This window comes from Neomonachus schauinslandi, chromosome 6, assembly GCF_002201575.2.
Source record: "Neomonachus schauinslandi chromosome 6, ASM220157v2, whole genome shotgun sequence".
Classification (NCBI taxonomy): Eukaryota; Metazoa; Chordata; class Mammalia; order Carnivora; family Phocidae; genus Neomonachus; species Neomonachus schauinslandi.
The window spans coordinates 80,644,921-80,780,904 of NC_058408.1; the positions used below are offsets into that span (position 1 = coordinate 80,644,921).

Sequence of the window (135,984 nt, forward strand, 5' to 3'; positions counted from 1 at the left end):
CTCTCTCCCTCTCCCTCTCCCCCTCCTACTTGTGCTCTCTCTCTAAAATAAATAAATAAACCTTTAATATATATATATTTCCTTACATGCTTACAGAGGAGTGTGTTGAGATTTATTTAAATGCTTATAGAGAAATGTGTAGAGATGGTACACACCATCTATAGTTTAAATTTTTGAATCCCTAAAATTAAACTTAAGCATGTGGGAAAAGCTAATATTGCTGTTGATTTTAAGGTAAACAAAGATTTCATGTATTTTATTTGATGTAACGGAGACAGTGGTGTTATGCATCACAAATATCAAAATGCTGCTATATACAACAATGCATAAAATTTGAGTAAAACTGCTGAAGATATTCTAAGAACAGATGAGGAAACATGAGAGCAAATTCCTCTGTACTTTGGAAAGAGACTTGTGTGCTCTGTTGGAAAGTTTTTATCTTCTGGGAAACTATGGAATAATATCCAAGTTAGTTTCAGTCTTGTCTTTGTGGATTAGTGGCTAGGGAAATGGTCAGGACTGGTCATGTAAGTGAAGCATAGTAACTATAAATAAATATTTCTATTACGATTACCATGGTCTATACAGAGAAAAAAAGTCTTGAGGAGGATATATTGTTTGATCAAGAGGCTCAGAAACTTTTTTGCCTGATAGAAGCAGGAAAGCATATGTTTTATTTACTTCCCTGAGAAATAGGAAATCTGACTCGATCTGCAGGAAGCCAGGCGTCCTGGTAAAGATCTCTCAAGGTCTTCCTTAGTAGAAAAAACACCCAACTGGGATTTAAAAACCTGGAATCTGATCCTATCTTTTTTGACTAGCCATTTGAGTGATTTGAAAAATGTTACTTCACTTCTCTGAGGCTCAGATTTTTCTTCCCTCACTAAAAGAATGGTAAAAATAATGCATGCTCATTATAAAAATTTTAAGCAATATTTAAGTATATGAAGTAAAATTATTTTGGCTCATTTTCCAAATCTACTCCATGGTGGAACTGCTGTTAAAAATTTGGTGTATATCACACTGTACGTTCCTCTCTAAGCACTTAAATAAATAAATATATTTTAATAAAAATAGGATCAAACTCTATATATTGTCCTAACTTTCTCTTCCCACTAAACAGTTTATCATGGACACTCTTTCCAACTGTAGCCTTATATTTCATGATACAGAGATATCCTTATTTATGTAAAGATTCCCATTATGATGGGCCTTTATACCGACCCCAATTTTTAACCATCTAAAAATCCTACAACAAGCACATTGGTACGTATATCCCCATGTATATGTATCAAGTTTCTTTAGGATAGCTTTCTAACAATGGAACTGCTGAGGTATACACATTTCAAATTTGTGTAGGGAGTACCAAACTACCCTCCAAAACATACCACTTGATCTTTCCCCCAATAGAGTATGAGAATGCTCCTTCTGCACACCTTTATCAACACTGAATATCATAATCTTTTTATATTTTGCCAGTCTGATCAGTGAACATGGGATCTTATTGAAACTTTCTTAATCTACAATATAGAATTGGATTGCATGATCTCTATGGACACTTGGGTTCTAAAATGCTACAGGTGGAAAACATAATTGCTTTGCCTAAAGACATACATGCAAGGCATCATAATGGATTTTCCTGATCCATCTGCAAATCTATAATGCACAGTCCTGAGAGTTTCTGCTGAGAATTCCAGAGGAGGTAAGACACCCAGTTAAAGTTAGGGGACCCACCCACCATCAATCTCATCTGAAGGGAAGGAAGACTGTTGCTATTTTCAACAATTTTAACTAAAAGGGAAAAACCGTAGTACCAAAAACAAACAGAAAAAAAACAGAGCAAAACAAAACAAAAAAAACGCCAAACTCAGAACAAAAGGTTAAAAATATATAAACCTTGGGGCACCTGGGTGGCTCAGTCGTTAAGCGGCTGCCTTCAGCTCAGGTCATGATCCCAAGGTCCTGGGATCGAGCCCCGCATGGGGCTCCCTGCTCGGCGGAGAGCCTGCTTCTCCCTCTACCACTCCCCCTGCTTGTGTTCCCTCTCTCGCTGTCTCTCTCTCCATCAAATAAATAAATAAATAAAATCTTAAAAAAAAAAAAAAAATATATATATAAACCTTCCTTCAGTATTGCACGTAACAAAGCAAGGACTAAAGCTCAGTATTTAAAATATAGCATTTGGTAGGGCACCTGGGTGGCTCAATTGGTTAAGCATCTGCCTTTGGTTCAGGTCATGGTCTCCGGGTCCTGGGATCAAGCCCCCCACATTGGGCTTTCTGCTCAATGGGGAGTCTGCTTCTCCCTCTCCGTCTGACCCCCCCACTCGTGATTTCTCTCTCTCTCTCAAAATAAATAAATAAAATCTATAAAATAAAATAAAATATAGCATTTGGCAGGGACTCTGTAACTACTGATAATAACTCCATTGATGAAGTGATCTCAGTTCATGTCTTCTTTCTGGCTAAATCTATTTAAATATGTAGATTGTATGCTAACGCTAACACAACTTTCAGTTAGCCCTAGGGAAAAAAAAGACCTATGACAGAGCACTGGAAAATCTACCAGGGAAGGTTAGTTTGATTGATGTGACCTTCTGGCTTCAGCATCCAGTTGTTCCATTAAGAGCTACAGTGTCTTTTCTGTAGCAATTTGGAAACCATCTCCTAGAGTTAGGGTGCTAGTGATTTTCCCCCAAGCTCCTACTGTGAGTAAAGGTTAAGTGTCTTAATTACCATTAGTTTTTTTTGTTTGTTTGTTTGATGATTTCCTTTCCAGGAGGTCTTTTTATTTCATAAACTCCTTGTGCATTTTTAAATCTTTCAGCTTTTAAAATTCCAATCAGTTATACTCCAAGAATGGAGGAAATAATTTCTCAATGGCATCTGTAGAGACATTTATTAAAATGTCAACATAACCCCAGGACTGACCTATGGCATGACCTCCTACTGGTCTCCGCAGCCAGCCGTCACCCCTTTGACCCAAACTCCACTGGAGGCCAGAGTCACTACCTACAACTTCCCTGCCTTTTAGGGGATTTGGCTTAGAATGTCTCCCATATCTGACCTTGATCCTTGGATCCCACCTCCTTCCTTGCCTTTTTCCTTCTAGCACAACCCACGTTCCACGTAGACTGATGGTTGCCCAAACACTTGGCTTCATATCTGTGCATTTTCATGGGTGGCCCCACTGCCCGGAATGACTTGTCCCCCAGCATGTCATCCCCTTGTTTGTCTCTATTCGACCTTTCAAGACACAGCTCAATTTTCACCTTCTCTGAGAAAAAGAACTCTCCAAGGAAAGCTGACCCCTTTGTGCCCTCAATCTCTGGTCTCCTGCCTGTTAAACAGAATGACAGAGGTTATTTTAAAAGGCTGTCTTCTATATTAGACTCTGCCTGTGCTTCCTTCTGGCTAAATCCAGGCCCTATGGATTGGTCATCTTTCCAGCATTGATCAAAGGGTGGGACATACTGTAGAGATATAGTAATGTTAATGGAATTGACTTGAACTGAATGACATAGTGGTAAATCTGATATTACTTGGAAACTCATTTTACTGGTGATCTTGGCATAAGTTCCAACAAAGCATTGTCAAAGAAGGGACACACATACTGCAGAGATATATCTATAGATATATTATATCAATAATCACAAATTAGGCAAACTACTAATGATTCCCGCCTCTGTCACAGAGATCCCAAGGTCCTTATTATTGGAAGGCGGAATGAGAAAGATTTCATTCTGTTATTTTTACAGTCTTCTTTGTACTTCCTGTACAATAGCCATGGCTCCCTAAAGATTCTGAGACCTTCTGAAATGTTTGAAAGCACGTTTAATGAAGAGACAAGACTAACAATATGTGTGAAGTATAATAGGACTCACTTTGCTAGTGTTCATTTAATTTTTTAAAGGTATAACATCATCTTTCCAACCTTCAAAATGTTCAAATAATTTTGACCTGACCAATTTTGGAGATTTTAATGAAATACATTTCCCCTTTACCTGTCTAACAGTTCAAAGTAAGTGCCTTATCTATAAATATATCATCCTTTAATTCTAAGATTCTTTAATGCCTATAATTATACTTAAAGCCTAAAATTGTTATAATTACATTGACTTTTACAGAAAGATCCTCTGAGATACATAATGAAAAATTTCCCAATGTCTGCATAAGAATATTAAATAGTGAATTCATTTCATTACTCCTTCTGTTGTAGAAACCTGACTCCTTGAACTGAATGCCTTCTTTAAAGTATGTTCTGTGTTCTCAGGCTAAAGAAAAGCCTTTAAAGCAGCATAACCCCAAATACTCACTGGTGTTTAAGTAGTTGTTAATATATTATCTCTAATAAGCTATACAAAGTTATTTATGGAGAAAATGGTGACTATACTTATTAAGGTTTAAATATTAGAAACCGATTTAAAATTGAAAATATCATGTAAAAATGATTGGTATGCATAGATAAATCAGAAAAAGATCTTTGGTTATTTTTGTTTAAAACTACCAAAGTATAGTTTTCAAAAGTTTATGTTTAAAATACATACTTATATTAACTGAATTTACATTTCATTATATATAACTGTACTTTTAAAAATCCACCATCCCACACAATAAAGTGGTAACAGTCTGTTTATGGCTGTGGAATGTTGGATTGTTAACAGGCATCCAGAAATGGAATTATTAAGTTAATGAGTATGAACATATTTTGAGTTCCTGATGCATATTTCCAAATTATTTCTGAAAGGGTGACACCACTTTACAGTATCATTGGTAATGCATGAAAATATGAATTAAAATCTGCTTTTTCAAGAAATAAACAATATTACTTTTATAAAAATTTGCCAATTTAATAGGTATGAGGTGTATTATCCTAATCTACATTTGTTTACTTTCTAACAAAGTTGAATATTTTCCCATAAATTTAAGTTAGATTTTGTGTGTGCAAATCATTTGGTTATGTTTTCCAGCTATCTATCTATTGAAATCTTAGTGTTTTTCTCATTATTATTATGAGCTGTGTGTTATGTACATATATAATATTATCCTTTTATCTTCTATATTTGTTATAGAAGAATATCTTCTATATTTGTCTACATTTGTTTTTTCACTCTGTTGCTTGTCTTTTAAGTTTGTTTATGCACTATTTTAAAAACCATCAGGGGCACCTGTGTGGCTCAGTCAGCTAAGTGCCCGACTCTTGATTCGGCTCAGGTCATGATCTCAGGGTCATGGGATGGAGCAACACATCAGGCTCTGCACTCAGCAGGGAGTCTGCTTCTCTCCGTCTCCCTCCCCCTCTAGCCCTCTGCGTACTTTCTCTCTCTAAAATAAAAAAATAAATAAATCTTTAAAATAATCTTTAAAAAAAGCATCAGATATTTGAAATTGTAGTATATCTGCTGATCTTTCCCTCAGTAATTGTTCTCTGAAGCATCTGGGAAGTTCTCTCTCACATCATCCCCCAAGTTGATAAATATAGAATTCCATTACTTTCTGTTTCTTCTACTATTTAAGTTTTTATATAACATTTTCAGCATTTTGATTATGATAAGACTTGGTGTCATTTTCTTCCTGTTTCTTGTGTAGGATTCATCATTTGTCATCAAATTTAGAAAATGTCCAGCCATTATCTCTTCAAATATTTTTTCTGTCTGCCCCTGCCTTTGGGGATTCCAATTGCAAATACATCCATCCACTTAAGGTTGTCTCATAATTTACTGGTGCTTTGTTCATTTCAAAAAACAATTCTCTGTGGATGTTTCATTTTAGGTAGTGTCTATTGCTGTGCTTTTGAGTTCACTAATCTTTTCTTCTGTGACATCTACTTTGCCATTCCTCCCATTCAATGTATTTTTCATCTTACCCATCAGTTTTCTTGTCTTGTAGCTTGATGAGGGTCTTTTTAAACATATCCTCTGTTTCTATTAACTTTTTGAACATACCGAATATAGTTATAACAATTGATTATTGTCTTTGCTAATTCCAATGTCTGCGTTAGTTCTGGGTCTGTTTCAATTGATGTTTCTTCACTATTTTCTTCCTTTTTTGTGGGCCTCATTATTTTTTATTCAATACCAGATATTGTGAAAATTCCCTTGTTGGGTGTTGGATATTTTTCTATTCCTTCAGACTTTGTTGAGTTTTGCTCTGGAATGTAGCTAGGTTACTTGCCAATAGTTCTATCTTTCATGTCTTGCTGTTGAGATGTGTTGGGTGGCACTGGGCAGTGCTTACGTCTGGCCAGTTGCTCCAATTACGTCACTTTTGAGGCAAGACTCTTCCGTGAACTCTCCCCAGTCACGAGGTTTTCATCTCACTGGTAGGAAGGGGCTCTATTCTTGGTGCTGTGTGAATATGGGCACTGTTCCCTCTAATCCCTTCAAATGACTCTTCAGCTGTAGCAAGCTCTGACCAGGACTCAAGGGGGCTCCCTGCAGATCTCCACACCTCTCTCACTCTCTCTCTCTCTCTCTTTGAGGGTTTCTCTTCTTCAGTATTCTGTCCTGCAAACTTTAGCCACCTTGCTCTCCCTGGACTCTTAGCTCCACATCTTCAACTCAGAGAGTCCACTGTGCTCGCCCTGGGTTTCCTCTCCTCAGGCTGTGACCAGGAGACTCTCCCATGGTTAGTACGGGGTTCGCCTCTTTTTTTCATGTCTCTCTGGGATCACTGGTAACTTAGTTGCCCAATGCATAGTGTTTTGAAAACCATTGTTTCTTATATTTTGTCCATGTTTTGGTTGTTTCCAGTGAGAGTGTTAATATGGTCCCTGATTACTCCGTTCTGTTCAGAACTATGATTTTTTTATGATTCTGTAATTCATTCTTGTGTATGGATTGAGGTGAATATCTGTTTTGATTTTTTTTTTTTGACTTGGAGGACGTCTATCCTTTATTCATTTCCCTTGAAGAACACCTTGCAAGGCCCAGAAACTTGTCTTGAATCCCCTCCTCTTTCCTCCTGCTTTTCACCTCTCATATTCTCCAGAAGCTTCCATTTTTTTTATTCTTATGTTAATCCCCATACATTACATCATTAGTTTTAGATGAAGTGTTCCATGATTCATTGTTTGTGCATAACACCCAGTGCTCCATGCAGAATGTGCCCTCCTCAATACCCACCACCAGGCTAACCCATCCTCCCACCCCCCTCCCCTCTAGAACCCTCAGTTTGTTTTTCAGAGTCCATCGTCTCTCATGGTTCGTCTACCCCTCCGATTTCCCCCCCTTCATTCTTCCCCTCCTATCTTCTTCTTCTTTTTTTTTTTCTTAACATATATTGCATTATTTGTTTCAGAGGTACAGATCTGAGATTCAACAGTCTTGCACAATTCACAGCGCTTACCAGAGCACATACCCTCCCCAGTGTCTATCACCCAGTCACCCCATCCTTCCCACCCCACCCCCCACTCCAGCAACCCTCAGTTTGTTTCCTGAGATTAAGAATTCCTCATATCAGTGAGATCATATGATACATGTCTTTCTCTGTTTGACTTATTTCACTCAACATAATACCCTCCAGTTCCATCCACGTCGTTGCAAATGGCAAGATCTCATTCCTTTTGATGGCTGCATAATATTCCATTGTATATATATACCACATCTTCTTTATCCATTCATCTGTCGATGGACATCTTGGCTCTTTCCACAGTTTGGCTATTGTGGACATTGCTGCTATAAACATCGGGGTGCACGTACCCCTTCGGATCCCTACTTTTGTATCTTTGGGGTAAATACCCAGTAGTGCAATTGCTGGATCATATGGTAGCTCTATTTTCAACTTTTTGAGGAACCTCCATACTGTTTTCCAGAGTGGCTGCACCAGCTTGCATTCCCACCAACAGTGTAGGAGGGTTCCCCTTTCTCCGCATCCCCGCCAACATCTGTCATTTCCTGACTTGTTAATTTTATCCATTCTGACTGGTGTGAGGTGGTATCTCATTGAGGTTTTGATTTGGATTTCCCTGATGCCGAGCGATATTGAGCACTTTTTCATGTGTCTGTTGGCCATTTGGATGTCTTCTTTGGAAAAATGTCTGTTCATGTCTTCTGCCCATTTCTTGATTGGATTCTTTGTTCTTTGGGTGTTGAGTTTGATGAGTTCTTTATAGATTTTGGATACTAGCCCTTTATCTGATATGTCATTTGCAAATATCTTCTCCCATTCTGTTGGTTGTCTTTTGGTTTTGTTGACTGTTTCCTTTGCTTTGCAAAAGCTTTTTATCTTGATGAAGTCCCAATAGTTCATTTTTGCCCTTGCCTCCCTTGCCTTTAGCGATGTTTCTAGGAAGAAGTTGCTTCGGCTGAGGTCAAAGAGGTTGCTGCCTGTGTTCTCCTTTAGGATTTTGATGGACTCCTGTCTCACATAGAGGTCTTTCAACCATTGGGAGTCTATTTTTGTGTGTGGTGTAAGGAAATGGTCCAGTTTCATTCTTCTGCATGTGGCTATCCAATTTTCCCAACACCATTTGTTGAAGAGACTGTCTTTGTTCCATTGGACATTCTTTCCTGCTTTGTCAAAGATGAGTTGACCATAGAGTTGAGGGTCCATTTCTGGGCTCTCTATTCTGTTCCATTGATCTATGTGTCTGTTTTTGTGCCAGTACCATGCTGTCTTGATGATGACAGCTTTGTAATAGAGCTGGAAGTCCGGAATTGTGATGCCGCCGGCTTTGCTTTTCTTTTTCAACATTCCTCTGGCTATGCGGGGTCTTTTCTGGTTCCATACAAATTTTAGGATTATTTGTTCCATTTCTTTGAAAAAAAGTGGATGGTATTTTGATGGGGATTGCATTGAATGTGTAGATTGCTCTAGGTAGCATTGACATCTTCACAATATTTGTTCTTCCAATCCATGAGCACGGAACGTTTTTCCATTTCTTTGTGTCTTCCTGAATTTCTCTCATGAGTATTTTATAGTTTTCTGAGTACAGATCCTTTGTCTCTTTGGTTAGATTTATTCCTAGGTATCTTATGGTTTTGGGTGCAATTGTAAATGGGATTGACTCCTTAATTTCTCTTTCTTCTGTCTTGTTGTTGGTGTATAGGAATGCCACTGACTTCTGTGCATTGATTTTTATATCCTGCCACTTTACTGAATTCCTGTATGAGTTCTAGCAGTTTTGGGGTGGAGTCTTTTGGGTTTTCCACATAAAGTATCATATCATCTGCAAAGAGTGAGAGTTTGACTTCTTCCTTGCCGATTTGGATGCCTTTTATTTCTTTTTGTTGTCTGATTGCTGTGGCTAGGACTTCCAATACTATGTTGAATAGCAGTGGTGATAGTGGACATCCCTGCCGTGTTCCTGACCTTAGGGGGAAAGCTCTCAGTTTTTCCCCATTGAGAATGATATTCGCTGTAGGTTTTTCATAGATGGCTTTTATGATATTGAGGTATGTACCCTCTATGCCTATACTCTGAAGAGTTTTGATCAAGAAAGGATGCTGTACTTTGTCAAATGCTTTTTCTGCATCTATTGAGAGGATCATATGATTCTTGTTCTTTCTTTTGTTAATGTATTGTATCACATTGATTGATTTGCGGATGTTAAACCAACCTTGCAGCCCAGGGATAAATCCCACTTGGTCATGGTGAATAATCCTTTTAATGTACTGTTGGATCCTATTGGCTAGTATTTTGGAGAGAATTTTTGCATCCATGTTCATCAGGGATATTGGTCTGTAATTCTCCTTTTTGATGGGGTCTTTGTCTGGTTTTGGGATCAAGGTAATGCTGGCCTCATAAAATGAGTTTGGAAGTTTTCCTTCCATTTCTATTTTTTGGAACAGTTTCAGAAGAATAGGTATTAATTCTTCTTGAAATGTTTGGTAGAATTCCCCTGGGAAGCCATCTGGCCCTGGGCTTTTGTTTTTTGGGACATTTTTGATGACTGCTTCAATTTCCTTAGTGGTTATAGGTCTGTTCAGGTTTTCTATTTCATCCTGGTTCAGTTTTGGTAGTTGGTACATCTCTAGGAATGCATCCATTTCTTCCAGGTTATTTAATTTGCTGGCATAGAGTTGCTCATAATATGTTCTTATAATTGTTTGTATTTCTTTGGTGTTGGTTGTGATCTCTCCTCTTTCATTCATGATTTTGTTGATTTGGGTCATTTCTCTTCTCTTTTTGATAAGTCTGGCCAGGGGTTTATCAATCTTGTTAATTCTTTCAAAGAACCAGCTCCTAGTTTCGTTGATCTGTTCTACTGTTCTTTTAGTTTCTATTTCATTGATTTCTGCTCTGATCTTTATGATTTCTCTTCTCCTGCTGGGTTTAGGCTTTATTTGCTGTTCTTTCTCCAGCTCCTTTAGGTGTAGGGTTAGGTTGTGTACTAGAGACCTTTCTTGCTTCTTGAGAAAGGCTTGTATTGCTATATACGTTCCTCTTAGGACTGCCTTTGCTGCATCCCAAAGATTTTGAATAGTTGTGTTTTCATTTTCATTGGTTTCCATGTATTTTTTTAATTCTTCTTTAATTTCCTGGGTGACCCATTCGTTCTTCAGTAGGATGCTCTTTAGCCTCCATGTATTTGAGTTCTTTCTGACTTTTGTCTTGTGATTGAGCTCTAGTTTCAAAGCACTGTGGTCTGAAAATAGGCAGGGAATGATTCCAATCTTTTGGTACTGGTTGAGACCTGATTTATGACCTAGGATGTGATCTATTCTGGAGAATGTTCCATGGGCACTAGAGAAGAATGTGTATTCCGTTGCTTTGGGGTGGAATGTTCTGAATAGGTCTGTAAAGTCCATTTGGTCCAGTGTGTCATTTAAAGTCTTTATTTCCTTGTTGATCTTTTGCTTAGACGATCTGTCCATTTCAGTGAGGGGGGGGTGTTAAAGTCCCCCACTATTATTGTATTGTTGTCGATGTGTTTCTTTGCTTTTGTTATTAATTGGCTTATATAATTGGCTGCTCCCATGTTAGGGGCATAGATATTTACAATTGTTAGATCTTCTTGTTGGATAGATCCTTTAAGTATGATATAGTGTCCTTCCTCATCTCTTATTACAGTCTTTGGTTTAAAATCTAATTTGTCTGATATAAGGATTGCCACCCCAGCTTTCTTTTGGTGTCCATTAGCATGGTAAATGGTTTTCCACCCCCTCACTTTCAATCTGGGGCTGTCTTTGGGTCGAAAATGAGTCTCTTGCAGACAGCATATCGATGGGTCTTGTTTTTTAATCCAGTCTGATAGCCTGTGTCTTTTAATTGGGGCATTGAGCCCATTTACATTCAGGGTAACTATTGAAAGATAGGAATTTAGTGCCATTGTATTGCCTGTAAGGTGACTGTTACCGTATATTGTCTGTGTTCCTTTCTGGTCTATGTTGCTTTTAGGCTCTCTCTTTGCTTAGAGGACCCCTTTCAAGATTTCCTGTAGGGCTGGTTTTGTGTTTGCAAATTCCTTTAGTTTTTGTTTGTCCTGGAAGCTTTTTATCTCTCCTTCAATTTTCAATGACAGCCTAGCTGGATATAGTATTCTTGGCTGCATATTTTTCTCATTTAGTGCTCTGAATATATCCTGCCAGTCCTTTCTGGCCTGCCAGGTCTCTGTGGATAGGTCTGTTGCCAATCTAATGTTTCTACCCTTGTAGGTTACATATCTCTTCTCCCGAGCTGCTTTCAGGATTTTCTCTTTGTCTATGAGACTCGTAAGTTTTACTATTAGATGTCGGGGTGTTGACCTATTTTTATTGATTTTGAGAGGGGTTCTCTGTGCTTCCTGGATTTTCATGCCTGTTTCCTTCCCCAAATTAGGGAAGTTCTCTGCTATAATTTGCTCCATTATACCTTCTGCCCCTCTCTCTCTTTCTTCTTCTTCTGGGATCCCAATTATTCTAATGTTGTTTCGTCTTATGGTATCGCTTAGCTCTCGAATTCTGCCCTCGTGATCCAGTAGTTGTTTATCTCTCTTTTTCTCAGCTTCTTTATTTTCCATCATTTCATCTTCTATATTACTGATTCTCTCTTCTGCCTCATTTATTCTAGCAGTTAGCGCCCCCATTTTTGATTGCACCTCATTAATAGCCTTTTTGATTTCTACTTGGTTGGATTTTAGTTCTTTTACTTCTCCAGAAAGGGTTTCTCTAATAACTTCCATGCTTTTCTCAAGCCCAGCTAGTATCTTTAAAGTGATGATTCTGAACTCTAGATCTGACATCGTACTAATGTCCGTATTGAGTAGGTCCCTGGCAGTCGGTACTACCTCTTGTTCTTTTTGTTGAGGTGATTTTTTCCATCTTGTCATTTTGTGCAGAGGAGAATAGATTAATGAGAGAACAAAATGCTAGCAGAGTAACAACGTCCCCAGAAAATATACTCTAAACAAATCAGAAAAAACCCTGAAGCAGTGGGAAAAGAAAGGGAAAGAGAGAAAAAAGAAAAAGAAAAAAAAGAAAAAGATAAAGATAAAAACAAAAACAAACAAAACAAAACAAAACAACAAAAAAACCAGAATGTGATCAAATATGATCAGGCTGGTATATAGACCAGTGCCACACACTAGATTTGGGGTGTATTTTGGTCTTTTAGAAGAAAGTGCCTCCCAAAATTTTAAAGAAAGAAAAACTTATATATGTACAAAAATAAGGGTTGATATGATGAAGGGATGGAATATGACTGTAAAGATGGAAATTATAAAAAATTTTATAAAAGGAATTGATAAGAAGTTGTTTGAAAAAAGAAAGAAGAGGATTTAAAAAAAGAAAAAAAAAGGGAGAGGATGTGATCAGGCAGGGGAATAGAAAACACCATATACTAGAGATTTAGGGTATATTTTGATCTGTTAGAAGAAACTATCTCAAAATTTTAAAGAGAGAACAACTTATATATATAAGCCAAAAATACGGGTAACTACTATGAAGGGATAGAATATGACTCTAAAAATGAAAAATAAAAATGTTTTTTTTTTTTTTTAAAAAAAGGGATTGATAAGATGTTGGTTGAAAAAGGGAAAAAGAAAAATTCAAAAAGAAAAAAAAAGAAAAAAAGACAGTTAAAAAAAAAATTAACTTTGAAAGACTACAGAATCATGGTAAAAAAGCCATGAATTCTATGTGCAGTAGTCCCCTAGAGCTGGAGTTCTGCCGTTCTCATTGATGGGTAAACTTGGTCTTGGCTGGCTGTTCTCGCTGATCTTCTGGGGAGGGGCCTGTTGCTGTGGTTTCCAAATGTCTCCACCAGAGGCGGAATTGCCCCGCCCTTGCCCCCTCCCGGCTAAGTAATCTGCTCAGGTTTGCTCTCCGGGGCTTTTGTTCCCTGCGAGCTTTCCGTACAGCTTTGGAGGCAGAGAGTGAAAATGGCGGCCTCCCAATCTCCGCCGCGGAGGAGCCGAGAACTCGGGGCCCTGCTTCTCAGTGAGCCCCCAGAGAAAAGCCGTCAGTCACTCCCGTCTCCCTGGTCTCCAGCTGCACTCCGTGCTCACCCGGCCTGTGACCGCGCATTTCTATCTCCAGCACTCAACCCCGTGTGGAGTCTCCAAACCCAGCAGATCCCTGTGGCGCACTCCCGCGCGGCTCCTCCCGGGGGAAGAAGGTGAGTCTCCCCGGGTCTGCCGCTTGTTGGGTCCCTGCTGGAGGAGCAGGGGCCCGACTGTGCCGCGGATCACGGTTTATGGCAACCCCGAGCTGAGAGCCCGCGCCTGGGCTCCGCCTCTGCAGCCGGCTTCCCTGCTCCGATACCTGGGAGCTCTGCCGCACTCAGGCACCCCCGGTCTTTCTGTGACCCCGAGGGTCCTGAGACCACACTGTCCCAGAGGGTTCCACCCCCTGCTTAGCCACCGGAGCGACGTCCCTCAGCGAGCAGACTTCTAAAAGTTCCGATTTTGTGCTCCGCGGCTCTATCACTTGCCAGAAGCGGCCGACGGAGGCCCCTCCCCCGCTGTCTATCCTCCCGAATATCGCCTCAGATTCACTTCTCCGCACGTCCTACCTTCCAGAAAGTGGTCGCTTTTCTGATGAGAGAGTTGTTGCTCTTCTTTTCTTCGATCTCCTGTTGAGTTTGTAGGTGTTCAGAATGGTTTGATCCCTATCCAGGTGAATTCCTGAGACCAGACGAAATCCAGGTCTCCTACTCCTCCGCCATCTTGCTCCGCCCCCCAGAAGCTTCCTGTTTTGATTTTTTTTACTCCACCCAAATTACCTACCCCAACATCAACTAGTGAATATTTTCTTCCCTGATTGTCTTTGGTATTTACTTTGTACTATATACTGGGGTACATTTCTGGATTAGCTCTTTGGTACTGCAGATGTATTGGTCATTTTTGCCCCAGAGCTATACTCTTTTACCTGGAGCTGCTTTGTCATATATTTTTAATATCTGATAATGTTAATCTACCTTATTATATTTTTCCATTAAATTTCCCTCTGAGAATTTTTAAAATGTATTCTGTTATACTTATTCTTTTATATCCATTTAGGAAACGTTTTGTCAAATTTTTAAAACCATTCTGGGATTTTTTTTAAGACTGAATTAAATATGTAAATTAACTTGGAGATGACACATAAACATTTATAATATATTTGTCTTCCTATCTGGGAACATAATATAGCTATCAATCTTCGCTCCTCAGTCAAATCATTTGTTTTAATTTTCCATAAGTTTTTATTGTTTCTGCACAAAGATCTTATATATTTTTCTCTCAGATACTTTGTGTGTGTTGCTATTGGAAATTGGCCTTTATTTTGTTGGTTTGTTTTCCTACAATTACAGATAAAATGCTATGGACATCACATGTGTGTGTCTGTGCATTTATACTCTCACCTATTTAGTTTCCTATATTCCGTACTATATCCAGTTCTTTCTAGAACTGAATCCTTGGCTTTTCTAGGTATATAATCATGTTGCTGGGAAAAAATGCTATTTTCATCTCTTTATTTGCAATACTTAAATAACCCATGGTAAACCAAAATGGTTTACTGGGTCTTGAAACTAGTAACAGCATAGAGTTATAGCACAAAAAATATTAGTCTGGCTCTTAGAACTGGAAATAAACTGAGATCTTCAGAGAAGTCTTTTAAGAATACCAAAGGGAGACTCTCTGCTTCTCCCCATTGGACAAATAGCTGCCTCTTCTGGTGCAGTGCCCGTCAGTTCCCGAGACACGATGGTAAAGTTTGGAGTAAACGGATTTGGCCGTATTGAGCACCATGTCGTCAGGGCTGCTTTTTATTCTGGCAAAGTGGATATTGTCACCATCAATGACCCCTTCAGTGATCTCAACTACATGGTCTGCATGTTCCAGTATGATTCCACCCATGGCAAGTTCAATGGCACAGTCAAGGCTGAGAACGGGAAAATTGTCATTAGCGGAAAGCCCAACTCCACCTTCCAGGAGCGAGATCCTGCCAACATCAAATGGGGTGATGCTGGTGCTGAGTGTGTTGTGGAGTCCACTGTGGTCTTCAACACCATGGAGAAGGCTGGGGCTCACTTGAAGGGTAGGGCCAACAGGGTCATCATCTCTGCCCCTTCTGCTGATGCCCCCATGTTTGTGATGGGCGTGAACCATGAGAAGTATGACAACTCCCTCAAAGTTGTCAGCAATGTCTCCTGCACCACCAACTGCTTGGCCCCTCTGTCCAAGGTCATCCATGACAATGTTGGCATCATGGAAGGACTCATGACCACAGTCCATGCCATCACTGCCACCCAGAAGACTGTGGTGGCCCCTCTGAGAAGTTTGACGGGCTGCCCAGAGCATCATCCCTGTTTCTACTGACACCAAGGCTGTAGGCGAGGTCATCCTGAAGCTGAATGGAGAGCTCACTGGCATGGCCTCCGTGTCCCCACCTCAACCTGTCAGTGGTGGATCTGACCTGCTTCCTGGAGAAAGCTGCCATGGACAGTGATATCAAGCAGGCATCAGAGAGTCCCCTTGGGGGCACACTGGGCTCCACTGAGGACCAGGTTGTCTCCTGTGACTTCACAGGTGACCCCTACTCTTCCACATTCAGTGCTGGGCTGGCATTGCTCTCAACGACCACTGTGTCAAGCTCGTTTCCCCGTATGACAATTAATTTGGCTACAGCAACCAGGTGGTGGACCTTCTAGTCCACACGGCCTCCAAGGAGTAATAGCCCCCTGGACCACCAGCCCCAGTGAGAGCAAGAGGAAGAGAGAGGCCCTCCACTGCTGGGGAATCCTCACCCCCACTCATCCCCTAACACACTGAGAATCTCCCAACCTCTACTACACAGTTTTCATCCCAGACCCCCTGAAGAAGGGGAGGGACTTGGAGAGCCCTACTTTGTCATGTACCATCAATAAAGTATACTGTACCCAGCCAAAAAAAAACCAAAAGGAGAATACAAATGTAACACAAAGAAAACTTTAAAAAATTTTTTCTCTCTTTACTTCCTATCTAATACCATCTAACACATGGAGCTGCTCTTTTCTTCCATTTATCACCCCAGCTCTTCTCTACCCCAAGTTCTTCAAAGCCAGCTCACAGAGAGCATTTTCCTGACCCCCCACAGAGGGCATTAAGCAGTATCCCCAGGTAAAAATCCTTCTCCTCCACACCAACCATCTAAACTTTCCTGGATTTTCTGATAACTCTTTGTCATTATGTTTCTATTAACCTCCCCTTGCTGGCTTCCCCAGTTCTGTACTTCACCATGACCCTATTCAACACAGAAATCTCCCCAGTAACAAACATTCAATGGAAATTAACTTAGAATGAGGTGGGGACAGGGAAGGGGATTCAGGACACCCACACCTACAGTTATGTGTGTTTATTAAACCGATGACCGAACAATTCTCATTAGCTAAGAAAATCTGAACACTTTCAAGTCCTGTGTTTAAAGGCTTTCCTTTTATTGCTTTTTATAATATATCGAAAAATCATATGAACTAATTTTTATATAATTGTACACAATTTTCAAATTTAAAAAGTTTGTTGCTCCACATGTTACCTGGAGATACTGCTTAATGCCCTCTGTGGGGGGTCAGGAAAATGCTTCAGTGCCATCTGCTGGTTCCTAGAGCTATATCAGGCACTTACTCTAATTGCTTGCTGAAATTTTTTTTTTTTTCCAATTCCCAGCTCCCCACGACTGCATTTCAAAATAACCAGAAAAATAATTGCCATTTCTGGTGACAGGACCACAAGTGTTCAAATTCATAATAATGTAAATGACTCTGACTAGGACATAATATGAAGAACAAATATTTAACTTCGCAGTTCATTGAACTAATCATGTATTTGTTGCCACTTGACTAAAGTGTAGATTTCACATGCTGAATTGACACTGCTCATTACATACATCTTTTTTCATTTCTCACCAGTGGATATATTTTCAGATAGATAGTGTCCCAACAGTTGTGATATATGATGCAAATAATGTACAAACAAAAGAATTTGGAAGTTTCTGAGTAATTTACTTTTATTTCCGTTAGAATATTTCTAAGTCAATCCTGTAACAATACTTTCATTCACTTACATTCTGATATACATTTCTTGAACAGGACAGAGATACATACAGACACAGCTTACACATATATACATTCATTCACTCACTTGTTCAGCCAATAAATATTTGCTGTCAACCACATCCCAGGCATGTTACTTCACACTAGGGATTTAGTAGTAAGCACGAGAAAGCCCTGATTTCAACACCACCCTTGGACCGGGGTAAGGTCTGCACCCTACATATCACAGATGCATAAAAAAAATTTGTTTAAAAATGTGGGAGGCTGTCCCTCAAAATCTGCCTTTTAGCACTGCTGTAGCATAACCTGTGAGCCTGAACATCCAGTCTCCGATTTGTGTTAAGCATCAGGGAAAGAGGTCTCTTGTCCTGTGTCCTCAACTAAAAGAAAACCCTGTTTGAATGCACTGAAGGCTTATGAGTTGTACTGCTTCCCGACACTGTGTCAGAGCATAAGGAAGATTTGTATGTAAAAGGGCTTAGGTAAGAAAAAAAAAAACAAAGTAATTAACTTGTCACATTCTTCCTTTCAGACTGCATGAACATAATAGATTTCTGCATAATGAAGTGTTATTTCTAAGTAGTTCCAAATGTACTTTCTTGTTTCCTTTTGTTTTCCAATTTATGAGTCTGGATGTACTCATGAACCAGCAAAGTATTCTCAACAATTGGATATGGTAGCTGAAGACTGTTTACAGTATTAAACAATTCATATGACTCTTAAATTTGAAAATAGGTAGGTAGAGATGTAACACCCATGAAGGGTAATACTGATTCTATACACTGGCAACTAGATGGACATTGAATTACAAACTTGTGAATAATTTATTTTTTATGAAAAAATTTTATTTATTTATTTATTTATTTGAGAGATCGAGAACATGAGCAGGGGAAGGGGCAGAGGGAGAGATAAAGGGACAAGTAGACTCTCTACTGAGCAGGGAGCCCGAGGTGGAGCTCCATCCCAGGACCCTGAGGTCAGCTCCTGAGCTGAAGTCAGGCACTTAACCTACTAAGCCACCCAGGTGCCCCTTGTGAAAATGTTTAATAAGGTAATAATATTTACAAAAAAATTTAAAACTTCAGCTTTATTTAATTTTATTTAAAATTTTGTCATTAATTATAATCTATTTTGTCTTCTTAAAAGAGAGATAACTGTTGGGGTGCCTGGGTGGCTCAGTTGATTAAGCGTCTGCCTTTGGCTCAGGTCACAATCCCAGAGTCCGGGGATCGAGCCCCTCGTTGGGCTCCTTACTCAACCAGGAGCCTGCTTCTACCTCTATGTCTGCCACTCCCTCTGCTTGTGCTCTCCCTCATGTGCGCTCTCCCTCTCAAATAAATAAATAAAATCTTAAAAAAAAAAAAAGATAACTGTTGGGGCGCCTGGGTGGCTCAGTCATTAAGCATCTGCCTTCGGCTCAGGTCATGATCCCAGAGTCCTGGGATTGAGCCCCGCATGGGGCTCCCTGCTTGGCGGGAAGTCTGCTTCTCCCTCTCCCACTCCCCCTGCTTGTGTTCCCTCTCTCTCTGTGTCAAATAAATAAATAAAATCTTTAAAAAAAAAAAACTGTTGAAAACAAGTGGAAAATAAAATGTACTGACTTTTTACTTAATTTATATTTTTATGAAAATATATTCATTTTGCATACTTTGAATGTAATTAAATTTTATTTTTTAATCTTTTTGATAATTTTTGTCAATAGAACACAATTTATGAAAATCTGGGTGAAACAACATGATTGGTAATTTTGCTGAAATGAAGGCAAAATTTTATGGGATAAATATAGAGGGAATGCATTGGCCCTATATGTCTTTATTACTCATTCAACATCATCAGCCAATCAACATTACATTACAAAGGTACAATAATTAAGTACTGTCATCTTTTATATTTTGCCGTCTTTCATTCATACAAAAACATTTTTATTTTGTCATTATAAATGTTTACTTGTCAGAAATGGAGGTTATAACAGTTAATAGTAGAGGAGGAGTTAACAGTGTGTTAGGTTGACTTAAAACTTTTAAATATTTAGGGGCACCTGGGTGGCTCAGTCAGTTGAGTGTCTGCCTTTGGCTCAGGTCATGATCCCAAGGTCCCGGGATCTGGCCGCAGGTTGGCATCCTTACTCAGCAGGGGAGTCAGCTTCTCCCTCTCCCGCTGCCTCCCTCTTCCTCTGTCTGCCGCTCCCCCTGCTTGTGCTCTCTCTGTCAAATAAATAAAATCTTAAATATATATATATATATATATTTAGACCAACGGTAGGTGAGTCTCTATTTGCACACTGCTCAGCTGCCATGATCTTAGGGGCAGACTTCATGTCAGCCTATGTGAAGACAGTATTCAAGAGAGGGGACACAAGAAATAAATAGGCAAGCAAATCAGATTGTTCCAGGTAGTCAAAAATGCTGTGAAGAAAATACAAGCTTGCTGTATTTAATGGATAGAAAGATGCTCTGTTGCGACCGGAGTGGAGTAAATGTCAGGATCAGTCCTATCTGGGGTGATCTCCATTTTGTCAAGACTTCTCATTCAGGTCTCCGCCTAAATGTTCCCTCCTCAGAGAGTCCTTTTCCAACCACTCAAACTAATGATGCCTTTTCTTGGTCACCCCTATCATATGGCTCTGTAGCAGTGTCATTAGAGTACTTATCACATTACTTGATGCTCTTCTGGTTTATCTATTTGCTTACTGTTTGATTCTTCCTGGTGCAATGTAGGTTCCATTAGAGTAGAAAGCCCAGCTGTTTTGTGCACCACTATATGCCTAGCCTGGTTTAAAGTACACATGGAATGAACCAAAGTATCAATACTAGGGATTAAAAGGGGTAGGGTGAAGGAGGGAGAATATCTTTTAAAAAACAACTTACTCATTCAAATCACCCTTAGAAACTGTGGGGTGGAGGTTGAGTCCTTGCCTTGAATAGTTATTGAATTGAGGAACAGAATTCATCACTCTACTGTAATGACATCTCGCATCAGATGAAAGAGCGTATGGTTAAAATGCCATCTCTGAAAACCATGTTTATCCTTGCATCAAGAAGTATGCATCAGCTATAGCTAAAGTTATGGATTTAATGAATGTAAAGTAGCAAAAGCCATGAAAAGGATTTTTAGACAACTGATATTTTAAATTCAAATAACTGAGAAAGTAAGTTTGCTCTGGTTCTCAACTGAATAATCAAACAGGAGATAGGCGTATAACAGTAAAATCAAGGAGGAGATAATCAGAAAACAATCAGGAATATATCCAAAGAATTCTTTTAAAATGGAGAAAAAGATATAATTCAAGATCATGGTATATATTTAAAATAAACCCTTTTAAAAATATATATATTATATATATATATTTATGAATCTCTGACTTGTTTTCTTACTTCCCTAGTTTACTTCCAAAATAAAATTCAACATGGCACCGTATACCATTGGAACTGACATAAAAAGGCATAAAAGATTTCAAAACAGAGCAAGCAAGCCTAGCTAAGCCTAGCTCTTTTAAATAGGGTGGAGAGGCCATAAAGGAGGAAAAATTTATGCATATCCTCATTGGAGGAACCATGAATTTTTTGCCAGCTGCAAGCCCTCAGCCTGGATTTAATTCCTTTATCATCATGACACCTGAATCTTTCAAATTCTTCACTTTGAAAGGAGGCAACTTGAATTAACAAGTTTCAATCCTTCATTTATCTATTAACCCAACCAATCCCAATTAACATACTTTCAATTCCTATTTTGCATAGAGGACCTAAATGAGAACTGCACTCATGACCTTTCACCTTTACATCTCTGTCCCCTCCTTGCCTTCCTCGGAACATAATTCAAGTTCCTATCTGAATCTGTCTCCCGAATTGCCATTCTCATTGCCCAAATAAATGCCTGTTTGCTCGAAATCTCAGTGAATTCTTTCTTGGTTGACAAAGAGTTGAACCAAATTCCTGTAGCACTTTTCATTTTCATTTTTATAAAGCTTTAAAAAATATATTCAGGATTTTTTAAGTGAAAAAGCAAACTCGTCTTGTGGATAAAACAGTACTGATTTTTCATTTCTTACTACTTTAACTTCTCCCTAAGCTGATTGCTTTTGTAAAGGCAAAATTCCCTTTGACACATTAGGACAAAACAATTTCTTTAATGGCACGAGCCAAGCTACTCATGCTGTTTGACAAAGTCCAAGTATGGGGGACAATCCTGAAAACAGGAGACTCCACAGCTGGCTCCTGCTATTCTCTTTCATTTTGTTTATGGCAATCTTTATAATTATGGGAATATTTCTGGGCTGGCTCCTGCTATTCTTTTTCATTTTATTTACGGCAATCTTTATAATTGTGGGAATATTTCTGGGGTTTCATGATAAAGTGACTACTCATCTTAGTTACGCCTATCTAGGCAATCATAATGAAACTAATTCCACGAAGAATTAGTTTCTATAGAACAAAATAACAAGACGGTCACGCTCTGTCTAGCACCTTTCTCTTTGTGTACTGTTTTTTAGTTTTAGCGAAAGCCAATAAGCAGAAATCAATAAAGGTCATGTTAATCATTACAAAGGAAAAATGAAAGAAGGCTATGGCTGTAATCCAGAAAATGATCTAAGATTTGGAAAAACAAAAATATCCTAACATATAAATAAAGTTCCTCCGAGGCTGTCAGGAGGAGATGCTTGCAACCTGATCCTGTGTCTGTGTCTCCTCATTCGCCAATGCCGTCCTTTCCTACGAGAGACCCACCCCGGCTGGAGCTGGACTTCCAGCGCTTTAAGAGATCCGTTTGTGTGGGTAAAGTAGATACCACCAGAACTTAAAAAATCCTGTTATTCTCTTAAGGCAATTAACACCACATGAAAAAGGAGATTAATAACTATCTGTAGGAATAACTGAAGAGATTTTTGGGTTGTTCCGAATGCTGTTAAAGTAAAACAAGAACAAAAGACTGTTAATAAAAAGTGGAGAATATGCATTGACTATAGAAGCAGAGAGCCTTCAAATTTGTAACTGTTTCCAACAATCTTCAGGGAAGAGGGATATTGAAAGACTAACACCCTGGTACTGAAAAGTTCCATCTCTTGAGCGAAATGAATGCATCCAGAAAAGGTATAGGATATCCATTCACTCCTGTGCCCTGTATAGCTTCTTGGAGAGAAGCTCCCAATTATAGCACATATCACACTGCTTTGGAAACACACGGTGGTATATCCATATGGAACACTCTTCAGCAACATCAATCTTTAATGATGCCAAGACCCAGCTGTTGCCTGGGGCCTGGAGTGGGAGTGGGTATCACAGCACAAGGGCAAGAGGGAACTTGTAGCTTGTGATGGAAACTCTGTGTCTTGACTGGGGAGATAAGTTACATCTTCATTTGTTAAAACTCGTAGAACTGTTGAACTGAGTTGGTTAATTCGGTTTGTAAGTTGTTATCTCAACAGGGTTAACTTTAAAAGAAGAAAATATTCAGTATGTGCTCTCCAGGAATGCGAAAGTGGTGACAAGAAGGTCCCCAAGCTCCAGGGCAGTGGTACCCAGGATTTACAGAGCAGCTCACACTGCGCGATCAGCAGCTCATCTCATGAAATCCTCCGCCTTTCCCCACTTTATAAAGAAGGTAACAAACTCACAGAGATGAAATAATTCGGTGAAGCTCACACAGCGCAGGGGCGCTAGCGCCGGGGTTTGAGCTCAGCCAACGTGATTTCACAGCTCACATTTTTTTAACCCCTGGCGAATCTGCTGCTACATAGTAAAAGCTTGGATAAATGTAGGTCTAATAAATGGTTCCAGTTACAGATCCTTAATGCTCACAAAAGACTCGCCCTGAGACTGAACCCTTCAGGCGCAAACTGCTCTGTGCCGACGGGTAGCCCCCAGCGTGGGAGCCCAACGGAACCTAGAGCCAGAGCCAGAGCCGGAAGTCTGGCACGGCGAAGGGGTGGGACTTCAAATGCAGGGAGGTGGAGTCATCTTATCGCGTTTCTGACAAGCTTGTACCTCTTCTCTTGCCGTAGTGCCTGAAACCGGAAGCTCTCTTGAAGCGTGCTATGAATTTCCGGGCGAGAGCCGGCGGCTTGGGTAGCATGTGGGAACTGCTGTGAAGACTTGTTACTCTGTACGCGCCTCCCGAAGTCAAGTTCCCGGTGAGCAGGAGCGGTAGGGGAGTAGACGATATAAGAAGGGAGGCTGAGGTGTCCGCGGGTTTTCGAGTGTCGCGGAGTCCGGGCTGAAGAAAGCCGTGGTGCGCGGCCCCAGGAGCTTTAATTAGTTAACGCTGTTGCTGTGGTGTCGGCACCCTGGAGTCCGTGAGTCACGGGGCAGCCGGTTGTGTGTCTGGGACAGCGCTGAGCGCGAGGAAAGTTACTTACATGGGAGGCATTAGGGGCTTGTAGTTAAGTCACTTGGTAGTTTCCTGGAGACTTCACAGTGGTTTTGTTTTCCTAGCCTGTGTTTTTAGGAATCCGCCGGCGTGAGAGATGACATCCTTAGCCCAGCAACTCCAACGACTCGCCCTCCCTCAGAGTGACCGCAGTTTGTTATCGAGAGATGAAGTTGCTTCTTTGTTGTTTGACCCCAAGGAAGCGGCCACCATCGACAGGGACACGGCCTTTGCCATTGGTGAGCTATCCGTTAACTAAGAAAAGCTCTGAGGCATTTGTTTTGTGGATGTTGCTGTATCGTTTTCTCTTCTGACCCTCCCTCTTTCTTAGCAGTTTCTAACTTGTTGACTTATGTTGTTCAGGGATAGAGAATAACAAATAATCATGTGCTAGATGCTTGAAACGTATGTAGGTAGCGGTATCTGAATTTCACAGATGAAGAAACAAGGTTAGGGAGGTTAGGGAGGTCAACGAATGGGTGGGTAGAGCGAAGAACAGCTCAAAAAAGGCTGGAGGCAGTGACTGCGATGCAGGAGTCCTCCTAATCCCTAGGAGGACTGGCCTAGTTACTGAAAGGGTGTTTTTTTTTTTTTTTAAAGATTTTATTTATTTATTTGACAGAGAGAGAGATAGCCAGAGAGGGAACACAAGCAGGGGGCGTGGGAGAGGGAGAAGCAGGCCTCCCGCTGAGCAGGGAGCCTAATGCGGGGCTCGATCCCAGGACCCCGGGATCATGACCTGAGCCGAAGGCAGACGCTTAACCATCTGAGCCACCCAGGCGCCCCGTGTTTGTTTGTTTTTAAAGGAATGGCATCTGCCTAGCAGAACTTTATGTTCCAGTGAGGGAGATAGGACTTATTTTTTGTATTGAAAACTAGAAATCTGTATTTGGGACTGTATTACGATTATACCTGCTAAAAGAATACAGAGATTTGGGGGGTAAGTAAAACTATAAAAGAGGGGTGAGATGAGTTTGCTTGCAAAGAATTGTTAAATCAGCTGGCCTTTTCCTAGGATGCACTGGCCTGGAAGAGCTGCTGGGGATCGACCCTTCCTTTGAGCAATTTGAAGCACCGTTGTTCAGCCAGCTAGCAAAAACATTGGAGCGAAGCGTTCAGACCAAAGCAGTGAACAAGCAGCTGGATGAAAACATTTCATTATTCCTTATTCACTTGTCTCCTTACTTCCTACTGAAGCCAGCACAGAAGTGTCTGGAGTGGTTGATTCACAGGTAGCAAATAAAATTACAGAAATAATTATGGGCTAATAGATTTGATCTTTAAAAAAAAAAAATAAGTAATGAGAACACTTAAACCAATTTAAAGCTGAGAAATTAGGTATATTAAGAGATTAACACCATGTCTTTTGGGTGAGATAAGCATGTCCCCCTGTTAAACTCACTTTTGTTGATAGAACTAGAACTCCTAGAGTTCTTGAGTTTATAGGCCAACTTCAGGGGCGCCTGGGTGGCTCAGTTGGTTGAGCATCTGCCTTCAGCTCGGGTCATGATCCCAGGGTCCTGGGATTGAGCCCCACCTCAGGCTCCCTGTTCTACAGGGAGCCTGCTTCTCTCTCTCCCTCTGCCTGCCACTCTGCCTGCTTGTGCTCTCTCTCTTTTAAAAAAAAAATAGGCCAACTTCATTAGTTCTAAGGAGCTCATGTTACTCTGCTGTTACAAATTGTTACTGCATATTTGGAGCAAAGGGTATTCTTAAACTTCTTTCTTGCCGAAATAACAAAACCAATGTTTTGGGAAGAGGCAAATAGTATTCTCTAAAATACTGTAACTTAAGAAAAACAATAATAGCTAATGTGTATTGAACATTTTTGTGCCAGCTTCTGTGGTAAGCACTTTGCATGCACTCAGTGCTTACAGCATTCCTATGGGAAGATAGTTGTATTCTCCCCATTTTACAGTATACAAAACTGAGGCATAGTTAAGTTACCTGAGTCACACAACTAGTAAGCTGAGGTACAAGATGGTTTCCAAGGTTTGATCTTTTATCCTCTTTGGAAATTGCCTTAGTAGGTATACTCAGTTTATATTCTCACTTAATTGCCATCACATCACAGCTTACACAGTTTTGTTTATTTTGCCATGTGTTAATATGTTTCAAAAGTAGAAGGACCTGCATGTCATTAATTAGAGACATGGGGATAAAGTGATTCCCTTCTGGAAAAAAGTGAGTCATTGAGAAAACATAAGTTTAACTTGGGTCTCCTGATTATCAGAACATTAGAGTCATCAGACAAAAAAAAAAATCCGTAATATTTCCCTTTTTCTTCTAGCTTTTAAACGCCCCCCCCCCCATAGTTGATTAGTGTAAGGAGTACTTTTTGTATTCATGTAATTTTAAATTCAATACAAGATGAGTAGGCCGCCCTTGGTTATTGTTGTAAAATAAAGGTGTATGCAAAGTTTGAGGCATGTTGTCCTGCCTGAGGTAGAGGGAAGCTTCATGGAGAAAGTAGCATCTTGGCTAGTAAGTTTAGAGTTTAGACAGACATGAGGGATCACTTCACTGGGAGAATTAGGAAAAGCATTCTGAAAAAGGAGATATTTGAGCTAGGTCTTCAAAGCTAGAAAGGATTTAATGTATCTGATGTAATTAATGAACCTCTTATTATGGTAGAGGAGCCAATACAAAGTTTTGTGAAGTTCAGGGACAAATTATAAATGGTTGTAATTTAACAGTTTTTTAATTCAGAGAAAGTAATGTGACTTTCTTTTTCATTAGTCTTCGGGTTTTAGAATTCTGATAATTAGGGAAGCTGAGGAAGCTGTGGAAGGTGAACTTTAGAGCATGAAGAGGAGCCGAGCTTTGCTGCCTAGTTGACCGGTGGCTTTTCTGTTGGTTTGACTGCAGTGATCGTACAGTTTTATTAATTTAATAATAGGTTTAAAAAAAAAAGCTGAAAGTGAATGGCGTGTAAATTTTGATACTGAAAAATACTAAAAAATACTACTGCATAAGAGTTGACCAAATCTTGCAAGATAGAGACTTACATTTAATGCTCTTTATCTTATTTATAATTTTGTGCGTGTTTTCACTGATATTTACTCTGAGTAGTTTTAGCTCATTGACATACAATTTGGACATGTAAGGAAATATGTGCTCGTAGGTTTTGTGTCAGTTTGAATTGTTTGCTTTTCTCCCCCCAGGTTCCATATCCATCTTTATAATCAAGATAGCCTCATTGCTTGTGTTCTACCGTACCATGAGACAAGAATATTTGTACGGGTTATACAGCTCCTAAAAATTAATAACCCAAAGCACAAATGGTTTTGGTTGTCACCAGTTAAGGTATTGTTGAATGACATGTATTTTACTGAATATTGAGCATGGCAGTTCAGGTTAGGAGGAGGACACATGGGGACAAAAGTAGACTAACAGACTGTAGGACCATGGAAAGAGTTAACTTTATGCATGATGATAGTGAGGTCAGTGGTCAGAATTAGTAAAAAGAAAGGAAGTACAGTTTAAGAGTTTGAGTGTAAAGCACATTAAAGGGTGTTTAAGAAGAGAAAGCCAAGCATGATAAAGCTTATCAAATTACTCCCTCTGCTAATAACATCAGGACCATTTTTTTTTTTCCCCTACTCTACACACAGACACTGATGCTCTCTAGACACACTTGTTTCAGGTATGCAAACCCCACTCACCTATTGGAGTTCATTTCAGATTCTCTTTTCTTTGATTTATTCAGTATTTATTGAGCACCCAGTACATGCCATGCATGATGTTAAGCGGTGAGAATAGCAGTATAAATTTTCTGTGTTCCTAGTCTATTTCTATTACTAGTGTTATTGTAAAGCAGAGACAGCCTATCACATTGGCTGAAAAACCCAATCTATTAGAGTTATTAAGAATCTGGACAATCCAGATTTAGGTAAATACATAATCAAAATGCAAAACATGATAAGTAGGCAGTATTCACTGAGTGCCTGCACCCTTGCTGCTGACCTCTTGGATTTCTAAACTTTGCACAATTTTATATGTTAATCTCATATTTACCACAAGCTGTATGGAGAGACTGTATTTTGTATTTATGAACTGCACCAGTACGAAGCTGTTACTGTAGAAGGTACTTTAAAAAATAATAATCGTTGATGGATGTCCGTAATGATAGTTGGTTCTTTCTGTCTATAACAGCAACATGGAGTGCCCTTAGCTAGGGGAACTTTGATTACCCACTGCTACAAAGATCTCGGATTCATGGATTTCATTTGTAGTCTGGTGACAAAATCTGTGAAGGTGAGTAATACCGTGTTTCTTGACTCTATAATTCCATTAAAAGATTGCTTGCTTGGAATGAAGAAAGCCTGCTAAGGCATTTCCTAATTACTGTCCTTTCAAGAAGTTCTTTTTAAGTGACCTACTGTTCTGGAGCATGAGCAGTTTGATGAGTCTTTCATCACTAAAGGTGTTTTCCTACAAAGATGAATTATTCTGTTTCTTGCCAAATTCTGTTTTTAGTGACTGTTAAAGAGATGATCGAAAAATGTCACGATTGTTCATTCTTGTCATACTTAATTGAACCGTTGCGTTTGTGTATTTAATGTTGTATATGGTAAAAATGAAAATGTCAGCCTGAAGTAGTTGAGGAGAGCTATAAATATTCTTATACTTTTATCTAATTGGGCTTTCACTTTTATATGTGCTTTGTGTTTTTTGTTCTAGGTTTTTGCTGAGTATCCTGGGAGTTCAGCTCAGTTGAGGGTGCTCTTAACATTTTATGCTTCTACCATGGTGTCTACTCTAGTGACTGCTGAGGACAAATTGGATAATATAGTTGCCAAGCTGTTTCCATACATCCACAAGGTTGGTCCTGCTCATATGTTAAGTAGTTTATTTTATACTTGAAAGAATTTCCTGGCTTTTAAAAAATTTCACTTAGACATAAATATTTGAAAAATTGAAGACCTATTTCAGATGGTCAGTAAGATTGAATTTTCTGGTAAAAAAAAATATGACTTCTTTTGTCTTAAAAACTTAACTGAAGTGGGATCTTAATTAGGGTTCCTTAAGAATTAATGTTGGCTATTTGGCCCTGCCGCTGTCTTCCAGATCTGTTTTCTTAGCAGTCATGTTGACTCACCGGAAAAGGAAGGGATTAGAAAATCTCAAGGCATAGGCTCTTTTATTCTTTTTACAGTGACTTGCGCTTGTCAGTGTTTCTTCTTCCCAAGTGCCTTGTTGCCTGTCACCCTTCCAGATTCCTCATGGATTTACTGCTTTCACTTCTGGTGTCCCAAAGTTATTATCTTTAATCACACACTGTTTTGTTTCTGAAGTCTCCTTTACACTGGTGGGTGTTTGCCTTTAGAAGAAGAGCCTGTTGGCCACTGTTAGCATAAATAGTGGATATTTGAGTTGGGAGACCTTCTGAAATCTCTCCTGTGATCCAGGAGACTTATCTCTGTGTGCTCAGGAAAAGGTCAATTTCTGAGGAGTGATTGACTCTCAGTGTGTGTTAGGTAGTAGTAATCTCTAATTTATGGCATTTTCAATTTGAAAGGTAAAGTGACATTTTAAGTGGAATTCAGTGGTATAGTTTATCATTTTTCCTTATATCTTAAAAAATATTTAGGGATTGAAATCATCTTTACCAGATTACAGAGCTGCAACGTATATGATAATATGTCAGATATCTGTGAAAGTGACAATGGAAGATACCTTCGTTAATTCGTTGGCTTCACAGATCATCAAAACGCTGACCAAAATTCCCTCTTTGATCAAGGATGGATTAGGTTGCTTGATAGTGCTCATGCAGAGACAGAAGCCAGAGAGCCTTGGGAAAAAGTATGTACAATTGAATTGAGAAATGATAGTAATTAAAGGAGAATGAAGTTATTTTGAATAATTCTTTTCAAAGATAAATTTTATACTTTTTTTTTAATTGCCATATATTATGTGATTTTTAAAGTTAACATGTACTTATTTCTTCAAAGGCCATTTCCTCACTTGTGTAATGTTCCTGATCTTATTACAATACTTCATGGGATTTCTGAAATATATGACATCAGTCCTCTTCTGCGTTACATGCTTCCCCATCTGGTTGTCTCCATTGTTAATCATGTTACAGGTATGTGGTTTTACATTTTATGTTGAGAAACTTAGTGTCTAAGATCTGATTCTCTTAAAATAGGAATCACACTCTTGTTAATATCTTTAAGATATTTAAAGTTTCTGCTATATAATTGTTTTTGTGTAACTTATTCTTTTTTTTTTTTTTTTTAAAGATTTTATTTATTTATTTATTTGAGAGAGAGAATGAGATAGAGAGAGAGAGCATGAGAGGGGGGAGGGTCAGAGGGAGAAGCAGACTCCCTGCTGAGCAGGGAGCCCGATGCGGGACTCGATCCCGGGACTCCAGGATCATGACCTGAGCCGAAGGCAGTCGCTTAACCAACTGAGCCACCCAGGCGCCCTGTGTAACTTATTCTTAACGTGAAAAACATTTGGGGTGGGGAGTAGGTTGGTTGAAGGGAGATCCTTGTTCAATGAATGATATACTCAGAATTCTGGGTTTTTTTGTTTTGTTTTTTTAACGTGTGTTCCTAAACAATCCCTATGTGAAAAAGTTTATGGAATTATTTTAAAATGATTAATATATGTTGCCAAGTAAAACTTTCCCTTCTCATTTAGATATTTAATGAACTTCAGTGACTCGTTTATAATAAATATTCAGTTGCCAAAAAAGTTTTTCTCCTTTGAGTCATTGACCATAGACCAAGAAAATCTCATACATAAAAATCTAAATTTTTAAAAAGCCATAAAAAAGGTAATTAGAAGTGATTATTCCCATTATATGCTTTTTATCCTTCAATAAATACAGAAAGACAAGAAGAAATGCTTGGTCCTATTGCCACTTAGGCTGAGAAGGATATACTAAGGAAGACATCTCTAAATTATGTCAGTCTATTGAAAATTAGGTTTGCTTAACCACATCTTGGTTTACATATGTGTTTCAGAAACATGACTAGCATGTATAAAAGTGTATTTTTCCTAATTTGATGGTGATGAGTAATGTGGTTCCAGTCTTTGAAGGCAGGGCCAGCATCTGGTTCATAATACATGTATCGTCAATCTGGAATAGAAGAGGACAGCTCTTGGTTCAGGAAGGCATATTGAGATGATGGTTGAGCCTGTTTTCAGAGCTAGTTTATTAAGACCTAGGCTTGGGTCCCAACTTCAGCCACTTCTAATATGACCTGCAATGACTATTTTTTGGACTTCTGTTTTAATAAGCTAGGCATGAAAAACTTGTTAAAAATAAAGAGAATTTCAGGTAAAGCATAAGTGAGGGTAATGTATACAGAAATGTTGTAAAAATATATAAATGGCTAAATAGGTAAAATACACTTTTATAAACAGGTAAAAAGCTGGTTATGGATGGATACGGTTTAAAGTTACTCCTATGGAAGGGTTTTCTGCTGTAAATAAATTTAATAATGTAAGTGCAAAAAACTTTCCCCAATTTTAATTTATGTTGTATCCTAAAGGAGAAGAAACTGAAGGGATAGATGGCCAAATCTACAGGAGACATTTAGAAGCCATACTTAAAAATATATCACTGAAGGACAACTTAGACCGTTTGTTGGCTAGGTAAGGTATTATTTCTGACATACTTTTGGTTTATATTTTTGTGGTTTTGTATACTTTTTAGAATTGGCTAGCAGTTTTCCAGTATGTCTGTATGATGTACTTCTTGATTTGTCGGTATCATTTCACTAATTATAAGTACTTAGTGCAATAATTATGGCAATAGAAGGAAAAAGTAATTTCTCTTTAGTGCTTATGTATGATCATGGAAAGTTAATAGTTAAGCTAGATTTGGGTAATAGCTACATGTAACTAACTAGTGGCTGTTTAGAGTTTCTTATTAATAAGTGATCAAAATGCCTGAAACGATACCTCACAGTTGGCATTTAGTAAATACCAATTAGAAACTTAATACTGAGGGTTGGTGTGAAATAAAGGTTATTTCTTCCTTTTCTGTAAAGATAGTTCAGTTTCCCATTTTCTTTGTTTACTTAAAGGGCAACTTGATACAAGTGCAAAGAATGTAGGCGTTGCAGTCAGACATGGGCTTGAATCCTGCCTCTCTCATTTCCAGGAGAGTAGAGTAGTAAATTCTGAAGGTCAGACTGCCTGGATCTGGTTTTGCTGTTGGGTGACATTGGCCTGTCTGCTGGTGTGTGTCATTCATGCCCCTTGCTCACAGAGTTGGCTTGTGAATTAAATTAGAGTATACACAGGAGGTACTGTGGAGAGTGCGGGCCCCGGGATCAAACTGGGGGTTGAAAACCTGCTCTACCTCTTACGGCACAGTAGGACTCGCTAAGTGTTGGCTCTGGTGGTTCTCCTTTGATCTCAGGCAAATTACAAGAATTCTTAGCCCCAGTTTTTATATATGTAAAGTAAGAATGACTTCTACCTTGTGGAAGTGTGGCAGATAATATTTCTAAAGCATCTAGAACATAATGGGTACTCAGTAGATAGTAGCTCTCATGCCTGGTGATACTTGTTTTGTTTTGCAGCCTTCTTTTTGAAGAGTATACTTCATATAGTTCACAGGAAGAAATCGATCCTGATAAAGTATCTTTGCTTAACGAACAGTTTCTTCCACTTATCAGACTTCTAGAAAGCAAGTAAGTTGTGTGTTTTTGCCCTTCTCTAATGTGTGGCTCTTGATTTATAAAAAGAAGATTCACAGGTCACGTCATAATAAAGTGACTGAATTGTAAAGAGGCTGTTCCCCCCCCCCCCCCCCCTTAAGGAAGACAGGTGGGGGATTTAGGTATATTTGAAATATGACTTTCATATAGGGAATAGTGGCTGTGTGGAGACTGTAGAGAGTATCATTTTTTTTATAGAGAGACATTGTTGCAGTAGTCATAGTAACTTGATTAACATTATTTGGTTTTATGTATACCATTTATTAAAATTGTAAGTCTTAGTAATTTTTTATGTTTTTCTTTAATATGTGTATGGTGTGTGTGGTCAGTAACTTCACTAAGAATAATTAACTCACGAATTTCTTCCCAGATATCCCAGAACATTAGATGTTGTACTAGAGGAACGCTTAAAAGAAATTACAGATCTAAAAAAACAAGAACTTTTTCATCAGTTTATCTCTCTTTCTACAAGTGGAGGAAAGTATCAGGTAAGTTTTTCTTCAGAGAAATTACTACAATTATGGGTATATTTGTGTGGTTCTTTGAAGAGGTCTGGAAGGAAATTTGTTACTTCACGTCTTTCTATGGAACGTTTAATGGACAGGTGAGATTTGATACAGTTTACCTAGTTCCCTGACGTAAGGCTGTGAGGCAGGGGTTGAATCATTAGAAAAAGGCACAGTAGTTTAACTGAATGGGATATATATTTCAGGAAGAGTATTGTTTGGAAATGTTAACAAATGGTCATTAGCAATCACTAAAAGATGGCTTCACTTAGTTTCCAGCGTGTCCTTATTTTTCTCCCATATCTGCACTTTGCAGTGCAGTACCCACTAGCTACATGTGGCTATTTAAGTCATTGATTAGAAAGAGGTAGGTGGATTTTAATTTCATGAGCATGTTAGAACTTAGAAATTTCCTGGTGATTCACCCTAAATCTTTCTACTAGAAGTGAGACACTTAAGCAGTTCTTACAAATAACCTTGAAGATAAATATTATGAAGAGAAATGTGATTGTTTTGGTTTTCCTCTTCCATAATTAGACTTTCATCTTTAATGGCGTTTCATTTCCAAATCTTAGAATGATAGACAGATTTCCTTCTTAGTCTGATTACTAAGTGAAGTAAGTTGTCATAAATTTGACTGTCATTGTTGTAGCATTTAGACAAATTGCTTTTTGTCTTCAGTGACCAATTTTTTAAATTTATATTTTCATTTAGGTGCTAATACAATGATTTATTTTAGGTACTTCTCAGTCTGAAGTCAGATCTACATAAAGAATGCAAAGTTACTTCATAGAATTGCTTCGCTTAATAAACCTACCCATAGCCACGAGGGTACTCAGAATCACAACATTAACAATACACATTTTGTTCATCTGTTGTAACATACCATGTTCTAGAGACAAAGATTTTACTTTACTTTTTGGTTTCTGAAATTAGATGATTGTTATCAAATATGTTGGGTATTTTGGGATGGTTTTCTCTAGTTCTTATTCTTGATCAGATGCTGCTCAGATTTAATGGTGAAATCATTTGGTGATTGTGATGAATCCTATAGTTTTTAGCAGATTCTGATACCTCCTTGATGCTCAGTCTGAATCATCCACTTGCTCCTGTGAGACTTCTGGCCATTAATCATCTGAAAAATATCATGAAAACGTCAGAGGTTTGTGTCAAATAGCTTCATTTGTGGTATTTTTATCCTTATTGTGAACAGTGTGATTCTAGAATAAGAAATTGAAGTTACCAACTATAATTGATACTGTGTAATTACAGACATAAGATGAATAAAGCAGATGAGAGTGCACTGGATGAAGATTTAGGACCATACATGCCAGCAGCCAGCACTTTAACCTTTGTGTGCTCTAATAACAACTATCTTCACATGTTTCCACGTTGCAGATTATTAAAGTGTTTTCAGACTAGAATTTCTAGATCCTTTACAGAGGTTCGCAAATTATCTGAGAATGTTTTAGTTTTGAGATTTGACTTTGATAGTCTCATGGTCAACATGAGTGTATTTGGAGACATGGGAATGAGAGCTTTTGGAACACCGTTCCATGATCTCAGTACCTGCAGTTGTATTTGTGTTTCACATTGTGGTGGCTGCAAGTAGTAAGTACAAAGGCTGACTTAATTTGTAAATAATGTTTTTATACCAAAATGGTATTTTATAAACACTTTGTAATGATTGAAATGAAGCAGTATTTTTCAGACTTAAGCCATTCAAACAATACCCTCACGATTTTTTGCTGTTTGCTTACTGCTGATACTATGTTCTAAAAATTTTTCTCCTGCTTTTAAATGGACTCTTTTTTTTTTTTCCATAGCCATCAAATCATGGGTTTGAAGAACTAATTGGTATAGATAGTTTACTGTAGTTACTATAATTGAAATGGGAGTGTTCATTTGTGTGATAATCTGAAATTCTCTTGTATATGTACTACTGTTTGCATATTTAGAAAGTTTCTGGAATAAAGAAAAGTGGTCCTAGAGTTGTTTCCCCATGGCACGTATTAATATAAACATGCTGAACTCGAACTTGTGTCATGGTTGGTAGAACCAGATTCACATCACAAGTAGAATTTAATTTCATCTGATCATAATTACCATAGTAAATTCATTTCAATTTGAGTTTTACTGGTTTTGCAGGGTTTTTTAAATATTGGACTCAAAAATTTTTGTTTTGTATTTTTAATATTTTTATATTTTTGAGTCACTTAATTTTTAAAATGATCTGTAAATAATAAAAACAGCATTAGGATCTGTGAGAATGTTTCTTTAAAAAATGGTTGATGTAGTACTCAGATTTATAATCTATTGCTTGATTTGATTCATTTCTGATCTGGCATAAGTTGTGTTTCACAAACTGCTGATAAGTATGTGTTACTGATTTTTTTTTGATAATTGAACTATTGAATACTGGTCTTTGTTGTGATGGGAAGATTCCAGTGTCTAGAACGAAAAAGGGATTCCTGGAAGCTCCTAATACTCCTGAAGCTGTTTTCAGCCTTCTTTTGCTCTTAATCCCTTCCTCCCCTGTCCTTTTCTGGATCTGGTTAGTTTTTCAATAATAGGGCACCCTTTAGGTTTAAGTATTGTAACTACAGTTAACTGTCTTTCTCTGCATGCTTTGCTTTCACTTTCCCTTCCCCATCAGGGACAGAACATAGATTCTATTCTAGAATTTCAGATTGGGATATTTGGCTACTTGTCAACTCTAGAGAAAATTTTGGTGACATTTGATACAGCAGACTTGGACTTCAGTTTTGTGAATTCTAGGGATTTGGGTTTTATCTCCCAACAGAGTGACCTGTTACTTTTTTGTAGCATTATTTAGTTATATTTATTTCACCATCTACAGGTAGGGATATATTTAGATTGGCTTGTAGTCTTACTTTTCCATTACTTTGAATGATTGTATGCTTTATTTTCTTTTGTTAATTAAGAAAAATAGGATCTTTTTTTGACAGACTGGCAACTGGCTTCTCAGCCGACGTCCTTGTAAAAATCTTGATAATGATGGCTAACTTTTAACGGTATTTACAATGTGTAAGGTCTTGTTCTAAGCACTGACATGTATTACTTCATTTTGTGGCAGTCCTTTGAGATAGGTACTATTATTAGCTCTATTTTATGGACGAGAATAGTGAGACCTGGAAAGGTTAAGTAACTTGTTGCAGGTCACACAGCTGGTAAGTGGTGGAGCTAGGATTTAAACCTAGACGTTCTGGTTCTTTAGTCTATGCACTCTCAATATCCGGGCTCTTATTTAACAAGTCAAACTTCTTAATGCCTAAATTATGTTCAGATTATACATATTCTATGGTATTTTGAATAGAAACTGGGAAAAATTTGTACCAAATAATTAGTCATCTAAAAAGGCCCTTTAGAGGTTACCTAGTTCAGTGCAAGTATGCTTGGAGTGTTTGAATTTGTGTCTAGGCCAGAGCCTGTATTTCTTGACTAATAATCTGGAGTGCTTTTCATAAAACTAAGCTTTCTTTCTAGTGTAAACTTTTAGGAGGTTTTGGCAACAACCAAATTTATGTATTTTTTTTCTCTTGCTTAGGAGAGTGTCGATGAGTCTTTCATAAAAGAAGCTGTTTTGACCCGATTAGGTGATGATAGCATAGATGTTGTTTTGTCAGCTATAAACGCTTTTAAGGTGAGTGAATTTGTTGTTTGTTGAAACACACAATTTGTAAATATTTTCTTGCCCTTCCCAGGTGATTCTCTGCTCTAGGCAGGAACATACTTGGAAATTATTCCTTCATTGGAAATTTGTTCTCTTGAGAGCGTAGACTTAAGCCTGGTTAAGGAAAGCTCATGGGAAAAATTAGACTGCACAGCTTTTTGTATATGGAAGTTTTTCAAAAGGGAGAAGCACTTTGTGAATTTTTATCGATAGTAAATACCTTGGGATCATGGAAAATTGTCTCATAAATGCCACTTTGGAGAAATTACTCTCATAAAGCTTTGAAATTATATGAGGACTGTTGGGAGATAAATTCTTTATAATTCATTATTTTTTAAAGTTCATTTAACAAGCACCATATGTATCTGAAGCAAGTGAAAATTTACTTATGTACGTTTCTTCCCCTTTAGATTTTCAAACAACACTTTAGTTTGGAAGTAACGGTTTCAAATCTTCTCAACCTCTTTCGAAGAGCAGAACTTTCAAAAAATAGAGAATGGTATATATTCATTTCTCCTCCTATTTTGAATTGACAGAATTCTATATCAGTTTCAGTTTTATTTATTTTTTTTCTTTACATTTTTGCATCTTATAATTTAGTTACATGGCCCTTTGGTCATGGTAGTGGAATGGTTCATAATGTAACTCTTGCATTATAAAAAGAATTAGGGTTTGTGGGGGTTCATTATAATATTCTCTGTGTTTGAAATTTTTCTTAATCAAATGGAGAGAGTATATAATGGGTGACGTAAAACTGAAATCTGGAAAGTAGGATGGGAAGTAGTTTTAATTTTCTGCTTTATATAATTCTATACAAGGATAGTATATTACTTTATAATTAAAAGTAAACATACTAAAATAAGCTCAGAGGCACATGGTCACCTTCTGTAGTGTTTGATGAGCTCTAGTTATTTCATTTTTGGCATTTCTAAGCTTTTTGCACGGAAAAAAAATGACTTAAGCTCTTTAGGGGAGGAGAGCATGTCTTACAGATTTTTGTATCTGTCATATTTAGTTCTTAGCACATACTGTGTGTTCAGATAGTTCTTTAACTTATGAGTGAATCCCTGATTTCTGGTGGAGTTGAGATACATTGTGAGATACATGTTTTATGTTAAAATTAACCTAATGATTTCTCAAAAAAAAAAAAAAAGATTTGACAGAATTAGCAGTTTAATTACTGTCCCAAATAGCTCCCTTATTAGCATGGATTTTGACTGATTGTCTAGGTGTCTCTGAATAACATGTTTGGTGAGGAAATCAGGATAGTGTCAGTTGAGTGGGAACAATGTAATAATTTTTTGCTGAATTTAAGTTTCTAATGGGTCTCTCAACCAAATGTGTTTGTGTCTCAGGTACAAGGTACTTGAGGTAGCAGCAGACATATTAATTAAAGAAGAGATACTGAGTGAAAATGATCAGTTGTCAAATCAGGTGGTGGTGCATTTGCTGCCATTTATGATTATTGTTAATGATGATATGGGATCCGCTGATACGAAAATTGCTATATATTTATCGAAATCAGGAATTTGCTCTCTGCACCCTATATTAAGAGGCTGGAAAGAAGGTAAGAAATTCGGTTGCCTTTGAGGGAAAAAAAACACTTTAAAAAGAAGATAAGTACAATTAAAAGTTGGCTCTAATCATTATTTGAAATCATGCTTGCTATGATCTGTGTCAGCAAGATTTTTAAAAATTTTTGCCAAGGTCAAAAACCTATAGTTGACTCTTGAACAACACAGGTTTGAACCACACGGATTCACTTAAGTGCAGGTAATTTTTGATAAATATAATACCTTTTCTCTTCTTTATGGTTATTTAAATAGTACTTTTTTCCCCTGTAGATTACATTATTATAAGAATACAGTATATGACACATATAGCATATAAAAGATGTGTTAACTATTTATATTATGTTATGTTGAGGCTTCTAGTCAATAGTAGGCTATTAGTAATTAAGTTTTTGAGGAGTCAAAAGTTATATTCAGATTTTCGACTGTGTTGGGGAGGGGCATTGGCAACCCTATCCCTCATGTTTTTGGACAGTCAACTACAATGAAAAGGAGGCTGACCCACAAATTCAGAATTGGATAAAAGGAAAAATAGCAAACCTTCATAGGAAAACTAAAACTTTTGCCTAAATTTCTTACTCTACAGAATTCTTTAGGTGAGTATTGGTGATATAAGGGTCCTCTGTGTTTTGTTTTGTTTTGTTTTGTTTTTAACAGCTCTTGAAAATGTGATTAAAAGCACAGAGTCAGGAAAACTAATTGGTGTAGCAAATCAAAAGATGATTGCATTATTGGCTGACAACATAAGTTTAGGGGATCCTTCTTCAATGTTAAAGATGGTACGTATGCTGTCAGAGACCACCCCTGGACTTGTTATAATTTTATTAGATTCTCAGTGTTTGCTTTACTAGATTTTTAAAAATAATTTTGCATTTTTTGACTACTTTGTTATGCTTTAAACATGTATAGTGTTACATAGTATATTCTGCAGATTGTTTAAAATCTTTTACATTTTATATTACTTTTTTGTGGTTTTACATTGGACTAGTAAGAATAGTGTGTACTTCTTCGCTTTCCTGTTTCCTGTCATTTAAAATATAAAGTCATATTTTTTGTTAAAATAGCATAATATCTAAAAGGATTTTTTTTTCTTTTTTGCGTTAGTAAATAAACCTTTGTCAAGGTATTAGGTGTATAATTTTAAAGCATTTATCCAGTTGCCAGATGTAATTACGTTCATTATAATTCTGAAATTATTTTATTATTACTTAGAAATCAGTGCTTGCTACTTTTTAAAGGCTTTATATTTGTCATCTCACTTTAAATGTAAAATACATAATAGGTAGGTCTGAGGTAGGAAAAATTGTTTTATTTAAATCTAAAAAAAAAAAAAAAATTGTTTTATTCAAACTAAGAGCTACCAGTAATGGAGTATGTTTATTTTTCAAGGTGGAGGATTTAATAAGCATTGGGGAAAAGGAGTGCTTTAGCCTGAAGCAGAAAGTGACTTTTCACGTGATCATGGCTGTGCTTGTTTCTTGCTGTTCATCTTTAAAAGAAACTCACTTTCCATTTGCGATAAGAGTCTTCAATTTGTTGCAGAAAAAAATAAAGAAGCTTGAAAGTGTCATTACTGCAGTGGTAAGGATTGCAAAGTCTCTGGAACATTGAGTAAAGTGGCAGCCAGGCTTGTTAATCACAGCAACACTGAAAACTGGGGGCTGAAATGCTAAATCTTTGGATACTAGGGGTGAAATGTGAAACAGCCTTGGGTAGCAATAGGTAGTGAATTAGAAAATTTAATTGAATTATAGAATTTCAGGGTTGTGATGTTTTGTACCTGATAGTTGACTCTCCCCTGTATTTATTGAGTAATTATCTGAGTTATACTTAACTACCCTTTGTGATGAAGAATTCACTAGGCTTATTAGTGCTTGAACAAAATATTACTTCATTCTGTTGTTTAAAAGAATTGATTTTTTTTTAAAGATTTTATTTATTTGAGAGAGAGTATGCTCGAGGGGAGGTGTAGAAGGAGAGGGAAAGAATCTCAAGCAGACTCCCTGCAGAGCACAGAGCCGTATGTGGTATGGTCGCATGATCCTGAGGTCATGACCTGAGCCAAAACCAAGAGTTGGACGTTTAACTGAACCACCCAGGTGCCCCAAGAATTGATCTTTTGTATTATTTTAATATTACATCAGATTTGGATCTCACCAGCTTACTATTGTCTTTGACAGTATTGGCTAAGGAACATGTTTCAGTTGTTTGTATTTTTACCTAGTATCACATCCTGAGGTAATACGGTTATTTCTTTTAATATTTTTAATAGTATTTTGTTTTTATCTGTCCTCCAATGTTCAGAGGGCTCCTCATTTTAGGATTTGCTGAACGAATTACATCTTTCTTACATTTACATAGGTTCTAGCCATAGTCATTGTTACCTAAAATTATGTAAACTTTAAAAGCATGAATCTTCGGAGCTCCTGAGTGGCTCAGTTGGTCAAGCATCCAGCTCTTGGTTTTGTCTCCGGGAATGATCTCAGGTCATGGGATAGAGCCCCGCCTTGGGTTCTGTGCTCAGTGTGGAGTCTGCTTTAGATTCTGTCACCCTCCCTTCTGTTCACGTGTGCTCTCTTTCTCTGTTGCTCTCAAATAAATAAATAAAAATCTTAGAAAAAAATATAAAAGAGTGAATCTTCATATTTTAAAAAGTAGCCCAGATAAGCCCTTCTTAATTTCTTTCTTTTGTGGAATGTGATAACCTGAATGGTGTTTGCCCTTGGTGTTTAAAGTGTGAACAAATGGAGTGTTTTGTATATGTGCAGATAATATACTGTTTTATATTTAGTACCCTTTCTGGGAGTCCTGAGTCTCTTTCCAGTTGCAGCAGCACATTGAGCCAATGAAATCCCTCACTAGAGACATTTTCTCAAAAGTCTGGCTTTGGGTTATTTTCCTTCTAAATTACTACTTTGCACTCTCCTGTACAGAGTCTCATTTATCATTTTTCTTCATGTTTTCTCATGCTGCTTTTTAGTATCTAGAGTATAATTTCAAACACCCTCACATTTTGCTACTTGTTTAGAACTATTTCCAAGTTTGGAGATTTTACTGCGTACCCTCTTCAGACTAGAAGTGTGTGACATGAGAAAGGTCCTTTTAAGGGTCTCCTGGAGCTCCAACTCCTTTCTGTGTAGGAATGTGCCACTAGATAAACACAATTTATATGGATAACATTTGTTTTTAGATAAGTTTCAAGAAAATATAGATAAAATGAAGCTGTGGATAATTTATTTGTATCCTTTTGTAATAGTGATGGTCGAACCTCTCTACAAATTTGGTTAAAGCTAATAATCCTCTCCTCACTTAAATGCACAGAGAGACAAAATTTTGCATATTACCCAATCATTTATCCATTGCAGGTCCTCTGAGTATAACCCATGTTCAGAACTCCTTCATATTTATGCTCTTTGTTTCCTTTACCATTTCAGGAAATCCCCTCAGAATGGCATTTTGAGCTGATGATGGACAGAGAGATACCAGTGGAACTGTGGGCACATTACATAGAGCAGCTGAACACAGCCCGGCGTGTTGCTGTGGAGGACTCTGTTTTACTCATATTTTCACTGAAAAATTTTATTCATGCACTAAAGGCTCCTAAATCTTTTCCTAAAGGTAGGACAAAGTGTGACTTTTGAATGTGATACTCTAGAAAACTGAATTATTGTCTCCACAACTATTCTTTGTCTTGAGTGAAAATTCCCACCAGTGTGTTCACATAAGTTTATTCATCGTTTCTCTTTCTCTTCATGTCCATGTAGATGATATATGGTGGAATCCCGAACAGCTGAAAGAAGACAGCAGAGCCTTTCTGCACTTGTTTATTGGACTCTTTGAGATGATACTCAGTGGTGCTGATGCCATTCATTTTAGGGTTCTGATGAAACTTTTCATAAAGGTACTAGGCTCATCTTTTTCAGGCGTACTCTTCCTTTTAGAAGATAGAGCAGAGCATTTTAGTTATGGCAGTTTTTAATGAAAATGAAAGTAGATTTTTAAACAGTGAAGCGTATGTGGTGACATACACGGGCCCCATGAAGTAGCGGTATCATCATGACACCAGTCAGTAGGCCAGAGACTAACATTACCGCATGCCTACTAGTGTGTTAGGCCTATGATGTATTTACTAATCACAATTCCATTACCAGGGAGAAACTGCTGTTCAGGGGGGTGAGTTAGCATATGCAACTCAGTTAAGAAATTTCAGTGACCTTCGTATTGCCAGGTCCAGCGGTCAAGTCCCTGTTCTTGTCTCACTGACCCCTCTCAGCAGCATTTGGCACCGTTGGTGACGCTTATTCCATCTTGGAATTCTTTCTTAATGAGGCTTCCCCAGCATCACGCATCTTGGTTTTCTGCTTATTTTGTTTCTTGTGTTGTTATTGTTGTTCAGTGTGTTCAAATGCAAAGTTATAGCGAGTCCTTTGGATTCATTTACATACTTCTCATTGGTTAAAATAAGTATGGAAAATTTTAAGTCATGGGACAAGGCAAATCCTTGCAACAAAGTATTTGTTTTCTGTAATTGTACACTAGTGAAAAGAGGCTTTGAAACCAACTAAATGTGAGTAAAAATTAAACTTCACTGTTTGTTTATTTAATTTAGGTGCATCTAGAAGACATTTTTCAGTTATTCAAGTTCTTTTCTGTTTTATGGACATATGGGTCTAGCCTTTCAGATCCACTTAACTGCACTGTAAAAACAGCACTGCAGACTCAAGCTCTTTATGTAGGTTGTGAGATGCTCTCTGCTCAGAAGGCACAGAATAAACATCAGCTGGCATCTGTATCTTCTCCAGGTATCGTGAGTAGCCGGTTATGTTCTGTCATGGCCAACTTTAATGCTTTCTCTACATGTAGTTTATGTAGGTTGTAGTTGGGAGAATATCTTTTTTAATTTTTTTTTTAAATAGTGTGTGCACTCTCTCTGCTCTTTGTGTATGTGTAATTTATGTATATACATGTAAATTATGTAATAAATTGTATATATGTATATATAAATTACTTTTTTTTTTTAGATTTTATTTATTTGAGAGAGAGGGCGCATGCACCAGCAGGTGGGGAGGGGCAGAGGGAGAGAGAGAAGCAGACCCCCCCGCTGAGCAGGGAGCCAGATGTGGGGCTCGATCCCAGGACCCTGAGACACTTAACTGACTGAGCCACCCAGGGGCCCCTATATAAACTACTTCTAATCACCAAAATAGTAGAAATGGCAGATGATTAATCATGGGTTGTTAATATCCAACTATTGATGTTCTGTGTTTCAGCAGTACAGGGTTATATGGAGAAGCCAGGCCATTTAATATAGTTCTGTATTCATCTGACTATTTATAAAATGGGTCTCCACTCAGACAGCCTTTTTGGATTTGTCTCTTTTATCGGGTATAAGTCATTTTCAGGTTGAGCACTCACTAATAAAATACCCCAAAATTATATTTTTTGATAAAGTGAAATTTGCAAATTTTGCAAAAGATGCAGAATTTCATGAAGTTGATGAGCATGATATTGAAAACTACCTTACAAGCTACTGACAAATCAGAGAATCTGGTAGAATTAGACCCTGTGGTGATTAAAGATGAGAAAACTGATAAGGATGATGGATATGATTGATAAACTGGAATATTTTAATGTCAAAGGAATAAGAGTGGCCCTTGGGAAATCTGAAGGTGTTCTAGATTTTTTTTTTAATTCTAAAACTGCTTTTTATAAATGTTCTGTGAAAGTAAAGTGAATGATATATGCTCTTCCCAAAATAGTTTCTCAATGTTTATCTTTCATTAGCTCTGTGAAAGAGCACATTAATTGTAACCAAAATTTTGTTAAATACAAGGTAACGTACATACATAGATTTCAAGTTTTACTTACAAAATAAAATCCCATGAATATAATTATTTCTTTACTATAAAATTGCAGTCTGTGTTTTTAGGTAACTTACTTTAAGAAGGTTTTTTCAGGGTTTTTTTCCCCTTTGGATGAGAAGACCCTCCTGTACATTTTTTAAACTTTAATTCTTTAATAAAAATATTATTATAAGTGTTACAAGTATTCTATAGTAATACTTTATATAAAAACTTATTTTAAAATGTCTGTAGACTATTCCATTGTATGGAAATAGCATGATTTATTAAAATGGTTATTTTCTGTTAAATTTGGGAGTTTTCATAAAGGTATGTATATTTTATTTAGAGGTCATAACTATTTTGATTTTCTAATTAAGTATGAAATGTCTGTTATCTTTTGTATCAAAGGCAGTGGTTCCTGAGGAATGTAAGTCTCCAGGACCAAAAAACTTAACTTTTCCCCAGTTTTGCTGCAAGATAGGCTCCCTGCCTCCCCCTGCTGCCTTGTCATCTGTCACCTTCCTTCTTCCTAAAGTGTTTTTGCATTTATGCTGCTTAGAAATGTAACAGTACTGCCTGAAAACAGGAGAGATGCACCTTGTTCTACTGGGAAGCTCAAGGACTGCGCACTAGAGTCCCAGGGGGCCTAAAGTGGAAGGTCATTTAGCCATTGCACCTCTCCTCCGTGCTCTCTTCTCTGAGTATGCAGTGAGCTTCTATGCATACCTTGTCTGTGAGGAGTCCAGGAAGTGTTGGCTGGTACTTCTTTTAATCTGTTTACAAAAAACGTTATGCCTTTCAAAAGAAAAAGGTATTGCCATATTAATATAGTATGGTGTTATATGAATTAAGTCTTTATCAGTGGCTTGGGAATCTAACCACCGTTTACTACTTTCTGTGCAGATACTTATTCCAGCTCAGTCTTACATAGAGGAAATTTTATTAGATGAATAAACATTTAACCTCATTTGTAAAAAGATGTAGACTGCCTATGGTTTTTTAATACCTGATCAATATAGTAAATTTATTTATATATTTAAAACCAAAGCTCAGTATTTGTTTTTCATTTTTTATGTAAAATATGCTATTTTAAATCTAAATAAAATGAGTTGGGAGAATGAAGTCACATAGATTTTAAATGGAAGAATATTCCTAAGAGTTGATTGTTTAAATAAGGTAGTTTTTGCTTACCTGGAGTTCCAGTACGTTACTTGAACAAAGTACTTAGTACTTTGAATTTGTTTTTGAGTTATACAGGGAATTTTAGCAAATAGTATCTTGGGCTGAAGCTGCCCTTTGTGTGAATTCAACTTTACAGCTATTTGTTTCTGACTTTATGAGTTAACATTACAGAGACCAGGAAAGATTTCCAGTTTTCAGTTTACCTTCTCAGAAAAGTTCAAAAATTTGTTGAGCTCTTAGCATTCCAGAAGTAGAATATATGGAATGGATCATTATTAGCAAAGTAAAAGTCGCCACAGCTTGTCTCAGTAGATAGCACAGAATAAAGCTTAAATAACTAATAACCATAAAAGGAATTTAGGTATCTTTTTATCCCAAAGACATCTTTTCAAGAAACCCCAATCCAGTTGATCTTATGGATGCATTCTATCAGATTTTTGAAGCAGGTTTTTCGGTGCTGTTGAACTGAGCAGGGCATAGAATGAAGAAAAGCTTCCAGATGATTTGTCTAAAACAAGCATAACATTGAAAATTGAGAGTGCTTCCAGACAAAAACAAAACAATAGTCCAAGTTGCTTTGAATAATAATGCAAAGTTTCTAAATATTTGCAAATTGAGTCCAGCATATTTTTAAAAAGCAACCATTTACCCAAAAAGAGTTCATTCCAATAATAGAAAATTGGTTCAAAATAACAAACTCTTAATACAATTGGCCATATCAATGTTAAAGGAGAAAGTCCATATCATTTTCTAAAGAACTGAAAAGGCATTAGATAATAATCATTACTTCTAATTAAGTGACAGCAAAATAAGAGTGATGTAATAAAAATACTTCTCAAATCAAAAGCTAGCATTTTCACTGCAGAGTTGGGGAAACAAAAGTATTCCTGTTAAATTCATCACTATTATTGGATTTCGTTCTAGAAGTAGTAGTTGGCAGAAGTAGCTGTTTCAGATACTGACGGAATGTATGAATGATAAAGCTGTAGAATTCTTAGGTGGATTATTAAATGGGACATCTGGCTAGCCATTTGGAAACATAAAAAGTTTGACTCCAGTCTTATTCCTTAGACAAAAATTTCATGTGAACTAAAGATTACACATTAAAACACACACACACACACACACACACACAACTTAGCTCTAGCATTAGAAGAGAACATGTAGTACATGTGGCCTCTCTAAATATGGAGATAGACACTTGAACAACTCAGTGTGGGGAGGGCCTCTCTAAGCAACATACAAAACTAGAAGAAAAATTAGACTGATTTCTCCATTAGAAACTCAAACATCTGTTAAAGACAAAATATTTGCAAAGCCTGATGCACAATGGGTAGTTTACTCTGCATACTTACAAGGATGTATTTACAGAGGTGTTTGTTGTAGCAGTTGTAATGCTGAAAGACAAAGAGCAACTGAACTTTCACCAGTAAGATACTGGTTTAAAAAACACAGAAAATACAGAAAACCGTACAGTTTTAAAAGAATGATTTAATTTAGATACACACACTTACGTGGAAAACACTTCAAAATAAATTGAGATGTGATCGTTCCTGTGTGTCTGTGAGTGTACATCGTGTGCCCTGCTCTCATTTGTGTGTTTTCAAAAGGATATACTAGCATATATCTAACATTTTGCTAGAATAGTAAACAGACAATGAATGGTCTTCGGGGAGAATTTCAGTGAGGAGGAAAACTTTGACATACCCTTTGGTACTATTTAAGTTTTGTACTGTTTCAGTTTTTTAAATTGCTTAATTTTTTTCCCTTTGGTTTTAGTGGTGATATCTCTACTCATTAATCTGGGAAGCCCCATAAAAGAAGTACGAAGGGCCTCCATTCTTTGTCTCCAGGCCCTCTGTGGAGTGGTGTCTCAGTTCCGTCTGCTAATAGATCATTTGGTTCCTAAAACAGAGGAGATCATCTCAGATGCCACCTATGTTGCTCAGGTAAACTCATCAGCAAAGATTGATCGTGTGCACATGCCTCTGTATACCTGTGAACAGTTTCGTCCTTTCTTGACATTTTGCTTTGTAGGGATTTTGATCGACTTAAGTCACTGAATTTAGAAACTGATGTCAGTATCTGCACAACTTTCTCCTCCCGTTTTTAAAAGATAGCAATACAGTGTTTCAGTTCTGCTTTGCTTTCTTTGGCTAAAAGGTCAGTATTTGGCTTTTGATAGTAAGCTAACTTAGAGGTATTGATACTATTTCCTGTTAAGGTTTCAAGGGGAAATGAAAAATGATTATCAGTATCACGTGATTTGGAAAAGCATCTTCCATATTAGTACATTTAGCCTTTGTAGTTCTGTAACCCTTTTTTATCCTTTTTTTTTTTTTTTGGTGTCCTAGGATTTAGCTACTTTATTTGAGGAACTACAGAGAGAAAAGAAACTGAAATCTCATCAGAAGTTATCTGAAACTTTGAAAAACCTACTTAATTGTGTATATAGTTGCCCATCTTACATTGCAAAAGATTTGGTGAAAGTACTTCAGGAAGTCAACAATGAGGTATGTGCAATTCAAATGGCTTATACGTTCTATGTAATGTTACTAAACACTATTGTATTGGCTCATGAATGAGGAAGACATTTGCAGGAGTTACAAATATGCACTCAGAAGTGAAAATTTTCTTTCTAATTTGGGAGGGGAGAAGTGTTGAGATGTAGAAACAGAGGACACAAAAAGTAAGTATTGGTGTTTTTTTTTTTTCCATTTTAAAATTGTGTGTTATCCCTACTTAATCATTTACTTGATTTAAAGTGAATTTTAAAAAAACGTGGGGAGAAACACTGAAGATGTAATGCTGAGAAAACTGTTTGTGTCTTCTGGTGGAAATCCTCCACAAGGTAATATATTTGGACATAAGAGTGAACATTCCAGAATCCTTTGTTCATTCATAAAATGTGTGTGGTTGAACATTTTTATAGGGGAAAACCCATAGCTTTCATTATTTTGTCAGGGAGGCCTGTGATACAAAGGAGGTTGTGAAGCACTTGTTTTTATGTGACGTCATGTGTGATCAGCAAACTGTTCCAAAAGAGTCTGGATGCTTCACCAGTCTTGGACTGACTACCATCTGGAGAACTAAAGCAGGGGTACAGTGGAGTGAAAACCGCATAATTAGATTTTCCTGGTGGCAGCAAACAGATGGCATTTATCAGCTTTGTGTCATCCCTTGTAGTTTAAACTAGGAATTGACCGTCTTGTTCTGTGAAGGACCAAATAGTAAATACTTGAGGCACTGTGGGCTCCACAGTATTTCTTCTTGTAGGTGCTCGGCTCTGCCATTGTATTGTGAAAGCTGGAGCCAGTTATGTAAACAAATGAACTTGGCTTTGTTTCAATAAATAAAATTTACAAAAACAGGTAGTCCTCTGGATTTGGCCCACAAGCCATAATGTGCTGGCATTTGATATAGTTATTAAAGACCTCACATACATAATTTGGAAGTTCTGTTTGAGGAAACATGCAGTATTTTAGAGAAAGCTAAAATTTATTTTTGTGGTCTAAAACTTTAGTTTGTATTGTTGTCAAAAAGTCTTGGGACACCTGCAGATTACTCCTCATCTCTGAAAGGTTTAGAGCTTTTGACCATTAAAAACTGAACTATCAGAGGACCTGAATGCTTAATTGGATTAAATAGCCTTCCTCATGTCCAAGGGATCATCTTTATTTGGGTTTTTTCTCCAGGCTAAGCTCCCAGTCTTGCAACATCCTATCTTTGGGTGTCTTTGTAAAGCAAGCAAAAATATGTCAATATAGATAACTGTTTGCTAATAAATTTCCCAAACTTTAGATGGTGCTTTCTCAGCTGTTGCCTATGGCTGAACAACTGTTAGAAAAGATCCAGAAGGAACCGACAGCTATCCTGAAAGATGAGGCCATTATTTTACATCTCACTCTGGGAAAATATAATGAATATTCAGCTTCCCTTTTACATAAGGACCCAAAGAGTCTAGATATATTTATAAAAGCTGTGCATACAACAAAGGAACTTTACACAGGAATGCCAACCATTCAGATAACAGCTCTTGAAAAGGTCAGTGACTTTTTTCAGAAACTGAAGTATGTTCAAGCGCTTAAAATTTTGTAATGTTTTACTTGGAGAAGCTAAAGTGGACTGGACATATTTTAAAAGGAATATGATCTGTTCGGCCTGCTTTTGCAAAATTGAGTGATACACATGTGTGATAAAACTATTTTAGCTGACAAAATGGGAACAATATTACATCGTAAGAAAGAACAGTATAAAGGTCATTTTTGGAATTCACCGTTTGTTGAGCTCAATTGCCTTTTTTCTACCTCCTCTAGATTACAAAGCCATTTTTTGCAGCTATATCAGATGAAAAAGTTCAGCAGAAGCTTTTGCACATGTTGTTTGATTTATTGGTGAATTGTAAAAATTCACATTGTGCTCAGACTGTTGGCAGTGTTTTTAAAGGGGTAAGTTGCAAACTTTCTATAATTTATTAACGTTTGTTCTCTTCCAAGTGACAACCATGTTTAACCACCCTCTGATTCCGGGGCTCTTAGGTCAGATGTTAGCATTAATAAGAATCATGGACAAGTAGCTCATAGAGAAGTGCATAATCAAAATTATAAGTCTTCACCACTATTTTTATTTTGTGAAATATTTATTGTTTTAACCAGATCGGGTATGTGTGTTAGTTTGGATCTTACTCAGACAGGATCTACCTGTTTCATGCAAGGATGTTCAACGGGGTACAGGTTATACATAATTTAAATAGTTGTTTGATGATGCATATATAATGGAATTGAGCATCTGCTTGTTGGTTTATATATATTAAAACATAGCTGTACATCAGAACAACCACTTAGTTACTTTGTTTTGTTGTTTAAAAACACAGAAAACAAGTTCACAAAAATAGGTAATAGTATGGGGAAGTCCTAGTACCCAGATTCAGCAGCTCTCAGAATTTTAACATATTTTCTTAGATTTCTAAGATGCGAATTTCTAAGTGAAACAAATTAAGGTGCAGAGCAGTGTGTATACTACACTCCTGTTTGTGTGTTGTTGTTTTCATCTTTATACAGCTGTTAGGATATGGAAAAGAATATATAGTCAGTGGCATTTGCCTTTGGGGATTGGTTTGGGCTCTAGAGTCCTAGGAAAATGTGAAAGTGGACATGGACATTTTCACTGTTACTTTTTAAGTCAACATTTATTTCTCTAATTTTATCCCGTGGGCGTGTATCATCAGTCATTCTTCCTTCATATTTCAGATTTCCGTTAATGCTGAACAAGTCAGAATAGAACTGGAGCCACCAGACAAAACGAAGTCCTTGGGCACAATTCAGCAAACAAGAAGACAAAAAATGCAGCAGAAGTAAGAGCTAGGAGTGCAGTGAGAACATGCCATTCATTCCCCAGGCCCCATTATGATTTTTTGATACCCATCAATTTGGCATGAATGGGTATGGTAATTTTTGCTTTGCACTGATAATACTTGCTTTTCCAATATTTTCTCTCTTTCCCAGAAAATCACAAGATCTAGAATCTGTTCAGGAAGTTGGAGGTTCTTACTGGCAAAGAGTAACCCTCATCCTAGAATTACTGCAGCACAAAAAGAAACTCAAAAATCCTCAGATACTGATACCGACTCTTTTTAATCTGCTGTCAAGGTACTGACACTTGTCTTTGCCTTTGATCTATGAGAGAAAAGGATTCTAATTCATGCACATCTTAACATTCTTTTTTAAATATAGTCTTTTCTTGCTTAACTAGTCTGTAAAATAAAGCAAGTTAAGTACTCTAGTTGAAAGATTAAAAGAAAGGTGTTAGGTACCCATTGTCCGTGCCCCAAACGGATCTTCCTCCTGTGTTGTATAGTGAATGGCCATTCCCCGTATAACCTGCTTCTTAACTTTCAGCACCATGTCCTTGGGGCATCCTTAGTTTAAAAGATGAAGTGTGAAACTTGCAATGTTTTTTAGGTGTGAATTACCAGATAGCTGTAGTTGTATGCCATTGTATTGTAGATATTTGTTTTTGTCTGAAAAGGAACGTATTCTTTTTTTTTTTTTTTTTTAAGATTTTATTTATTTATTTGAGACGGAATGAGAGAGAGAGAGAGAGCACATGAGAGGGGGGAGGGTCAGAGGAAGAAGCAGGCTCGCTGCCGAGCAGGGAGCCCGATGCGGGACCCCGATGCGGGACTCGATCCAGGGACTCCAGGATCATGACCTGAGCCGAAGGCAGTCGCTTAACCAACTGAGCCACCCAGGCGCCCAAGGAACGTATTCTTAAGGTTGTCCTCTAAGATTTCAAATAGGTTGATGGAAAGTGCAACAGAGAGGAGAGAGAAAATTTGACATTAAGCACCTGCCCGTATGAGAAAAAAAATCAATTAGAATCTTGATCTTTTTTATAGACTATGTTTAATTAATATTTTAGTTATTTCTAATTAAATATGTGTTCTGGACAGTGGTCATTAATGCATCACTGAAATTGTGTAACTTTCATTTCCCATTATGTCTTTTCCGGGGGGTCCTGAAGGAGTTTAGAACCTCTGCCACCAGAGCAGGGAAATATGGAATACACCAAACAATTAATTCTTAGTTGTTTGCTCAACATCTGCCAGAAACTCTCTCCAGATGGTGGCAAAATACCAAAGGGTATGTACTTTGTTGGAAGGAAATGTGGAAGGATTACTTGCTATTGCGTGTGAATGTACCTACCACTTAGAGGTTTGTTTTTTTTCTCATCGCTGTAGATGTTCTAGATGAGGAGAAGTTCAATGTGGAATTGATCGTACAGTGCATCCGTGTTTCAGAGATGCCACAGACCCATCACCATGCCCTTTTACTTTTGGGTACTGTTGCTGGAATATTTCCTGTAAGTATTAATGATTTGAGACTTCAGCAAATATTTTGGTATTTTCTTTCTTCATTGGAAATGCGTAGGTGCTCACTGGTCTGAATTCAGTGGACTTTGGGTCTTATTGGTGGGACTCTCAGTCCTGTCTCTTAATAGCTGAGGCAGTGTAAGCTGGTTCTAGCTAAACTTCGGGTCCTCTTTTTGTAAAGTGGCAATAATAGTAACCTTCTTCATAGGATTATTGTGAGGATGTGACTGAGTACTTTATGGTTTGCACTCAGCACAGAGCCTGGCACCGTGTAATTGATAGGTGGTAGTGTTAGTATTACTTGAAAAAAATTACCATCCCATTATCCTCAGACAGCCTTCATCCAGTGAGTTGAGAAAAAGTAATTTGATTATTTAGACATCTCAGTTAGAGAAATGTTCCTTAGAAGTACATCTTTTGAAGATTGAAATTTTTTTCCTGTTGGGGATTTAGGTCACAGATTCTTAACCTGGGGTTCTCTGTGAGCTTTAGCAGATCTTTCAATATACTAACATCATGTGCTAGATTTTATGCATATAGGATTTTTTTCCTTGGAGGAAGAGAGTCACTAGCCCTCAGAGGAGTTGATAATCTAGAAACAATTAAGAATCATTGATACTTTTTCTTTGCTTTTACTGAAATATAGTTCATACATCTTATAATTCATTTAAATAGGTGTCCTATTCACTGGGGTCAGTATATTCACAAAATTGTATAAACATCCACCATTACCTACTTCCAGAACATTTTCATCGCCCCCAAAAGCCCCATACTCATTAGCAGTCACTCCTCATTCCCTCTATCACTACAGTTTCCGCCCTTGGCAACCATTGATCTACTTTCTCTCTGTAGATTTACCTATTCTAGACATTTCCTATAAATGGAATCCTACTATATGTGCCCTTTTTAATGCTTGACTTCTTTCACTTAACACAGTGTTTTCAAGGTTCATCCGTGTTGAAGCTTGAATCAGTATTCCTTTTTATGGCCAAATAAAATTCCATTGTATATATATACCAGATTTTGCTTATTTGTTTGTCAGTTGATGGACATTTGTTTCTACTTTCTGGCTGTTGTGAATTATGCTGCTGTGGACATTTATATGTGAGGTTTTATATGAACATGTTTTCACTTCTCCCTGGTGTATACCTAGGAGTGGAATCGCTGAGTCAGAAGTTAACTTTAATTTTCTGAGAAACTGCCCTGGATGTTTTCCAAAGCATCTATATAATTTTGTACCCACCAGCAGTGTATGAGAATTCTAATTTCTCCAAATCCTCACTGCTAGTTGATTTTTTTTTTTTTTCTTTTAAGTTGTCCTAGTGTGTGTGACGTTTCTTATGATTTGGATTTTGCATTTCCCTAAATGCCTAATGTTGAGCATCTTTTCATGTGCTCATTGACCATTTCTTTATCTTTGGAGAAATGTCTTTGGGAATCCTTTCCCCATTTTTAAACTGGGTTTCTTCTTTTATTGCTGGGTTATAAGGAATCATTGATATTTGGTGTGCTTAAAATGGAAAATGCTGAAAGATGTGTTTTCTTTCAGGATAAAGTTCTACACAATATCATGTCTATTTTTACATTTATGGGAGCCAGTGTCATGCGTCTAGATGACACTTACAGTTTTCAAGTTATTAATAAGACAGTGAAGATGGTTATTCCAGCACTTATTCAGGTAAGCTGTCTTTATACCATCAGTAGTTTTTTGGTTTTTTAAGTATGCTCCATACCCAACTTGGAGCCCAGCACAGGGCTTGAACTCACGACCCTGAGATCAAGACCTGAGCTGAAATCAAGAGTCAGACGCTTAACCGACTGCGCCACCCAGACACCCCAGTATTTTTTTTATCTTAAAATTTTTATGTAGTATGAAAGTAGAAGTAAATAAGTGACATTAAAAGCCTTTCTGAAATGCTCAGGTATTTGTGCTTCTTAAATTTCAGAATAGTAAAGCTAAGAATTAGTCTTAGTAACAATGTCCTTCCCAAAAATATGAATAAATATGCGTAGCTGGTTCTGCTGTGCTAAAAGGGTGTAACTGTACATGTGTCTTAATGTTACTCTGACAAAGTGAATTTAAATTTGCTGTATATTTCAGGACATTGCAGTTGGATAATACCCTTACGCAGGTCGATGAAGATAGGACATTTTAGAGCTACAGTGGCAAATTTGTTAACATGCAATTCAACAAACATTTTCCAGGCGTTCTCTAAGGGCCGTGTACTTAGAGATGATTGAGTCTCTGCCAGTAAGGATATACCATTTGAAACTAAAAAGCAGCTTTAAAGATGAAAGAGCTTGGTCATCTGCTTGAATTTTCTGTTTACCTCCACCTGTTGTTAATGTCTTCCTCACATTATTGACCATTCCAGGGATGACCATATTCAGCACCATCTCCTTTTAATCTTGGTATTAGGTTGGTATTCTCCGTGTCCAACAAGACGGCAAGTATGGGACACAGATGTTAAAAGAAAAATAACTATGCATCCGTATCATATATGCTAGTTGAATAGGTCAGTGCTAGAAGAGTTCAGAATAAAGGACAGCAGCTATGGGCCAGGAAGACCACAGTTTTATAAGAAATAGAATTTGAACTGATACGAATGAAGGACAGGATTTGCTTAATGAAATGGCAGGGTCCAGGAATGTGTACAGTGTGTGTGTGAAGAATGTACTGTAGATTGATTTGTGGAGTGTAGGGTGTTGAGACAGGGAGAAGTAGAGGGCATTGGTTCATTCATTCTTTCATTCAACAACCATATTTGGAGTATCAGTTCCAGAGTTAAGTGGTTTGAATGTTATTCTGAAAGCAACAGGGAGTTGTTGGCCTTTTTTGTGCTTTGCTTATGTAGATTACACCCATTCTTCTCCTGGCAGAACACAAATCCTGCTTGATGTGTGCAGGCTTCCAGTTGGCCTGAGAGCAGACTTGTTATAAGTGCCACATACTTGGCATCTGTCATTCAGGACCTCCTGTTGCTATCTTTCCCCACGTGAATCTTGTTCATACAGACGATAGATCTTCTTTGGGGCCGGGCTCACATCCTACACCTTGTATTCCCCTCGGGGCCATATAGTGCCTGGGACGTAATCTGTACTTACTGAGTATTTACTAATAGGTCCTTGATTATTCACATTCTTTTGATTACTTTTTTGGGGCACATCTGAAGGCCTTTCCATGTCCACCTGAAAACTTCCTTGTGAAGGGTTATTTGCTTCTACTCACTGTCCCTGCTTGCTGTTTCTGCAGTCCGATGGTGGAGACTCTGTAGAAGTCACAAGAAACGTGGAAGGAGTTGTGGTGAAAATCATTAACGTGTTTGTGGACGCTCTGCCCCATGTTCCAGAGCACAGGCGCCTGCCCATCCTTGTTCAGCTTGTCGATACATTAGGTGCAGAGAGATTCCTCTGGGTTCTCCTCCTCCTGCTTTTTGAACAGTATGTCACTAAAACAGTGCTGGTGGCTGCCTATGGAGAAAAGGTCAGAGTATAGGGTGGGGTGACTAGAAGGAAATGTTGATGTTTCACATGCACTTTGTGATATTTCCCAGTTTATGTGTGGGGCCAGTGATGCTTATGTCTGTTACTTAACAGTACTCGCTCAGAACGGTTTTTTTTTTTTTAAGATTTTATTTATTTATTCCAGAGAGAGAGAATGAGAGAGAGCACATGAGAGGGGGGAGGGGCAGAGGGAGAAGCAGACTCCCTGCCGAGCACGGAGCCCGATGTGGGACTCGATCCTGGGTCTCCAGGATCATGACCTGAGCCGAAGGCAGTCGCTCAACCAACTGAGCCACCCAGGCGCCCTCAGAACTGTTTTTAAAGATGTTTTTGACATTCTTTACAATTGCTTTCAGAGCCTGTGGCACTCTAAATACCCGCAGTAGCAACAGATCATTTGCTGTGGGTGATTTGACTTTCCTACGAAGTGGTCTGTAGTGCCATGTTAGGTGGTTCTTTTTTAAGCCTAACAGAGTACAGCTGTAAAGTAATTAAACTGTGTCTCTTGAAAATGGTTTTGAAGGCATTTCATGGAGAAAGGGTGGAGTGTCAGGGTCATCAAAATTGTTAACACTGGTGATTGTTTTAAAGAGCCCTGTTTACATAGATGAGGGCAGAACTTCTAGGTCAAGGACTGGTTTTAAATGACTTTTTAGACATAGGATCTGGGAATAGATCTAGAGCTACCCTAAGTAAAGGAGCACATTCAGTTCTGCTAGAAATCACAATGCAGATTTTCCTGGAATTATGCCCACATAGTTCTCATGAATTGGCTTTTTTATGTAGGACACTTAGTACTCATTCATCTGCTGCTACACCTGACCGTAAGGAACAATATGTAATGCCTTTGCACGCTAAGAAATATTTTTAAAATATTTCCCTAACATGTACTTACTAACATAAATTTGATAGGTATAGTTTTATTACTTATTTCTCTTCTCTATACAGGACGCTATTTTAGAGGCAGACACTGAATTTTGGATTTCAGTCTGTTGTGAATTCAGTGTCCAACATCAGATACAAAGCTTGATGAAGATTCTTCAGTACTTAATAAAGCTGCCAGAGGAAAAAGATGGTAAGCATAATCAGGTGTTAATTATTGTTTAATCTGAAAGATCAAGAGAAACAGAAGACCATGCAGGTTATCATCCTTAGCGCACATAGTACATCTTTAGAAGGGTTTTTTTGCAAGTAACAATTTTTAATTTAAATGTATGTGTGTCTTCTCAAATCCTTAGGGAAAATAGAAAGTAGGACTTCTACTCGCCTCTCCTCACACACACATTGGCTTTTATACTTCTGTGCTTTTGTGTGGATGTGTTGGCTGTGGAGTGTTAACAGGTGTACAGGATGCATTGGTAAAATGACAGCAAGTTCGGAGGAACTTATTAGCTGTCTCTTGTCTTTCCATTAAAATATTTGTGAAGACACAGGAAGAGAAAAAACAACACAACTTTGGTAACTAAATATTAAAATGTTAGGGACGCCTGGGTGGCTCAGTTGGTTGAGTGGCTGCCTTCGGCTCATGTCATGATCCCAGGGTCCTGGGATCAAGCCCCACGTCTGGCTCTTTGCTCAGCAGGGACCTGCTTCTTCCTCTCCCTCTGCCTGATGTGCCCCCTGCTTGTGCTCTCTCTCTCTTACTCTCTGTCAGATAAATAAATAAAAGCTTTAAAAATAAATAAGTAAATATTAAAATTTTACTGTATATATGAGTCTTGAAACAAATTCCACTAATTGCATCACCAATGAGACTGGTTTAAGAAAGGGTTTGATGTGTTCTTAGTTATCTGCCCTTTGAAACAGTAGCAAGGAGCATTGGAAAGAAGATACTAAGGACTCCGTGGGGACTATTTTCTGTATGGCTAGCTGTTTTGGCCAGGCAGTGGCTTGTCTGATCCTACAGTCTGCTTAGGTCTGGCAGGAACAGACCAGCCTGGAGAGCTCTATGTAGTGACCTTTTTATGGAGGAAGTCTTCAGTTTGAGTCACTCTCTGGGGCAATGTTTTTTAAATGGCCTGCTGTGGACTCCAAATTACTGCACCTCAAACCCTTTTATATTAGTAAATTTGGATATGGGATTCTACAGAGTTTTAGGAGACACATCTGTGAACTTTTAGAATTAAACGTTGAAGGCTAGAGAGGACCCTCCTTCAGTCTATTGGGGGCCACCAAGTAAATACCTCTGAGGCTTCAGGATTGGGAATGGCGGCAACATTTAAAGACATCTTTGCAGTGTTTTTGTCTTTCATTTGCTTGTCTCAGTTGCCCTGAGTTTTTTGTTGGTTTGTTATTGTCTTACACACACTCATCTTGGGGCTTTTGGATATTTTGTTGATAAATACACATCTTTCACTAATTCAGAAGAGGAAAAACTGAGTGTGACAGATTCACAAATTCCACTCAAAATTATATCCCATGTACCATGCTCTTTATGTCTATATCTTTATAAAGATTCCACATGAAGATGAGTGAGGTAACTTGTCTTGTTCTTTTTCAGAAGCTGTTCCCAAAGCAGTATCAACTAAAAGCGAATCACAAGAAGAAATGCTACAGATTTTTAATATAGACACTCACACTAGCAAGCAACTGCGGCATTTTAAATTCTTGTCAGTGTCCTTCATGTCTCAGCTCCTGGCTTCCAGCCATTTTATCAGAAAGGTGATGTGTTCTTTAAATGTATTTATGACAAAAAAAATTTTTTTTTTTCTGAAGGAACTATCTTTTAAACTAGTAAAAAGAGATATAAAACATGAGGCATTCCTTTAAAGATAACAGAAAAAAACGGTAGAATTTACCATAAACTGGAGTGATCTGTTAAGGTTGTACACATATAAACCTGGCCACTCTGTATTTGCATTCTCAAGTGGTATACAGGCATACCTCACTTACTGTGCTTCACAGATGGTGTGTATTTTTTACAAATTGTAGACTTGTAGCATCACACAAGTCTTCCAGCACCATTTTTCCAACAGCAGTTGATCACTTCATGTCTCTGTTTTAAACTTTTTCATTATATTTGGTATGATGATCTGTGATAAATGATTATGACTTGCTGAAAGCTCAGGTGATGGTTAGCATTTTTTAGCAATAGGGTATTTTTAAGGTATGTACATTGTTTTTTAGATACAACACTATTGCACACGTAACAGACTACAATTAGCATAAATATAACTTTTATATGTACTGGGAAACCAGAAAATTCATTCGGCTCACTTTATTGTGATACTTTATTGTGCTGGTCTGGACCTGAACCTGCAGTCTCTCCAAGGTATGCCTGTCTACCCAACAGAAATATATGAGCATATATTTAGCATATGTGCTAAAATACATTGATAAGAATACTCATAATAGCAATATTTGTGGTAGCCCAGAACTGGCAACAACCCAGGTGTCTCAACAGTGGAGCAGATAAAGTGTCCGTCGTCATAAATGGACATGAATGAATCTCATAAAGGTAATAGTGAAAGAAAGCAGGCAGACACAAAAGAATACACCCTAATTCCAATCATATAAAGTTCAGAAACAGGCAAAACAAATCTGTGGTTTTAGAAGTAAGGACAGTGTTTACCTTTGGGAAGGAGGGAAAACGTAGTAATGGGGGTCAAGTAGAGGAAGGATTCTGAAGTGCTTATAATTATAGGCTCTTTACCTGCATATGCAAGCTCTGTACCTGTGATTTATATGCCTTTAGGAGACACATCTGTGAACTTTTAGAATTAAACGTTGAAGGCTAGAGAGGACCCTCCTTGTGTCTTAAACTTTACACACAGAGAGGAAGGAGGAAATACAGAAACGAAGAGAAGGAAGTATTGGGAACATCAGAGTGGTTGAACATTAGAAAGTCTGTGTTCTATGTCTACTGCATGAGCAGGTCAACAGGGGAAACCTTATGATAATTGAAGTATTTATAGAGAAATAATTTGATAAATTCAATACTAATTCATGGTTTAAGAACAAATCCTCTTAGCATCCAGCATGGATGGGAACTTCCTTGGCCTAACAGAGATAACAAACTGGTTTATATCACACTTCTTAATGAAACAGACATTATAAAGTCCGGAACAAGGATGTCCTGTCCTGTCCGGTTGCTGTTTCTATTCAGCAGAAGAATGAAGTGTAAGAATCCGAAAAGATAGTCACCAAATTCCTAGAACTAATAATTAGATTTGCTAGCTTGCTTGAGAGGGATCAGTGTGGACACTACTCTGGATCCGCTTGCCAAGGACAGTGGTGGTGCAAGAGCAGTTGGAGGGGTTAGTGTGACTGACTTCTGTCTGGATGCACACCCATGCGAATGTAAGAAAGGTGTTAATGTGGCAGGGGCTTTACAGAGTAGTTGGGGAAAGAGAACTGTCTGATAACTAGAGCCAGCATGGTTTGTCTTCCATTTGGGGAAAGAAGACTGAGCTCACACTGTATACAAAAGAGAATTTTAAGTAGATTAAAAATTGACTTCAGTGTGAAAAGGAACATTCAGAAGAAAATAGAGAACACTGTGACCAGAGGATGGAGAAGAATTTCTTTAGAAGTTCAGTTCAACAAAAAGCCACCATAAACAAAATGAAAAGAAAGCCACAGACATAAAGTTTATAAATTCACTTCCCATTAGAACATCTGGCAGAGAACATGAATTCACTAAAAAGGAATCACAGATGGCCAATTAATATACAACAGAATAACCTTCCTGGTAGGAAGGAAATTGCAGATTAAATGGGATGCCACTATGATGTCCATCAAATTGGCAAAAATTTGAAAGCTCTTACTACCAAGAAGTGGCAAGGCTTGTGGGGACACGGTTATTTGTGTCCACAGCGATGGGTAATGTCTCTGGACGGCGACTCCACAGAAAGCACTCGCAGTCTCCAGTCAGGTTGGAGATGCGCATCTCTGCTGATCTAGCCATTCCCTTTTTTGGGTATAGGCTCTACAGAAACGTGCCTGCTTGTTCAAGGAGATACACAAGAATGTTCTTTTCTGATGTTCTTACCAACAGAAAAAATGGACATAAATGAAATGTCCACGGTAAACAGAGGTGGATGAGCAGATATGCCATCTTGTGTCCTGTGGTGTATGCAAGAAGCACTGTGTGCAGTTAAATGAGCACTAGGACAACATGAGTCCCTGTAGACAGATCTCAGAACTCCCATATTCCCAGAAAAGCACGTTGCTAACTGCTGTGTACTCTGACTACATTTAATGGCAGGTTCAAGTTCGTGGGGCTGGGGGTACTGGGAGAAGGGAAGAGGGAGCAGTACAGAGGGGACTATACCTGTATCTATAATGTTGAATATCTTAAAATTAGGTAAGAACTAAGGAAAGCATTTCATAAAATTAGTGGGTAAATGAGTATAGATGACTATGTTTTTCTGAATCTTTGTAGTGCTTTACAAATGTCAACAAGTGTCTATAGAGTATCTTTAATATGAATAGAATAGTTAAAGGAAGGGGAACCAGAGTTATTACTGTGGTGGGGATGATCTGAACCTGATTAAATTGTAATGTCAGAAAACAGCCCCTGGGAAGTTTGACTTGAATAGTCTTAGATGAGTTTCACTGCACCTACTCAAATGATGTTATTACTAACTTCCATACTGTTCTAATGATGTTTTCTTTAAAAATTAGGTGGTTGAAAGTGGTGGTCCTCAGGTTTTAAAAGGCCTTGAACAGAGGTATGTTACTTTTTTTTTTTAACTTGGAAATAATTTCCAGCTTTCTATCAAAAAGCCGGAAGAATAGTGCACAAAATTCTCATATGAGTCTCCCTTGTTTTAGGTTGCTGGAAACTGTTCTTGGCTATATTAATGCTGTAGCACAGTCCATGGAGAAAAATGCAGACAAACTAACTGTGAAATTTTGGCGGGCACTGCTGAGCAAAGCTTACGACATGTTAGATAAGGTAGGTTTTCATTTCTCCCCATCTGCTGTGTATAATTTATTGGCTGTTTTTATGTCATTGTGAAACTGTCTGACATACAAGGTTTTACTTTAAGAATAAACTTAGCAATAGACTTTTCTTAATATCATGCAGCTCACATTTTTCTCAGAAAAGTATCTCTTGATAGCTAGGAAGAAATTCATCTGAAAAAGGATTGTTTCTCTACCAATTATGAGAACATGTGTCTCAATAAATATTCTTTGAATATTCAGTCATCTAATACTATATCATATTCCACTTTTATTGAAGTGGAATAGGAGAAAAATACCTTTTTAGGTAGAGTATGTGGGGTATTAGAAATATCACTGGCCTTGACATGAGGATCACTGTTCAAAATCTAACTACAAGACTTTGAGCAGTTCACTTACTCTTAGCATCAGATTTTTTGGTTTTTTTCTTTTTTAAATAAACGTGGTTAGTAATGCCTCCCTGAAAGGTTAGTATAAGAAATAAGAAAAAGGACCTGTAAGTGCCTGGAACCTAGAAGCTCTGCAGTGAATAGAAGTCTGTCTTAATCTGAGTGGAGATTCCTTTTTAAAAAAATTTTTTTTTTGTTGGGTGCCTAGGTGGCTCAGTTGGTTAGGCGACTGCCTTCAGCTCAGGTCATGATCCCGGAGTCCCGGGATCGAGTCCCGCATCGGGCTCCCTGCTCGGCGGGGCGTCTGCTTCTCCCTCTGACCCTACCCCCTCTTGCGCTCTCTCTCTCACTGTCTCTCTCTCTCAAATAAATAAATAAAATCTTTAAAAAATAAAATAAAATAAAATAAAAAATTTTTTTGTTCATTGTGAAACTGCCGTGCAGGTCAATGCCTTGCTGTCCACAGAGACATTCATTGCTGTGATCAGGGGGTTGCTGGATAATCCGCTGCCCTCTGTGCGCCGGAAAGCATTGGACCTTTTGAACAATAAGCTACAGCAGAATACATCCTGGAAAAAGAAAATTGTAAGTGAAGACCGATGCTGGACCCATTTACCATTCTTTGCTTTATCAGAGCTGCATTTAACTCCCTTGAGTTTGTCCAGCAGTACAGTTTAAATAAGTATATCATTATCTGAACGTAATGCTGTGAGGTGTGTTTCTAAAATGTGATGTTACTTCTAATAGGAATTGTGGTAAGAGTTCTTAGAATGGAATCTCAGCCTAATGGAATTCTTGGTAATACGGACCAGACATTGTGGTTTAGCATACTTTGGCATAATTCTAATCCTCTTCTACTCCAGACCTGTAGGGTGCTTTATATAAATACGTCCAAAATTGGTCATAAGCACATTCACTGGCTCAGTGGTAAAGCAGATGGAGAAACAATTGCTTGTGTAGAATTGTGTGGCATTGGACCTCTTGGTCTGATTTCCAGTTAGGTAGTCTCAAACAGTAAAAGTGGAAAAATGGACTAGTATTTTATTTTGCGGCTTAAATTATGTGAAAATTTTGGCTGACCTCTTCAGGTTTATCGTTTCCTCAAACTGGTTCCAGTCCTTTTGGCCATTGTGCAGCATAAAAAAAAGACAGTAGAAGAACAAGCAATAAACAGACAGACAGCGTTGTATACCCTGAAGCTTTTATGCAAGAACTTTGGTGCAGAAAATCCAGAGCATTTTGTCCCAGTGCTAAACACTGCAGTGAAACTGATTGCACCAGAAACAAAAGAAGAGAAGAATGTCTTGGGAAGTGCTCTGCTGTGTGTGGCCGAGGTGGCCTCCACCCTGGAAGCACTGGCCATCCCGCAGCTTCCCAGGTATGCTGACTGGGACCTGGGACAGGAACTGTCACATCGGGTGTCTGGTACAGGTTGAAAAATAGTACCTTAGCAACTTTTTGCCTCTAAGTAAAAGTTTCATAAGATTAGATTTGTTAAAGATGTGATCTTTTCTTCAAGCTAAAACCCACAACCTTATCATTTCCCTTTATGATGTTTATTGTCCCCCCGTTTTCACTCCCCTTTGGCCTGCTATAACTAGGAAGTGTGGTGGGTGAAGCCCCTCTAAGAGGGGCCCATCTGTTTGGGCGAAAGCTGTGTCATGCTGCCCACATTTGGAAGTTGGATGCTCCTGACTTTGTCCTTAGCTTTGGTATTTACTAGCTGCGCAGCCGTGGGCAGGTTACTTAGTCTGTTAGAACTTTGCCATCTCTAAAACCTACTGCACAAGAGTCTGGTGGGGCCATGCATGTAAGGTTTTTCACATAGTGCCTGACACATAGCAAATGTTAAATTGAGAGACCCTGTTATTTTTAAAAATGACTGCATAACCATGGGTACTGGGAGATTCCTTGCTCTTAGTCTCGTAACATATGTAGACACCATTTTATAGGCTGTGCCGTGAAGTGATGTAGTGGGCACAGTTGTTTGGATTTTTTCATGACTTCTACTCCATTCTGTTTCTTCTTAAAGTTACTTTACAACTCTTGTTTTTTAATTCTAGCCTGATGCCATCATTGCTGACGACAATGAAAAGCACCAGCGAGCTGGTCTCTGGCGAGGTCTATCTGCTCAGTGCTTTGGCGGCCCTGCAGAAGGTTGTGGAGACCCTCCCTCACTTCATCAGTCCTTACCTAGAAGGGGTCCTGTCACAGGTGAGCCACAGTGACCTCAACATGTTGTCTGGGGTGGCATGGGGGAGGGGAAATTACAAATCTAACGATTTTATTCTTTAAGTTTTTAGTTTCTGTTTGGCAGGGAAGGTTCTTATTTCTGAAAAGCTGTATTGCCTTTTAGTAAAAACGTGTGCCCTTTTTCTCTCCCATTGTCCCACCTGCTTGATCATGACATGGATACAGTTACTGCTTTCTTATAAGGCTCATCTCTTTTGATTCTGCAAAATGTGTTTTATTGCCTTTCTTCTGCCTCCTCCTGTCCCCCATGAGATTTTTGGCGTTGGGCTGGTAGAGCTGCTTTTTCTTGTTTCTTGCAGAAACTAGTATGCCCTGTTTCTAACATAAGGGTTTTTTTAATCCTAAGATGTCTTCCAAAGCAGAATTCCTCTATTCCAGTTCAGTGGATACTTGGCAGATAGGCAGTGGGCAAGTGGCATTTCTAACTGAAAATGCCCTCGAATTTCTATTCTGTCATTTGCCATTTATGAGATTAGGAGTCTTAACTGCCATGATGAAAATTATTTAGCTGATTCATACACTCTATAGCCAAGATTTAAAAGTAGACTTCTTACAGAAAGGGACCACTATATCTGAGGAGCTTTCTAGAATTTTTTCGTAAGGAAGAACTTGACTCTTCTCATGGTCTCTGCATTCCTGTCTTCTTTAAAAAAAAAAAAAAAAGTCGGGAGTGCTCTGTGTCCTTCTGCCTTCTACTATTTACCTACATCCCTGATTCCCACTTGGGAAAGAGACATCTGTTCATTTTTCTCTACAGATGTTCAAGACTGGCTTTAAAAGGAATTCTTGTAGAACTGAAGTGCACTGAGCTTTCCGCAACCACTAGCATCTGAATTGAGTTCTGCAAGTGTGGAGACATTGTCAGTGAGTTCCCATACTGGCTTTGATCAATCTTTTTATATTCCTATAGGTGGTTCATTTAGAGACAATCACTAGTGAAATGGGTTCTGCCTCACAAGCTAATGTCCGCATCACATCCCTTAAAAAGACACTGGCTACCACACTCTCACCCCGAGTCTTACTGCCAGCAATCAACAGAACGTACAAGCAAATTGAGAAGAACTGGAAGGTTAGATCATACTGGGTATTAGACTTTGGAGAAGAGAAATATGGTACTGAAATTTTTAAGTTTTCACTTAAAGAAGAGGATGGTTATTTAATTCATTGGTGAATGCATTAACGAACTCTAAGAATATTAAAAATTGGCACATCTCTTTACTGTGTTACTGGTAGAACCACCTGGGTCCATTTATGAGCATCCTGCAAAAGCACATTGGGGTCATGAAGAAGGAAGAGCTCACCTCCCATCAGTCTCAGCTAACCATATTTTTCTTGGAAGCCCTGGACTTCCGAGCACAGCACTCTGAAGTAAGCTTATTTCCACTTCCCCAAATCCTAAAGTGATTTGCCAGTTTAAGAGCCTGAGAAAAATCTAGCTATGTAACCTGTTTTACTTGCAAAAGTTATTTAGAGCCAGATGTTAGTAATCTGGCTAATAGGTCAGCTCTTCTGTTTTCAGAATGATCTGGAGGAAATTGGAAAAACAGAAAATTGTATCATTGACTGTCTAGTAGCCATGGTTGTAAAACTTTCTGAAGTAACGTTCAGGCCCCTGTTCTTCAAGGTAAGCTTTCTTCTTCCACATCTCCTTTGTACTCAGATAAAATGGTACAAGATATATAGAAGAAACTAACACTACTTTATCTTTTTAGCTGTTTGATTGGGCTAAAACAGAGGATGCCCCAAAGGACAGACTGTTGACATTTTACAACTTGGCAGATTGCATTGCTGAAAAGCTGAAAGGGCTTTTTACTCTGTTTGCTGGCCACTTGGTGAAGCCTTTTGCTGACACCTTGAACCAGGTGAACATCTCCAAAACAGGTTGGTTGCTGACTCCAGTTCAGTTGACACCTTTGCTGTGTGTACCTTACACATGGTGCAGTAAGTATAGTAAGTATAAGGAAGGTGACGTTTTTACTGCATGGTCAGTCGACAGGCATTGAAGTAGTCGTTCCAGGGTCATAAAAACATGTTATGATCAATTGACTCCCTTGGGAGAAAGAATAAAGTACATGGGCGTTAACTGTAAGTTACTGAAAGTAACTAAAACGTTCAGGTTGGTGTGTTCCGTACTGCTGATGAGTAACCCGCTGGACAGCTGCTAACTGAACTTGCCAAACTAAGTGATCTTGACTGAGAATCTTCTCTTAAAGGAGTCACATATCCGAGAGCCATTCATATTGTGCCTTCATCCTGATTGAGTTCTGTATCATTTTAGAAATACCTTTCTGTTTGTGGTGTTAATAGTGATCTGAATTTAAACATTGGAGATTAAATTGTGAAAATCAATTTTTTTTTTTCCCTTTTACTCTCCCCTATCTACAGATGAAGCATTTTTTGACTCTGACAAGGACCCTGAAAAGTGTTGCTTGCTCTTACAGTTTGTTTTGAACTGTTTATATAAAATCTTCCTTTTTGATACTCAGCATTTTATCAGTAAAGAGAGAGCAGAGGCCTTGATGATGCCCCTGGTGGACCAGGTAACCAAATAGAACCATCTTTTTTTTGACAAACTGTGAGGAAGCCGTAAGTGTTACTAGATTTTATATCTACTAAAAATTACAGCTGCTGGGTTTTCTTCTCCAGGCTTTTTTTTTTTAATGAAATTTTTATTTCAAAATTAATTTTTCATTTTGAATGGAAAGAACTCTTCATAGGGGTGTGTACTAAGTTTTACTTTTGAATTTTTCAAATGAAAGGCATGATATAAGGTATTCATGGTTAGGTTTTTAATTTTCTAAACTTGGATTTATCGAGAATATTTTAGGACTTGTCTGCTCTCTGGAAGAACTCTCAGCTGTTCTGCTGGAGGGAAAGGGGTGATGCTAAGGGCTAGAAGAGCCTGACCTCCAAAACCATGGTAAATTTGTTCTAGAGAGAGAGTACTAGAATTACACCTGGTTTTTGAGCCTGCTGCCATCATGAAAGAGAGTAAAAAATTATTTATACATTGGGTATTTTTTCAAACAAAAAGGAGACTCAAAGTCCTTGTCTCCCTCTTCATAGCTAGAAAACAGGCTGGGAGGGGATGCATGCTACCAGGAGCGGGTGACGAAGCACCTGATCCCCTGCATCGCGCAATTTTCAGTGGCCATGGCAGATGACTCTCTTTGGAAACCACTGAACTACCAGATTCTGCTCAAGACAAGAGACTCCTCACCCAAGGTAGGAGCTGTGGTTGACAAGCACCGAAGCTACGTGTATTCATCATACAACCCAAACAGCCTTAAAGTGGTCAAGGATATAGGACCCTGGTAAATCAGCAGGGACATGCTGCTCATCTTCTAGAACTAGAGGTTTCTTGTGAGGCAGAAGTAGGCAGAAGTTTGAGCCTGAGAAATTTTTGGTTTTTACTTAAAGGCTATTTATAAATAATAGAAGTTCTCTCCCACCCCCACGTTAGACACAAGTACTAACATTTTCTAAATACTTTCAAATTTTGAAAAAACCTGAAGTAATTCCTTGTGTTTCTTAAGCCCCATTTAAATGTCCTTGTTTTCCCAGAGACAGACTTTCAGTTTGCCCGCAGAACATTCCTTTGAGTTAGAGCAGTGATATTACCTCCATTGTATTTATCAGGCTTAGGATTTTGTGGAATAACGAAAGGTAAGCAGCTCACTGACCTGCGTGAGGATGAATGGAAATTAAATTCCATGCCTGAGTGTCCGTGTTTTCAAACTGGTTGGCAGTGCATCACCATTTCTCTAATTATCATACAAGAGCCTCAGTGAATAAAACAGACCAAAGCAGGATTTTACTGAAAGGTTTCGTACTTGAAATTTGTAATATTTATTTATTAGAACAAAGAGAACAATGAGGCTATTTTCATGAACCCCCCAAATTTTAAATTGCAGGTTCTTACAAAGTTGTAGCATTAAATTTATTTGAATGTTTTGTTTTGATTGTATAATATCAAGAAAGTCTGGTTTGAACATAGGTAGTTACAGACGCTTTTTAAATAATTTTGCTGTATCCAAATATTTTTTAAATGATCCAAAACTAGGAGGAGGACTTAGTACAGCTTTGATTTCAAAGTGAATCACTGGGGCGCCTGGGTGGCTCAGTCCATTAAGCATCTGTCTTCGACTTAGGTCGTGATCTCGGGGTCCTGAGATCGAGCCTTGCATTGGACTCCCTGCTCAGCGGGGAAGCTGCTTCTCCCTCTCCTTCCTCGTCTGCCCCGCCCCCCCCCCCCCCCCCCCCCCGGCTTGTGCTCTTCCTCTCTTGCTATCTCAAATAAATAAAATCTTTTAAAAACAAAAAATAGTGGATCACGAACAGTGCCCGACGACTGCTTGCATTACTTGTCATAGACCAGTCATGTGAGAGACACCTACACTTTAAGTTCCTAGACTGGAACATCATAATACATTAAGTGTTTTTTAATTCTGTGCTGAGCATGAGACCAGAGCCAGCGCCCATCCCCTCCCACGACTGTAGTGGTGACACCAGGTTCTGAGTGAGGGGCCCTGCCTGAGGTGACCAGGGATGCTTTTCAGCCAGCCCAGCCTCATCTCTGACAGCTAGGCGAGCCAGTGAGTTCCAGTGCACAGAAATTTGGAATGATACTCTTGAGTTTGTGTGTAGCATTTTATTTTATTATTTTTTTTTTTAAAGATTTTATTTATTTACTTGAGAGAGAGAGAGAAACAGCATGAGAGCGGAGAGGGTCAGAGGGAGAAACAGGCTCCCTGCTGAGCCGGGAGCCTGATGTGGGACTCGATCCCAGGACTCCGGGATCATGACCTGAGCTGAAGGCAGTCGCTTAACCAACTGAGCCACCCAGGTGCCCTGTAGCATTTTATTTTTAAAGGAAGATGTGGGGGCGCCTGGGTGGTACAGTCGATTAAGCTTCTGACTTGGTTTCGGCTCAGGTCCTGATCTCAGGGTGGTGAGACTGAGTCCCACATTGGGCGCCATGCTCAGCACGGAGTCTACTTAAGATTCTCTTTCTCTGCCTTTCCCCCCAACCTTCCACCACCTGTGCGCACATGCGCGTTCTCTCTCAAAAGAAGAAAATGTTATAAAAAATATATTCACATTAAGCCCTGCAGTACTGGAAGACACTGGTTTGTAGAAGGTTGCTCATATTATAAATGGAGCCCAAATTGTTAAATTGGTATTCTGAGATGAAAGCTGAGTGGACACAAGGGGAGCAAACTCATGTAAAGGAACATTTAGCGTAAAAAGTCAGAGGCTGTCTCAAGTGAGTCATAAGATATAAATGTGGCAATACTTTTTTGGGGGTTTTTTAAAATCCTTATTCTTTACCTCTTTATCCCTTTCAGGTCCGCTTTGCTGCTCTGATTACCGTGTTAGCACTAGCTGAGAAACTAAAGGAGAATTATATTGTCTTGCTGCCAGAGTCCATTCCTTTCTTAGCTGAACTGATGGAAGGTAATTCCTGAACTACTAAGAAATAATTACAGTAAAATTCTGTGAAAATGTGCCCCGGGGTAATGGAAATGTGGAGAGAATGTGACGAGCCCTTGGTTCCCATTCTCCGCCTGCACCACATCTCCTACTGCAGACACAGGAGGCCGAGTTCCTGTTTTGAGTAGGGTGGGGAGCACGCTAGGGGGCTGCCCCAGGATCATAAGAAACTTTGCTCACAGTGTAATCTTCACTACCTTTACTTTTGTGTTTATGATGGTAAAAACATACAACAATGTGGTTTTTCATCAACCTTGGACATTTAGGTCATTGACTGTTTTGGTCCCCAGACATAGGGTTATTGTAGCAGTGTCTAGTGCCATTAAGATTGCAGTAGGTTATGGTGCCTGGGTGGCTCAGTTGGTTAAGCGACTGCCTTCAGCTCAGGTCGTGATCCTGGAGTCCCTGGATCGAGTCCCACATCGGGCTCCCTGCTCAGTGGGGAGTCTGCTTCTCCCTCTGACCCTCCCCTCTCTCATGTGCTCGCTCTCTCTCATTCTCTCTCTCAAATAAATAAATAAAATCTTAAAAAAAAAAAAAAAAGATTGCAGTAGGTTAGCTGCCTGTTAATAATGACCAACATTTACTCCGTGCTCTGCATGGAGGATCTCATTTAATCCTCACGACGGGCTGTATGCCATTATCCCTGTTTTCAAAAAGGAAGAAACTGGAGGCTTGACAAGGATTAGTTTGATAACGTGAGTGTGATAGGTAGAAGTGGCGTTTGAATCCAGCTCTGAGCAGTTGTGGACGTACTGCACACGTGCCACCACGCAGGCCGAGGGAGAACGGTTCACGTCTTATTAGGCAGGGCGGACGGAGCCAAGTAGACAAATGGCTTTTTCATATTAATGGTTCACTACTTTTCTAAAAGTACATTCACCTCTGTTTATGTCCTGGACGAGGGGCATCACTAGGAATTCGGAATTTTCACTACTGTACCACTATTTTGGGGGCTCTGTCTTACTCAGCTTCTAGGTCTGAGACCAAGAAGGGAACAAAGGCAAGAAGGGGGGGCATGCAGAGGAGGAGGAGAGGAGGTGCTCCCTGCTGCATTGGTGTTTCATTTCCCTCTTTTGACTGAACAATGGCCAGGGAATGTAAGACCTGAAGTATTAGACGAATGATAATGGAAGCAGGAGATTGGTTCAGTTTTTATTTTTGTTTTTTAGATGAATGTGAAGAAGTAGAACATCAGTGCCAAAAGACTATTCAGCAACTGGAAGCTATACTGGGAGAGCCACTCCAGAGCTACTTCTAAAACTTCGGGGGTTTGGTGTTTCTTACTCTGCTCAGAAGTCAGATTTATTTTTCATATTTTTATTTTTGGGTGTTTGGTACCATACTACTTTTGGTACCCTGACACCTGTGCGGACTCCTTTACAAAATTCCCACCTGGTTTGTGCTCCCATAGAAACCTCTCTGGCCACCTGTACAGAATTGCAGTAAGAGTAAATGATACCTTGGATTTGTATACAGACTGCTGTGTTTGCTTAAACATTTGTTGAAGTCTTTTCTGATTGAAGTTATTGATATTACGGACGTATTTAATTTGGGCACTCAAAGGTGAAAGTACCTCATTTAGACTGTAAAACCTTAACTCTCTTCCAGAAAGGGATGTCTTAGGTACATGGTATCCATGTCAGAGATTTCACTTCAAGAAAAGGACATTACTCAGCAGCAGCGCTTTGGACTATAAAGCTATTTGGAATACTTTTCATTTTGGGTAGATGACACTTCAGCCTTAATTTTTGTGTGTGTGGCCACAGAGGAAATTAGTTCTGGAATGCATTTCCCATTTAGGACTATGATTGTCTTCTTTACCCTTCAGTCTTTGGGGGGCCAAGGCAGTGGACTGTGTAGGCAGATCCCACAAATAGAAAAGGCCCAGAAACACTAGGTGGCATGGCTCCTCCAGGATTAGAAGTGATCACATTTCCACTGATGGTAATCCAAGAATTACTTGTACGAGAAAGTATCAGATTTGTTTCAAAGCTTTGAAGTTTTCTAATCTCTGATGTCACTTGAAGTAAAGGCTTTAAAAAAATTAAATCTGCCTTTATTTAAGGCATTTTAATTACTTATGCCTTTAAAAAATTAAAGCATCTAAGAACTGCGCATAGAATGTTTAGTTTGAAAGCCTTTGTTCTAATTTAATATAGAAACAATGCAGAATTGTGACGAAGCAAAAGGCTAAATTGCAGCTTTAGAGATACCATTTGCTAGGAATGTGTACTCCCATCTAAGAAATCTCTTGGTAAGATTAATTAGTAAATGTTAACAGCTTCTTTTTAAAACACATTAATATTTGGGTTTTTTTTTTTTTTTCTGTCAGAATCTTTCTTGTAATACTTGATGTTTACTCTTTTGTTACACATGAAGGTATATTTAGGTATTAGAGGAAACAATGTACATGGGCTTTTATTTTTCTCTAAGCCCTCTGATGTTCTTTAGAAAGGGGAAAAAAAAGAAAACCTGGGGATTCCTTCTATAACTTTCCCAGTTAAAGTTAGGACCCCCCTCCTCCACCTCCCATGAGCTTGGCAAGATGCAACATATAGGAAAGAATTAAGTGCCAGAAGCTTCTCCACTGAGTACTTCTAAAAAATCAGATTGCTAGTCTTAGTCTTTTTGGTATATGGGTACAATAATATCTAACCAAAAATTTGTAATGAAAAATATTTGTAAATGCTGGCAGCATATTCAGCCCATCAGTTTAACAGGATAAAATGATCAAACTGATTCAGCTTTTTTTTTACCTCCCCACTCCCAAGCCTTGGAAATTTCTTGTAACAAGATCTGACCTGTAAGAATTGTACAAAGAACTTCTGCCAACTCGCTTCAAAGAGTAATAGAAAAAATTACAGAAATGCAACAGTTTAACCTGCTGATACAGGTTTGATTTTAATCACTTAAAGTAGAACAGTGTTTTGATCTCTATCGCTAATGATGAGGGACTAATCTTTAGAAGAGCAGAGAGGCAAGGTTTGTTTGCATGAGGACAAGCAACAGATTGTTATACCACTTCTCTCTACTCCATTGGTCTCGGTGTATTCTACCCTCTGATTGATAGTGCCTATTTTATGAAGTCATGAAACCTAATCTTGACATTGTTTTGTTGAAGTCTACCTTAAACTTTCTACTGGAGTATGTGTACACTTCGGACTCACCCTGAATTCAGGTACTCTAAGCATTTACTGGTACAGACATCAGTGGCCTGACATCAAGTTAATTTTAATACCATTGGTTTTGTTTTGCTGTGTTTGTTTTTTGCCTTAATCTTTGTGCTGTGTTCAGATTTCATAGTGTTAATTATTTGGCAATGCTTACAGCTAGTACAGCTAGGTATTTATCATGCTAAAGGAAACTGCCAGATGTAAGGCAACATCAGTCCTTTCCATTATGGGATATGATTGAACTTTGGGTATGAAAGTGATCGATAGAGAAGTAGTGTTTTGTAAATTAGTTTATGTAGGTGACTTCACAGCTGAGTAGCTATCTCTGGTTACTTTATGTGATAAATGCCTGTAGAAAAATCAGTGGCACGATTATCAGAGCACAGAAGATTCTGAGCTCAAGAAAATGGGGAACAGAGTGGTACTGTGCTCCAATGTATACTTCTCTCCACAGCTCCTAGCACAGGGCTGACAAGAGAATACGTGCTCCATGTATGTTAGCTTCTGTATCAACCGATACTTGCTGAATGTGAGGCAGATTTAAAAAAGCAGAGGCCAGAGTGGGAGAGAGAACAGAAAGGCCTGAATAATGACTGTAAGTTACCTGTTGCCTCAAATGTCCATATTCTGTGCTAGACAAAGCTACACTGCGTGGCAAGGACTGAGAACACCTAGTAGGACTTCATGTTATGTAAGCTCATTTTAACAATATATATACACAAATATAATAGATGCATTTTAACAAGGCCCGTGTTACATAAGCCATTTTGTATTTCAGTTTTTGTAGCAAGCATATCAGCTACCAGCTCCTTACTTCCAGTAAGTTAATATCTCCATCAATTTCCAGCGTGTCAATATCTCTAAGCTCTTTAAACCTGTGTTTGTACTCCAGGCTGTGTACACCATTTACTGCAACCTTGAATTCTCTAGCGTCACAATAAATTATCATCTGGAAGGAAAGTACACACAACATTAGTGGCTCCTCTTGGTTTAACATTTTTTGGTTTTTTTGCACATTAACAGAATATCAAAAAGTAAACCCATTGGGTTTGCTTTATACACAGAGGCGTTCTCCCAGCTTGCTGCTGTTAACTTCTCTTCTAAGACTCTAAAGTTTATCTGGTAGTAGCACCTTCTGCCTTGTCCCACTCAAGGAAGTGACTCTGAGTATGCTTGGAGCCTCACACTGTCCCCAGGGCCTGAGGCCTTCGTGCCCTTAGCACATTACCTGCGCTGTGCCCTTTCCTGCCCGTCGCTCCCAGCAAAGTTGCGCCCCCCACCCATGTTTGGGAACTGTAATGACGTCAAAAACTGCTGCCAGACTGACACAGAGGTGCGGATTCTAGCTTACAGGTTGAAAACCAAGGGACTTTTCTGCCTTAAACTCTAGGGTCTTAGACAAATCACACAATCAAAAACGTCAGAAGTTTAGGGCACTCTTTAGGATTGCACAGCTGCATGGTGACCCTGACTTCCATCCCAGCTCAGCACATCTTGGTCTCCATCTGTTTCCCAAAAGCTCAGGATTCTATGAATCCACACAGGAATGAGCACTGTGGCAAAGATTCAATTCAGATTCATGACTGGTGTGAAGCTTTCAGAGTTGTCTTTGCCTAAAACTCAAAACGACGAAAACCAAAAGAAACTACAATCCTTTTAAAATCACTTTTACACCTAAAACACCTACTTCTGGTAACACATTCCCGATGCCAGTCAGCCACAATTCTGCCAGTTGTTCTCCACTCACGCTCAAAGGACCAATTTGGTGACCCTGCACTGTGTTCTCCCTTCTGTCTCTTCCCTCTGTCAAGGCTTCAGAAGAGCAGAAAGGAGCAGCACAGCCCTGCTGCTAACCCGGCTCCATCCCCAGGGGCCAGGCCAAGGCAAAATCTAAATCTGCAAAGAAGCAAAGAGTGTATTTATTCTTTTGCTCTGACTAGTGAAAGTGGCTGTGAGGGGAAATTCCCTGGATACAAGAGGTGACAGAATCAAAGGCTTTAGAGCCACATAGAGAATTGGGGAAAATACCCATAACCTGGGATTCTGTCATCCTCACAACAGTGGTGGAAATCCCAGTTTCAACCAGGTGGAAGGGACCCTCGGTGAGGTACCTTCAACGAAATCTCAAGAGAACACAAAATACAGCCTCATGCCCAGAAGGGGCAGTAGACGGGCGTAGTGGGAAGAGTCCATCGATCCCCCGCATCGGTCGCCCGCATCGTACCAGAGCAAGCGCGGCACCACTGCCTTACAGATGGAAGGGAACCGCCTGCGGCCCAGGGAACACACTACCACCGAACAAGTACAAAACGTGCAAAAGACCACAATCTATAAGAAAACATGGAACAACAAAATCCCTCACAACCATCTGATGTTCTAGAACAGCTCATAACAACCTGATTTGATGATAAAAGAAATTACAAAACTGAAAGATTTTTTTTAAAAGACTGTGGCAGCCGAATAAATGAATCTGAAACAATAAGGAACAGAAGATACTGGTTAAAATCAAGCTAATGGCATAATGGAATAGTCCCAGAATCTCAATGAAAGCATATTAAAAAGGCAGGAGTTTGAAGCAGAGAAAAACCAATCACTACAGAAAATTAAAAACAGTGGTCCAACATGAGGGTAATTACTGTTCCTAAGGTAGAAAACTAACAAAAGGAAAAAATGATTATTTAAAAGAATTCTGTCCTTTTCCATTTTAATACAGAACCAAACTTGGGGTTGATTCAAAGAACAAGTTATGCCACTGGTTTCCTGTCACCAGCCCCAAGGGTCCACTTCCTTCTGGAGCAGTCACCTCTGCCTCCTGCCAGTGAGCCCCAGTCATCTTTGATACCTCGACTCCTGCCGAGCCAAGAAACCCCTGTGCTGCACTCCGCACCTCAAATCATCCTCTCAATCTGGAAAACCCACCTTTAACTTCACCCTCCTACCAATCTCCACACCTTCCAGGGAACCTCCTACGATTAGGGCACATCTGTTGCTCCACATACTGGGAACTTACGAATACATATGAATGTCTGATTGCCATCTTCTATTCAGCCTTGACGTTCCGGCCTTTAACAGCTAGTTTTGATGAGTCCTTAAGAACTCAACTTAATGGTCCAAAGTATGTGACCGTTTGGAGAACGTAGAAGCATGACTTAAATCAGTGACGCTGAATGACCACGTAAGGCAGTGCTTCACCTAAGCTGGTGAGTGAACCTAGCCAACCACTCAGCATCCATGTCAAGATTACTGTCTGCTCAGCATCCAGAAACACATTTTGGGAAAGGTTGTGCGACCATAATATTCACACATTTGGGGGACTCAGGACCATATTGTCTTAGTAAGGGTCTAAACATCTCTTCCCTTGAATAATATACAAACAGGACTAACCTGGAAGAAAGGACTGCCACCTAAAGCTATATATAACCAAGATGTCAGGTGACAGAGCAAACAATTTTATGGTTCCTGTGTCCTTATGTTCACTTAGGTAATATCCTAAACCTCCTTCTCTGTCCTGAGGCAAGGTTCCAGTTAAAATTCCTATGAACTAATATGGGGCCACATAGTAATAATGCCCAGCAAACCAGGTGGGATTCTACTGGCTGTGCCACTTATGCCAATCAAAATACTGATTGTATTTTGAACGCCCCTTTTATAACGCAGACCCTCTTCAAATAAAAGCCAGGTGCAATTTCCACATATTAAGCTAGGACTTGATTTAAAAAGTCCATTTATCCTCCTCCTCCTCCCAGGATTCTTTGTCGTGTCCCGTAAGAAAATCTTACCTCAAAGTACATCCCAGGACTAAATGGGAAACAGGTAATATTTCTCTCTTCTTCTCCCCAGGACTCGTGAAGAAAAGAATTTCTTACAAATGCTTTAATATTCAGGCGTGGGTTCAAGTGAAGAGCAATATCCTTTGATTTTCCTGATACTAGGTTAACATTAAAGCTTTTGAGAGAATAAAAAAACAAAACCAAGTTGAAGACCGCAGTGTGGTTTCTGCAATTTTAACAATCAGAACTGAGCTCTCATATCACAATTACACAAAACATGTGCACACAGATACAAGAATGCAGATGAAGGTAAAATTTTAAATTCGGAGTTAGCATTCCACTGATGTAAATATGCTCTTTGCAAAATAAAAATCTAAAAAACTTGAACATCAGAGTTGAGACCTCAGATCTGGGTGGGAAGCAAACTGAAGGGTTAGAGCAAGTAACCTAAATGCTTGCTTCTGGCTGCAGGAGGATGCGGTCCTCTCAAGTACTATTCTCTTTTAATATTTACAACTGTTCTGTTCTTGAAAGTGATTACTTTCTAGGAAATAGCTAATTTCAAGCTTTCAGAAGTCTGAACGTCTCTAGAAAAGGTTCTTAAGAGAAATTCTACAAGTCACATGACCTCCTGGCTGCCCTGGAGTTCTACAAGGCACAGGTGGGCTTCCCAGACAAAAACGCCACCCTCTTGTCTGGCCACAAAAAGCCTAGCTCAGAACATTGGCCTTTAGTCCTGATTCTGCCACCAGCTAGTTGTTAGCAGTCTTGTTGGCAGCCTGACCTCCCGTGGCTCAGGACACTACTCCTGCTCCCCGGTCACAAGACTGGTAGGGCTATAAGGCAGTAAGAGACGTGCGGGCAAAGTACTCGCACTAGTCCTGGTCACAGTGGTACTGACCCTTTGGCAGTTTTATTCACTTCTCCTTTAATGAAGACGGTTCGTCCAGGGCCCATGGAGGAGTTCAACCTCGCAGTGAATGGAAGAGTCTGAGGAGAAACCACAGTCAGCACTAGGAAGCCTGCAGAAAGTGACCTCATGGGAAAACTGTCCAAAGACACGGGGCAATGTTTAAAGGCCTTGCCCCTGTGAGCCCCAGCGGTCAGCACCACCTGGCTCACAGCGAACACTCAAGGAAAGCGTTTCAGAGGAGGACATGAATGCACGTGAAGTGGGGCCTGAGCGAAACACACTCCGAGAAAGTCGCCTACACTTGGAGTCTGCAGACGTGCTCCACGTTCAGCCTGAGGGGAAGCAGCCCCGGGGGGAGGCTTACAGAAAGACTCAGCCTAGAGCCTCGATGCCCAGCTGACTCTTACCTCTCCGGGGTCAGCACAGAAAGGCAGAGTGGCTGCTTTGGGCTTCTACTGAGGGTAGAAGTTACACATTACCAGCTAATTAAAACTTAATTGGCTATACAGAATTAAGAAAATTTTTGGCTCTTCAAACCTTCGACAAACAGCTGGTAGGTAGTATTTTGGCGCAAGTCAAAGTGTGATTGGCAGTCGAACCTTTGCTCTTGGTGTAGACAGTTCTGGGTACGATTTTAGAAATGTCTCCTCTATTACTAGGCTGTTGGGGAAAGAGTTCTGCAGTAAGGTAGGGAAGGAATGAAGCTATCTTCTAAGGTTTAAACTATTCATGTCCTGGGTTATTTTATAAAACATTCCGTGTTATAACCTAGGCAAAAATACTTACAAAATGTGGTGTGTCGGACTTCAGTACCTATTGGAAGAGAAAGTCAAAGTGAAGACATTTGAAAGGGAAAAATTACATTTTATAACATGAGCAGTCAGATCTTATTGGTTATAACAGCCAGAGCCTGTGCTTCCTGACGGGGTGGTGCGGACTTGTGATGGGCTACTCAGGCTGGGGATAGTCTCATGGTCCTGGTCAGCTGAAGCCTGTATCCTCCAGCATAAATTAATTTTTCGTAGGACTACACGTGAACTTCAGACATGTTTTACTTGTTCTTTCCAAGGTGCTCCCAAAATGCTGAGATGCTATATTCCATCTATTAGGTCACATGTTCCGAGATCATTAAGGCATCACCTTCTCCATTAATAACAGAGACTCAGTGTTTAGACTGTACTTCTTCCTACCGGGGAGAAGATATATGTGGAAGTTCATGTGCCAAGGCACTGTGTTTGGTATTTATAAATACCATGGGACAGTTCTCTTCAACAGTTAAAGAGTGAGAGGGGTTTTTTTTTTTTGTTTTTTTTTTACATAAGAATGGTGGGTAGTGGGCAGATACACTGAGAGCTCTAGCATCTGCAAAACGTACAGTGCCTGGGACAGAAGGAAATGCCTTAATTTTCAAATGCTTACTTCCAGCCTATTAATAATTAAAAATATTTTTTCACATTAAAAACATAATTTTAAAAAACTCAGCTTGCCTGCCACCTGATTTACATGGAAACTAAAAGAACATTTTTAAACTGGTAGTTCATGAAAAGATTTAATATTTACATTTTCTTTACTTATCTCTGTCAGTTCCAGAGTAGGTGCTTGGGTACTTCTGAAATCCTGGAGATAAGATTAATTTTTAACATCCATCAGAATTCTAAATACAACCTCCCTGACACATCAAAAGGAAAGAATTATAAATAATACTAAACATGAAAATATGCTTGAAAATTATAATCCAAAAATGTACTTCACATTAGGGTCCTTTCCCCTATGAAACTGGCAAGCGTTACAGAGACTAAGAACGAGCATCGAGAAGAATGTGAGCGAGCGGGCATGGCTGCCGAGACTTCATTGTTGGAAGTCTTTTTGGAGGGTGAGCTCACCAGCCCTCCAACTAGTATCAGTTGTAACTTAAACTGCACATACCCTTTGACTCAGACTTTCTACTTCTAGGAATTGATTTTCGAGAAATCCTCCCCTGTACTCCTATGTCAAGGAATTAGTCCCTGTTAAAAAGGGTTTTTGTTTTGTTTTGTAGTTACTGTTTTGGGTTTTGTTTTTGTTGTCGTTGTTAAAACCATACTAGATTTGAGCTCCTATAGACATTAAAGCCCTGGCCAATACACAGCGCACTACCAGTCTGAAAGATTTACTTCCAAGAAATTAATACACTAATGATGGAAACATTTACAGTATTTTTATCTTAATAGAAGACGTTAAAGATACTTCCTACCATTTCATCAGAAGACATCACCGAAGAAGACCCCAGGCTATGGAAGGGTACTTACCGAGCTGAAGCTATAACCAATTGAGTGGACATTCACTTTGCCGTAAATGCCCAGAGTGTCTATTTTCCCTGGGCTAATCCTGTGGGCATAGAGCAGTATGTGTTTCCCATTTACAGCCACCTAAATGGATACAGAAGACAGCTCAGCACCCCGGAAAAACAAAACAAAAAAACAATTAATACATTTACTAATGTATCCAAATTTAAGCCAAATTTAAATAGTGATTTATTTACTTGGGTTTAATTATATCTTTGCCCATGGTCTGCACATTACATGTCTGACCAAACTGAAAGCATCCATAATACTAGCAGTGTTTCTTAACTTCCTTTGAGAAACCACCATGGACCCCCCCCACCCCGCCGACAGATTATGCGTTCATAAGTATATGTGCATACGCATGTGTGCCCCCATGCATATACATGAGTCCCCCGATGCCCTAGGCCTGTGAACACCCCGGTTGGCGATCTGCCCTGCAGGCTTGCCACCCCACCCACTGTCCTTGAGGACCACACTCTAAGGAAGACCACCCTGCACACGGCAGGTGTTCAGTAAATATTTGTTGAATCTGCTAAATGAAGGGACATGGGCAAGCTACGCAATTCAGCTGCGATTCCTAGTGTAAGCAGGAAAAGGCTCTCCCTCAAAGAACGGGCTGCTGTTGTGAGGAGACCATAAAGTCACTCGAGAGTCGGGCAGCACACGCCTGCTGGCAGGTGTCCACTCCGCTCGGCTCCCTGTCCCTCCCCCTCCCTCCCAGCTAGGGGATGTCGGGAAAACACGGGCCGGATGCAAACCGGTATCCGACCTCAAGGAGCTTAAAATCCCACTGGCGGGTAAAATAAACAGGAAAAGGCACCACAGTACAGGACCGAGCGTTTTAAAGAATGCTGCAGATACAGGTGCTCAGAGCGCCAGGGTGGGTAGGGACGACCGGAGTTCGGGAGAGTCAGGGCAAGTGTGCTGGTGGGAGCATATCCCAAAGGACAGAAAGGACCCGCACCAGAGACGGGAAATCTTCACTGTAAGCCCAGCGGATCTCTAGTCTGGGAGGCTCGAGGCTCCACAGGGCTCGAGGGCAAGTGCGCCCCATCCAAAGCCTCTGGGGCCACCTGCTACCTCACACGTATGCGCTAGTACGTGCAGGGTATTTACCGCTTGAAGCCAGTGGTGGGATTTACTACACGTAGGACTTCTAGGACCTCCTCTGCATCTAAAATCTCATGATCCTAAAGAACTTGTGGCAGGACTTAACTTTGATTCTCTATCCATCTGTTAGTTTCAGATGCCCCACACTTTGGGTCACGGTGACCACAGTTGACTATCCCATATTTATATGATGCTGTGCCAATTCAGATCTAAGCTCAGCCACGCTAGAAACAGGATCTAATAAAAAGGTAGGCTGCCCTGGACCCATATTCCAGATGAAACAGCAGGGCAGACAGATGTGTGCCCCACCGCCCATTTAGGTACCCCCCCGGCCCCTACTTTTGAGCAAAATGATAAAGCCACTCTTTTTTCTCTGAACTGAAACAACAGAGGGGTGCAGAGCTGCCCTGGGCACTTATGGCCACTAATGAGGATTCCACCTACATTCCCCAAAACCTACCTGGAATTTGTCTTTCAACACCATCATCACAATTTCAAAAGATTTTTCTTTTTTGAAAGGCACGTCGTAGGTGATCTCTTCCCATCCCCATTTTTCATTTTTCAGAGTATTGCACACGATGCAGTCGGACCACTTGAAACGTGGGTTGAAATGAAAGGCCACGTCGGCGCGTGGCTTCACGCTGCTCCCGCACTGCAGATCCACCTGGAACCTGCGAGAGCAAGGAGCGAGGGGCTGCATGGGCACTTGGAAGGAGGCTGCGGGGGAAGGCCCAGCAAGCATGAAACTCCAGCCTCAGTGACCCCATGACTGATCCTCTGTTCTTTCACCCATGTGGCCTAAATACCTTCTTACAGAATCTTCCTTTCCTTCCTCAGTGCAGAGCCCTGAGCTGTGGCTGGGGCCCCGTCTTTGCAGAGTAAGAGCCCACATTTTCCAGCCTCCCTGGCAGGCAGGCGTCCTGGAGACTCTGCTGAGGTGGAAGTGTTCAGGGAAGGCTCCTGGGAATGGCCCGAAGTCAGCCAGCATCTGCCTCCTTTTGTCCACCCCCACCCCCCCCCGCCCACTCCCCCAAACCCCAAAGGCACCCACCCAGCCACCCAAAACATGGTGTGAGGGCTGGATTTCTAGCTGCCACGAGCCCTGAGGAAGAGGACCTCACCCTAAGGACAGCAGAACTGTGAGCCGGGAGAGGCCTGCTTCTCCAGGTTCTATGGAGTTGCCTGGAAACATGTGGGATGTCTTCTTCAGACTTGACTTCCACCGCTGTTATCCAGGCATCAGCCACACAGAGCTGGCCCAGCTCGAACTCAGCCTCGTCCACAGTTTGTACCCAGAGCAAGCATCAGACAACTCGCCCAGAAAGGATCTTAAGCGATGCTGTGGGAACGTTATGCTGTAACTAGACCTTGTCTGAGGTCTGACCACAATTCCCATCATGAACCAGATCTCTAATCCTTTATATTCAAACCAGACTCACTGTAATTAAACACCGAAGTGACCTTTATTTCGGTCATTTACTCCCATCTCCTTGGTGCCTGCGCTGGGGCTGCTGATGAAAGCAAAACCAGGCCTCAAAGTACCAAAACGGTCTCCGCACAAAAAGACAGTTCAGTCGTGTACCTGTTTCATCTAACATGATGGCTTTACCTGTCTGAATCAGAGGGAACATGCCCACGTATTACAATCAAAGTTCCAGGCTCCAACTGCCCAGGAATGGTCCCAACATAGGGGATTACCTAGGAAAAAATAATTTTAACAAGTGGATGTTTACATAAAACAGAAAGACTACATTTTGAAAGGCTGCATGTAAATCTCGGAATCTAGCATTTTTCCAAGTCACTATTCAAACAGGATAGTGACAGTATCTGAAACCTCTTTTGAGTTCTTTACAGAGAGACATAGCTGAAAGTTCACAGACTTTTTTATTTGGCTGGGGGTTTTGTGAAATAAAATGTCTACTTAATAGAATAATTCTGATAACAGGAAAAAAAACTTGCTGGAAGTCCTGTCTCCCTCCCCCTCCCCTAAAGTTCCACTGCTGATCCCAACACGGGGACCGAGAGCATGCGAGGCCCCGAGCCTGTGTTGATGGAGGCAGTGACACTGGCTCACCACCTGTGGAGGGGGCTCCGAACATAGCCCCTCCTCCACACCTGGGATCCGAGTGTCTCATCTTCCCTGCCAGGCTTCCAGACCACAGCCCAGGCTTGCAGACCCTTGCTGGGAATCAGAACCACGTGATCTCAGGGATGACTCTGGGGGCCTGTGGTCTCTCGAGACAGCACCCAGCTGGCCTGGCCTGGTCCAGTCTGCAGGCTTAGGTTCCAACACAGTATCCAGGTCTCAGCCTGCCCCCCTCATCACCTGGAACCCAGCCTTTTTGTCCGGGGCTGGACACACTATCAGATCTTGTCACTTCCCCAGAGGTGACTCCACCATCCTCCCCACCCACTGGCTGCACCTCCTGCATCACAACCATTGCCCCTTTCACTCGGGGGCATCTGAGCAAGCCAGGCGGGCCAGACACCATCATGCTTTACACCAGGCTCACCCGTTAGGACATAATGCTAAAATCTATCCAAGGTAGCTCTGATTGTCAAGAAATAAGACCTAAAATGAGAGGGCATATAAAAGTAGTTGTAGATTGGTGGTTCCTAAGCTGAAAATCTTAGCACAAGCACCATCTCCTCCATGGAGCCTTTTTCAGACTCCGTGGGCCAAGGGACACTGCCCCTCTCCGAGGGCCCCTCACAGCACATGAGACACCGCCTAGATTGTAAGCTGCACCTTTACACGCCCACAGCTGAGGTCAGGAGCCGGTCAGTGGTTGCACGGTGAAGGAGTGAGTTCTCACCAGCCCAGAAACTGGGTTCTAGCAAACCGCACATACACAGACGAGTGGCAGCTGAGTAGCAGCTCAACGACACGTCTTGCTGCCTTAACCACTGAGCCAAGCGATGACCAAGAACAGCAGAAAAGGATGGAAGCCCGCTGTCCCCTGGTGTCACCTGGTGTCAGGACAGCTGCTGAGAGCATGGTAGGTGGGAGGAGCAGAGTCCATCCCACCAGAAAACACCACAGCACACGTCAGAGGGTGGCGACAGCCCCATGCCAAAGCAGCTGGGTGCTGTGTGGAGAGGATATGGAAGGAATTACACGTCCACACTGATCTTCTGGGCCACAGCCGATTCCAGGAACAGAGGGCAGGACCCTCCGCAGGGTAAATCTCTTAATCGACTGAACAGTCTTCGTAACTTCAAATTTTATATACATTCCAGTTATATTTATGCGGAATATTTAATGATGCAAAAATGTTAGGGATAAAAATATTAGTGAGAAAAGAGCCTGCAGAACTATACACAGTATGATCTTACCTAAGTTAATGCTAAACATTAAAAAAAGAAAACACTGTAATGAAATAAACCAAAAATGTTAATAATAGTTTTCTTGAGGAATGGGATGTTAATTTTCTTCATGTATTTTTATATTTTCCAGATCTCTACAATAAGCATTTATATTTTTACAACCACAAGTTTTTATTATATATTTAACTTTAGGGTTGGAAAGAGCTTTCTGAGACCCAATAATCTACCCATCACTGCCAATAAGTTCTTCACAATTGTTAATAAGTTGTTCCAGTCTAGAAACAACAGTGCTGAACATTTTCCCCATTTGCTCTTTTAGTTGTCTGGATTAACACTTCCTACTTAGGAAAGTTCCCTCCATGGTATCAGTCATACTCAAGTGATTTGGATCATGTGAGTGACATGAAATGCCCTGCAGCCCACTCCTTGAACTCATGACTATCTGCTCCAGTGAAAAGGGAGGAGGATGCTGTTTTGTAGGTAAATGTCAAGCTTTGATGTTTCATGAATAACTTAAGTAAAAAAAATTAAAGCACAGCTCTGATCACACTGGAGACAACACTGTAAGTTTAAGCCGTACTTGGGTTTAGTGTTACCTGCTGGAACATCCTAGCTGACTCACAGTGCTCTGCCTGTTTTAGGATTACTTCTGCAATGTCTCCTACCCACAAAGGTCTCTCCTCGGCGGACTCTGCAGCTAAAAGAAGTATGCGAGTCCTGTCCGGGAGGGGCCTGTAATGCAGCCGGGAAGAAGTCAGATCCCCGTGGAAATGGGATACTCGGGCTGTTCAGAATCACCATCTTCTCCCGTATCTGGAAGATCCTCATTCAGCCTCATCTTAACTGCAGGGAAGGGCAAGGGCATAGGACGAAACTCGGTCACTCAGGCCCCCCAGACCTTCCAGACAGGAAGTTAGAACCAGCGACAAGAAGCCGGGATCCCTGAGTGGTGGCTCTGCCGGTGGGCAGCAGCTGTCCCCAGGGTCGGAGGCAGGGCTGGCCCGGGTGGGGTTGCCAGTGCAAAGGGACCCTCTTGGTGGAAGAGTCATACAGCATGACTCTAGGTATCGTCTGTGATTCTGTAGTTGCCAAGTGTGGTTCTTCAGTCCTGCTACAGATTCTGAGAACTACTGAGTATCACTGAATAAATTCCTTTTCTGCTTAGGACTGACCTCTGTGCTTCCAACTACAGACAGTAAGTTCAACATCTTCAAATACAGGGCACCAGATCGGTGCTTCAGAAAAATGTATAAAGAATTCCAAGTTGCCCAAAGAACGTTGATAAGGAGCGTGGTGTGAGCTGGGCGGTTGGGAGGGGCAAGCCCGTTCTGGTAGAGATGTCCGTTTACAAAAGCAGAGAGGCAGGAAAAGCCAAAACAGATCCGGCAGACAGTGAGGAGGAAGGGGGCAGTTCAAGACGGAGGGGGAGAGTGTACAATGAGATCATGAAAGCGGGATTTGGGGGCAACGGTCCAGTGGGGTACAGAATGCTGGAGCGCAGCGGATTCGCAGGGAGCCAGAGACAAGGACACAAGCCAGGCAATGGTGGTAGACCCTGGGGGACTCGGGGAGGAAGAGACAGACGCAACACCACTTCAAAGGAAATGATCTCTAGGGGCCACCGTCTAAAATGGTAAAACCGGGGAGGAAACAGATTTCAGGAGGAAGAGGAGTTTAGTTTTGAACACGTCTTGTGTGATGGGTTGGGAGAACATACACCGAGAGGAGTGGGGAATCCAGGGCCACATGGTGACTGAGTGGCCAGGACTCATGCTCCCAGTCAGAGAAGATTACTAAAGGGATCAAAGTAGATAAGCTGAAAGGACAAGGCAGGGGCAAAGGTTTGTAAAATGGTTTGGAAAATGTGGGTGTGTGCAGGACAGAGTTAACAAAGCAGACGGGACTGCTAGCCCTGCAAGGCCTCCTGACGAGGCTGGCCCTTGGCTGGGGTCTAGGAACTTGGATCTGGGGAGAGCACCCACCACCCAGACAGCCAAGGGTGGTCTCCTGTACCTAAACTGTGCAAGCCATGTGGCGTATGCTAAACCCCGCTTTCCTCTCGGGAGTCCGGCATTGCGGTACGTGTTAGGCAGTGCAGTCCACGTGCCCAGCTCCCGAGCGAATCCCTGGGCAGGGAGTCTGGGGGGCTTCCCTGGTGGGCCGCATTTCGCACGCACTGTCACAGCTTGCTGCTGGGGGATTTCAGTACATCCTGGGGGAGTCCACCGGGGGACGACCCGTGGAACCGGGCACCTGGATTCCCCTGGACTTTGCCCCGGATGCCTTTCCCTTAGTGACGTTGCTCTTTATCGTTTCACTGTAATAAACCACAGCCGTGAGGAGGACTATGTGCCGCTGAATCATCACACCTGGGTGTGTGTGTTGGGGACCTCGATTCGGGGGGATGGGGAGAGAAAAGAGAGAAGGATCGGTCAGCTGGACACCTCCAGGAGGTCAGTCTCAATATGGGAAGACTGTCAAAATCCTTAACATGGAAAAATAAGGAAGATTTAAAAAAAGATAATGAAGTGGCTATCATGATCTTTGACCCAGTGATTCCACTTTTACAGACTGATGCTATAAAATTCGGGCACAAATGCATAAGGATGCGCATACCAGGCTGTAGCCCACAGCCCTGGGTCCCATCACAAAAGGAAACAGTCCTTTCATGGGAACTGGCTGAATAAGTGACGGTATCTCCATCCGATGGACCAGTCATGCAGTCTCGACAATAAGCGAGGAAATCCCAAGTGTGCTGAGAGCTCCAAAATGCGTTCAGTGGGGAGAGGAGCACCCCGAGCAGTGTCTATGCAGGCACCTTGGAGATACCGCGGGGTGGGCTTCCGGGCCACTTCCATAAAGTGAAGACCGCAAAAAAGCTGTTCAGATACATTCTGCGGTTTCCCAGTGCATAAAGAAGTTATGTGTACATGATACGGAAGTCTATTAAAGTGTGCGTGGCATTATATCTAAAAGGAAAAAAAAGTACTTTCTTTAATTTAAAAATATTGCTACAAAATGCCAACCATCGTCTGAGCTTTCAGCAGGTTGTAATCCCTGACCACTGTAACTGATATGATAATAATGAAAACGTTTGAAGTGTTCCAAGGATTTCCAAATTGTGACAGAGACGTGAAGAGAGCAAATGCTATTGGGAAAATGGTGCTGACAGACTTGCTTGCCACGGGGCTGCCACAGACCCTCACTTCGAGGGAAGCACCATAAAACGAGGTCTGTAGTGTGATACACACGTGTGAAGAAACAGGACCAGTAATAGTGATACACACAACACACACTCTTGGATATTCACATGTATTCTTGGGAAGGGTTTACAGAAAACTGGTAAATAGGGTTGGCTTCAGGGAGGGGAACCGAGTACCAGGGCAGAAGGAAAATTTATGGGTTCATGTAACCCTTAAATACGGTTTGAATTTTTAAAAATGATTTACACATACTATCTTTAGATTTTAAAAATAATAATAAAAAAGGAAAAGCCACTGGGTTTGACATAAGTGAAATTAAATTTGGAACACAGATTATCTTCAAACTATCTGGGGCTTGGCGGCATGGGAGGCGGCAAAGTTAAACAGCAGAAAGACACGGAAAGGAATGGAAACCCGCAAAAGGGAAGCTGATTCGGGGAGGAAGACGTAACTTTAGATATGAACTCCTCAGTCTTGAAGCAAGGGCATCTAAGAACCTTAGATAAAAGGCCAGAACTGCTCACAAGCTGTGTACATACTCAAAAGGTCGAACGGTGATCAGTAAAGACACAAAATGAAGAGAAAGACACGACTAGTAAAGACAAAAAGGAAATTAAGAAAGAGTAAAAAAAAAAAAACAAAAACAGAGGGCAGAGCTGTCATGAGCGAACCAAGACAGCAGAATGGACGTGTTCTCAGGACGATGGTCAGCAAGGGGAGACAGAACAAGGACACGAGGCTGGACGGGACCTCGGAGGTTAAGAAAGATTTTACTGTCTTGTGTTTTAAGATTAAGTGGTAAGGCAGGAAGGGGAGGTACTCAGAATACTAAAGAGAAAAGGATAAAGGTGGAAGTGAGGTTCCCAAGGAGACTGGAGGATGTTTTGGCACCAGGTGGAATGAATGTTAACCAATTTGATTCATTGCTAAGTAACTTCTTAACCAGCTAACACTCAGTCACATATTAAGAACTGTATAAACAACAAAAGTCAGTTAAATAAATTAGGTATGGAAAGGCACACAGGACTGTTACACAGTGTACTTTATTTTTTTCCAAGAAGACTTAATATGGTAGAATTTGCTGCCAGTGTGGATGGAAACTTTTGAAACATTAAGAAATAAAAATTAAAAGGCGGTAGTTCTGGGCGCCTGGGTGGCTCAGTTGGTTAAGCGACTGCCTTCGGCTCAGGTCATGATCCTGGAGTCCCTGGATCGAGTCCCGCATCGGGCTCCCTGCTCAGCAGGGAATCTGCTTCTCCCTCTGACCCTCCCCCCTCTCATGTGCTCTCTCTCTCATTCTCTCTGTCAAATAAATAAATAAAATCTTTAAAAAAAAAAAAAAAAAAAAAAGGCGGTAGTTCTGTGTCTTCATAATGCTTCATAAAGCTTACAGTAAAAAGCCAATAAACACAAGAGTGTCCACACTGCTTAAGCTCTTCTCCATTTGCAGCTAGCTATCCTTTCAGTGTTCAAAACACAATGGGGGAAAAAAACAGAGGCTGCAAATAACTTAGATATTTTAAGTCAGTCGATTAGGATATTGTATAAGCTAGATTTAAAAAGAACTATTTTCTTGCATTACAGTTATTTTGTTAGTGATCAGTTCAAAAAACTGAAGAAGAGCTTAGTGTGAGCACTTGGTGCTATGAATATTTAAGAAGTTAAATTTAAAGACGGAGCAGTGTCATTTTTTAAAAAGATTTATTTATTTTAGAGAGAAAGATTGAGAGACAGAGAGAAGGGGGGGCAGAGGGAGAGAGAATCCCAGGCGGACTCCCCACTGAGCACGGAGCCCAACTCAGGACTCAATCTCATGACCCTGAGATCACAACCTAAGCCGAAATCAAGAGTAGGACGCTTATCTGACTGAGCCACCCAGGCACCCCAGCAAAATGTCATTTTTGCTATTCAGTTCAATCTTTCTACCTCTACCCTTTTCTGCTTGTGAAAACAGACTATAAAACTGAAAAACTGAAAAAAAAAAAAAATAAAAAAAAAAAGAAGGCTATTTGCCAAAAGTATTTACTTTGGAAGAAGATGTCACCATAAATTATCCTCAGAACAGCAGTGAGGCCACGTGGGGGCCCTGGCTGCATTCCTGCCCTAGAGCACCACTACGTCTCCTGGCCCTTCGGCAGGAAATGAACATCAGTGCACTCTTGTTTCGACCCTGTAGCTGAATGTGCAGAAATTACAGGAATCATCAGCATCCTTGTATCAAGATGCACCGCAATTTTAATCTAAAAAAATTACTTTCTAAATCACATTCAGGTAAGGCACCTTTGTGCAGGAAGGGCAGAACTGAGGAGCATCACCTGACCATCCCTTCCACCTCCTGGCAGGAGCTGGGGCTGGACTTCAGGCACCCTTGTGGGCAGCCTTTTTTTTTTTTTTTTTAATCTTTGCAGAAAGTCCATCTACAACCTTGAGATGTTGTTGCTGTTGTTTTTTAAGGAGGCTCTACACCCAGCGTGGAGTCCAATGTGGGGCTTCAACTCATGACCCCAAGATCAAGACCTGAGCTGAGATCAAGAATCGAACACTTGGGGCGCCTGGGTGGCTCAATTGGTTAAGCGACTGCCTTCAGCTCAGGTCATGATCCTGGAGTCCCGGGATCGAGTCCCGCATCGGGCTCCCTCCTCAGCGGGGGGTCTGCTTCTCCCTCTGACCCTCTTCCCTCTCGTGCTCTCTGTCTCTCATTCTCTCTCTCTCAAATAAATAAATAAAATCTTTAAAAAAAAAAAAAAAAGAATCGAACACTTAACCGACTGAGCCACCTGGGCGTCCCCAACCTTGAGATGTTTTTAACTGTAAGATACAGAAAATCATTTTGAATGTCCCACTGACTTCAAACTCAATCTCCCTTTTTAAAGGAAGCCTACTACTGAAGGCTATTTCTTCTAAAATGGAATTTGCTGGGGCGCCTGGGTGGCTCAGTTGGTTAAGCAACTGCCTTCGGCTCAGGTCATGATCCCAGGGTCCTAGGATCAAGCCCCACATCGGGCTCCCTGTTTGGCGGGAAGCCTGCTTCTCCCTCTCCCACTCCCCCTGCTTGTGTTCCCTCTCTTGCTGTCTCTGTCAAATAAATAAAATCTTTTAAAATAACTAACTAAATAAATAAAATGGAATCTGCTTGATGCGGTAGTTGTCCCTCACTCTGCATAATGACATCAAAACCTGGATAAAAAAGAGTTACAACTAGAAAGTAAGTAACAAAAAAAGGGGACCACAAACACAAATGAGACTGGCTTAGGGCCCTACTTCAAGGACTTGCACCCTCTCTCTCTTGCCCATGAGTCTCCTGGGGTGGGGGACGAGCGGTTACAAAAAAAAGCAGCAACTCTATCTCAGACCTAAATTCAGGATTCAGCTTCAGATATGTGGAAACCAGACATTTCTGAAGATTCTTATTGCCACATAAAACTAAAACAAGTTCATTACTTCCCAGGATGTACACTGAAAGTTCTAGCAATTGCAGTCACTGGGGCTTTTGGACCAAAAGACCCTAATTCTTCTCTTTCTCCAACTTGCCCCTAGCTTTTGACCTTTGCCCCACTCAAGTATGAAGCAGTACTTGAAAGAGGGAAAAGCTGAGGGGAAAACAGACATTTACTTCTCATGAACAGGGTCTAATCAAAAAAGCAAATTAAAAAATTTTAGAGCAACAAATCCATTTTCCTTTGAAAATTATGTCTTGTGATTATCTTCCCAGCACCCCCAAAGTTGGCTTCCCTCCACTGTACCCCCATGTTCTCCACTCAGAACTCATTCTCACCACGCTGCATTGTCACTGTGACTTCACCCTCCGCTAGACTGAGCTCCAAGGGCTATATCTATTTTTCCGTCAGCGACCACCACAGTCCCTATCACAGGATGGGTACTTTCCATATGTTTACTGAATTTAATCATCCCCCCTCCCCAGCAATGGATAATGACTATCCAATTGGGTTTGCTTTAAATCCTGCCACAGATAAAAAGTGATTTTATAGAAGTCAGTTACCGGGTTATAGATGATATTCTGCAGGTTTGTTAAGGACAACATCACTCTTTTCCACCTTGTTGATTGAGGCCTCTCTTCTATGTATGATCTAGATTTTAAGCAAGTTTCATTTAAAGGTTCCCAGATTGAAACTGATGCTCTTGCCCTGTGTAAAATTAAAACAGAGGGAAAGAAAAATTAGCATGCATCATTTTTCTTCATCATGTTTTAATTTAAATTACAAATTATTTTACTTATATTTACCAAATAGGATGCTATTACAATCAAAGATCTGACCCCAATTCTTTTTTTTTTAATTTTATTTTATTATGGTAATCACCATACATCATTAGTTTTTGAAGTAGTGTTCCATGATTCATTGTTTGCGTATAACACCCAGTGCTCCGTTCAATACGTGCCCTCCTTAATACCCATCACCGGGCTAACCCATCCCCCTCCCTCCCCTCTAGGACCCTCAGTTTGTTTCTCAGAGTCCAGAGTCTCTCATGGTTCATCTCCCCCTCCAATTTCCCCCCCTTCATTTTTCCCTTCCTACTATCTTCTTTTTCTTAATATATAATGTATTATTTGTTTCAGAGGTACAGGTCTGTGATTCATCAGTCTTACACAATTCACATACCACCCCATCCCTCCCACCCCCCACCACTCCAGTAACTCTGTTTGTTTCCTGAGATTAAGAATTCCTCATATCAGTGAGGTCATATGATACATGTCTTTCTCTGACTGACTTATTTCGCTTAGCATAATATCCTCTAGTTCCATCCACGTTGTTGCAAATGGCAAGATTTCATTTTTTTGATGGCTGTGTAGTAGTCCATTGTATATATATGCCACATCTTCTTTATCCATTCATCTGCGATGGACATCTTGGCTCTTTCCACAGTTTGGCTATTGTGGACATTGCTGCTATAAACATTGGGGTGCACGTACCCCTTCGGATCCCTACATTTGTATCTTTGGGGTAAATACCCAGTAGTGCAATTGCTGTGACCCCAATTCTTTCATTGTGTACTTGTACACTAGATAATTTTGGATTATCAGTGCAGGAAATAGTGACTTAAAGTATACATTAGTAGAGAAGAGGGTTCAAAATGGCCACATAGGAAGATTCAGAGCTCACATCCTCCCATGGACACAACAAATCTACAACTACATACGGAATTCCTCCTTTTAAAGGGGGACCTAGAAACTGGATGAACAGAACCCTCCACAACAAGACACAGCACTGAGACAGGTAGAAGGGGCAGAAACACAGTCTCACTAATGGAAAAACCATACCCAGGCATGGTCTTGCGCAGTCCAGACAGATCTCAAAGGTATGGAAATTTTCCCAGAGAGTGAGCGATTCAAGCTCACATCAGGCCTTATATCCTGCACAGATGAGACAGACCCCAAAACAGCTGGCTTTCAAAACCACCAGGAAATCACCCATAAAACTATAGAACCGTAGGGAAAGGAAAACCCATTCTTAAAGGGCCTGTGTGCAGACTCACTCGACCCAGAAACCAGCACAAAAAGACCAGACAAAAAGCACAGAGACTACAGGTGAAGGAGACCCCCTATTAAACTTGGAGCATCTGCTCAGAGAGGCAGGGGACAGCTGGGTCTCTCCCTGGGGACGCAGACACTGGCGGCAACTTTTTGCTGACTCATTCCATCATGCGGATCTGCCCTCCAGACTGCTCATGCCAGGGGGTGCACACTGCTGAGAGCCCCACACAACCTTGTGCCTCCACACGGCCTTGCACACAACCGGACAACCTGAAGCAGCTGTGGCCGGCGTGACAGCCAGCTGGGCCGGAGGACAGCCCTTCCCACCGGCACACCTATAGTCCAAGCTCTGCCACAACAGGAGGGCACATGCACCCCACACAGGGGAGAGCCCTGCAGCAACGGTCTATGGTGGCCAAGGGGGTTGTGTTTCTGTGCCCCACGGGACTTCTACATAAAGCTGCTCCTTCAAGACCAGGAGACATAGCTAACTACCTAATACAAAGAAACAAACACAGAGACTTAGGCAAAATGAGGAGACAGAAAAATATGTTCCTAACAAAAGAACAACAACAACAAAGAATAAACAACAACAAAAACAAAAAGAAAACAAACAGAAAAGGACAAGACAAAACTTCAGAAAAAGAACAAAACAGGGGCGCCTAGGTGGCTCAGATGGTTAATTAAGCGTCTGCCTTCGGCTCAGGTCATGATCCCAGGGTCCTGGGATCGAGTCCCGCATCGGGCTCCCTGCTAGGCGGGGAGCCTGCTTCTCCCTCTGCCTCTGCCTCTCTCACTCTCTCTCTCTGACTCTCATGAATAAATAAATAAAACATTTTTAAAAAAAAGAAAAAGAACAAAACAGAAATAAGCAATCTGCCCAATAAACAGTTCAAAGCAATGGTCAAAAAGACGCTTACTGACCTACGGAGAGGAAATGAGTGAACACATTGAGAACTTCAACAAACAGAAAATATAAGAAAGTACCAATCACTGTTGAAGAATACAATAACAGAAATGAAAAATACACTAGAGGGAATAAACAGCAGATCAGATACAGAAAATGGGTAGTGACATCCAAAATGAGCAGCAAAAAAAAAAAAAAAAGAAAGAAAAGAAAGAAAAAATAAAAAAATTTTAAGGACAAGATAGTTTAAGGGACCTCTAGGAAAACATCAAGTGTACTAACATTCACATTATAGGGGTCCCAGAAAAAGAAGAGAGACAGAAGGAGGCAAAAAACTTTTTAAAGAAATAATAGCTGAAAAATTCCCAAACCTGTGGAAGGGAACAGACATCCAGGTCCAAGAAGCACAGAGAGTCCCCCAAAAAATGAACCCAGATAAATCCACGTGAAGTCATGTTACAATTAAAAGGTTAAAAATAAAGTGAGAATCTTAAAAGCAGAAAGAGAAAAAAAAAAAAAAAAGGGAATCCCATGAGATCATCAGCTGATTTTTCAGCAAAAATTTTTCAGGCCAGAAGGGAGAAACACAATACATTTAAAGTGCTGAAAGGAAAAAACTTACAACCAAGAATACTTTAGCCAGCAAGGTTATCATTCAGAATTGAAGGGGACGTAAAGAGTTTCCCAGAAAAGCAAAAGCTAAGGGACTTACTTCCTCTCCACTAAACTGGTTTTACAAGAAATATTCAAGGGACTGCTTTAAGCAGAAAACACCATAACTAGAAGTAAGAAATCTATTTTAAAAATCTCACTGGTAAAGGCAAACATATACTACAGGTAGTGGATCAACAGAGAAAGGTAGGATGAAGGTTAAAAGAAAAAGTAGTAAAATCAACTCTATCTACAATAATCAGTCAAGGGACACACAAAATAAAAGGATGTAAGACATGACGTTAAAAAAACACAGAATGAGAGTAAAAATGTAGTGCTTTTACAACATGCTCCAACTTATGCAACCACCAACTTAAAACAGACTGCTATATACATAGGTTGTTATATATGAACCTCATGGTAACCACAAACTAAAAGCCTATAGTAGGTAAACACACATAAAAGAGAAAGGAATCCAAACATCACATGAAAGAAAGTCATAAAATCACAAGAGAAGAAAAGAGAACTACAAAATTAACCAGAAAACCATTAACAAAATGGCAATACATACATACTTATCAGTAATTACGTTTAATGTAAATGGACTAAATGCTCATTAAAAGACTTAGGATGGCTGAGTGGATTTCAAAAAACAAAACCAAAAAAACCCAAAACAATAAGGTGGAGGACTGCTGGGAAGATGGTGGAGTAGGAGGAACCTCAGCCCACCTTGTTCCACAGATACAATCAGACAATACCCATAATCAGTGTAAAAAAGCAGAAAACAACCTGAAGGCAGAACAAACTCCACAACTAAATGTAGAGAAAAGACCACACAGAAGAGGGTAGGAAGGGTGGAAACACAGTGAGGAGCTAAACAAACTATGAGCCTGTCCATGGGAGGGAGGAATCCGCAGGCATGGAGAAGGGAAACAGACTATCACACTGAGAAGATCGCACGGGGAAGACGAAGCCCCTTAACATCTGGGTTTGAAAGCCAGAGGGGCTGAATTTTGTGAGTCTGTACAACCAGTGGGACTTAAAGCCTGGAATTCTAAAAATCAGTGGGCCCAACTGTGGAAGAGCCCAGAGGATGAGAAGAAGCTCAGTCCTCACCCTGAAAGAAAGAGCTCAACGAACAGCCTAGAGAGATACAGAATAGAAGCAGCAATTTGAAAAATGCCTGGGGCCCATGGGAGGGAGATTTATTTACTTATCTCAGAGCATGTCCTGAAGGGGCAGGATCACTGGGGTACTCCTCCAGGAACAAAGAAACTGGCCAGCACCATTTCCCACCCCTACCTTCCCCCCAGCATAAACACACAGCCCACCTGCGGGAACCAGTGCTGTGTTGACTTTCACTACCTAACTTGCTTCCATCACTCCCCACTCCCTGGGCTTCAGGAATGTGCCCCTTTTAGCCAGGCGTGCTTCAGTTCGCTTCAGGACCTCTCCTGTAGAAAACCAGCAGTGTGCAAACCTTGCTAACACTGTTGCCCCACCGCACCCCCCCCAGCCCCCATGTTGCTGATCTACACCCTCTAATACACTCTGGGATGGGGCCCATTCAAATCCGGGCCACAAGCCTGGCAGTGTGCAAGCAGCCCTGACAGGAGCCAGCACGACTCCAAATGACTACTGCCCCAGGGCGAGGGGAATATAACCACACACAGCAGTCTGACTGCTGACCCAGCAGAGGATTGGAGGCAGACATCTACTCTGACTGCACGTGCCACCCACCAACTAAAGCTCCGCAGGGAACAACACAGACAGAGCACCCTGAAGTTCAGAGCTACTACAGCTCTGGCAAATGCCTGGTCTGACTCAACCCAAGCCCACAGCAGCCCAAGACTGGTCCACTAACACCACAAGGACCAAACATTGCCCACAAGAGACAAAGAGAGCCACTGAGGATGAGTGGACTGAAGTCAAAAGTGGCTCAGCCACCACAGGACCACAGCAGTGTGCATGCAACACACACAGTAGACACACCTGAAGCACCAGCTTCCAGTGAACAGGGGACACTGCACTGCAGAACACTACAGGAACTCCTCCTCTTAAAGCTACAACTTTCAAGAACAGGAGACATAGGTGACTTTCCCATCACAGAGAAACAGACACAGAGAGTTAGACAAAATGAGGAGACAGAGGAATATGTCCCAAAAGAAAGAACAGGACAAAACCACAGCAAGAGACCTAAGCAAAATGGGGATGGACTTGAGAAAAAAGTGGAGGATATCAGTGAGACCCTAAACAGAGATAAAGAAGAACCAATCAAAGATGAACAACACAATAAATGAAATAAAAAATACACTAATGGAATAAACACCAGAGTACCAAAGCAGAAGAATAAATCAGTGACCTGGAGGACAGAGTAATGAAAAGTAATCAAGCTGACCAGTTGAGAGAAAGAAATAAAAAAATGCTAAATGAGAACAGATTCAGGGAACTCAGTGACTCCATCAAGCATAACATTTGCATTACAGAAATCTTAGAAGAAGAGAGAAAATACGGGGCAGAAAAATTTTTTGAAGAAATAATAGCTGAAATCTTCCCAAATCTGGGCAAGGAAACAGACCTCCAGATCTAGAAGACACAGAGATCCCCCAACAAAATCAACCAAAGTGGTCCACACCAAGACACATCGTAATTAAAATGGCACAAAAGTAGTGATAATGAGAGCATTTAAAAAGTAGCAAGAGAAGGAGAACTCCCCGAGTCTACCAGCTGATTTTTCAGCAAAAACCATGCAGGCCAGAAGGGAGGAGCATGATATATTCAAAGCGCTGAAAGGAAAAAAATCTGCAGCCAATAATACTCTATCAAGCAAGCTATCATTCAGAATAGAAGGAGAGGTAAAGAGTTTCCTAGATAAACAAAAGCTAGAAGAGTTCATGACCACTAAACCAACCCTGCCAGAAATGTTAAAAGGGACTATTTGAATGGAAAGGAAAAATCATGAGTAAGAGTAACAAGTAGGAAGCATAAAAGCAGTAAAAATAAATATATCTGTAAAAATCACTCAGGCCATGCATAAAATAAAAGAATGTAAAGTATGATACCATATACCTAAAAATGTGGGGAGAGAGAAGTGAAGAATAGGCTTACACTTAAGCAATCATCAACTTAATGCAGACTCCTTTATATGTAAAATGTCACATACAAACCTAATAGTAACCACAAACAGATATGAAAAAATAAAAGAGAAAGAAATCCAAGTAAATAGTAAATCACTAAAGAAAGCACACTTACCAGTAGAGAAGGGAGCAAGGGAACAATGGAATACAGAACTCCTCTTAAAAACAACCACAAAATAAGTAACAAAATGGCAATAAATACATACCTGTCAATAATTACTTGGAATATAAATGGACTAAATGCTCTAATTAAAAGACATAGGGTGAGGGGTGCCTGGGTGGCTCAGTCGGTTGAGTGTCCGACTCTTGGTTTCAGTTCGGGTCGTGATCTCAGGGTCCTGGGATGGAGCCTGGCATCGGGCTCCACTCAGCACAGAGTCTGCTTGACTCTCTCCCTTCCCCTCTGCTCCTCCCCCTGCTTGCACATGCTCATGCTTTCTCTCTCTCTCATAAATAAATGAATAAAATCTTTAAATCTTCAAAAACAATCTAAGATCTTTAAAAAATACATTAAAATAAATTTAAAAAATAAAAGACATAGAGTGACAGTGGATTAAAACCAAACCAAACCAACCAAACAAACAAAAAACAAGACCAGGGGTGGCTGGGTGGCTCAGTTGATTAAGCATCTGACTTGGATCGGGTCATGATCTTGGGGTCCCGGGATTAAGCCCACATCTGACTCCCTCTCCCTCTGCTTGTGCTTGCTCTCTCAGATAAATAAATAAAATCTTTAAACACACACACACACACATGCCCATCTATATGCTTCCTACAAAAGACTCATTGCAGAACTGTAGACACATGCAGGCTCAAAGTGGGGGAAGGGAGAAACATCTATCATGCAAATGGATGTCAAAAGAAAGCCACTGGACAATATAGACTTTAAAACAAAGACTGTAACATCAGACAAAGAAGGATGCTATATAATCATAGAGGGAACAATCCAACAAGAAAATATAACAATCATAAATATTTACACACCAAACATGGGAGCACCCAGACACATAAACGGTTAATAACAAAGGAACTAATCAATAGTAATATAATAATAGTAGGGGACTTTAACACCCCACTGATATCAATGGACAGATCATCCAAACAGAAAAACAACAAGGAAACAGTGGCTTTGAATGACACACTGGACCAGATGGATTTAACAGACATAATCAGAACATTCCATCCTGAAACAGCAGAATATACATTCTTTTCAAGAGTACACAGGACATTCTCCACAACAGATCATATATTAGGCCACAAAACAAGTATCTATGAATTCAAAAATATCAAAATCACACCATGCTATGAAACGAGAAATCAACCACAAGAAAAAATGTGGGAAGAGCCAAATACATGGAGGTTAAATAACATGCTACTAAACAATGAATGGGTCAACCAAAAAATCAAAGAGGAAAGAAAAAAATACATGGAGACAAATGAAAACACAACAGTCCAAAATCTCTGGGATGGGGCAAAAGCAGTTCTAAGAGGGAAGTTCATAGCAATACAGGCCTACCACAAGAAGAAAAATAAAAAACTAAACAATCTAACCTTACCTCAAGGAACTAGGAAAAAAAAAAAAAAACAGAAGGAAGCAATAAATATTACAGCAGAAATAAACAATATAGAAACTAAAAAAAAAAAAAAAAAAAAAAAAAATCAGTGAACCCAGAAGCTGTTTCTTTGAAAAGATCAACAAAATTGATAAACCTTCATCCAGACTCATCAAATAAATAAATAAATAGGACTAAAAAAATCAGAAATGAAAGAACTGACACCACAGAAATACAAAAAATTATTAAGAGATTATGAAAAATTATATGCCAACAAATGGGACAACCTAAAAGAAATGGCTTAATCCTAGAAACGTATAACCTACCAAAATTGAAGCAGGAAGAAATAGAAAATTTGAATAGACTGATTACTAGCAATGAAATTGAATCAGAAATCAAAAAACACCCAACAAACAAAAATCCAGGACCAGATGGCTTTGCAAGCAAATTCTACCAAACATTTAAAGAAGAGTTAATACCTATTCTCAAACTATTCCAAAAAAATAGAAAAGGAAGGAAAACACTTCCAAATTCATTCTATGAGGCTTGCATTATCCTGATACCAACACCAGATAAAGATACCACAAAAAGAGAGAACTACAGGCCAATATCTCTGATAAACATAGATGCAAAAATCCTCAACAGAATATTAGCAAATCGAATCCAACAATACATTAAAAATATCATTTACCCCTATCAAGTGGAACTTATTCTTGGATGCAAGAGTGGTTCAATATTCCCAAATCAATAAATGTGATACACCACATCAATAAGAGAAAGGACAGGAACCATATAATCATTTTAATAGATGCAGAAAAAGTATCTGACAAAGTACAACATCTATTCATGATTAAAAACCCTCAACAAAGCAGGGTTAGAGGGAACATATCTCAACATAACAAAGGCCATATATGAAAAACTCACAGCTAGGGCGCCTGGGTGGTTCAGTCGTTAAGCGTCTGCCTTCAGCTCAGGTCATGATCCCAGGGTCCTGGGATCGAGCCTCGCATCGGGCTCCCTGCTCCGCGGGAAGCCTGCTTCTCCCTCTCCCACTCCCCCTGCTTGTGTTGCCTCTCTCGCTGTCTCTCTCTCTGTCAAATAAATAAATAAAATCTTAAAAAAAAAAAAAAAAGAAAAAAAAGAAAAACTCACAGCTAATATCATCCTAAATGGGAGAAACTGAGAACTTTCCCCCTAAGGTCAGGAATAAGACAAGAATGTCCACTCTCACCACTTTTATTCAACAAGTACTAGAAGTACTAACCACAACAATCAGACAAGAAAAAAGAGTAACAGGGATCCAAATTAGTTAGGAAGAAGTAAAACTGTCACTATTTGCAGATGACATGATACTCTATATATAGAAAACCCTAAAGACCGCACCAAAAAAACTACTAGAACTGATAAAGCAATTCAGTAAAGTCACAGGATACAAAAACAATGTACAGAAATCCATTGCGTTTCAATATACTGATAATGAAGCAGCAAAAAGAGAAATTAAGAAAACTCCTATTTACAACTGCACCCAAAATAGTAAAATACCTAGGATTAAACTTAACCGAGGTGAAAAACTTGTACTCTGAAAACTATAAAACACTGATGAAAAACATTGAAGATGACAAAAACAAATGGAAAAACATTCCATGTTCATGATTACAAGAACGAATATTGTTAAAATGTCCATACAACCCAAAGGAATCTACACATTTAATGCAATCCCTATCAAAATACCAACAGTATTTTTTTTTTTCACAGAACTGCAACAAATAATCCTAAACTTTGTAAGAAACCATAAATTACCCCAAATAGCCAAAGCAAACTTGAAAAAGAAAAAACAAAGCTAGAGGTATAACAATTCCAGATTTCAAGTTATATTACAAAGCTGTAGTAATTAAAACAGTATGATACAAAAACAGACACAAAGATCAATGGAACAGAATAGAAAGCAAAGAAATAAACCCATGTTATGGTCAATTAATCTTTGACAAACAAGGGAATATGCAATGGGAAAAAGAATATGCAATAAGAAAAAGACATTTTCTTCAATAAATGGTGTCTGGAAAACTGGACAGCTATATGCAAAATAATGAAACTGGACCACTTTCTTACACCATTTATTCTGACAAATAAACTCAAAATGGATTAAGTATCTAAATGTGAGACAAGAGACCATAAAAATCCTTGAAGAGAACACAGGTGATAATTTCTCTGACATAGGCCATAACAACATCTTTGTACATATGCTTCCTGAGGCAAGGGAAACAAAAGCAAAAATAAACTATTGAGACTACATCAAAATAAAAAGCTCCTGCACAGCAAAGGAAACAACCAACAAAACTAAAAGACCACCTACTGAATGGGAGAAGATATCTGCAAATGACATACCTGATAAAGGATTAGTATCCAAAACTTACACAATTCAACACCAAAAAACCCACAAATAATCCAATTTAAAAATAGGCAGAAGACATGAACAGACATTTTTCCAAAGAAGACATACAGATGGCCAACAGACACATGAAGAGATGCTCAACATCACTCATCATCAAGGAAATGCAAATCAAAACCAAAGTGAGATATGGCTAAATCAAAAATACAAGAAACAACAAATGCTGGTGAGGATGTGGAGAAAAAGGAACCCTCGTGCACTGGTGGTGGAAATGCAAACTGGTGCGCCATTATAGAAGAGAGTATGGAAGTTTCTCAAAAAAAAAAAATAGAACTATCCTATATTCCAGTATTCGCTGTACTGGATATTTACCCAAAGAATACAAAAACAATTTGAAAAGATATATGCACCCCTATGTTCACTGCAGCATTATTTACAAGAGCCAAATTATGGAAGCAACCCAAGTATCCATCAATAGATGAATGGATAAAGAAGATGTGGCATATATATATATAATGGAATATTATTCGGCCATAAAAAAGAATGAAATCCTGCCATCTGCAACAACATAATGGATCTAGAGAGTATGATGCTAAGTGAAATAAGTCATAGAAAAATACCATATGATTTCACTCATATGTGGAATTTAAGAAACAAACATAGGAAAAAATAAGAGACAAACCAAAAAACAGACTCTTAACTATAGAGAACAAACAGATGGTTACCAGAGGGGAGGGGGTGGGGTATGGGTGAAAGAAGGGAAGGGAATTAAGAGTACACTTATCTTGATGAACCCTGAGTAATATAGGGAATTGTACTGTACACCTGAAATTAATGTAGCACTGTATGTTAACTACACTAGAATTAAAAGTAATTTTTTTTAATAAATAAAGAAGCAAGACCCATCCATATACTGCCTACAGGAGACTCACTTCAGATCTAAAGACACACACCTAAAACTAAAAGTGAACTAAAGTGAAAGGATGGAAAAATATATTCCACACAAACAGGAAAGAAAAGAAAGCTGGTGTAGCAATACTAATATTAGACAAAATAGATTTTAAAACAAAGACTGTAAAAAGAGACAAGGGCATTATGTAATGATAAATTAACCCACAAGAAGATATAACACTTGTAAATATTCACCCAACATAGGAGCACCTAAATATATAAAGCAAATATTAACACAAATGGAGAAATTAACAGCAATACAGTAATAGTGGGGAACTTTAACATCCCACTTACATCACTGGATAGATCATCAACCAGAAAATTAACACTGGCCTTAGAAGATACATTAGACCAGGTGGGCTGAACAGATATATAAAAAACATCCAATCCAAAAACAGCAGATACAAATTCTTCTCAAGTACACATGGAAATTCTCTAGGAAAGATCATACATTAGGCCACAAAATAAGTCTCAATAAATTTAAGAAGACTGAAATCATATCAAGCAACTTCTCCAACCACAATGGAAAGAAACTAGAAATCAATTACAAGAAGAAAAAAATAACCCCCCAAACATGTGGAGACTAAAGAACATGCTACTAAATAACCAATGGATCAATGAAAAAATCGAAGAGGAAATAACAAAAATACCTTTAGACAAATGAGAACACAACATTCTAAGATATATGGAATGTAGCAAAAGCAGTTCTAAGAGGGAAGTTCATAGCCTACCTCAAGAAAAAAGAAAAGGGTGCCTGGGTGGCTCAGTTGGTTGGGCGACTGCCTTCGGCTCAGGTCATGATCCCAGAGTCCCGGGATCAAGTCCCGCATCAGGCTCCCTGCTCAGTGGGGAGTCTGCTTCTCCCTCTGACCCTACCCACTCTTGTGCTCTCTCTCTCTCAAATAAATAAAATAAAATCTTTAAAAAAAAAAAAAAAAAGAAAAGAAAAAACAATCTAACCTTACACCTCAAGAAAATAGAAAAAAAAAAAAAGAACAAAGTGCAAAAGTAGTAAAAGGAAGGCAATAATAATACCAGAGCAGAAATAAATGAAGACAAAAAATAGTAAAGGTCAATGAACCGGGTTCTTTGAAAAGAAACAATATTGATAAACCTTTAACCAGACTCATCAAGAAAAAGGGCCCAATAAATAAAATCAGAAATGAAAGAGGAGAAATTACAACTGATACCATAGAAATACAAGGATCATAAGAGATTACTACAAATGATTATATGCCTACAAATTGGACATCCTAGAAGAAATAGATAAATTCTTAGAAACATACAATCTTCCAAGACTGAATCAGGAAGAAAGCAATTACTTTTTGGAGAAACCAATTACTAGTGATGAAACTGAATCAGTTAATCAAAAAACTCCTAACAAACAAAAGTCCAGGACTAGAAAGCTTCACAGGTGAATTCTACCAAATATGTCAAGAATTGTTAATACCTATTCTTCTCAAACTACTCCAAAAAACTGAAGAAGAAGGAATGCTTCTACTCCAAACTCATTCTACAAGGCCAACATTACCCTGACACCAAAACCATACAAAAACACTACCAAAAAAATCACAGGCCAATATCCCTGATGAACATAGATGTAAAAATCCTCAACTAAATATTAACAAACCGAATTCAGCAATACATTAAAAGGATCATACACATGATCAAGTGGGATTTATTCTGGGAATGCAAGGTTCTTTCAATATCCGCAAATCATTTAATGTGATGTACCACATACAAAACAAAGGATGAAAATCATAAGAACATCTCGATAGATGCAGAAAAAGCATTTGTTTAAATTCAACATTCACTTTTGATAAAGACTGTCAACAAAGTGAGTACAGAGGGAATATACTACAACATAATAGAGGCCACGTATATGACAAACCCACAGCTAACACCATACTCAATGGTGAAAGGCTGAAAGCTTTTCCTCTCAGATCAGGAACAAGTCTGCCCACTTATGCCATTTGGATTCAACATAGTATTGGAAGTCCTCGTCACAACCATTAGGAAAGAAAAAGAAATAAAAGGCATCCAAATTGGACAGGAAGAAGTAAAACTGTTGCTATTTGCAGCTGACATACTATGTATAAAAAAACCCTAAAGCTTCCACCAAAAAACTATTAGAATAAATGAATTCAGTAAAGTTGCAGGATACAAAATCAATATACAGAAATCAGTTGCATTTCTATACACTAATAATGAACTCTCAGAAACAGAAATTAACAATCCCATTTACCATTACATCAAGAAGAATAAAGTACCTAGGAATAAATTTAATCAAGGAGGTGAAAGACCTGTAATCTCAAAACTGTAAGACATTGATGAAAGAAACTGAAGATGACACAAATAAATAAATTTATACCATGTTCACAGACTGGAAGAATTAATATTGTCAAAACGTCCATACTACCCAAAGCAATCTATAGATTCAGTGCAATCCCTATCAAAATACCAATGGCGGGTGCCTGGGTGGCTCAGTCGTTAAGTGTCTGCCTTCGGCTCAGGTCATGGTCCTAGGGTTCTGGGATCGAGCCCCGCATCTGGCTCCCTGCTCTGCGGGAAGCCTGCTTCTCCCTCTCCCACTCCCCCTGCTTGTGTTCCCTCTCTCACTGTATCTCTCTCTGTCAAATAAATAAAATCTTTAAAAAAAAAAAAAAAAACACCAATGGCATTTTTCACATAACTAGAACAAATAATCCTAAAATCTGTATGGAACCACAAACAAACAAAAACAAAAAACAAATAGCCAAAGCAATCTTGACAAAGAACAAAGCTGGAGGTAATCATGCTCCCAAATCTCAAAGTACACTACAAAGTACAGTAATCAAAAACAGACAAATAGATCAATAGAACACAACAGAAAGCCCAGAAATAAACCCAGGGTTACATGGTCAATTAATTTACAACAAAGGAGGCAAGAATGGGGAAAAGACAGTCTCTTCAATAAGTGATGTTGAGAAAGTTGGACAGCTACATGAAAAAGAATGAAACTGGGCCACTTTCTTATTCCATATACAAAAATAAACTTAAAACGGATTAAAAACTTAAGTATAAGACCTGAAACCATAACACTCTTAAAACATAGGCAGTAAGTTATGTCTTTGACGTAAGTATTAACGATACTGTTTTTGGATTTGTCTCCTTAGGCAAGGACAACAAAAGCAAACATTAACAAATGGGCCAGGGCGCCTGGGTGGCTCAGTCCTTAAGCATCTGCCTTCAGTTCAGGTCATGATCCCAGGGTTCTGGGATCCAGCCCCGCATCAGGCTCCCTGCTTGGCGGGAAGCCTGCTTCTCCCTCTCCCACTCCCCCTGCTTGTGTTCCCTCCCTCACTGTCTCTCTCTGTCAAATAAATAAATAAAATCTTTAAAAACAAAACAAAAAAAACAAATGGGCCTACAACAAAATAAAAAGCTTTTGCACAGTGAAGGAAGCCACCAACAAAACAAAAAGGAAACCTACTGAATGGGAGAAGATATTTGCAAATTATACCCCAATAAGGGGTTAACAACCAAAATACATAAAAAACTCATACAACTCAATATCAAACAATACGATTAAAAAATGAGAACACCTGGGGCGCCTGGGTGGCTCAGTTGGTTAGGCGACTGCCTTCGGCTCAGGTCATGATCCTGGAGTCCCGGGATCGAGTCCCACATTGGGCTCCCTGCTCAGCAGGGAGTCTGCTTCTCCCTCTGACCCTCCTCCCTCTCATGCTGTCTCTCATTCTCTAATAAATAAATAAAATCTTAAAAAAAAAAATGAGAACATCTGAATAGACTTTTTTCCAAAGAAAACATACAAGAGAAGCAACAGGCACATGAAAAGATACTCAACATCACTAATCACCAGGGAAGTGCAAATCAAACCCACAATGAGAGGTCACCTCACACCTGTCAGAATGGCTAAAATCAAAAAGACAAGAAATTACAAGTGTTGGCAAGGATGTGGAGAAAAGGGAACTCTCATGCACTGTTAGTAGGAATGTAAATTGATGCAGCCACTGTGGGAAACAGTATGAAGATTCCTCAAAAAGCTAAAAATAGAAATATCATACAATCCAGCAATTCCATTTCTTGGTATTTGCCGAAGAAAATGAAAAAAAACTAATTGGAAAAGACATATATAATCCTATGTTCATTGCAGCATTATTTACAATAGCTAAGATATGGAAGCAACCTAATGTCCATAATAGTTGAATTCATAAAGAAGATGTGGTTTATACATATATAATGGAATACGACTCAGACATAAGAATGAAATCTTGCCATTTGTGACAAATATGGATGGATCTAGAGGGTGTTATGCTAAGTGACATGTCACTTAGCATAGGTACATAGGTTCGTAGGTACAGAAGGTTGCCAGAGGAAACAGGGGTGGGAGGGATGGAGGAAACACGTGAAGGAAATGAAGAGGTACAATCTTCCAGTTATAAAGTAAATAAGAAAAGGGATGTAATAGGGAATAGAGTCAATAATATTGTAACAATCTTGTATGGTGGTGTCACCAGCTAGACCCCAAGACCTGACCTTTACTACCCATCTCCTTGTACCCACCAACCTTGGTCCTGCATTTTTCCTTAAGCTCTTCTTTCCAGCTTATGTCTTAACTCAGGCAAAAGACCCTGTGGGCATAACATCCCATGATGGAAACGGAAACTACCCCTCAAGCAATAATGACTGCCCAGAGGAAGAGCTCGAGTGGCCCTAAACCCCTGACTCAGGCTTGTACAGATGGACCATGGAGTGACCTCTGGAATAACCAACAACTACTCTTACCTCATTATAATACTAATGTAATACCAAGGAGGAGCACAAACCTCATTTACAGAACAACCCATTCACCCTTCCGGGGGGAGTCCCAGCTTTGAAAGTTATCCCCAGGATCTCCTTATTTGATGCAAATAAAGCTTCCTTTGTGGGACAACTCACCTGGGTGTAGTTTCTATCTGACTCACCAAGGAGCAAACTCCTGTTGGTTCTGTTACAGTAACAGATGTTTACTACATATAGTCAATAATACTATAACAACTTTGTGGTGATAGATGTTAATTAGATTTATTGTGATCATTTCATAAATAATGTATATAAACTTCATATAAATACTGACTCAATGTTACACCTGAAACTAATACAATATTATATGTTAATTATTCCTCAATAAAAAAGAAGACACAAGTTTATCAGATCACGCAGGCAACTTTAACAGCAGGAGGAAAGATGTTAACTGTGCTAAGCAAAATCAGCACTAACTGTCCTTTATGTTTACCACCCAAATCCCGAAGTTGGTCAAACAGAAATAAAACCAAATAATAAATTTAGAACACTACATTCACAGAAAATCTCTAACTTGGAACTTATTACTAAAAATGAAATAATAGCAAATAGTCTGGTACAACTACCAAAGATATTCATTTAACTCTTCTCATCTGTGAAGTGAGAATAAGAGTAACATTCACTTCACAGGTTTGTTCTGATTAAATGAATTAATAAAACAATGGAATAGTAAGTGCTTTATAAATTTTGGTTCTTATGTTAATAGAAGGCATTGCTCTTCCTCCTCCAAATGAAACAAGTCAAAAAGAAAAAATATCCAGGGGCGCCTGGGTGACTCAGTCGGTTAAGCCTCTGACTTTGGCTGGGGTCCTGATCTGGGCTCCTAGCTCAGCGGGAAGTCTGCTTGTCCCTCTCCCTCTGTCCCTCCCCCGGCTCACGCTCACGCTCACTCTCTCAAATAAATAAAATCTGAGAAAAGAAAAAAATCCAATCCCGTGGATATCAATGATATAGTTTCCCTTGTGGCTTAAAAAAAACTACGGGGGGGAGGGTGCTGTGCATCAGCCGCAACTTTAAAGATAAAAGTACTCGTCTAGTAGAAGTACCAATTAAATTGCTCCAGGGAAGACTTAAAATTCGTCAAGCAGAGCTAAAAGGGAAAAGAAAGTGAAGCTTCCTACATTTACTTCCGCCAATTCTGTCATTATACCGCACAGCAGTATTAAGAAAAACAAAATACTACATCTCTCTTGGTTTACCACCTAACCCCAACCTGTCATTAATTTAGACATTAGTCAAAACCTCAAAACTCTTCCTTCTGCTCCGTAAAATTCAGGAAGGGCGAATACGAGCAAAAAGAAAGGATACAGAGATGCCATAGCCACATTCATAGTTTACATCGTGACCAGAGAATAACCCAGTTTAAACCATAGGCTTGCGTGAAACCAGTCATTCCCAAGAACCCACAGGGACGGGTCCTGCTGTTGATTCGCTTCACAAAAAGCCATCGTCATGTTTTACGGACGGCCAAAGCCCACAAAGGTGACCTACGCTTCCGAACTTTTTAACACTGCAGTCAAATGACTCGGCATCTTGAACGAACGTGTTTTCAGAGAGTCCCGGAGAGCAGAGGAGGTCTGTCACTGAAAGTACAGACCCTGTCCTCCCGCGGGGGCAGGCGGCGCTCGGCCCGGGGCTGGCAGCCCGGGGAGGGGAGAGTCTGCGGCGGGGCAGCCGCCGCCGGGAGGGCCGGGCGGGAAGGACCACAGCTCCCGCTGCGACTCCCTCCCGGGAGCTTCCCGCCACCCCGCCCCACGCGGCCGCGGAGAGGACCTGTGGAAGCTATGCACCCGAGACGTCCCACCCACCAAACTCCGACTTGGAGACAGCGACGTCCGCCGCCCCTTCTCGCCCGGCGCGCCCTCCGCCGCGGCCGCTCCCCGCCCCTTCCCGGCGAACCGCCGCCGGCCGACTCACCCCGGGACTGGCGTCGCAGGAGCCCGGCGCACCGGGTGCTCTCTCGGCCGCAGCGCGTCTCCCGGCCTCCCGGAATGCGTGGGCGACTACGGAAAGCCAGAGGAGTCAGCCCGCCTCCATTTCCCGGTTCGCGGGCCCCGGGGGCGTGGCCGGCGGCCCCGCCTCTGGGTGCGGGGCGTGCTCGCGGCATTGCGGGCGTGCGGCCCGGCGAGCTGCGGGTCGCCCCCGCGCTGGGCTTTCGGCACAGCCTCCGGGGATTGGACCGCGACCTGCTTGCCGCGGGACAGACGGAGGGGATGCACGGCAGAGGGTGTTTTAAAGAATTCCTGAGCGCGTCCGCCTGCCTCTACCCGGTCGTCGGGGTGGGAGTGAGCGGAAATGGGCTGGAAAGGAGAAAACTGATGCTCCCTCGGCCCCGCGTGTTTCCGCCCGCGCAGGTGTCCCAGCCTCTGCCTCGGGTCAGTCCAGATGGTGCTGTGAGTGATAACCCAACTTGGAGACGCCCCTTTTGGCCAGTGCACACCCTGGGTGTCAGGAGTGGTGGAGAAGTGGGTTCGCTACGGCGGCACTGCGCCCAGCCCGAAGCGCCGCGTCTGGCTACTCTAAGCTTGGACTTGCAGCCTCTGTGGATGACTCGCCAAGTCCTTTACGTGTTGGTTTTCTAAGATACACGCCTCCCTAGGGGAAAAAAAAAATGCCAGCAGAATGGGGCACAGTTACGAGCAGACTTAGATATTCAGTGAATAACTGATTTCTCAGCGCAGTTTTCACTATTCTTGCTTCACCCACACTGGCCGCTAGTTTGCCGTAAAAACAGAGATGTTAATAAAGTTATGTAAGCTACCCAAAACAGCTGGTTGCTCGCCATCTGTTTTCTGTTCGGCACCGCAAAGATCTCATGTTCCTACGTGTCTCTACTTGATTTTTATCCACGTTCGTTTTGAAAGACCTGTTTTTGGTGTCGCCACTTCGGGCTTTCTTCTCGGTGGCTTCGGCTTTTATTGTTTTTGTAATTGAGGAATTCATTACAAATCCCATACCAGTGAACTCACGTTCCGATTTACTGTTACTTTTCTCTCTTTCTCCTATTCATTTTCCAAGTTTGATTCACTCTTCAGGAGCCAAGGTAAATAGCTGCATTTAACCCATGACATGGACTACCTTGGATTTGTACTTATCCTTCTGTGCGTTGTGTTTTATCCGACTCGATTTTAAATCGAAAAGAGGAACTTGTCTTATATGCTCCCCACGCTCACTGTGATGCTTCTCATGAAGTAGGCACTAAATGTTAGGTTGAAATAATAGGTTATTGATGAGGTGAGGAGCAATTAAATGTCTACACAATTTTGCCTGGGTTTAGTACCTCTCCTTTGCAAAATAAGTTGAAATCAATACACAGCAGTTCTCTATTTCTTTGTTAAGTGGTATTTAGGTGCAAATGTGGCAAAGTAAAACAGCCTGAAATCCAGTGTTGGTGAAGTAATTCTGGATTAAAATGTCCACAAAGCCAGAGAACCTGTTCTTAGAAATAACCCATTCATTAGTCCCTGTTTTGTTCAATGAGCTCAGTATGTTTTTATATCATTTAAAATCTACATATATATGCTGAATGCCTACCGTGACAAGGTACAGTGATAAGGAATATAAGTATACTAAAAGGTTTTTGTAGTATTTGCCTCATGGAACCCTTCTAGATGCAGAGAAGAGACAAAAAAAAAAAAAAAATGGAAGTCCCATATCTCTTAATTGGATTATTGCAAAAGCCTCCTAATTGGTTCCCCTGCTTTTTGCTCTTGCTCCCCTCCAATCTGATGTCAACACAGCAACCAGAAAGATCACGACAAAACATAATTCAAACAATGTTACTACTCTGCTAAAATTTTCCACAGCTGTTGTTCATTCTTTGGGTAGATATCAGAGTCCTTACATGATCAGCCCACCACCCACATTACACTCTCACTTCTTTTCCTACTACATTCTTCCAGCAAGCATACTGGCCTTCTTGGCATTCCTAGGGCCTGTTTGGCACACTGCCCCCTCAGAACCTTTGCATTTGACAACCTTTTCCTCATTAAAGTCTACTGAAATATCAATTTTCAGTGAGCACTTTCCTGACCACCATATTTAAAATCTCAAACACCCTCCCAAAACACACACAAAATCCCTATCACTTTTCCTTGCTTTATTTTTCTCTAGCACTTATCATATTCTAATATGCTATATAATTTACCTTTTTATTTTATATGACTTCACCCACCAAATGATAAGCTTCATGAGGACAGGGAGTTTTCACTATTCTTGCTTCAATGGGGTTTACATTCCAGCGGGGGACACAGATAGGAGTTTCAGAAAAGAATAGAAAAGGATAATGTAATTGGGAGCCGTTGGGTGAGTGCTTTAATTGGGTGCCAGGGAAATCCTTTGCAAAGAGGTGATGTTTAAACTGCTGGTGAATGAAAGAGGCAGCCAAATGAAGATGTTGGGTAAGAGCATTCTAGGCAGAGAGAACAGCTAATGGAAGATCCCTATGGTTCTTGAGAAATGCATTTTAATGTGTTCAGGAATAGAGAGGTCACAAGCATGGCTGAAACATAGTAAAGGAGACAATGATGTGAGATGAAATCATAGAATTTGATGAGGTCACCTACGAGAGTAGATAGATGGAGAATTTGACCTAGGACCGAGCCCTGGGGAGATAAGTCAAGAAAAGAAAAGTCAATGAAAGAGACTGAGAAGAGGCAGCCATGGAGACCTGCTGGGAGTGGTGTTCTGGAAGCCAAAGAAAGAAAGGTTTTTGGTTTTTTGTGGTTTTTTTTTAGAGATCTTATTTATTTGACAGAGGGATAGAGAGAGAGCACAAGCAGGCAGAGTGGCAGGCAGAGGGAGAGGGAGAAGCAGACTCCCCGCTAAGCAGAGAGCCCAATGCAGGACTCGATCCCAGGACTCTGGGATCATGACCTGAGTCAAAGGCAGCCACTTAACTGACTGAGCCACCCAGGTGCCCCCCGAAAGAAAGTGTTTTAAGAGAGAACAAGCCAGTTGGTGCCACATGCTGCTGAGAACATAGAAGTGACCAATGGATTTAGCAACATGGAGGTCATCAGTGACTCGCTCTGAAGTGGGCTGAGAAATGTGAGGGGAAGAAGTGGCAAAAATCAGAACTATCAATATTTTAAGAAGTTTAGCTGTGAAGAACAGAGCAACTGTTGTAGCTAAGGAAGTAGTGGGATAAAAAGATTTTGATTTTGTTTTGTTTCTGTTTTTGTTTGTTTTTAAAAAGAGGATACTGGGGCACCTGGGTGGCTCAGTCAGTTAGGCAACCCACTCTTGATTTCGGTTCAGGTCATGATCTCAGGGTCATCGGGTCTAGCCCTCAGGCAATCAGCGTGGAGTCTGCTTGTCCCTCTCCCACCCCCTGACCCTCCCTCCCACTCTCCCACCCAACTTTACCCCTTACTCTACCCTACCCTTCCACCCCCTATCTCATGCACATGTGCTCTCTCTCACTCTCAAATAAATTAATTAATTAAATCTTTAAAAAAAGAGAGAAGTTATTACAGTGGTGCCTTGTAGACTTTCAACAAGTAACCCACAGTAACAACTACATTTACATTGTGAATTGTTGCATACATATTTAAAATTATGAAAACAAAAACTTTGCAAAACAATACTCTTGCATTCTAATTTTTCATTTTAAAAAAATGCTGCTTATAACCCATGAAAATGTTTGCAAGACCCATTAGTGGGTTGTAAACTGAGCCTTGAAGAACATTTTCAGGGGTGTATGGGAGCTGGCTCACACTGGCTTGCGAGAGCCAATTTTGCGCATCTCTTCCATGTTGTTATCTTGAAATTGGCCAGGAATGGAAGTTTTTACCCCACAGGCATAGACAACCACTATAACCTAAGGCTTTCCCCCACTCACCCCAGTCTCCAAAGCTGGATATTAAACATTTGCCACCACATTACTGACTGTAATTCTATGCATGATCCAGTAGAACAGAGAACTCTAATGATGTAGGAGAAAGGGGATGGTTACAAGAGTGGTTCTTTAGATGATTTTGCCCAAAAAACACCATAATATACATTCAGAAATCAGTTCAAAACAGTAACATAGATGTTACAAATTATTCGCAGACAGTTGCCTTAGACTTCCAAAGCTGACGGGATCATCTCTAGTTGGATCAATTTCTTTTCATCACTTTATTGTCCTCTTTCCTTACCCAGGAAGACACACATATATAGTATGGCTGCCAATTTAGAAATAGTATGATATAAAAATAGTGTCTTATAAGCAAAATGTGAACTAATGTATATTGCCCCAATTTTTTAAAAAGTAGTAAAAAATTATTTTGGATTTATGAATTGAAACTCTGCTCTTGCTACTTGGTAGGATTACCACCTTAAAAAGAAATACCTGCCATAGTTTGTTAATGATGTGATTGTGTTGTTTAAAGGTAGGAAGCACTTCTGGTGGTGATTTTGCTTGTTATTGTGTTGCCATGTTTTTGTTATTATAATTAAAATTTTTTTTACCTCCAAGCATTGATTGGATGGTGGTGCCAGGGCTGGGAAAATAGGCCTCAAATCAATAATTTTGGAATACAAGTTAGGTGTGCTAAAACACTGTAAAGAAGTTTAAATAACTGCTTTGATAGATCATGCTGTGCATTTAGAAGTCAAAACTCTAGAACCTTTAGCAAGAATAATATATAAAAAAGCAATATTAAAAAATCTGCCACAATAGTTATAGATTTATGAGCTCTGAGAACATACACCTGCTTTCCATTTAGTCCCATGAGAAAATTAGTCTTGAATTATGCAGATTTTAAATGATGCTGTCTTTAGGAGTGCATTATTTTAATTATTATTTTTTTAAGTAATCTCTATACCCAACGTGGGGCTCGAACTCATGACCCCAAGATCAAGAGTTGTGAGCCAGCCAAGTACCTGAGGAGTACATTCTGCATGAAACCACAGCACTTATATGTCTTACACATAGGTCTAGTTCCCAGGAAAATTTCATGGTTGGTGTCATCGACCTCTTCTTACTGTCCCCCCGCTTTGTAAATGGACTCATTTCTTCTTTGAATACTCTTGCTTTGAAATAATCTCTCCCACACCCCCATACTAGCACCACCCATGAGCACTCAGCCCTTTTTTCCAACCTTCAGACCCCCTGTGTTCAGATTCATCAGGCTTACCTCTTATGTTCTACAGGATCATGTCCCTTATCCAGTCTTTTCAGGTGTGAGAAACAAGCTTCTAGAACTATGGTTTTGTCATAAAATAAAAGAATCTTGAAGATGTGAAAGATCTTCAGAGGACTGTAAATTAAACCAATTCATCCCAGTGGCTCAAAGAATGAGATGTTGTCCTATTTTTCAGATACTTTTTTTTTTTTTAAGATTTTAATTTATTTACTTGACAGACAGAGACAGTAAGAGAGGGAACACGAGCAGGGGGGGATGGGAGAGGGAGAAGCAGGCTTCCCACTGAGCAGGGAGCCTGATGTGGGGCTTGATGCAGGGCTCGATGCGGGGCTGGATCCCAGGATCCTGGGATCAGGACCCGAGCCGAAGGCAGACACCTAACGACTGACCCACCCAGGCTCCTTGAAAGGGTTGGCAGACTATGGTATGTTAACGAAAGAATAGCGTATTGTTATTTTACATCAGACTGTATCTGAAATTATGTAAATGTTTAAAGTGGAAACACTTAAACTCATATGTATATTATACTAGGTAACATTTTAGGCACTAGGGATACAATTGGTAAAAAATACAGCTTTCCTGGAGCTTACATCTAGTGGGAATTAGACAATAAGTAATTATGCATAGGTATTTTAAAATGCAAAAGAATGATGTCAGTAACTGTTAATACTCATTGTGATCTTTGTTCCTGCAAAGTTAGCTGAGATTTTTAATGCCATTAAAAGGCCTCCCTCAGCTTTGCACAGTGGCAGCATGACAGCCAATGAGGTTTATCTGAGGCGCAGTTATTGCTAATTGAAAAGGCCTCCCTCAGCAACCCAATCTGAATATTTAACCAATCCTTCTTGTGCATAGCTAATCCTCTTCTAGCTTGTATTTACACAGCTCATTATAAAATAAAGTAACAAGGGAAACCTCAGGGGAAGAATTTCTGAGGTTAGAGCAAGCCAGAAACCCAGATGGTTTTTTCCTACTAGAAAAATGTGATTGAGGCCACGTACTAAAACCCTTTTTTATTTTGGAAATGTAAAAACATACACATCAGTTGAGAGATGACATGATGAATTTCCATTTACTCATTGTCCAGCTCCAGCAATTATCAACATGGCCTATCTTGTCTCATCTGCACTGCACCCACTCCTTCCCCACCACTGGCTCATTTTGAAGCAAATCTTCAGACTTCATTTAATCTCTAAAAACTGGTGGTTACACTTAAAGTTTTCCTAAGACCCAGGTTCACATTTTTGGCCAGAAGATTTCATAAGCAATCTGTACTTCCAATTGCAAGTCATCAGGAGGCACTTAATGTCTGGTTTTTCTTTTTATGCTATCAAGACTGGCCAGTGATTTCAGATGATGTTAGCCTGTTTCATCCATTACAAAGTTCTCATCAGTTTTTGATCAAGTGGTTTTAGCAGCTACCTACTGATAGTCATTGCCTCAATCCATTATTTCACTAGGAAAGAAAAATAATGATATATCAATTCCATCATTCCTCCTGCATTTATGAGTTGGAATTCTTGTATAAGGAAATATGGTTCAGTGATCCCAAGGTGAAGTTTATACCAGAAAGTCAAGGTAAGTGTTGGGTTCTTTCCCTTTATGTAGAGATTTTCATAATAGTAAGTCAACTCCCTAGCCTCCACAAAAGGTAATCAGTAAATTGTTTTTTTTTTTTTAGAGGTCATTATGAATTGATGAATATTAATATACTTGATGTGTTCTTAATTTTTTTTCTGATACTTAAATCATCCCATAATTTATCCTATAATCATACGGGATATGCATAATTATCCCATTATCCCCTCAGAGGGAACCCCTTTGAGTTGGCTTCTGGATTCTTTTGACACAACCTGGTAATCTTAGATAGTTTCCTTGCTTTGTGGTATGACAAGATGTCCCAAGCTACCAGTGTTATTTCCTGCCAAACCTGGACTTAGCAGTTTCTCCAAGAAAACTTTTAGTGGGAAATGGTATATATAGACCACAGTTTTGACTAGGGATGCTTATGGCCACTGGGTTGGTTTCTAGACTTCCTCAGTAGATGAAGCCAAGAAAAATGTTTATTTAAAAATATATGTATATAAATATATTTAATATAACATATATTAAATACATCTATTTTAAATCATATATTTAAATAATTATATAAACATATTTAAAATATATACTTAACTAAAAATATATAAAAGATAAGTATATCTGACTTTATACTGATTTCATTCAATTTAGGATTACAATGTTTTTATTTAGCTTTTTTATTTTATATTTATACCTCATTTTTAAAAATAAAAATCTTGATTAAAAAGTAAAATAAAAATCTTGGTTTCTAATAAATTAACATAATTACTTATTTGCTTTAACCTATTATATATAATAGTTTGGGGATAGACAGTTAAATATTGTTGTAACAACATGATTGCAAAACAAAATGAAGGTTTATTTGCAGTTACTTTCTGTCTTTAAGCTATATCTCACAAGCAATATATAATAACATTTCTGTGTTTTAAAATAATTTGATAGTACTACCTAAAATGATCTACCAATTCACTGCAATTCTTATCAAAATTCCAACAGTGCCTTTTGCAGAAATAGAAAAAAAATCCTAAAATTCATCTGGATTTTCAAGGGACTCTGAAAAAAAAAAAAAGAACAAAGTTGGAGGTCTCACACTTCATGATTTCAAAACATATTACAAAGCTAGTAAGCAAATGGTGTAGTGCTGGCAAAAAGGACAGACATATTGACCAATAGAACAGAAATAGAGAGCCCTTAAATAAACCCTTATGTCTATGGTCAAGGGTGCCAAGACCACTCAGTAGGGAAAAGGTAGCCTCTTCAACAAATGATGTTGGGAAAATTAGATATTCACATGCAAAACTGGACCTTTACCTTACACCTTATACAAAAATTAACTCAAAATTGATTAAAGACTTAAACATAAAACCTAAAACTATACAATTCCTAGAAGAAAACAGAAGGGGAAAACTTCACGACATTGGATTTTGGCAATGATTTTTTGGATATGACACCAATAGCACAGACAGCAAATGAAGAAATAGATAAATAGGACTGTATCAAACTTAAAAATTCTGTGCAAAAAAGGTCACCATCAACAGAGTGAAAAGGCAACCCATGAAAGGAGGAAAAATACTTGCAAATCATATATGTGATAAGGGGCTAATATCCAGAATACATATATAAGAACTCCTACAACTCAACAACAAAAAACAACCCAAATCAAAAATGTTCAAAGAATTTGAACAGACATTTGTCCAAAGATGATACATGAATGACCAACAAGTTCAACATCACTAATCATTAAAGAAATACAAATCAAAACCACAATGAGATACCACCTCACAGTCCTTAGGATGGCTACTGCAAAAGAAAGGGGGTGGGGGAAGAGAAAGAAAGAAAAACTAACAAACGTTGCCAAAGATGTGGACAGGAATCCTTATGCACTATTAATGGGAATGTAAAATGATGTAGCCTCTATGAAAAACAGTGTGGCAGTTCCTTAAAAAAATTAAAAATAGAATTATCATTTGATCCAGCAATCCCAATTCAGGTTATATATCCATAAGAACTGAAAGCATGATCTCAAAGAGATATTTGTACACCTGCATTCATAACAGCATTATTCACAATATCCAGGAAATGGAAGCAACCCAAATGTCCTTTGATCACTGAATGGATAAACAAAATATGACATATATAGTGGAATTTATTCAGCTTTAAAAAGGAAGGAAATCCTGTTGCATGAGACAACATAGATGAATCTTGAGGACATTATGCTAAATGAAATAATCCAGTCACAAAAAGACAACTATTTACATGAGGCATCTAATGAAGTCAAATTCATAGAAACAGAAAGTGGAATGGTAGTTTCCAGGGGCTGGGATGAGAAAATGGGGAGTTGTTTAGTGGGTATAGGATTTCAGTTTTGTAAGATGAAATAGTTCTGGAAATTTGTTGTACGACAGTGTGAATATACTTTTTTTTTTTTTAAAAGATTTTATTTATTTATTTGACAGAGAGAGACACAGCAAGAGAGGGAACACAAGCAAGGGGAGTGGGAGAGGGAGAAGCAGGCTCCACGCAGAGCAGGGAGCCCGATGTGGGGCTCGATCCCCAGACCCTGGGATCATGACCTGAGCCGAAGGCAGACGCTTAACGACTGAGCCACCCAGGCGCCCCGACAGTGTGAATATACTTAACAGTACTGAACTGTGTGCTTAAAATGGTCAAGATGGTAAGTTTTATGTTGTGTTAATGACATCTTTAAAAAATAATAATTTGAAATAACTTATCTCTGTGTGAATAAGGCACCAACTCAATATACCACTAGATTCATTTGTTTCATTTTGCTTTCAATTTTGGGGGCTTGCTTTTAGTTTAGTTCATTTTGATTTAATTTTGGATTATAATTATATGAAATATTTACATGATCCCAACGCCAAATTTACAAATTTACAAATAAGACACATTCGTGGAATCCTAGTTTCCATCCCTGTCCTCTCCAACCTATTCCCTCCCTCTCCTTACACATAACATATGTAGATAGTTTTTATATTCACACTTCCACTGTAGAAAAAAGATAGCACACTATGCACGGTTTGCACTTCGCTCTTTTTACTTCACCATAGCCTGACGATCACTCCATAATAGTATACAGAGATATTCTGTGTTTCTTTTTCAGCTGCATATTATACTATTGAGTGGATGTAATTGTGATATTGTGATTTATAGTAAGAAATATATATTTGGGGGGGTGCCTGGGTGGCTTAGTTGGTTGAGCATCCGACTCTTCATTTTGGCTCAGGTCATGATCTCAGGGTCTTGAGATAGAGCCCCATATCGAGCTCTGTCCTGGGCATGGACCCTGCTTAAGATTGTCTTCCTCCCTCTGCCCCTTCCCCCGCCTCACACCCATGCACGTGCTCTTTCTCTCTCTCTTTAAAAAATAAAATAAAATAAATACAGTTTAAAAGAAATATACATTTGTTCTCTGTCCCCTTTTCTGACACAGAGCTCCTTGGAATTTCAAGTGATGAGAGCTGTAAAGGTGCCTTTTTTTATGTTAATGAGGTGACTTTTGGACCACACCTAAGGATGGAAGCTGGTGGCCAGTGGAGCCAATCCTGTGATTAGAGAGCTGGAACTTTCAGTCCCACCCCAACCTCTGGGGAGGGAGGAGCTGGAGATTGAGTTCAATCCTCAACAGCCAATGATTTAATCAACCGTGCCTATCTAATGAAGCCTCCATAAAAATCCTAAAGCGTGGGGTTGGGGAGCTTCCAGTTCGCTGAACAACTGGAGATTTAGAAAGAATGACACTCTCAGAGGAGACATGGGAGCTCTGTACCCTTTCTCCATACCTTGCCCCGAGCATCTCTTCCATCTGCTGTTCCTGAGTTCTATCTCTGTTTATAATAAACTAGTAAGCTGGTGAGTAAAATGTTTCTCTGAGCTGTGAGCTATTGCAGCTAACTGAATGCAAGGAGGTGTCCTAAGAACCCTCTAATCTACAATGGGTCCTTCAGAAGCACAAGTGCAACTGGCATTTGTGGGAGGGGGGTCTTGTAGGACTGAGACCTTAAGGAATCTGATGCTATCTCTGTAGATATGTCAAAATTGGGTTGAATTTTAGGACACTCAGCGGGTGTGGGAGAATTGCTTGTTGGTGTGGGAAAATGCCCCCTTTCCCCCAACACACGCACATTGGAACTGGATGCAGAATCCTTTAGAAGCATGGTTTGTTCAACCTATGGACATTTGGATTGTTTCTCATCTTTTGCTATCATAAATAATGCTTCAGGGTATAGCCTATGCACATCTTTTTGTATATTTGCACACTGTCTCTCTGGGATAGATTCCTAGAAGTGGGATTTTTGTGTCAAAAGTTAAGCTCTGGGGCGCCTGGGTGGCTCAGTCATTAAGCGTCTGCCTTCAGCTCAGGTCATGATCCCAGGGTCCTGGGATCGAGCCCTGCATCGGGCTCCCTGCTCGGCGGGAAGCCTGCTTCTCCCTCTCCCACTCCCCCTGCTTGTGTTCCTGCTCTCGCTATCTCTCTCTCTGTCGAATAAATAAATAAAATCTTAAAAAAAAAAAAAAAAGTTAAGCTCTATGTAATTTTGCTAGATGTGAGCTGAAGTACTTTTTGAGAATTCACTCAAATCCTTAGGGGAAGGATTCCTACTCCACCTTAGGGGAAGGTCCAGGCTACTCTGATGGGAAAGGGGTGTTGGAGGTGAGGCCTGAGAGGCTCTAGTGGAGAACCTGTCACCTGAGATGCCAGGGGAACTAAAACCAAAGGAGTGGTCAGGACCAGGAACCACATGGAAAGCCAAAGTCAAGAAGCCAGGAAGGAAAGCTAGGAGATTCCACAAGGGGGCCAGGAGGAAATATGAAAACTTCCATCCAGGAAGAGAAGTGTGGGAAGAATCAATGCAAATGTGTTTGGGAAAGGTCCAAAGTAATTAACCCAGAACAGTGCTGCTCTTCTACATTCTCTTCTTGGCTGGCTGACAAGAAGTCATTGCATGTGTTTGTATGAGGGCAACTAGCTGAATTAAGACGTGGTAGCTGAAACGCAGTCTATACTTTACATGCCAAACTGGCACGATGCTGCATCTCCAGAGGCAGAGGGATGAGGGTGGGGAGAAGATCACCTTTTTCTAATTTGCACAAAGGTGCCATATGGCCTAATCATACCTTGCTCAGGTTGGCTGGGTTTAAGCGTTACGCAGAATGGGCAACAATCATCCATCCAAAACCTCCTTCCACCTTAGTGGTTATATTCACTTTTTTCTCTATAATTTAGCTATATTTTAAGCTCTAATATTGTACTCTAAAACTACCTCTAGGAGGAAGATGAGGCTAAATTTTATGGTCTTTTGCATTTGAGCCATTGTAAGGAGTTGTTTATTTTAATAAAATGGTTTTTTTTTTTAAGATTTTATTTATTTGAGAGAGAGAGAGCATAGCACAAGATAGAGAGCACGAGCAGGGGTGAGGGGCAGAGGGAGAAGCAGACTCCCCACTGAGCAGGGAGCCTGATGCGGGGCTCGATCCCAGGACCCCAAGATCGTGACCTCAGCTAAAGGCAGATGCTTAACTGACTGAGCCACCCAGGTGCCCCTAAAATGGTTTATTTTAATAAAAATTTTTTTTTTAATGAAAATGGCCTTTAGGTAAGACTGTGACTGCCAACTGGTAAAACCGGTGTTATGTGAGGTGAAGCATGTTGATACTTTTGTTAATTTGGAGATGGGAGAGTCAGGAAAACAGCAAACCATGTATTACCTGGAGAGGATATGGAGCTTTATTTATGAGCTTTGAGCTTTGTAGTTGAGAAAGACAGGGAACTTGGTGCTGGCTTGACCATATACTAGCTTAGATAAGTGGTCTGTAAACATTTCTGGTCACAAAACCTCTAATAGAATTTTGAAAAACTATGTAACCTTTCCTCTAACATGGTACTGGAAGTCCTTGCTAATGCAATAAGACAAGATAAGAAAAGAAAAAAGAAAAAAAAAAAGGTGTATATATTGGGAAAGCAGACATAAAACTGTCTTTGTTCACAGATGACATGATCATCTGTATGGAAAATCCAAAAGGATCAACCAAAAAACTCCTGGAACTAATAAGCGATTACTACAAGATTGCAATATAATTGTTGTTAATTATTATTGTTAATTATGATTGTTATATGATATATGATTGTTAATATACAACATTCAATTGCTTTCCTATATACCAACAATGAATAAGTGAAGTTTTAAATTAAAAACATAATACCATTTATATTAGCACCCCAAAAATGAAATACCCAGGTATAAATCTAACAAAATACATATGAGATAAACTATAAAACTCTGATAAATGAAATCAAAGAAGAACTAAATAAATGGAGAGAGATTCAATGTTCTAAGAAGACTAGATATGATCATGATGTAGATTCAATGTAACCTCAATCAAAATCCTAGCAAGTTATTGTATAGATATCGACAGACTGATTCTAAAGTTTGTATGGAGAAGCAAAAGACCCAGAAGAGCCAATACAATATTGAAGGAGATGAACAAAGTTGGAGGACTGACACTAACAGACTTCAAGACTTACTATAAAGCTATAGTAATCAAGTGTGGTAATGGTGAAAGAATAGGCAAATAGATCAAAGGAAAAGAATAAAGAGCCCAGAACTAGACTCACACAAACATAGCTAACTAGTCTTTGACAAAGGAGCAAACGCAATAAAATGGAGCAAATATAGTTTTTTCAACAAATGGTACTGGAACAACTGAACATTCACATACGAAAAAATAAATCTAGACACAGACCTTACATCTTTCACAAAAATTAACTCAAACTGGATCATAGGCCTAAATGTAAAATGCAAAACTCTAAAACTCCTCAAAAATAACAAAGGAGAAAACCTAGATGATCTTGGGTATGGTGACGCCTTTTTTTTTTTTTTAAAGATTTTATTTATTTATCTGAGAGAGATAATGGGAGAGAGAACACGAGAGGAGAGAAGGTCAGAGGCAGAAGCAGACTCCCCGCCGAGCAGGAAGCCCAATGTGGGACTCGATCCTGGGGTCCTGGGATCAAGCCCCGCATCGGGCTCCCAGCTCAGTGGGAAGCCTGCTTCTCCCTCTCCCACTCCCCCTGCTTTTGTTCCCTTTCTTTCTCTCTCTCTCTCTGTCAAATAAATAAATAAATAAATCTTTTTAAAAAATGTTTGAGAGTTAATATACTCATGAATGTTGAATTAAGTATATTTTATTGAATTGAAACCTGTTATAGTTCCTGCAGCTATAAAATCAGTCTCCTGATGAATTCCAGAAACACTTCCGGTTCTAAAATTATGTGTATGAGTAATTTCATGCATACCATATGCATACCATAGTGGCCAATTTTCACTAGGCTACCACATTTTCACCAGCTTTTTTTTTTTTTTTAAGTAGGCTTCACCCCCAGTATGGGGCTTGAACTCACAACCCTGAGATCAAGAGTCACACGCTCTACCTCTACCGACTAAGCCAGCCAGGCACCCCACCAGTTCCTTTTTTTTATTCAAACATTATTTTCACAGCGATATAACTAATAGTAGTGCATCAAAAGCAGAGAAATATTTTCAAGTGGTTGAAATGGTTACTTCATCACAAGCTTGTTTCTCTTTGGCTCAGTCTAATTTCTTTTAGATCTTTTTTTTTCCTGTGTGTGTCTAATTTTTTCCCCTGGTTATAAATCCAAAATCTGCACAAGAAAATAAGCTCTGATTCACTGGAGTTTTAACAAATTTGGCAGATCGTGCAGAACATGTACGTGACAGTAAAAAGTTGCAGACGTTGACGTCTGTGTTGTGCAAGGGCTTCTGGGAGCCGACTCTGGACTTTTAAATCTGCATGATTAGGCAAGAAGTCATCTGGGTTTGACAACCACAAACACTCAGGAACCCCGTGCTCCCCACGTTACCTGCAGATCATCACCCTTTTAATCTGGGAAAGAAATTCCTTGAAAAACTATTAATATCAGTGTGGAAAACTGTTGGAGGCCCAGGTTGGATACTGACCTAGTGGTTGGGGAAATGTGTGTGGGACCCTTGACGGTGGGGCTTTTAGGAGAAGGAGTCATGAAAATAATGACCCAGGTAATTTGGCACAGGAGCTGGAATTTGAGACTACCAGCTCTCTTGCTGCTTATTATGCTTCCTTATCTATCATTTAATAGCCAACCAACGTTATACTTAACACACCCATTGTGTAGGCACTGGGGACAGAGATCTATACTAACAGCTATATTCACCGCTCAGAATCAGAGCTATTCAAAGTGTGACTATTTTCAAAACTCGGTGTGCCATGAGGTTGGGTCGTGAGAGCCATACCTCATAGCACAGAGACTAGACCCTAACGTAGCATCTTTAAGGAGAAGAGGCTTTGGCCATATCAGGGAGCTGGTCTGTTTCTAGGAACAGAGCCCTTTGCTTGTATAGGACCCCATGTGAAGTTGTAAAGACAATTCAACCTTTAGCACTTCGGGTGGTTAGTGTGTTTGTTAAACTACAGCAGTTACTCTTAAGGGTCAGATCATTCTAGATTCTGCATATGAAAGAGCACCTCTTCAGAGAGCCAGCCCAACACCCCTGGAGAGTTTTTCATGAATGAAACCCCAAGATTTGGGAAGCAGATCTGTGCATGAACCAGTTCAGGCATTTAAAGCTGGATTCATTTAGAAACTAAATATTTTGAAAGAGGTGAAGACAATCTAATTACAAATCTAATATAATCCCAAATGCCCAGATGCCTTCTTTCTATGACTTTGCCCCATCTCTCAGTGATGAGCTATAAGAAGAAGAGAAATAGAGTGATTTTATCATAAAACCTGATGGTGGGGTGGGCTGCAGGCCAGGATTGACTCCTGCCAGCAGGATGAAGGGGCCCGGTGAAGTAGACTGAGAACACCAAAGCCCCTCACTGGACATTTAAAGGGGGTACTCAGCCAGTTCTTGGGACCTGGGATGAGGCAACAATGCCCTGTGTTGTTTTAGCTCAGTGAGCACCAGATTTACTGTTCGGGAGTTTTCCTCTGCTAACACCTGTTAAAAAAAAAAAAAGAATCCCAGCTCCCCTGCCACCTTCCCAGGCCTCACCCCATACACTGGCAGGCTTCCTTCTAGAATGCCACTCCATGGTGAAGTCCTATGTTGCTGTAAAAGACAGATTAAACCCAACTAATACTTCAAATCTATGTGCCATCTCAACTTCCTTTGGGCATGTGTATCTTTAAAGTTAAGACACATTTGTTTGAGATCTTAGCTCTTTGGAAATGATCCGTATCTGGAGGTGTTTAGGGGAAAATTGTAATTTCAGACTTTTTAAGATTCTTTTGTTTTTTTCATGTTGGATAAATAGTTTTATTTCCTTGCTTTTTATTTATTTTTTAAAATTCAAATTAATAAGCCATCTCTCTGCTAGAATTACAAAGCTGCATGGCTCATAAAATTCATCAAGGAATTCAATTAATTCTCTATCCCAGCAGATATATATTCAAACCAATCTGTTAGGGGAATATCATGTCCAAATAGTTAAGATGTATTCTGACAGTTTGGTTTCAAATTCTGGGCTTGCCGGCAGAGCACCCTGCCAAACAATACAAGCAATGCAGCAAGCCTAGCAGAATGACCAGCTCCATCCTACACGCTAGCGTACGTGAAGCTCCAAGGCATCCCTGAAAAGGCACCCAATTTCTCTCCCACCTTCATTCATCTCTGCCAACCTTGAAATGCAACGTTTTCTTTCATCAAAGCACATTCAGTGCCTGGCCTGAGGATCTTGATTTTTCACATCCATTTGCATCTTTAACTGAGCACCATTAGCCGGTGGCCTCGCTACTCATTAATGCACACACTTCCTAGAGAATTTGGTTGAGGGCCATGGATACAAAGACATTTAATCATAATTGCATATTTAATTGGATATATAGTTCTTGTTCTGCCCATGAGGCCCGAGAGAGCCTTTAGACATTTTTAATCTGGGGTAAGTTTCTTGTTTCATTCAAGTCGAAAGTCCAAGGGCTACTTTCTCTTGTGAGTTTTTGTAGTTATTGGTTTGTTTTTAATGAAATCATTTTTACTGTACCTTTTTAGTAAAAAGTCAGTAGGCTCTTACAGAAACAACGTATAAACAACAAGAACACTAATGTGCCACATACCCAGGGCAACCACGAAGAATGAATATCTTCATATGCCAATAAAGATGCTGTGCTTTTTCTGCAACATCATCTTTTTTTGTGTGTAAAATTCTACGAATTAATCCAATTTACAGAGTTGTGGGTTTTTTTTTTTAATTCATCTTTTAAAATAATGTAGGTCTGGGGCTCCTGGGTGACTCAGTCGGTTGGGTGTCTGACTTTTGATTCCTGCTCAGATCATGATCTCAAGGTTGCAGAATCGAGCCCTGCGTTGGGTCCCATGCTCAGAGCGGAGTTGGCTTGGGATTCTTTCTCTCCCTCTCCCTCTGCCACCGCCCCCCCTCCAGGGTCACATGCATACACATGCTCTCTCTAAATAAATAAATATATAAAATCTTAAAAAGCAAATAAAATAATCTAGGTCTTATAAATAATTAATCACCTTTTCTTAATGTGTAATGGAGGACTACTGTGATTTGAGAAAAATCAGGTAATCATGGCAGTACTTAAGTGTCCCTAAAAGCAATTCCAGATGTCCTCCACGAAATTACTACACCCCTAGTTACTAGAGGTGTGTGTGAAAAGCATGTGGTTTGTTCTTTGAAACTTCTATGCTTCAACCGATAATTTGTAAATGCATTGATAATGCAGTTCACATAATTTTTTTGAAGCAACTCCTCTCTTCAAAACAACTGTATGAAATCAAGTCGCTTTTTAAGAACTTTTAATGTCATTGGCCAGACAACAAAAACTTCATACCATCCTTTTGGGCCACTGTAGCTCCTGAAGGCCCCCTTCACTCCAAATGTCTTCTTCCCTACATGGCTGTCGTGCTTGGTGATTTTGTTGTTCCCGCTCTGGGTTTTTTTTTTTAAGATTTTATTTATTTATTTGAGAGAGAGAATGAGAGACAGCACAAGAGGGAAGAGGGTCAGAGGGAGAAGCAGATCCCCTGCCGAGCAGGGAGCCCGATGCGGGACTCGATCCCGGGACTCCAGGATCATGACCTGAGCCGAAGGCAGTAGCTTAACCAACTGCCACTCTGGGTTTTTGCTAAGTGTTGTGGGTCAGGTGCTGGCCCTTCAGGAACTCTCTGTATGAGGGGGAAACCCCAATCAAAGCAAATCATTTCTTTGACTTGAAGATTCTGCCATAGGACAGTCTGGCCAACTGTGATCTCAGGAAATAAGGGATTCATGGGTGCTAATGGATGTGTGTCTGCAACTTCAGTGTGCCTTCTCTCTGGTAAGCCAGGCTCCACTCTTCACTTCCTTTTTCTTCTTCAAAGCCCCAAAGGCTGAACCTTTTTTTCTTTGCTTTCCTAAATCTGCTGCCATCTACATGGCCACCAACAATCCTTTCGGACAATAGAAGGGAATGCAACTGGTCCAGGGCTCCGCCCAGCTTTCCTGTCCCTCCCTCCCTCTTTTCCTTCTTTTTTCCCTCCCTCCTAGATTTTCCTGGATTAACTCTAGGGAAACAGACAGAGCTGTTGAAAAACAACAAGAGGAGCGAAATTATAGACACTCCAGGAATCTTCTGACTTCCTCATGGTCGTCATTTCTGAATGTGTGTTTCTTCACTTCCTGTCCGTAGGTTGTTATGAAAGCAGAGCTGAGTGGTACAGTGCAGAGCCTCTGGGATCAGACTCACGTGTCGGGATCTGGATTCCACCACCCACATGACCTTAAGCAAGTGGCTTAACCATTCTGCGCTTTAGGCTTCCCATCCATAAAATGGAGATAAGAGGAGTACTTACCTCATAGGGACGTGAGGGCTTAATGAGTTAATATATGTAATATATATAAACAAGTCGTAAATACCATGTAAGTACATTAGCTGTTATTACTTTTAAAATTCTGGAAATCCCACATCCCTTTTGGTTTGGCGATGACTTTTGCCATATTTAAGTGCCACAGTTCTTATATCTCAGAGGTACCCCAAAATTTCTCTCATAGTAACAGAAAATAAGAATAGGTTATACCTTCACTGAACTTTTACCATATCTTAACTAGGTCTTTCTTGCAAAATAAGATAGCTTAAGAGAGCCACACCAATGGTGGTGGCAGGAAGTGGAAATGTTTTCTGGCTCAAATTCTACAACATAGGCAGCCACTATCCCTGCCAGTTATGGGGATTTAGGAGAGGTCTACAGACCAGAACCAAGAATGGGCACTAGATTCTCCAAGGAAAAGGAGGGTCTTACACTTTAAATACTCTTGTCATTTGGCCCTTCTTGGTGTTCTGAATAAGTATTTCTTCATCCTTGTGCTAGTCATTCTGTTTTGTGATATGGAGAATGAAAAAAATACAACTTCACATATGTGGGTCTTAGAATTAGTTTATTATCTAACAATTTGATCAATAGGGCACTCTTTTTTTAAAAAAATTATTTGTTTATTTATGGGAGAGAGAGAGTACAAGCAGGGGGAACGGCAGGCAGAGGGAGAAGCAGGCTCCCCACTGAGCAAGGAGCCCAATGTGGGATTCGATCCCAGGACCCCAGGATCATGACCTGAGCCGAAGGCAGATGCTTAACTGACTGAGCCACCCAGACATCCCAATAGGGCACTCTCAAAAGCATAATTGAAACACAGTGATATAGAGCTGCAATTTGGGTTTCTTGACTTGGCCAGAGTTAAGAAGAGTGTTCCTGCTTTCATTCAAGGTTACAAAGTCCTCCTTTTCTGACCAACACGTTTTTCTCATACACAGTTGGAGGTATAGCTTTTTTAAAAAAATAAATAAATAAAGCTGCTCTAAACATGTGTGTTCAGGCTTCTGTGTGGACCTTTGGGTAAGTACCAAGGAGTGTGATTGCTGAATCATATGGTAAGAGTATGTTTAGTTTTGTAAGAAACTTCCATACTGTCTTCCAAAATGTTTGAATTGTTTTGTATTCCCTCCAGCAATGAAGGAGAGTTCCCGTGGCTCCACATCCTTGCCAGCATTTGGTGGTGTCAGAGTTCTGGATTTTGGCCATTCTAAGAGGTGTGTAGTGGTCTCTTGTTGTTTCCATTTGCAATTCCCTGATGACATATGATGTGGAGCATCTTTCTGTGGGCTTATTTGCCATCTGCATATCTTCTTTCCTTTTTATTGAGGTATAATTGACATATAACATATGACATATAACATATTAGTTTCCAGCGTACAACATAATGATTCAATATATGTATACATTGTGAAATGATCACTACAATAAGTCGAGTGAACATCCATCACCATACATAGATACAAAAAATTTTTTTTTGTGATGAGAACTTTTAAGATTAACTCTCTTAGCCACTTTCAGATATACAAGACGGTATTGTTAACTATAGTGACCTTCCTGTATATGACATCCCCATGACTTATTTATGACTATTAGTTTGTACCTTTTGGCTCCCTTCACCCATTTTGCCCAATTCCCCACCCCACCCCACCCCCTGCCTCTGGCAACCACATATCTATTTTTCTATATCTGCGAGCTTGGTTTTGTTTGTTTTTAGATTCCACATATAAGTAAGATCATATGGTATTTGTCTTTCTCTGTCTGACTTATTTCATTTAGTACCATGTCCTCAAGGTCCATCCATGTGGACCTAGCTTTAATGATTTCCCAGGTGATTCTCCACCCTAAGCCCTCAATCATTTTTTAAAAATGTATTAAACTAATTTCTAAAAATGTATTAGAGGGTTGATAGTTTCTAAAAGTATTCTAGGTTCAGTCAAATATATTGATGTGCTGTGATGGGTTAATTTTATGTGTCAACTTGACACATAAAATTATGTGGGTTACAGGGTGCTCAGACATTTGTCAAACATTATTCTAAGCATGTCTGTAATAGTGTTTTTGGATGAGATTAACAGTTGAATTGGTAAACCCAGTAAGCAGATTGTTCTCCCCAGTGTGGGTGAGCCTCATCCAGTCAGTTGAAGACCTGAATAAAACAAGAGTCTGAGCCGCCCACAAGTAAAAGGGAACTCCTACTGACTGATGGCCTTGAGTAAGGACTCATCTTCTCCTGCCTTTACATTTAAACTGAAACATCGTTCTTCCTGGGTCTTGAGCCCACCAGCTTTCAGGCTGGAACTTAACATGACCAGATTTCCCGGGTTTCTCGCTTTTCAATGCACACTGCACATCTTGGGATATGTCAGCCTCCATAGTTGCATGAAACAATCCCTTAGAAGAAATCTCCTTATGTATGTATATACACACCCTATTGGTTCTGCTTCTTTGAAGAACCCTAATACACCTGCATTTTGGAAATTGCCTCTTTGTTAACTACGATGGGGGAAAACGTAGCCAGGTAGGCCAGAAGCTGCTAGATCTAGCACTTAGTGGGAGAGGGACATGCCTGAGATGGGGCAGCAATGTTGGGGTGGGCTGCCCCATCCCTGGGCACATGGTCAGAAGGGCAAGGTCATGTCTACCCAGTTCCTCAGGGCCTGGCATGGTGCTTACACAAAAGCATTATTTGTGAAATGAATGAAACTTTCAGCAACCTTCTAGTGAATGCCCTCCTCCATTTGAAAGCTTTCTAATTAAATATTTAAATATTAACTTGAAGCAAAATACTTTCATAGTCATCCTGCTTGTTAAGAGCTGAGTTGTCTTTGCCAAGAATGGATAAAACAATGCCCATTATGTATTTTTCTGAGTGGTATGTAAAAGGACTTTCATTTTCATGAATAGAAGTAAAAATAGATCGATCAAGGACCTGTACAGACTATTACTGCTGAGCTACCATATTGCTTCAAGACAAACATATATCATGTCCCTGGAAAGGGTGAAAACAGTCTCCTTCACTGATGGGGACAGGTATTTGATTGGGCTGGGGGTAGGAGGGTAGGGGAGTGCAGGGGAAGCAAACAAAGGAATTTAAGCAGGATAGTAATCTGACTTGGGGTGGTAAGGCATAAAGGGAAACTGGTTGGGGGTCAGGGAGACCAGTTGTGATGACAGCAGTAGGGCTAGACAAGAATAGATGAGGCCATGGGCTGGTCTGGGTGGTAGGGACTGAGGCAGGACCAACGGGACTGGTGATCGCTGGGATGTGGTCATGAAGGAGAGCAACAACAAGCTTGACTTCCCAGTTCCTCACTGGAGTAAATCGGCACTCTCTTCTCTGAGATAGGTAATTTAGGGAGAAGAACAGATATTAAGCAGGACATGATGCCTGCCATTTTGGATGTATTCTATTTAAGGCACTTGGGACTTGTTCAATGGGCAGTTGCATTCTGTACAGGAGGCACAGGAGGTGGTCAGGGCTAAGAAATAGGATCGTGGGTTATTAGCATAGAGGTTGTAATCGAAGCCAGAGAGGTTGAGTAGAACATGAGAAGGGTAGGGAAGGAAAAATGCAACACTGAGGGCCACCAACATTTAGGGAGACAGTGAGGAAGAGGAGGCCACAAAGGAGATGAGAAGGAAAAAAATCAGAGAAGTAGAAAGAACCGGGAGCGAATGGAGTCTCAGAAGCCAAGGGAGGGACAAAAGAAAGAAAGAAAGAAAGAAAAATTTTCCCCAGCTTCTCACTTCTACCTGCAGACATGAGGCCCTCGGCACCCGCTGAGTTCTCTCCAACCAGAAATGCTTCCCTGGGAGTCCTTGGCGGCATTACATCTGTGTTTCTCTCCCACAGGATTCTCCGGATAAGGGATTTCTCCCCTGGGCATGGTGGGCCTTCTCCAGCCACATGGCTGTGGCTCTGCAGTAGCTGGGGGTCAAAGGCACTGTTGCTCCCCACTCTACTATTCATGGTCCTGTTCTGCCATGGCCACCCTAGGCAGTCAAGGTGCCAAAACTTCAGGGGAATTTGTGACAGAGTGAGGGGGCATGGTTCCCTCCCCGTTAAGTCACAGTTTTTCAGAGGCATGTTATTTGTTGGAGGGATCTCCAGGTTTGGGGCATCCACTGGTGGAAGATTTTAGAAACACTCACTATAGTATGCTGGAAACCCCTACTTCCTTCCAGTGAGTATGTGTTGGTACCTTAGGAGTTTGTTATATACTTGGTTCCTTTCTCAGCTTGTGCTCTCCCCTGGGAGGTCCCTGCAAATATGACTTTGGTGGGAAGACCTGTCTAATTATCCCCACATGTCCATATCCACCTAGTAGTAGCCATGACTGGAGTTCCAGCTCAGCAGCTCCTTGGATCCCATGCAACCATTCTCTGTTGGGTCTGTGATGCCACTTTGTCAGCAGATTTGAACCTCACCAATGGACACTAGAGGCCATGCATGGAGCAAGATGAGCTCCTGTCTATATAAGGATATGGACTGGTATGGGTAAGTGGATGCCTCAGTAGTTAGAAGGTCAATCTTCACCTCTGCCAGATACTTTCACTGGAATCAGACTTCAGCAAGTCACAGAATCCAATGGGAAATTAAGAGTTCTAGACCAAAACAGCAGACAAATTCTTCTAAGAGGCTAGGCTGTGAAAGAAAGGAGAAAGATGGGATGGTAGGAAGCTATAGACAACAATGAAGTTGAACTTGGGGGCCTTTTTTTTTTTTTTTTTTTTACGGTGGGAGAAGTTTGGATGGAAGGCAAATACCATAATTTATTTTTTGTCTTCAATTTATACTACCTTCTGTTTTTGTGGTCCAGTTGGTTCTCTTACATTATTTATTGAGTCTATAACCAAACATATGATGATTTTCTGTAACTTGTACAAATCCAACAGCGACAGCCCTGATCACTTGGGCCTCTTCGGTGTTTTGTCCTATTCTGTCCTGGGAGAGGGAGGGGCCGAGGTGCCATCAGGATAAGGTCGTTGGATGCATGGTGGCATTTGGAGCACGGTCCCTCACTACACAGACCCTCGGAGGAACAGGATCTTCAGCCCTGGGCACGTGGAGAGGAGGGCAGTGGAGGGCAGGGCTCTAGGGTGCTTCTTGTCACCTTGCTGTCACTAAGGAGATGGACGACACATGGCCTGGTTTCAGGGTCACAGAGCAGAGCCTTTACTGGCTGTCAAGACCAGCTCCCTGTTTTGCTTGTGTTCTGTTTTTACTTTTATATTTCATTTTATTATTTTACAAAGAAAATTTGGAGTGTAGTTGACACAGCATGTTACATTCATTTTAGGCGTGCAACCAGCCTCTTGCTCGCCTCCCCCCTTCCTGCCTTCTCCCTGCTCCCCCCAGCTGCAGGCTCCTATCTCTCAGCTGGGAGCTGGTCTTTCTGTCTCACTTTCTCCTGTGGGGACAGCGGTGATTTTTAAAGCTCTTTTTCTCCCCCACTTGGGGTACAATTTACCGAACATGAAATTCACCATATTAACCATTTTAAAGTGCCCAATTCAGTGGCTTTTAGAATATTCACAAAGTTGTGGGCCAGTCTCCACTATGTAAATTCCACATTTTTGCTTTGACCTTTTAAGCCCATGGGAAGGAGGGAACGGGTGAACCTCTTCAAAATTAACAAGAGTTCCAGTGTCCAGAGGCATTCACGGTTTGGAGAGTGAATCCCCTTGTTTTGATTTTCTATTTATAACTTTTTTTTCCTCCTCGCAGGCCATGTAAAGACAGACTGCTTTATTTAGTGTCTTTCATTTATTTATTCACTAATTCCATTTCATTTTGTTCAGCATATTTAGAATCTCTTCTAGGCCAGTTAATACTGATGAGCCAGAGGTGAATAAGGGAACAAGGTCCCTGTCCCCGAGGAGTTTGCTGCCCAGCGGGATGACACTGCAGTCAAGTGGTCACTTTTGTGGTTCGTGCTGTGGAGTAAATGACAGGAAGACAACCAAGTCTGGAAGTCAGGTGTAGTTTCTCTGAGCTAATGGTGTTGAGGGTGAGGCCTGGTGCTGAGTAAGATCCACTGGGAAGAATGGTGTATCCAGGTGTGAGTGCAGCTGTGTGTGGACAGGGCAGAGGAAGCTGCATGGGGTAAAGACATGGGCAGGAAAAAGAATGACAACTTTGGGGAACTAGGATCCAGTGAGGCTGAAGCACCAGGAGCTGTGGGAGAATGGAGCAAGATGGCGCCGGGTGAGGGGGGGGCAGTCTCACAGGGCTTTATCTCGCAGATGAGAATCTATAGAAGAGGTTAACATGGTGATGACAGGATCCATCAACTATGTAGAGACTGGCTGGGAGGCCCTTACAGGGTGAGGAAGGGTGGCTGTTTGGGTTAGGATAACAGTCATGAAGATGGGGAGGAAGGAAGAGATTTAAGCAGAATTTGGGAGGTGGAATTGGCAGGAAAGGAGAGGAAGATCTTTATGATGACTTAAGCAACAGGGTGAATGGTGAGATAGGGAACTCTGGTGAGAAACAGTTTGGAAGGAAGGGTCACGGGTTCACTTTAGGACAGGTTGACTTTGAGGTACCTGAGAACGCATCCATGTGGAAAGTCCAAGGCAATTAGTTTGTGATGTCTGGCAGCTCGGAGGACATGCCATGGCCAGAGACAGAAAGGTAGAAGAGGCAGAAAGTAACCATAAAATCATCCTTCATGTACAGCTATCAGAGTATCTGAAGCATTTGGTTGGATTGTTTACCTGTCTTTCTTCCTACCTCAGTGATTCTCAATTTTGTTCTGCCCATTCCTGGACCACATGTGCATTGCTCTTCCCAGGAACGTCTCTCATCGTGTACAGAGATTCTCCCCTTTCTATAGGCTCCTTGAGAGTGGGAAGGTGTTACTTATCTTTGCATCCCCAGGGTCCAGGACACATTTTAGAAACTCACTAGTTTTCTGATTGACAACTGACCAACAGATCACATGAATCAATGATTGCATTGGAATCCATATAAAAGCACCAATGAGAGATAATGGTTGACATCAGTCTCTAATGTTGTAGTACCCATTGTTAGCGTTAAAATAATCTTTAGTTGTTTATAAGAAAAATACAAAATCATACAGGAGATCAAAATGAGGACAGCTTAAAAAGTACACCATTATGATATATAGAGTATCACAAAAATTCAGTCGTTTAAAAGCATTGTCTCTATCAGCTGAAGAAATGTCCTCCGGGAAGCTTCAGAGGGCATGCCTCAAAGGAAAATGGGTCATTGGCTGTCATAAAACATGGAAGATCGTGGCTCAGCTTGGGAAGTCTGGAGAGGCTACCTTTTTTTAAAAAATTTTTTTATTGTTATGTTAATCCCCATACATTACATCATTAGTTTTAGATGTAGTGTTCCATGATTCATTGTTTGTGCACAACACCCAGTGCTCCATGCAGAACGTGCCCTCCTCAATACCCATCACAGGCTAACCCATCCTCCCACCCCCCTCCCCTCTAGAACCCTCAGTTTGTTTTTCAGAGTCCATCGTCTCTCATGGTTCGTCTACCCCTCCGATTTCCCCCCCTTCATTCTTCCCCTCCTGCTATCTTCTTTTTTTTCCTTAACATATATTGCATTATTTGTTTCAGAGGTACAGATCTGAGATTCAACAGTCTTGCACAATTCACAGCACTTACCAGAGCACATACCCTCCCCAGTGTCTATCACCCAGTCACCCCATCCCTCCCACCCCCCACCACTCCAGCAACCCTCAGTTTGTTTCCTGAGATTAATAATTCCTCATATCAGTGAGGTCATCTGATACATATCTTTCTCTGTTTGACTTATTTCGCTCAGCATAATACCCTCCAGTTCCATCCATGTCGTTGCAAATGGCAAGATCTCATTCCTTTTGATGGCTGCATAATATTCCATTTTTTATATATACCACATCTTCTTTATCCATTCATCTGTCGATGGACATCTTGGCTCT

The 135,984-nt window shown here is 40.0% G+C and overlaps 2 protein-coding genes and 1 pseudogene across 3 annotated transcripts; 2 read left to right on the forward strand and 1 right to left on the reverse strand.

The window, feature by feature from the left end:
• The first annotated feature begins 15,105 nt into the window (after positions 1 to 15,105).
• Positions 15,106 to 16,075, forward strand: LOC110586036 (annotated as a pseudogene).
• Positions 16,076 to 23,501: 7,426 nt separating this feature from the next.
• Positions 23,502 to 71,851, forward strand: HEATR1 (HEAT repeat containing 1). The gene is made up of 45 exons (XM_021696083.2): positions 23,502 to 23,559; positions 23,861 to 24,034; positions 24,811 to 25,027; positions 26,960 to 27,101; positions 27,951 to 28,052; positions 28,479 to 28,619; positions 29,389 to 29,600; positions 29,750 to 29,883; positions 31,304 to 31,406; positions 32,342 to 32,452; positions 32,850 to 32,967; positions 34,040 to 34,147; positions 36,554 to 36,649; positions 37,090 to 37,178; positions 38,035 to 38,246; positions 38,908 to 39,029; positions 39,640 to 39,831; positions 41,685 to 41,868; positions 42,015 to 42,151; positions 42,860 to 43,052; positions 47,055 to 47,224; positions 47,630 to 47,788; positions 49,077 to 49,319; positions 49,592 to 49,723; positions 50,525 to 50,628; positions 50,780 to 50,923; positions 51,798 to 51,916; positions 52,015 to 52,136; positions 53,696 to 53,824; positions 55,400 to 55,630; positions 56,599 to 56,725; positions 58,151 to 58,311; positions 61,276 to 61,322; positions 61,426 to 61,549; positions 62,391 to 62,531; positions 63,035 to 63,324; positions 64,010 to 64,160; positions 65,110 to 65,268; positions 65,433 to 65,567; positions 65,719 to 65,823; positions 65,912 to 66,080; positions 66,585 to 66,739; positions 67,266 to 67,424; positions 69,548 to 69,656; positions 70,865 to 71,851. Exons 2-45 carry the CDS (start codon positions 23,893 to 23,895, stop codon positions 70,951 to 70,953), a joined length of 6,429 nt encoding a protein of 2,142 aa, XP_021551758.1. The 5' UTR covers positions 23,502 to 23,559; positions 23,861 to 23,892; the 3' UTR covers positions 70,954 to 71,851.
• Positions 71,852 to 72,074: 223 nt separating this feature from the next.
• LGALS8 (galectin 8) lies at positions 72,075 to 109,433 on the reverse strand. 2 transcript variants are annotated; one of them, XM_021696218.1, is made up of 11 exons: positions 109,357 to 109,422; positions 91,516 to 91,660; positions 82,595 to 82,683; positions 81,446 to 81,656; positions 79,840 to 79,959; positions 79,112 to 79,168; positions 78,338 to 78,364; positions 78,089 to 78,211; positions 77,540 to 77,628; positions 76,648 to 76,813; positions 72,075 to 73,817 (listed from the first exon to the last, which is right to left on the reverse strand). In XM_021696218.1, exons 2-11 carry the CDS (start codon positions 91,555 to 91,557, stop codon positions 73,668 to 73,670), a joined length of 1,074 nt encoding a protein of 357 aa, XP_021551893.1. In that variant the 5' UTR covers positions 91,558 to 91,660; positions 109,357 to 109,422; the 3' UTR covers positions 72,075 to 73,667. The 2 variants fall into 2 exon arrangements, with proteins under 2 accessions (XP_021551893.1, XP_021551890.1); XM_021696215.1 differs by lacking the exon at positions 78,089 to 78,211 and having other exon boundaries at positions 109,357 to 109,433.
• Positions 109,434 to 135,984: the final 26,551 nt, after the last annotated feature.

What these genes read in the sequence shown, in the direction of transcription:
- HEATR1 (XM_021696083.2), top strand. Translation starts at nt 23,893, where the DNA reads ATGACATCCTTAGCCCAGCAACTCCAACGACTCGCCCTCCCTCAGAGT. An exon ending in ATTAAGAGGCTGGAAAGAAG is followed by an intron (nt 38,247 to 38,907) that starts GTAAGAAATTCG and finishes TGTTTTTAACAG; the next exon opens with CTCTTGAAAATGTGATTAAA. An exon ending in AGATAACAGCTCTTGAAAAG is followed by an intron (nt 49,320 to 49,591) that starts GTCAGTGACTTT and finishes TACCTCCTCTAG; the next exon opens with ATTACAAAGCCATTTTTTGC.
- LGALS8 (XM_021696218.1), bottom strand. Translation starts at nt 91,557, where the DNA reads ATGTTGTCCTTAACAAACCTGCAGAATATCATCTATAACCCG. An exon ending in CTACCAGCTGTTTGTCGAAG is followed by an intron (nt 77,629 to 78,088) that starts GTTTGAAGAGCC and finishes GTTTCTCCTCAG; the next exon opens with ACTCTTCCATTCACTGCGAG. An exon ending in GTCCTGGGATGTACTTTGAG is followed by an intron (nt 73,818 to 76,647) that starts GTAAGATTTTCT and finishes CTTTCCTTCCAG; the next exon opens with ATGATAATTTATTGTGACGC.